A 143,076-nucleotide genomic window follows, 5' to 3' on the forward strand; every position below is an offset into this window, starting at 1 on the left:
AAAAATTAACTACTCTGTGATGTGTTTGTGTGTTTCTTGATAAAATATTAAGTAAACCTCAATATCATGAAAATGGAAGAGGAACTCATGAAACTGTCATTAAAACAGTCATAAAAGAACATCACAGAATATCATGGCCTCATTCTATGAAAATCTCATTATTTATGCAATAACTGGTCATACACAAGCGGTGATGGTACTATCGTTTAAAACCACTAACTATTAAGTTAGATGCATTGTTCATAATAGTGACTGAATGGAAAATCTTTTTAGGAATATTTTCCTTTTAGACATACATTATTTATTTATGAGAATATCCCATGAGCATGCTGTGCATATCCAAACAATGTATTATCAAAGTCATAGCAGCAAAAACTCCTCAAGTGTGGCACAGTTTTAATGTGCGAGATAAGCTGCAGTACAGCAATAACTTACTGCAACAACAGTGTGATATTTGCTGATGTGTGTGTCTTAATGAAGCTTGACTGTGTAATGGAGTTATTTCAGTATCTGCAGCATATAAACACATACCAAAAGAAACTTATAGTCACACGAGAGGAGGGGTTATATAACAAACAATCCAGGCAGCTCATAACACTTGATGACATTACAAGAGGGCAATGTCAGCAGAAAAAAATACTGACACAACCTCAGCAATATTGGAAACACACCTACTCTCTGTCTGGCAGTCTGCCAATCATTCGGTTCTCCAGCTGTCTCTAGATATGGCAGCAGACCTCAAAAATCAAGTCCAGCTGTCAACCAAAGCCTCCCAGCTCTGTGCAACAAGTCATCCAAATTAAATGACAAAATATGCTGTTGGCTCGTGCCCTCCAGAACAACACATAGGAGCAGCAGCTGAAAGATGTCCAAATCTTTTGCTAAAGTAAAAGTATGTGAGAGGTTACCTCTCTGTACAATTTTAAGTAGTACAGCACTAAATCAAGCAAGGTAAATAGTGAGCAGGTCAAAAGTTGTTTGTGTCAGTAAAGAAACACAAATGTCACCTATTTTTGAAAGGAAATATTTTATTATTTCAACACCAACGGAACTAAAGGGATGTGTTCATGGTAGAAAACATATTTGTTAAATTACTTTAAGTAATTCCTCAAGAATAAAATAAAGAAATCTCTATGTGTCTTAGACTATTATACTTGCAAAATAAATATTTCCTTCAGAAAGTTTTAAAGCTTGAAGCAATGCTAAACACACTTTGAAAGAATCTCGTCTGCTCCAGTTTAATGACTTACAACTCAAACCCAGTCTTCATTAACCTTTTAATAACCTCTCTGGTGATACCTAAAATAATTTTTAAAATGTCTCTCATCATTCAAATGGCTGCTGAATCATGATTAAAACAGCATGTGATCACACTTTTTCTCCCCAGTGATTATTTTTTGCTTGTGTGTGAACACTGACAGAAACATGCTGAAAGGTCTGTCGGATATTTTTTAAAGTTGTTCAACAAAGATTATACATAAAACGAAAACAATGACTTTCACTGCAAAATGTGCTACACAAATATAAACTTTATGCCATGTATTTTAACGGGAGACACATGCAGCCATGGTGAGCGCCAGTTTTTAGCATCAGTGAAGTGAAAGCATCTCTGTTTATGGAAACCACTGACAACATAGTCATGGAAATGTGTTCCATGTCTCATTATAATTACTATCTAGTTTTTACAGTTTTTCTTTTTATGAGGCATTAAAAAATTACTGACAATATACTAAAGGACTAATTACAAAATTATTCAACCTATTCTTAATTTTACAGGGCATAAATCACTCCCATATTGCCAATGCATACTATACCTACTACTCTCTATTTTCTTGATTAGGACTTTGTAGCTCTTTGGCAAGTTTGTCAGATAAATTCAGGTGAATTTTCTCCAAGCATGAAGTCCCAGTGAACTTCAGACCCAGCCACAATCTAAGACAAAAACTGGTCCATCCCAAGGACAACACTCCCAAACACAAGCTAATCAACATAGTGTATGCTGTGCAGTGCAGCAAGGAGTGCTCAGACCTCTACATTGGAGAAAGCAAACAGCCACTCCATAAAAGCATGGCACAACATAGAAGAGACACGTCGACACAACAAGACCCAGCTGTACATCTGCACCTAAAGGACATCCTCTTTTGAGGATGCCAGTGTTCACATTTTGGACCATGAAGACAGATGGTTTGAAAGAGGAGTAAAAGAGGCCATCATCACTGTAAACAACCATCACTGAACTTAGGTGGTGGCTTACCACACCAGCTGTCCCCCATCTACAATGCAGTCCTCAGCTCCCTTCAACCCCCACTCACATCTGTCTTTAGGTGACCTCAATAAGTCACATGATAGAGTGGGGGGAAGTTCCACATTGGTTTCACCTGAAATCACTGATTGTAATGACCCATGTCTTTTTTCACACCTTGGCTCATGTGATTATGAACATAAACAAAAGTGGGTCAGTGATCACCTCCAGGGGACACCCCCAGTAGGGTTGATATACCTGGGACTCTCCACCATTTGGTTTTAGAAATGAAGAAGCTTCTTGGATAAGAGGCGTAAAATCTTAAAGAAACTTAAAGAAGTCCAGTTGCCTTTTTTCAAGCTCCAGAGACTAAAATAACCTGGATGACTGAGAATATACAGACTTAAGAGAACCACAGTGTCTTTGCATCCAATATTGTTGCAACCATTCCACAAGATACTAACCCCTTAGGACACCAGAATTGCACAAAGCTGCAGTATTTGACACTCAATGACGAGAGCATGTTAAAATATGAGCACTGCTTTTAGATCAATTTAGTTTGAATTGCACATTTTGTCTGCAAGCTATCACATTTTCATCCAATAGCATGCAGACAAACAACTAATTAAATAAATTAGGCTTTGCATTCATGTTCTTGAAAATCATAATTTAGATACATATTTCAAGGCTAAAGAGGTGGTGTCCTTGAGCTAGGCCTTTAGCCTTCAGCTGGTCCACGGAAGTTGCTCAGTGGCAAATCAATCAGACAGTGGTTGTACTTGTACTTGCAAATATTGGTGAGAATGTGTGTAACTGAGATACAAGAATGGTATAAAATGGCTTGAAGCAAATTAAAAATCTTTTGCACAAAGGTAAGTGAGATTTGTTGTTGTTTTGCTTTTGTTTTCAAATTAGATCAGATTATCCTTTATCTGTTTGAAAGGAAATTTGTTAAACATTTGCATCTTTCAGCAATAACTGGCTACAATAACAAATCTTGACACCTCATAACTGAAAAACACACAGGTCTTACATTCATATACTAGTGGTAAATGTAAGTTTTTTGACAGTGTTTGCCACTAAAAGACATATACAAAAAGAAGATGAAATCAAGGTAGCTGCATTTGTAAGACAATACCATGCCGCTAAATCTTCATTAATATCAGATACATGAACATCAAATGGAACATCTGCCCTCTGACTGAGGCTGGAAATCCTTTCTCACATTGAGCTTTTTCATCTATGTCAACACCCAGCTAATACTTCAGATTTGTGTGCATCCACCTCTGGTCTACCTCCTGTAAATCTATGTTTTATAGAGAAAAAGATGAGCTTCTTCATGGTACTGTTATTCTCTTTTCTCATTCTAACTGGGCAAGGAAGTCTTTGCACTAAGAACAAGCACTGCTGAACTAATTCTTTTTGTGGTTTTTACTAGATAAAATATCCTTCTTTTCATTGTGTGAAATTCTATTGTACCCAGAGACATATGGAAATAAGCTTTCCAGTCCACTTTCATCATATTGATCAGACACATATTGGGTCTCAGTCACAAACAGTGCAAACAAAGAAATATGTGCGTAAAGTGAGCATACGTACAAATCTGTGATTCTATATATTTTCTTATCTGAATTTGTTCATACTCATTGACAGTCTACATCACAGAGATATAAAGGGGCTTTCACTTTCACACTCACAATTCCAAGATGACATTGCTTTCATCAGGCCACTAAGCAACACTTTTCAGAGTGAAAACTATCATTAACTAACTAAACAAGAAATGAGAAGTATTCAGAACATCAGATTTTACAGATACTCCTACTGAGTACTGAGCAGTGATCATCTATATCAGCATCTATATCAGCATCTATATCAGCAAAGGTGAGATCTGCAACTTTTTATTTTAACTTGCTGAACTGAAGTTTTACACCAGGGCCTTTGTTTGGGACATCCGACAGTTACATACCCTTGCTATGAAGGGTATTTCTGAAAACACTGTGCACAGTCTGTTGGCTTTCCAACTCACGGTGCAGCTGTTGTGGTGGGCTGACAGAAAAGACCAGCCACGCTCTTGCATGAAAAGATTTATCCAAACCTGACTGTCATTTACTGCATCATTCACAAGTTACAACCTGTGGTACAGGATGCTGTAAAACACATGGCAGAACTCAGACATTTTCACTTATTTATTGACTCTCAACTTGAAAATCTCCTGCTGATCATCATCAAAGCAGACTATTCTCTTGGTCTGATATGTATGACTTTATTGATAGTATTTCGTGCTGATGCATTTTGAGATTATTTTATATTAAATATTGATACTGAATAGCACAGCTGGCCAAATGACACTAAGTAGAAGGGGGTTTAATTCTGGTCCATTAAACTTTTTTTTATTGTTCCATTTAGGTCACCTGTGTCTGAAAACTTGAAACTGAGAATATTGTGCAGATTAAAATGTTCTTCTTCTTTAGTTGAACTTCATAATTATTCTATAAATGTTACATGAGTATAAAAAAAACTCTCCCCCTTTTTTTTTTTCACAAATCACACCCTACCACTGCTACTATTACTACTACTAATATTATTATCATTATTTCTTTTTTCATTGCTTAGTTTTTCAAAACATCACAAGCCAAAATACTTTAAATTGGAATTAAATACATAACAATCAGATAATAATTTACATGTTAAGAAAACAAAATACTATCTAAAAAAGTGTAGTCTTTAATCTTTTTAAAAAACATATATACTAATATAAGCATCTTTAATTTTTTTTCCTTTCATATCTACTTGGAAGTCAAAGCTTTCTTTTTTTTTTATCAAAACCACACTAAGTGTCTCAGGGGAACTGAGATCTAATGGCTCCATTATTTAAGCCTGAGCCTTCCTTATTTTTTTTTTCCTTTGGCACTCCTGTGGAAACACTTTGGAAACAATAATTATGCCTGTGTAGGAGTCGGTGGAAGGAGACACGAGCAGGTATGTAGTCTCAGCTTTATTCGGTAAACTCACAACAACTAGAACTCCAAATATAACTCCCGCAAAAGGAGGAGTCAAGCCCTTTTATCCCAGGCCTCTCTCTCCCGCCTTTTCCAGATCTATTCCGGTCTCTCTCTTCGCAATAAGAGCTTGGGGCATTCTGGTGTGAAATGTGCATATATGTGGCCACCACACAGGCCCCCCCTGAACACACAGAATGGCAAACAATACAATAATAAAAACAGCAACCATTTTCAACTCAACATAGCAAAAATAAAATACCACATCAAGAGTATCTCCTAGGGGGTTTAACAAGGCGGCCGCTACGGCTGTGCTTGGCGACCACAGGTGGTGAAAACGAGGGAGGGGCATAGCCCCAACTACGGCGAGGCTGCCCCCTCGCAGGGGAAAAAACAGCAGCTGGGGGCAGGTCCTCCGAGTGAGGCATAGAAACGGGAGGACGACCGCGGCGCGGAGGTTGGGCCAACTCAATAGGACCATCCGGAAACATGTGAGCAGGCTTAAGGCGATCCACCGAAACCCGCTCCTGACGACCTCCCAGCTCAACCAAAAAATCCTTAGGTCCCACCTCTAGCACACGGAATGGACCATCATAAGGAGGTCGAAGTGGAGAACGGTGCGCGTCATGGCGGATAAAAATGTACTTGGCAGACATCAGGTCCTTTGGCACATATGACTGTGGAAGGCAGTGATGCGCCGCTACTGGGGCCAAAAACCTATCATTCCCCGGGAAAACCGGCCCGCTCCTTTTGTCGGCCCCCGAAGCAGATGCACCAGGAAGGAATTCCCCTGGAACCCTCAAAGGCTGGCCCAGGACCAGCTCGGCTGAAGAAGACTGCAGGTCCTCCTTAGGTGTCGCACGCAGGCCCAGCAGGACCCAAGGAAGGCGGTCAACCCAGCTGCTGTCCACCAGCGCAGCCCATAAGGCAGCCTTCATGGTACGGTGGAACCTCTCGCAAAGGCCATTGGCCTGCGGGTGGTACGCGGTAGTGCGATGGAGTCTGACGCCAAGGTTCTCCGCCACAGCAGTCCACAGCTCAGACGTGAACTGAGGACCCCTGTCAGATGTCAAGTCAAGCGGTACACCAAACCGAGATACCCAGGAGGAGACGAACGCACGAGCAACATCTGCTGAGGTGGTTGACGCCAAAGGAACTGCTTCAGGCCACCGAGTCGTCCTGTCCACCATTGTCAGGAGATGGGTGAAACCCCGGGAAGGAGGAAATGGACCTACCAGGTCTACATGGACATGTTCGAACCTTCTCTGGGGTATGGGAAAGTGCTCCAGAGGGGATTTGGTGTGTCGTTGCACTTTGGCGCGCTGACAAGCAACACATGAGGAAGCCCATGCCCTGACCTCTTTCCGGAGGCCGGGCCACACAAACTTGGCCCCTACCAACTTAACTGAGGCTTTAACTCCTGGGTGCGAAAGAGAATGAACTGCCTCAAAAACCCGCCGACGCCAGCAAGCAGGAACCAAGGGGCGAGGCCTGCCCAATGAGACGTCGCAAAGTAGGGTTACGCCACTATCCTGAAATGAGACATCTTCCAAACGCAAACTGGACTCGGCCACCTTAAAAGCCTGAATCTCCGTATCCGTAAGTTGGTCGGCAGCCATGGCAGAGTAGTCCACTCCCAAATGCACAGAACTAACCTGCGCCCTGGACAGACAGTCAGCCACCCGATTACACTTGCCGGCGACGTGCTGAATGTCAGTGGTAAACTCTGAAATAGCAGAAAGCTGCCGTTGCTGCCGTGCAGTCCATGGTTCTGAAACCTTTGCCATGGCAAATGTGAGAGGTTTGTGGTCTACAAAAGCGGTAAAGTCACGGCCCTCAAGCAGGAACCGGAAACGACGCGTCGCGAGAAAAAGGGCAAGGAGCTCCCTGTCAAACGTACTGTACTTTCTCTCCGCATCCCGAAGCTTCCTGCTAAAAAAGGCGAGGGGCTGCCAAGCACCACCCACCCATTGTTCGCACACGGCCCCGACTGCAAAATCGGAGGCATCGGTAGTAAGGGCAACAGGCGCCTCGGGAGACGGGTGGGCCAGCGGGGCAGCGTTGGCAAGAGCAGCTTTGGCACTGTCAAATGCCTGCACCCGCTCAGGTGTCCACTCTATCTCTTGGTTGCCTTTCTTGCCCTTAAGTGCATTGTACAGAGGGTGCATGAGGTGAGCAGCCCGGGGGATGAAACGGTTATAAAAGTTCACCATCCCCAAAAACTCCTGCAGGGGCTTCACTGAGGAAGGGCGCGGAAAAGCAGAAACCGCCTCCACCTTAGCGGGCAGGGGAAACGCCCCTTGGGGCGAAACGAGGTGTCCCAAAAACTCTATGGCCGGCAGACCGAACTGGCATTTAGCTGGATTCACAATCAAACCGTGCTCACTGAGACGCTCAAACAACTGGCGGAGGTGCACTGAATGCTCCGCGGTGGAAGGGCTGGCAACCAGTATGTCATCCAGATAGACGAACAAAAATGGCATACCACTCAAAACGGAGTCCATGAGGCGCTGAAACGTCTGTGCCGCACCCTTCAGACCGAAGGGCATTCGCAAAAACTCGAAAAGGCCAAAAGGAGTGATAACCGCGGTCTTGGGCACATCACGCGGATGGACAGGAACCTGATGGTATCCCCTCACCAAATCCACCTTTGAAAAAATAGTTGCCCCCGCAAGATGAACCGAAAAATCTTGAATGTGGGGAACCGGGTACCTGTCATTAGTCGTCGCATTATTAAGGCGCCTAAAATCCCCACAAGGGCGCCACCCACCGTCAGCTTTAGGGACCATGTGCAACGGGGACGCCCACGGGCTGTTTGAGCGGCGCACAATACCAAGGCGCTCCATGTTTGCAAACTCCTCCCTGGCTATCGCTAACTTCGCAGCATCGAGACGGCGTGCACGCGCAAAAACCGGCGGACCCACAGTGGTAATGTAATGCTCCACACCATGTTTAGCTACGGCTGCAGAGAAGGTGGGAACCGTGAGGGTGGGAAACTCGGCAAGCAAACGCTGGTACTCATCACCTGTGGCAAGCATGTTAGCGAGGGGCAGGGGGCCAGGACTACCAAGTGTACAGGGGTAGGTATCAAAAGACACAGCATCTATCAAGCACCTATTAGCTACATCGACCAACAACCTGAAAGCACACAAGAAATCAGCGCCGAGTATAGGTACTGACACAGACGCTATCACAAAGTCCCAGTTAAACTGACGTCCCTTGAAACACACAGTCACCAACCTCATTCCATATGTGCGAATGGGGGTACCGTTCGCCGCGTCCAGCAGGGGTCCGTGACATTGTCCCAAGGCGTCCGCAGCTGAAGCCGGCATGATGCTACGCTGAGCACCCGAGTCCACAAGCAGACGGCGTCCCGAAGCAGTGTCCTCAATGAAGAGCAGCTTGTCCGAGCTGCCAGCGCACACAGCTGCTAGTGAGCACCGGCCCTCTCGTTTCCCTGGTGCTGGAAGGTACACGGCGGAATGCAGCGCTTCGCCTTCACTCCGAACCGGCGATGATAGAAGCAGAGCACGCTCTCCTTCCTCCGGCGCTCTGCGACGGCGGCCACAGCACCAGCTTCTCTCGTCTCCGCCCCTTGTAGAGCCGCACTCGGTAAAAGTGCATGCACACCGGAATGCCTGGATGCCAGCAAAATCTTGTCCGCCTCTTCAGCTAGCCCGCGGTAATCCTTGGCCCATATCAGAGCGGAGCTGGCTAGTGCGGTGCGCACGGGAGGGGGGAGCTGGCGCAGGAACAGATGCGTAAAGAGAAACGAAGCGTCGCCCGGGCCGAGCAGAGCCAGCATGTGCTCCATCAGCTCGGAGGGTTTACCATCTCCCAAGCCATTCAGGGACAACAGGCGATCAGCCCGCTCTTCGTCTGAAAGCTGATAAATCCGCAGCAGGTTCTCCTTCAGCGCTCCATACTTGTTAGCAGGCGGCGGGTCCCGGAGCAGTCCCATCAGCCGGCGGGTAGAAGCAGAGTCCAGCGCCGCGACGACATGGTAATACTTGGTGTCGTCTGAGGTGATCCCGCGGAGGTGAAACTGGGCCTCCACATGCTGGAACCAAGGCTCTGGATCGTGCTGCCAGAACTCCGGGAGCTTGACCGTGGCCGCAAAAATAGCGGGAGAAACGGCGGCGGCTGGTGAGGAAACGGCGGCGGCTGGTGAGGAAACAGCGGCCGCGGCCGTTGAGCTGTTGTCAGCAGACATGTTCTTTAGTCGGGGTCACCAATGTAGGAGTCGGTGGAAGGAGACACGAGCAGGTATGTAGTCTCAGCTTTATTCGGTAAACTCACAACAACTAGAACTCCAAATATAACTCCCGCAAAAGGAGGAGTCAAGCCCTTTTATCCCAGGCCTCTCTCTCCCGCCTTTTCCAGATCTATTCCGGTCTCTCTCTTCGCAATAAGAGCTTGGGGCATTCTGGTGTGAAATGTGCATATATGTGGCCACCACACCTGTGCATTTCTCTTTTGCATAGTGTAAGAACATTTCTACACACATATTAGTGAAGTTCATTGGTTCTGTCTTTTTCAGAGACACTCATTTACATAAAGCATGTATCTCTCTAGCTACTTACCCTAACCCTAACCCAGACATCCCTCTGCAATGACACCCTTGGATGCATTCAGAAACCTATAACAACCCACCAGACAATTTTTAGCATAAACTAATAAAAACATCCATGTTTGATGTTACAACTAAATCCTGAATGTAAAATAAATTACCGTATATCTAATTCTAAAACTAAAACCAAGTTTTCACCCTCAACCAGGCCTTGAAAAGTGTATGAGGAGCAACAAAAACAAGTTCACTTTCTCAAAATGTCCTTGACCAGTATGTCTAAAACAAGTCCTCACAAAGACAGGTAAACAAGGAAACACATTCTGCAATCTGGACCTGTGGGTACCTGAAATTTTGTCCCTGTCATGAGATGCGTCCTCATGCGTTAATGAGCGCTCACAGTTTAAGTCCTCATCAGGCACGATAAACACACAGACACACACACACACCCACACACACACACTGAAATTGTCCTAAAAATTTTTTTTTTTTTTTTTTGGCAAGAAACACAAAAGTTTCATCAAACACTTTTCTCCAAGCAAATCATCACTTTATGAACTACTTTTAAGCATCAGCTTTCACATCAAAGGAAATCAAATCCATTTGCAAATGCCCTCATTTCTGCTATGGTTTAATTTCTTTTTTTTAAAACAAAAAAAGCAAAAGAATACATGGCTCAGTGTGCCAATAGTCTTCATTCCCACTAAAGCAATCCAATTCCTCTTTCAGCTGCAAGTTTTTGCTAATAGTACTGATGGCATTGAAGTGTAACCATACTGTATCTTTAGAATCAGTGAACATCACTAAGACAGATTCAAATATGTGTACTATGATGTTAACTAGGAATAATTTCAAAGAATTAGAAGAGGCATTTAAAAAATCATTTAAAATAACAATAATAATCAAATCAATAAAGTTACCCTTAACTGGGAATTCAGTTTGATAATCTTGTGCGTCATGGGGTGTTAATTTGGACTAAAAAATATACTTTAGTTAAATGTAGTAATAAAAACAAAAGGAGCACTACAGCTTTGGGCTCAGGATCTGCTTATTATTAAAACAAGGACACAAAGACAAAGAGAAGGTCTACTTTTTGGTTATGCAACTGTTAAACACACTCATGCATCCATTTCCACATCTGATGTCTTTATGAAGTTTTTCTCTTTCACCACTGATCACATTGTGCGACACGTGTTGCATCCAGCAAAAGCCATCTGTGGCATAGTGACTCAATCTAAAAAAAAAGAGGAGGTTTTGCAGTTATGACTTTTTTAGTGTGCTAAAAAAAAAAAAAAAGGCTGCACTGTGTCCTTGATGAATGTTTTGTCTTCAGGGTTGCTGCTTCTCCAAGCAGCTCAAGGTGCCAGGGTGAGTGGGATACACAGATTTTTAGGGCCTAATCTTTGTCTTCATTTTAAATTAAACATTCTCTTGCTGCCTTTTAAATTCCCCCTCACATGCACAGAAGCACTCATGACTTGTTCGGAATTTGCTCATTCTCTGATTTATTTATGGCTTCTTTCTCAAATTGTGGAATGAAGGGAAGGGAAGGACCTGTCATTTTGACATCATTTTTGTCTCATACCTTACTTTTAGTATCAGTTTCACTCTATAAACAGTACATGATTTTAGACAGTGTGACTAAGTTTCTCCAACCAAAAATGTCAGGCAAAAATGTGACTTGAAGAGCTCAGTGCCTACACAATAGAGACAGGTTGGGGAGGGGGGGGTCTGGCTGTCCATTCTGGCACAGTGTCAACAGGTGCGAATAAATGGGGAGGGTTTCATCAGGAAGGCAATTAGGCATAAAATCTGTACCAGATCAAACAGATTGTTAGTAACATTTCCACACCTCATCATTCAGGGTCCAGGTTAACAACAATCACCACCAAACTTTGTCCAAACTAAAGTCTGTTTCCACTGTCTTTTTCCAAGAATCCTAGCTGTTTCCCTTAAGGAAGTGTTTACCACAGCTATGTCTACAGTATATATAGACATATATATATATATATGCCATGCCTTTTTACATTCCCCTTTTTTGTTTGGTTTGTGCTAAATTTTGACTCTGTGTCAAAATGTTCTGATTGACTGATCTACTAAGATTTCATGCTGGCCCATGGATGGTGATAGAGCTATCTGTTCTGGTCTTGAATTAGAGCGAGGAATAATAGTTTCCTTAATGGTGCCTGCTACATACATACTTCCATCTGACCCAGGAGAGCTTTGCAGTACCTCCAAAGAAAAGATCTGAATCAGGATATTATCATTTATACTGCAGGATGTGTTTAGTGTAGGATCAAGATGTGTTTTATCTATATGTACTGTGTGATTAAACATGATGCTTGTGAAGAGAGCATCAATGTGATTTGCTTTTCGTGTAACATCAAAAGATCAGGAGCACTTGTGCTATTAATTATTAGTGAACAGGAGTGGTTCTGACTTTTTCTGGCTTCCTCCACTTCAGCTGAAGAAAGTTCCCAACCCTACACCCGACTATTTTCATTAATTAATTTTAAAAAGGATCCAAGTTGATTCTTAGTTAAATGAAGGTCAGCATGATAGGATCTCAGTCCACTCAAAATGATATTCATTCCACTTAGCTGTACTACATACATACATGCATGCAGTGGCTTCACACTCCACCAGTGATTCCCGTCTCATCACCAGTCACTGGTTTACAGTGCCAGTTGTTATCAAACTGGTTCAAGATGAAGACTACCAGAATCTGCAGAACTGACTATTTAATATGCTATAGACTATTTGTTTCTACAAAACCAAACTGAAAGAACACACTGTTCTGTTCAATCATGTTTTGGCTAGTAAAAGTTGCCAGGTGGACACCAGAGTCCATGAGGATGTCATGGTCCTGGGCCGGTGGCCCAGTGTTTTGGTTTCTAATTGTGAAGTTCTGTTCTATTTCTAGTTTTGGTTATAGTTTAGTATTTGAATCTTAGTTTCTTTGTTTTCTGTTTTGGTTTCTCATGTTCTGTTTTTCCCTATACTCCCGTGTGTGTGTAAGTCATGACCCTCTTGTGTTTAGGTTCCCTTTGGTTTAGTTCTGTGTTTCTTAGTGTCTCTCCTTTGTCCCAGGTCTGGTTTAGTTGGTCATGTTCTCACTCCCTTTGTCAGTCTGTTAAGTCAGCATGTTTTTGGTTAGGTCAGTTCCTGTTTTATTTTGACAGTCTTGTGTTCCTTGTGCTTTGTGTTTAGTTTTGCTTCCCCTTTGTCATTAGTCTCATTTGGTTCACCTGTCATCCCCTGTTGTTTCCACTTGCCCTAATTCCCTTGTGTGTATTTAAGCCCTGAGTCTTCCTTTGTTCATTGTTGCGTTGTCGTCATTGTTTCCCCCTAGGTTTCCCCTCCTAGCTGTGTGTTTTCCCCAGTTGGTTTCTCCCAGGCTTCTAGTTTGTTCCTGCCCTGGTGGAGATTTAGAGTTTTGTATTTTTTGTATTTTTGAAATAAAGTCGTTTTTAGTTTACATCTGCGTCAGTCCTGCACTTGGGTCCTCTCCCTCTGCACACAGCCTCTCATCGTGACAGAGGATGCTGGTTCCAGGCAAGATACTGCAGATAGATAGTGCCAGACTTTTTTCAGTTTTATACAAACTGTAAATTGTAGTTGCTTTCCAAGTGATCAGTGTGAGCCATTTTCCCATTTCCAGTATTTTGGCGAAACAATCTAAAATTTCACATAATTTTCTAATCCTAATGAGTACTCTAGGTGTATTTCCAAAAGAAGTTCCATTCCTTAAACTGCCTTTTCTAATATGAAAGGGTAACACACTGAATCTGTTTCACAGTGGATTGGCTCTCCATCTGCAGAATCCTCAGAGTTGTAGAGCCAGATTAACTTTCAGAAACCCTGATTATCAAATATCCTCAGAGTTTGACTCCATTCATAATATAAATCTGATGAGCTATAGTTTAACTTCTCAAATGCTATCACTGAAACCTAATGTCTGCAGCATCTCCAGCAAAGCTTGTATGGTTCTTTGTTCTTTTCCTTGAGAACAAAAGAGTATGATGTGAACCTGTAAGGCAAGACACTCTGAGGAATGAGAAAATTCCACAGGAATTCCCCACCGCAGCCGCAAAGGAAGCAGATGGGAGGAGGTAAGGAAGCTGAGAGGAGTCATTTATCTTCATAAGAAGTGCATTCCAGTGGGGTCGGAACAAGCAGAGAAAGAGGAAACAGAGAGTGGGAAATGCAGGTTGGAGCGAGAGGACAGAAAGAGAGAGAGATGTTGGTTATCTGCAAATGCTGCAGACTGACATATCTGTGTTAGTCTGTCTGTCTCTGCTGAAGAAAGGTTGCATTTGTTGTCAGCTTGAGGTGCATTTCAGTGGAGATGGGGAGAATAGGATGTGTGCTTGTGAGGAATGGGTGGGAAGGAGAATAGATGGCAAGCAGCAGTTCAGAGTGGGATGCTTGGCTGGGGACAGATGGAGTGGGAGGAGGGGGTTCTGTAGTAAAGACAAGAATTCAACTTTACCGTCGCAGCATGCCTTCAGTTTTACATCATTTTGAAATTGTGCTAAATTATTTTGAGTGTTTACTGAAAGTGCACGTAGTTGTTTACACTGTAAAATAGACGTAGCGGAAAAAGACACTACTAGTGGAAGAGTCTGCTGCAAAACGCTGAAGCTGTGAAACTGAATTTAATGACAACAGCTTTGTATGGTTGCTAACATCAGCAAGATGTGCTCATAATGTCAATGATAACATCATGATAACCTGGATAACATCCAGGTGTTACGTTTGCCATCTTAGTTAAAGATGTTAGCATGCTAACATTCTCTAATTAGCACAGAAAGCAAATGAGCATGTAGACTGTAGGTTTGAGACTGGGATCTCATCTGCAAAAGGAAATGTTAATACATTTTTTTTACCTGATTTCATGCACAGATTGCTTGAGAGTTGTCTGCCATCTTGGATGTGATACAACTACCGGTTGCAAAGGAAAAATATGTATTCCCTGACTGGTTTGTGAATGGTTCCTGGTTGTTACTAGGTGAAATAGTTTGAATATATGGTCTGCAGTAAAAACCTCCTTACAGTTACTTTAATTTCTAACAGATTCCCACTCTAGCCAATAGTCTGCATGGAAGATGCCTTCAGAGTAAAAGATGTGCCTCAGAGTTGCAGCCAACATGTTTTAAAGGGCACAACTTTTACTTTGAAGGTGAATGGTCTGTTTCCAGTTTGCATTGCGCTTTTCACAGTTTCACTACCACTCAGAAAGTGGCTGGTGAGTGATTGTAGACAAGTCAGTGTGCAAACTATTAGCAACCACAGCAATCGCAAGGTGGTTTTTGCCATCCGATTGGGGAATACACAGTTTCCCTCATGACCAGATGGTGGCCACAGCCTGTGTGACTGTGGCCCCATTCACTTGACCTTACATTGTCACCATGATTGTCACATATCCAAAATGGTGGACAAATTAAGGTCACGTGGTTGGCAGTCACATGTCTGCAAAACCTCAATACTCAGTGGTTCTTCAGTGCACCTTAAAATACGTTTGGTCATTCACAATTTCACATACTCGTCAATCAATAATGGCAGCGCTCCCATCCAGGTGTTCATCTGCTGTGTGGAGAAACACTGAGATTAGTGTCTTGCTCAAGGACACCATCAACTTTGCAGTTAATGGACAACCTGCTCACCACCTGAGCCATGCCCACCATGACTTATGAAGTGGCAGAGTGAGTGGGTCCAAGGCTCAGGGTTAAGATTAAACCGAGGGCTTGGAGCCAAAGAGGCGTTAGTGACATTTTGGTCAAAATTGAGATATATATATCAAATTAAAGCTCTTGATGTGCTCTATCTACTGTCAAAATTACAGAAGTAAAACATTAATAGAAATAAAGTTATTCAACAAAAACCAAAAGGCTTAAATCTGAATGCACAGAAGAAGTTGGTGCCAAAAGGGCGTAAGTGCATTTACGACAAAGACAATATTGTTCATTAAGCATTGTCATCATTTTGTAAAAAGAAACATGCTTAAAAAAACTAAAATCAGTATACAAATTAAGAGCAAACTATGGTCATTTTTTTTTTGTTTGTTTTGGCTCTCCTGTACAGTTGACGAAATGTCACAGGCTCCAAGCCTGTAGTGTTAGATTTAAAAAAAAAAAAAAAAAAAATCAGAAACAAGTTAGAGAGTAAAATGTTAATAATGAGATGGTGCAGTATGGTGCTGAATTTAAATGCTCCAACCAGAATTTCCTAGCATCATGATTCACTCTCCACAGCTCACTTTTACATTCTCTATTTCTGCTGTAATGAGTATAATTGAACCAAAGTTAGAAGGCATGTGGTCTACATCCACTCAAAATCTTTACATAAGATCTACTGGTTACACTATACCACAAAATACCAAACCAGCCTGAGCAGCATTTTCCAGCATTAGTCTCCAACCAGCACCGAGTGATCTGTTTCTCAATGTAATTTTCTAAATTTCATGTAAGTGGGTATTAAAAATCAAGGGCTAAATCCTATGCTTCTCCCCTTACAGCAGCTTATAAAGAAAAAGCTCCCATATTTGTGCCTTTCAAACCCAATACTCCCATATGGGAAATAAAGGATCTAGCAGCTGGCCAAAGGGTAATCCCCACCTCCCAGACGACTGGGATATTTAGGCTTACAAGTCTTCAGGCAGTGCTGCTACTCTACCTGGGAAAAGCTTTTTCCTTGCCTGTCAGTTGGCTGCTGTGAGCCCCAGTGACTGCTAAGAAGGAGGGGGCAGACTAATCAGGAGACCATGGGTGATGGGAGACAAGAGCGTGCTCTGAATAAAACCAGGTTCAAAGCCGCTGTGCTCTGCTGTCACAGTCTGGGGAAAGATAGGAGAGGGAGGCATAAGGGAAAGGGAGTCAGTGAGGTTTAGTAAAAGGAAATGAATTGAAAAACTAAAAATGGGGAGGGGGAAAGAGTGATACAAACAGAGAAGATAAGGCGCGAGAGAGAAGGAGAGAAGATCCCTCATCAGCTCCACCACCTACTCACAGTCTGTTGATAAGAGTTTAATTAAAGATCAGGGAGTGTGAGCAGGCAAAGGAGAAAAGATGAAAGTAACAAAACATTCATTAGTGGTGCTGCAGTGAAATTTTCCAATAAAATCATTTGATGTGAATGTGATCTGTAACCCGTGAATGCCTACATGGTTTGCACATGGCTGCCCACGACTGGTCAAAACTCTCCTTTTGGACTTTGAAAAACAGCGAACTGAGTAGTGGTGAGATATCAGTATGAGGATTCACGGTGTTCTTTTGTGTGTCTGCACACTTAATGGAACATGATCAAATCTTAACCGGTGAGAGATACTTTCTTCCATATTGTAGTGTTTGGCTCCATCTTGTGGCAAAGGAAACAATCTCTGCTGTGCATTATGTGCATTTTAATAATGAAAGAAAGCAAAGTTTAGACATCAATGACATTAAAAAACACCCCTGTGTTTGTCACAGTTAAGGAAGAATTAAAGAACTTGTCTAAGACAGGTTTTCATCTTTTCAGCGTTTGTATTTAAATGTTTGTCAAATGACAGTTTTTAATGTTTCGGACTTCTTTTTGTTTTCAAACTTCCACAAGAGGGAGAAGTTGCCTCAATGAGGTTGTCTTAGATTAATGGAGTCCTCAGTCTCCTCAAAAAGCCTCCTGTTTTATTATGTAACTTTACAATGGTTCAAAATGCACAGTTCATTAACACCAGAACCATCTGTCAGTGCCAGATTTAGCACATATTCCATTGCACATTATAATATCATATGAGGAGCGTGTGTCACCTCGAGCTTTCCCACACATTTTGTGTCTGTCGACGATAATTGATGCAAGATCTTTAAAAAAAAGCACGTTTATTCTTTCACACACGTAAATGAGGTTCTTTTTTCACTGCAGCAGCAGAGAAAACAGTTGAATGATCCTGTCATCTGCACTTGCACTTTCTCTTCCTCTGTTTTCTCTCAGGACATGACTTTTCTTCACTTCTTTAAAGTCTCAGTTTCATACTCCCATTTGTATAATTACCTTTAAATTACTTTTTCTATCATGCACTTCCTTACATCTCTCCATATGTGTTTGTAAAAGTATATGACCTCAGTCTCGTGTAATTTGGTTCATGTGACCTTAAAAGTGGTATGGGCAGTAATCCCAGCTGTCTGCCTGTGTGCGAAATACCATACTACCAGACTGCCACGAACCCCATGATGGTGGACCAGACTACTCAGCAGAGAACTCGCTCACTCCTCCTCTTGAAAAAACAAATTCTCTTACTATGAAACACCTGTCACCACCACACTTTCACCGTACACATGAACACACACTTCCCTTACCACCCCTTTACAGTCTTATTCACTGTTCTTTCCTCTGGACATTCCCTGTTTTCCCACATCAGCCTTTTCTCATAAAGTTGTCGACCTTAGTGTTTTTGTGTATCATGTTCCTTTCAAAATGTGCCCCTCAGCCACATGAGAGAAATATATATATATATATATATATATATATATATATATATATACGGCCATTCAGCGCCTGACATTGCTTTATTTTCTTAGCGTGTATATTATATTGCATGTTCATATCACCCTATACATTTCATTACTGTTTTTCCTTCAGAGGCATCAGTTAGTTACATAAGGTTTGGATTCATTCACAGAGTGATCATGTAACAATTTGGATTATACTTTGCTTGAGAATTTCCATTTTCCACTATTTAATATATTCTGAAAAATAATAACAGCAAGAAAATAATTAATAATAATTATAATTTTGAATTATCCAGTACTGTGCAAAAGTCTTGAGCAACCCCTCACTTACTTATGTTTTGCTGTGAAAATGGGATATAGGTGGAGCTCCATTGAAACGTGCATACATATATGGAAATATGAGAGTTTTGAAAATTATAATGCACTTGAAAGTCAATATTTGGTATGACGACCTTTATTCTTCAACACAGCCTGAACTCTCATAGGCAAGCTTACTTGTAATTTATTTAAGCAGTCTTCAGGAATAGCTCTCCAGGCTTCTTCAAGGACATTCAAAGCTCTTCATATTAGCTGCTGTTTGTTCTCTTCTCTGTCAAGATGATTCCACACTGCTTCAATAATGTTGAGGTCTGGGCTATTGCATGATGGATCAAATCTGATGGTACTGTCAAAATTGATGGCATCATGAACATGCCATCAATTTTGGTGGGATCCTCAACACCACTGGCTGAAATACTGCTCCAAACTATGACGGGGCCTCCACCATGTTTTACAGATAGCTGTAGACACTCAATGTTGTACCTCTGTCCTGACCACCTTCATGCATACTGACAACAATTTGAACCAGAACATTCAAATTCAGTATTTAGGCATGCTTTTAGATCATATTTTATCCTCCACTTGTCCAGTTCCCTCAGATCTCTTAAGGACACACTATGCAGAGAAATGCCAAGTTTGCTTGGCTCAGCAGAGCTCTGCCTCATGTCAGCCAGGCTACAGTGCTGAAAAGCAACCTGGGGTTGTTCTTATTTTCTTCATTTGGTGATGAATAGGAAGATGTCCTAGATTTACAGAGGGCTTTTTTTTCTTGAGGAAACAAAAAGAAAACAAACAAACAAAAAATCCTTTGTAAATGGTCAGGTACAAGGACTGGACTGAAAGTTAGTGAGAAAGTAGTCAATGACCAATTTCAGTAAAAAAAATTATTGGCATATATATATATATATATATATATATATATATATATATATATATATATATATATATATACACAAGGTGCTTACAGATTGTTCAAATAAACTAAAAAAAAAAAAAACTTAAATGGACACTTGGATTAATACCTGCTAAATTGCTTATAAGTTTAAAATCCACAGCTCTAAAATATAGATGTTAGTAAGCAGGTTGTTTCAAAAGCAAACAAACTGTAGGTGCAGGCAACCATACACCTGGTGGCCACCAAAAAAATTAACATTTCAGTAGCAATAGTAATAAAATAAAATGCAATACTCTTTTCAACTGTGAAAGGGTTAACAAAGGTGTATCTGGTTTACTTGAGTGTTTTATATTTCATTCCACTTTAATTTTACATTACAAAAGGGAAATGCTGTGCTTTATCCTAACTATAGTGGGTAGTTTTCATTGCCTTCTCAGAACAACTTATTTAATTTTTATCGACCTTTGGGTAATTGATATAAACAGATCCACCAAAAAGAAAACAAAATTTTGAGTCCCACATAAAACATCAAATTTTCTGTAATAATGAAAAAAAGTCCAAAACTATAAAAGTAAATTTGTATGCCAGAAAAATTTTACCCCCTTCTTTCATCTTCCATTAATCATCATCCCACAACTCAGATTTATCTGGTGCCCCTTTCTAGCTGCTCAGTCCTTAGCTTGAGAGCCCCTGGACTTATGTTATATAACTGTATTTAAAGAGCGTCATTATGGTGAAACTATAGTCCACTTCCTCATTAAATTAGGAGGAATTTCTTCCCAGTAGTCACTTACTCTATTTTGATCTCAGCTTGGAGAAAGGTTATTTATATCTCCCACATGAAAGTGTCCTGTGTTAAATCCGTCCATCCATCCAAAAAAGTTATAATTCTCTAAAACAAAGACATTTAGAAGGGTAAAACCCCTGAGATGAACGATCTTGTTCTCAGTGTGGTCCAAACACAAATACATAGATAAACAGAAAGTCAATAGTGCTACTACAATAGTGCAGACAGAAATCATAATAAAACTTTTCAAATGCTTACATAAGATAAAGTATTTTCCTGTCTGAAAACAGACAGCTTTATGTCCCTGTCAGAATGAAGTGTTCATGCTTCTGATTCTCTCTTATTAGGTATCAGAGGAGACGCTGAGAAAAGAAGTAGTCACAGGACTTTCAGACCTCTCCCTGTACCATGACCACCAGAGGATTAAAATAGATGGGCCATGACTTTGTCTCTCTCGTCATACCATTAGACCTATGACTGACAGTTTCCGGATGTGGTTTCCTTTTATAAAGGGAGAGTCGTGACTCCAGTCAGGAATTCTTAACTGGTGTGCCCGATAGAAACACTAGTCCGTTTATGTTTAGTGTCCACCAGCATCCTTCTTTTTAACTCTCCAGATCTCTGCACTGTCACTGCAGTGTGCTGGTTAACAGTTCACATTCACAAGTAAGGAAACTCTGTGCCATTCATTAGTGCAAAATTTAGCATTTTGGGGTTTTGCTGCAACCATGAACTTTTAGCAACACATCCAGGGTCGCCTAAATGTTTCCCCGCAGAATGGCTGAAATCTGGGAGGAAAGACTAAATACTGCTACAAAACAACAATATAATACCACAGGACTGGCCAAAAAAAAACATCTGGCCCAACTCTGGGTGAACCAGATGTGTAGCTTGCCCAAATTTGAGACCAGATAGTCTTTGTTAGTCTTTATGTGGCTCAGTGTGCTACATATTACACTAAAGTGGACCATATTCTAGATCTCACCAGTTTTGACCACTTAGCCTCAATTGGCCTGATCTTGGATACTCCTGTTACTGATTTAAGAGTGGTTTGCCACATGGGTTTGTCAGGACTGAAATCAGCTTAATGAGTCACAAACTTTTGGTCACAAAATGAGTCACAGAAAAGGCTAATGATGGGAAGGAACAGGAAAGATGGTGACTGCAGTTCATGCATCATTTTCTTGTTGGAATTGTTCATGTTGTAGCAACTGGATTAGAACATTAGTGGGAACCACCAAACAGCCATGGGATGTGCAGTCGTGTTCACAAGAGCATTGCTTGTCAAAGAATTGTGAATGACATATAATATCTGTCACATGGCAAGAGCACACCATGGGATGAAGCAGAAGGGTGGGCAGCTTCCTGCAGTGCTCAGTTTCTAAGGGGAAATTATGGTAGGAAATGTGTTTTTTTAGATACAAATGTATTATGTACAGTGCAGTGTGCAGTGAGATTGTGAGTTCCCAGCGTTCACAGGCTGTACATACATACAAATGCATTTTAAATACACTATATTGCCAATAGTATTCACTTGTCTGCCTTCACACATATGCATTTGAGTTACATGCCATTCTTAATCCATAGGGTTTAATATGATGTTGGCCAACCCTTTACAGCTACAACAGTTCCATCTCTTCTGGGAAGGCTGTTCACAAGGTTTTAGGAGTGTGTTTATGGGAATTTTTGACCATTCTTCCAGAAGGTTGAGGTCAGGACTGTGCAGGCCAGTCAAGTTCTTCCACACCAAACTCACCCATCTATGTCTTTATGGACCTGCTTTGTGCACTTGTGTGCAGTCATATTGGAACAAGAAGGGGCCATCCCCAAATTGTTCTCACAAAGTTGGGAGCATGAAAATGTCCAAAATGTCTTGGTATGGGGCGCCCGGGTGGCTTAGTAGTGAAGCCGGCGACCACATATATATGCTGCATTGCGGCGCGGGCGGTGCGGGTTCGAGTCCCGGCCTGTCGCCAATTTGCCCGCGTGTCTTCCCCTGTATCTTTCCCCCATTTCCTGTCTCCCTCCACTCCTCATAAAAGCCGCTGTGGCCAAAAATGCAAAAAAAAAAATGTATTGTTTTGCTGAAGCATTAAGAGTTCTTTTCACTGGAACTAAGGGGCTGAGGCCAACTCCTGAAAAACAACCCCATGCCATAATTCCCCCTCCACTAAACTTTACACTTGGCACAGTGTAGTCAGACATGTACCATTCTCCTGACAACTGCCAAACCCAGACTCATCCATTGGATTGCTAGACAGAGAATGGTGATTCTTCACTCCAGAGAACACATCTCCACTGCTCTAGAGTCCAGTGGCATCTGACGCTTTGCATTGCACTTGATGATGTAAGGCTTGGATGCAGCTGCTCAGCCAAGGAAACCCATTCCATGAAGCTCTCTACACACTGTTCTTGAGCTAATCTGAAAGACGTGAAGTTTGGAGGGTTGTAGCAATTAACTCTGCAGAAAGTTGGAGACCTCTGCGTACTATGCACCTCAGCATCCGCTGAGCCCACTCTGTAATTTTACATGGCCTACTACTTTGTGGCTGAGTTGCTGTCATTCCCAATTGCTTCCACCTGTGGCCATGGAAGTGACTGGAACACCTGAATTCAATGATTTGGATAGTTGAGTGAATACTTTTGGCAGTATAGTGTAGGTACATAAGGAGTGCTTTTAGGAGAAAAAAGTAATAAATTGATGAGCAATAGTAAAATACAATACAAAAATCAGCAAGGAAATTGGTTAAAGTATAAAGTTTATGGGAAATTATATATAAAATATAGCGCATTGCTGTTGTTTATAAGCTTTGCATCTCTTACATGAGTTGAGGTTAAAGATAGCTTTAAATGAGTGGTGATGTATATGGTAACACAATTTTAAAAAATTAAGTTCTTTATAAACACTAAAATTAAACAGGCCTATAGCTTTTAAGGTAAACCTGAACTTTACAAGAATACTTTGACATTCATAGCAGGATCCAAACTTTCAAAACCCTGCCTATTACATTACTGTCTTCAAAAGAGGTCTCTGTGTTATAGCAGGTGTGGCTGGAAACCTGTGGTCAGAACAAAAAAGAGAGGAGAAAGAGGAGACCAACCAACACGTGTTAAACTTAAATAAATAATCCTACTTTTAACCTCAACTTGACCATTCTTTCCAAGTGATCATATCATCACCATTCCCATGTCAGCACTATATGGTTAGAAATAATAGAAACAGCCAGTCCAACTGAATTCATAGTGAAGCATTTAGAAAGCAAAACAATCAAAATCTACATTTGAAAACTTTGAAACCACATATTCTTAGAAGATGGTGGACACAGACAAAGTCGAATATTTTCAGTCTGTCCTTCACATTACGTTAATGTTTGCTTAATACACTCCACTTTAATTTTCTGCCCTGGCACCTATGTTGGTTTGGGGGAGAAAAAAGAAGAAGAAGAAGGAATTCCTCCCTGCTCCCTTATTTTCCACAAGGTGGAGGTCTTATTATTGTTATAAGGCTGTCTGACCCAGCTGAGTATGTTTACTCAGTGTTAGCAGGAATGTGCCTAAGTGTGAGTTGAAAGGGGTTACATTTTAATTTTTAACTCATAAAACAAACAGTGCGGTCCTGCGATTTCTATCAATGGCTGCATTCATTTCAAAACCCGCCCACCAATCAGGAAACTATCCCCACGGTAATGTCACGCCCATTGGGAAAAACGCTCCGGGCTGACACCTGCACGCTGATTGGTTAGCAGTATGGAGAGAGGCGGGGTCTTACAGAGCCCATCGGGTATAAATTAGAGTTTAGCGCCTCATCTCTTTAAGAGAAGCAATAATAAGGAGGACTCAAGTCCTAATAAGAATAAGAAAAAGAAACTAGAAACTTAATGTGAAATTATTTAAGACTAATAATATTTCTGTGGATTGTTGCTAGATTGTTGTTTTAACATTACTTGTGGGGTTTTTTTTTTTCCTTTCTTTGTTTTTAAAGATAATCATGGCATTTCTGATCTGCCTGACTGTCCTGACAACAGCCGTCATCGCACAGGTAAGATCAAGGATATTTCTGTTCTAACAGAAGCTCATTTAGCTGTATGTGAGTCTACTTAAATATTAAGATTACTTTAATGTGATATAGTTGTTGGGTATAAATGTCATTAAACTTTGAGCTACTGGGTCTGAACAGCAAACACCTCCTCATGTAAACAAATGAATACTCATAAGCCAGCATCAGATTTACTATAGTTGTTTTACTTTATCGCTGTCAACTCTAAAGTTAAAAAAAAAAAAAAATGAGGAAAGAAAGTGTAAGTGGGGCTAATACTGGCACTGCACCCCCACTTATGTAATAATCGATACAGTTTTTCAGAACAAGCTTGGCTTTCTGTAATAAGCGTGTCTACTCATGTCTATTTTTTTAAGCACAGTGGCATGCTGATTCCTAAAAACTGGAACAAGTTGGCTCTAGCGCTGAGCCATGACTCAAATCACGAGCCAGCAGGGGACTGAGTACAAACCCTGAGCTGTCTAGACACTCAGGGATGACTGGCCATCAGTAACTTGATTTACTGTAGAGATTTACTACAATCCTTTGTGTCTGGAAGAATGGCCAAAAAAGAAAAATCACACAAACCCTAGGGTATCTACAAGATAATACAAAGCCAAAAATACATGTGCCAGAGCTCATCCATACACTTTGATGTTTAAAGAAATGCTGAAATTGGTGAATGAACAGCCTGCTGATGACTTTGGCACCCTGGCTGCCAATCAGTGAATGGGGATGTGGGAATTTTCTGTTCAAGTACCATGAGAGTCCTTTACAACTGGGGAAACAGTTGTAGATGTTCTATGTTTTCTTTGCATGCCTGTGGGGTTTACTGTATTTACCTTTAACTGCTTTCTATTATTATTAATAATAATACTGGAAAATGTTGCATGACCCACACATAATTATTTGAGATTTGTCTGAACATGTGAACCCTTTAGGTGACTGCTCGCTGCCCAGCAGTGTGTGAGTGCCCTGCAGAACCCCTGGTTTGCCCTCCAGGCGTTAGCTCTCTGCCAGATAGGTGCGGGTGCTGCAAGGTGTGCGCTGCACAGCTTAACCAAGATTGCAGCCCTGCGAGGCCTTGCGATCACCACAAAGGGCTGGAGTGTAATTACGGCAACGATGTGACCATGGCCTGGGGCATATGCCGAGGTGAGAAAACAATGAATGTTTGGAAGGGAGAAATCTCAGAGGGGAGCTACATTTGCAGTTATTTGGGCCTTCTTTTGCATCTTTGTTCATAATGAACAAAGATGAAGTATTGAAATAGAAGGAAAATCATTTTTTAAATAATTTTATATACTGAATGTAATATAAAAGCTTAAAGGACATGACAAAGGTCACAAGAGAAGCCTTCACAGCTCTGTGATTTACCTTGTAACCTTGCATAGCAGGGGACATTTTAATGAGTAGTAGATGTTTTATGACAGCAACAGGGGGTTTCAGGGATAAAAATACTCTTTCCATCTGTACTATGCCGGTGCTGCCCCACAAACTATGAATAGCTGGCTCTTCCATGCCTACAAGACAGGGAGTCTTACACTTCCTGCTTCCTTATATCCTCTCACTTTTTGATTCTATTGGTCCTGTGTTATTTATTTATTTATTTATTTTTAAATGTTATGTCCCATTGCAGTATGGAATCCCTGTTAGTGTTGATGAAGTCAGAAGTAATGAGTAATATGTGTCTTTTTTAGCGAAATCAGAGGGGCGCACATGTGAGTACAACGGCAGGATCTACCAGAATGGTGAGAGCTTCCGTGCTGGATGTAAGCACCAGTGTACCTGCATTGATGGAGCTGTTGGCTGCGCTCCTCTCTGTAATAACAAGCTGCCACCAGCTTCACCATCCTGCCCCTACCCACAGCTGGTTAGGACACCCGGGCAATGCTGCTTCAGCGTCGACTGCAATACAGGCACATGGCGCCTCCCACCTAAGCATCAGGTTTGTTGTCAAGCAAGTTTGAGAGTTTGTTTAGGAACTTGTGTAACCAAATTAAATTCTAGAGGTTATACTGTATGAGTGTAGATTAGCTTGTTAATTGTGTATTCAATTTAACAATTATTCATTTGGCCTAAAAGATAAATAAATTGGTGATCAAAAATGAAGATTAGAAAATGAACACAATCTTTTTTCTTATTTTGTGTAATGTAATTTGGTGTTGCTTTTGACAAACTAACGCAAATCACTGCAGTGGGCCTTCTGGACATTTTTCTTTTGGTCTAAGGATGCAGAATCCTTTCTGCTTAACAGTATCTGCTCTGCTTGCACAGAGCAGATACTGTTATTACGTGCTTTAAAACATCTAACCTCTTGATAATCAGGGGTTACACACACCATGGTGATTACATGCACCATGGGGAAAAGCACACAAATGTTCGACACGGTCACGGCAAAGATGAACAGCAACCATCTAATCTTATATTATCTCTTTTCACAGGTGCATCCTCCACAACAACACCTGCACAGACCTCAGCAGCATCCTGTGCCGCGCCACCCTGAAAATGACCTGGTCCTAGCCAACCAGCTTACAGGCATCAAACCCAGCAGATGGCACAGTGAGCGTGGCTACAAACACCTGCCTGGTATGAAAACTGTTTATCATGGTGTGGTTCGCATTTTTCTGTGAGGATTGTTGAGAAAAATATTATCGATTCCCTACATAGGCAGTGCACTTTTCCAAAGTTAAAGACAAAGTGCAGGCTGCTTTGATCACTTTATGGTGATCAGAAGAACTTGTGTGAATATACGTATGTAGAGAAAGGCAAAGTTTATGAAATGTTAGAATTCAATAACCTCATAGTATCGTTTGGTATGCCACACTCTTTGGTTTGTCTATTTTGCAATTTGCCATACACTCTATTTGGACAGGCTGTCATTTCAACCAAAGAGGACTCTTTGCTCATGCTGCCACATGAAATAAGTCAACTGTTGTCAAGAAAACAAGACTTCAGGCATACTAGCAGGTCTGCAAGGCTGTTTATGACTAAGTTGATTGAAAGGCTGTCCCCAGCTCTTCCTGTCCTCATGCTGAAATATCTTCAGCAAGACACTGGTCATGTTAACCCCGATGGTAGACCACCATCTTGCATTACCATTCATGTGTGAATGAATGGGTGGATAAGATGAACTGAAAACTGAAAAGTGCTTAAGTCACGAAGGGAAAGCTACTACACAATCGCAGTGCTTTTACTGTCCTGAGAGAATAAAACAATAGAGTTTTGTCAAAATCCAAATGTTAACCATGGCGTGCAAATATGCTCACACCAATCACAAGAGCAGCACTACAATAAATCCCAAATTTATCTCGTTTTGCTCACTTATCTGCATTTATATTCTTGCTGACCCCCTTTCTTGCTTTTAACAATAAACAAAACACAATTGAGTAAGTAAGGGGAAAGACAATAAAAAGCTGATCAACGTCTGAACCAAATTTCCTGGCAGTTTATCTCATAGTTGTTGACGAGGTAACCAACTTCCAGTTTGAGAATCTCTGATCTAATTGATTTTTTTTTTTTTTTTTAATTTCTTTTTCTCTCTTCCTTCCACCCTCCATCACCCTCACACGTCCCTCAGTGTGGAGCCCTCTGGAGGAGAAGTGTCCAGTACAGACCACCGACTGGTCCCCGTGTTCCCGCAGTTGCGGGATGGGTGTTTCTTCTCGTCTCACCAACAAAAACCCTCAGTGCAAGATGAAGAGACAAACCAGAATCTGTACCATACGCCCGTGCCACAGCCTGACTGTTCCAGCTAAGGTGAGATGGTCTGAACATGATCTGAAGGAAGGGAGGAGACAGACACAGAGAGAGAGACCATAGTTCAAATACCCGTATCACTGCCAAGATAACTTCTAATCACAACTTATCTCTCACACAGTACTTTGTTGAATTGTGATAACACTTATTATTTCACCTTTATCAGCATGCGACAGCGCATGTAAAAACAGTACCTATTGCTTTGCTTCCCTCTTTCAACTATAGAGCTCAGGTTGAAAACACAGAATCTGCACTGCAAGGAATGAAAAATTAGATGTTCTGGCACTGAGTAAACATGCTCTTAGTGCTAAAGCCATCTTTATCCAGAGCTTAAGAACAGAGATTATCTTAGCAGTACTTTCGGGAAGCTTCACATCCACTGGGAACTGGGCAGTGCTGATTTACTCAGCAGTGTTTTGGTGGCAGCCCGGCGCCTTTTTAAATATAGTCCCCCACCCTCAGCATTCCTGCCAAGCAACTGTCCATAGCTAGGCTCTGTCTGTGTACTCAAGCCCAGGGAAGTTGTGTGTCTATATTAATCCTACACGTTGGACACGGTAAGAACTCTTTTTCTCTGCTCCACTGAGTTAAAAGCTCTGCTGCCAAGACCCATCATAGGTGTTGGTGTACTTAACAGGAAAGGACACTCTAATGTTAAATATTTAACCTTAAATTTAATCACATAAATCTAAAATAATCCCTGTCTTGATTCCCTGCTTTGGCATAAGAAGTGGAAGTCTAGTCCTCTTAATGTGAAACTGACTATGAGTGTAATCTGCTGTTCTGTAAGGGGCAGATGGTATTAAAATCAAAGCATATTGGACTTCTTTTTTGTAAATCTAATGTCTTGTTAAGGTGAGTTTTCCAGCACTTATTATGACCCAGACTATAACACTCGTCTCTCCACTTTCATAATTCAATCACAGAAAGGGAAGAGCTGCTCCCCCACCCAGAAAGCCCCAGAGCCAATCCACCTGTCCTATGGGGAATGTGTGAGTGTCCGCCTCTACCGACCCAACTACTGCGGTGTGTGTACAGATGGATGGTGCTGCTCGCCACGCCGCACACGCACTGTGCCTGTCAGCTTTGTGTGCCCGGACGGTGAGCGGTTTCAGAGGCTTTCCATGGTGATCCAGTCATGTAAATGCAGTGATGATTGCGGCCACCTTAATGAAGTGGCCCTTCCTCCTCAGCACTGGATGTACGGAGACACTCACAAGTTCATAGACTAGTACTAAGGGCTTGGGCGTGGGGTTTGTTTGGCTTTTTTGTTTTTTTTTGTTTGTTTGTTTGTTTTTTTTTGTGGGGGGGGGGGCTTCATTTTTTACTTTAATGTGACGAAGTATGCTTTCTTAAAGAAGGAAGCCCCTTCAAGACAAGGAGCCATTTCTCACTTGGCTCCAAGTGAGTGAAGGCCACAGGCCACCCGCCTGACTGCAGAGACCATAGGCAGGAAGGACTGCCTTGGTATTATTCATCTTAAAGACAACCCATATTATAATATCTGTGACCATCTGCTCCTGTTCAAACTGACGTGGGACATAAATTAGAGCCCTGAAACACTCTGAACTTCCTGCATTTCCTAAGTCCTGGTTCAGGATTTGAGACTCTCCAATCAGCCTGAGAGGACAGACGCTACAAAAGCAACAAAGCACTTTATTTAGCACTGAAACTTAGTGAGCAGTGCATAAGAATCTAACATGATTGCCTCACCTACAGACGGGTGACAAATTAAAAGGGAGGAAAAAATATTACCAGAACAGCTTCAATGTGCCCTTAAGTCCCTAGAGCCCTGTTGGAGGGATCTTCCAAAACATTTCCCTCGTTTAGTAATTTGTTTATGCTCATCAAACCATTCAATGACCACTCATGCCCTGGGCATTGTCAGCAGAGGTTAAAGGTGATGACAACTTTGGCCCTTTGCCACCAGATTCCCTTACTGCAGGGGTCAAGGATTATAATTTGTCACCCATCTCTACATATTGTAAACACTTCGTATCTCACAATGCACTGTGATGACTTGCTGACGACCAGCAACATAATTAACTTTTGCAGTTTTATGTAGAAAACTAGAGAATGTAATGCAAATGTGGACGAGACTTGTTTTATTCAAAACAATAAATCACCATGGTGTTATAGATATCACTTGTCTCAATATGGCAAGATGCCATCTAAGCATATCGATGAGTTTCAAGGAAACTCAGACTGTTGGATAAGAAATATTATCTTTAACTGATAACCATTCAGAAAGAACTGAATCGGAGCCAGCTAGTTTGCTTTTGCATTAAATGCAGCTTAGATTAATTTACTACACAAACCTGTGCCTAGAGACCTTGTGTTGGATCAGTGTACATTTCTTTATTTTGATCCAAGGTTGTATACAATCACTTGTACTTTTATGAATTAAGACACTACAGTGTAGCTGTCACAAGTTTTTCTTGGTCAATCCATGTGATAAAATTGGCTTCTGTGCTCAAGTTTCATGTGGGCTTTTATTTTCACTCAACTTGGACAATTAAGCAATTAAACTATGTGATAGCGCCCTCTGCTTGTGTGTATAATCACCTGCAGATGCCAAGCTGTATTTGAGTTACTGTTAGTGTAGTTTTATATCTAATGTTAACATCTAAACATGCCTTCAGTGTTTAAGGCTTACAAAGTGAAATTAATCACCATTAAATAAGGTATAAAAAGTTTATTTCTTTAACCAAAACAATATATTCATGTTTTTTCTTTGAACAAGGAAAACACTAAAACAAACACTGCAGAGATAACAAAACACATTTTATCAGTATGAACATGCCCCTACAAATGGTGGGATGGAAACATTAAAATAAATGTTGAGGGCTTTTTTCTTCCACCAAAGCACAGTTACAACAAGGATCACACGGTCTTCACTGGAAGGACACTTCACTCATCTGGACTGTTCAACTGCAAAGAAAGAAAAGATTAACACAGGCAGCTCCTCAACTTCTGTGAACTACAACCTGTTATGACATGCAGGCTTTTATTTGCAGATGCATAGCTACTTCTTAAAAGGAGCTTTAAAAATTAGCCAAAAGCTTTACTGCAACCATCATTTTAGCAGTCAGGACATGGCATACATACACAAAAAAACCCAAAACAAACAAACAAAAAAAAAACTGTTAACTGCCAGTTGCTGCACTCAAAAGCATCCTAATACAAAAAGTCTATCCTAGTGATGAAATGCTATGAGAAAATTATATGAATTTTAAGGCCTAAAGACCAGTCAGCCCTCCTGGTTGCTGGCTGTCACTAGGTGAAATTGGTCACAAAGAGGTATACAGTGCTACAACAAAATACTCCTTCCGATTGCTTGGTCATAGCTAACTGAGCAAACGTAGCAAATTTTTGCAGAGAAATCGGCTACAGAAAACCACACATACAAACAAATGTAGTTATTAAACACAGGCACTTTTTAGCCAGGTTCATGACACCTGTAAGCAACAAGAAACTTACTGTAGGAGGAGATGTCAATCTCTTCTGGTAGCTCTGCTACATTGACCTCGAAGCGGTCTTGAACCTCATTCAGGGTCTTGGCATCGCTCTCGTCTGACACAAAGGTGATGGCCAGGCCTTTAGTCCCAAACCTGCCAGCTCGAGCCACCTGAAGCAAAGGTAAGAAATTTAGGGCTACAAATGGAAATGAAAATATACCAATCTCAGATAAACTATTATAGCGGAACTCACTCTGTGAAGGTATGTGTCAGAATCCTCTGGCATGTCGTAGTTGAAGACAATGTTAACTCGCTCAATGTCCATCCCGCGGCCAAACAGGTTGGTTGCCACCAGAATCCGCCGCTGGAAGTCTTTAAACTGCTGATAACGGGATAGCCTGGCGAGGAGCAGAGAAACAGCAGCATTATGAACTGCAGAATTTGCTAAGATTATATCATGTAGTCCCTGTAGTTTGGGTCTCAATTTAGCCTTTTATAGGTAGTAACACTGTGTAAAAGCACTTTAGCCTGAAAGCAAAATAGTATACAGTGAGTACAGTCTCCCATGACAGTGATAAATGCTATGATAAGTTTAAGAAATTACTGTCATATTTTAAAGGTGAAGCAGCACCAACCTTTCTTCCTGCGCCATGCCCCTGTGGATGGCTATAGCAGGGAAGTTCTGCTCCACCAGTAGCTGTGACAGAGCAACACAGCGTGCCACAGACTTCACAAAGATCACCACCTACCAGGAATAAAAAAGAAACTCCTGAGACCTGCATATTTTCACATTTGTACTGAGAAAGGCAGAGATGGGAGAGTTTAGAGGACAAGACACAAAAGTTTATATTACAAAACGTAAGAAGGGTAAAAGAACAAAAGTGCACATCAGCATTTATTAACATTTCACAAGGATTTAAAATAAATAAAATGTACATAATTGACTCCAACTCATTTCAAAATATTGCCAGTGATACCTGGTTGAACTCGAGCACATCGAGGAGGTCAAACAGCTTTCGGTTTTTCTCGCTGTCCTTCAACTTGCAGTAATACTGCTGTAGGCCATGAAGCGTCAGCTTGGTCTCGTCATCCACAAACACTTCCATCGGCTACACAGCAAAGGACAGGATGACCAGCATTAGTCTCACCTAACACACAACTCCACAGATTACAAGTTAAATGTTCCCCAAGTTTTGAGAAGTAAACAGTGGCTGGTGACCACACTATTTCCCACTTACTATACATGGCCAGAAAGCAGTTAGAATCATAACTTTAATAAATAGTAATCAGGAAGTTCTACTCTGTGCTGATGTCAATAGGCATATGCTTGTTTAAGCAAACAGCAGATTGATAACTTGTGTTTGAATAAATTTATAGTTCACTAAGCTTATTAAATTCTGAGGAATCTTGCTGCATGATGGCCTCATCTCTCCATTATTGTGTTTAATTAGGGCTTAATATAATAAATAAAACAACAGCTTTGACCTATGAGACTGAAGAATTGAATTTAAGACTAAAGAGGCATAAAAGTTTTCTTCTAGATGAAAAAAAAAATCATTTTGGCACCTAAAGGCACATTGGTCTCAAAATGATATAATATTTCAAGAAAAATTGCACTGATATTTCTGATGATGTAGAAAGAAATACTGAACAACATTTTATTGCTCCTTGCAGTTTGCAGGCAGCAGCAGTAAATGAAGGGCATTTTCCATCCTTCTTTTCCAATGGACTACCATCACTGACTTCCTAATTTGAAGCGTGAATCTATTGAAACAAGGTGCCAGCAGCAGCAGCATTATAGTGCAATAGTACTGACGCAGCATTATATCTAGTGATGCAGCAAAAGTCAAATATAAGCACAAAAATAGCCTAGGTAAACGTTTACCGGAAAATTTTCAGTATATGCTTGTCTTCTTGTTACGTGCACTAGGATTGTAACTGTAAATAATATGACACTTTTATATGATGGAAAAATTATCTCTGTGCACACTTATGCCTAAATTTATTAAAATGCATCAAGACAAATTATCTCAGATTCTTGATGTTTTTGTCTCTTTTTTTTTTTTTTTTAAATGTCATTACATATACGAAGCTGCACAGAAGTTGTAATGTGTAGCACCACACGTGAACTCACATCCTGCATGAACTTGCGGCAGACGGGGCGGATCTCCTTGCTCAGAGTTGCACTGAACATCATAACCTGTTTTTCATGGGGTGTCAGTCTGAAGATTTCCTGAACATCGCGCCTCATGTCTGTGGGGGAAAAAAACAAAACAAAACAAAGGATAAATCCAAAAGTTAATGTTAATTCATTCTCTGAAAAGACTTGTGCATGCATAAAAATCAACAACTTTAAACTTGCTCATCATCTCATTTGTAATTTCTCAATGACTACCTTAATAAGCAAAAGTTATGAAATCTCACCATCAGATTTCATTTCAATGATAATAATATGTTCACACACTATCCCCTTTTCTACATACTGGCCAAACTCTTTCACCAACAGTCAACTACAGATGGCTTTTGTTCCTCTCACTTACCCAACTGCTCCAGCATCTTATCACATTCATCAAGCACAAAGTGCTTGATGTTCTTCACGCTGAGGGTCTTGTTCCGAATGAGAGCCAGTGTACGTCCTGGTGTGCCTACAACAATGTGTGGGCAGTTCTTTTTCAGGACTTCCTCATCCTTCTTGATGGCCAGACCACCAAAGAACACAGACACCTTGACAGTGGGCATGTACTTGGAGAAGCGCTCGTACTCTTTGCTGATTTGGAAGGCCAACTCTCGCGTGTGGCACATCACAAGGACAGACACCTGCAAGAAAACAACACAGAAGTCTTATTAAGTGTTTAATCTTCATAAAGCGTGTACAGTGTTTCCCACAGAATTTGGGAGACATTGTACACTTTTTTGACAGTGGCTTTCTTTCTTAAATAAATAAATCCATGTATAATATGCTCCTCTGTAAATATGAGTTGGCCAAACTTGGCAGTAATAAACACTAGAGCAATTATCAGCTGCCTCTCCGGTGAGTCGCTTCTCTCACAGTTGGACAACAATGCCACCACCCCGGAGAGCGGTTAGTGACTGTAGTTCCAGGCCCAAGCCTTTGAACCAGCTCTCCACCTGCTGCAGGTGCTAGTTAGAGTGGCCCTCCAGCTCAAAGCAAATCACTATAGCAGAACAAAGACTTCCATCACCAGCTGCAGTCCAACATGGCGGAGTTGGAGTGCATCTGACTGCAGTCTCTCACTGCAGAGCCACAACAGTATCTGGTGAGCCCACTGCTAGAGAAACAACACAGTAAGGGCCAGGCTAGCAGATAAGCAGCAAGTGATCTTTCAAAATAAGACTGACTCTCAGTTGGATAAAAAAAATATTTAAAAAAAAAATGCTCCAATGAGTTGCTAAATATATGTTATTTCTGTAATCATCGCAAATCACAAACTTCCGTCATAAATCCAAAAAATCATGACTAATTTGAATGTGAAAGACCAAATTACACAATACTTAAGGCTGAAAAATGAAACTTTTAGATGCACCATGCTGGTCTAGGAGCTGAAGGCACTGGACACGCATTTGGAACTCAAACACTTACAGTTCAGCCCTTTGCTGAATGTATGCCTTCATCATTTTTAGTCTGCTGTCTAGGTTTTTGACATAAAATGGCAAAGAAATGTCATAAAGAAAAGAACAAGAATACTGAGAAATTCCAGCCTAAAGTTAACATTTTTTAATGCTGAACCTAAAGTCTATACTGTTTGTGATCCAAGTTCTCATAATGCCTAATAGTAAAACATTGGGTGTTTTACACATGCAAATTACAGTATACAATACTCAAGCACTGAATTCCTGATCCACAAGGATCTTCTATAATTGTAGAAGTGCCAGAAGTAGTTTTTACACAATAAAGCAGACCCAGAAACTGCTGCTGTGGTAAAACCAAGTGAACAGACCAATAATTTCTTTAAAAAAAAAAAAAAAAAGAGGATAAATCAGGCTGCATTTATAGACCTTTGTCTTCTAGACAAAATTTTAAAAAAATTTTACCTTCAAGTTATTTTTTGTCATGATACAAAGGGTCCACTGACTCAACTGAGTGAAAGTGTTTGCAGTTTGTGATACCAAACACACAAATGAATGCTTCAGGGTGACTAATCATTTTTTTCCCTAAATACTAACATTTGCCAAATGTACAGTGCCATAAAAAATTACTTGTTAATTTCTTACGTTTTTTGGGGGGTATTTGTCATATTTTTATGTTTCCGACCATCAAACAAATTTGAATATTACCAAAATTGAAGATAATCTAAGTAAATACAAAATGCAGCTTTTAGATGATGATTTCATTTATTAAAGGGAAAAAAGTTATCCAACCTTACCTATCCCTGTGTTAAAAAGTAATTGCCCCCTAAACCCGATAAATGGTTGTGCCACCTTTGGCAAATAGAACTGTAATCAACCAGTTTGTGATAACTGGCCAAATTCATGGTTCCATCTAATTACAGCAAGTCGTCCAGGTCCTGAAAAATGGTTTTTGACAAGTGAAACGAGTCTCGTGTTCTTTTTGGTCAGCAGTGGTTTTCACCTTGGAACTCTCCCATGGATGCCATTTTTGCCCAGTCTCTTCCTTGTTGTTGTATTATAAACTGAGGCAAGTGAGGCCTGCAGTTCTTTACATTTGTTGTTCTGGGTTATTTGTGACCTCTTTGAGTAATTTTGGTAGGTCAGCCACTTCTGTGAAGGTTCAGCACTGTTCCAAGTTTTCTCTATTTGTGAAAAATGGCATTTTGCTAGAGTCCCAAAGCCTTAGAAAAGATTTTGTAGCCCTTTCCAGACTGATAGATGTCAATAACTTTGCTTCTCAGCTGTTTCTTAAGATTGCGACATGATGTGTTGGTTTTTGAGATCTTTTAGCCTACTTTGCTTTGTCTGACAGGTTCTATTTAAGTGACTTATTGATTCAACAGGTCTGGTAGTAATCAGGCCTGAGTGTGGCTAGTGAAACTAAAATCAGCTTTCCAAAGCAAGGACCCTTTTATGTGACAAAATTACAAATGGACTCAAACTATGCACCCACAGCATAACAGAGACACCTGTTCTCTTCACTGCAGGGGTTAAGGCTTCACATCTTTCTTTTCATTTGTTGCCCAATTGTATAACATCTCATGACAACTCAGAATGAAAGAGCTTGTAAAACTGTAATGACCAACTCACCTGACCATCCACGGGTTCTATCTGCTGCAGGGTGGCTAGTACAAACACTGCAGTCTTTCCCATACCAGACTTGGCCTGACACAGGATATCCATGCCCAGGATAGCTTGAGGGATACACTCATGTTGAACTGAAAGTAAAACAAAAGGAAAATATAATTTTGCTTTATCTATAGTACCAGAGTTTTAAGCAAATGCAAAACTCTTATTCACCTTCAGAGGGATGTTCAAAACCACAATCAACAATGGCCCGGAGCAGCTCTGGTTTCAGGAGAAAGTCTCTGAAGCCTGAGCTGTGGATGGATACGTATGACCCTTTCACCTCCTTTTTATTTGCTGGGGTTCCACTCTCTGGGACTCCCTGAGGCTCATCATCCTCCTCATAATCCAGAAGTTCATTTTCAAGATTGTTCTCTGACATCTGTATAAAAGGATGTAAAGCAAGGGGATTTTGTTATAGAACATATTATGTCAAAGAACCCCGTTCAATAGGCACATTAATAGTTCATATGAAAGTCAGGACGTCTTAAAAGAATAAATAAATCATTTTAAATGATCTATTTGCCTTTTTAAATTACTAGTCATTAAATCATTAGACATGTCCCCACTTATATAATGTATAAATTAATAAATGAACTCAGTGTTAATAATGAGTTATTTACATGGTAGAATAAACAACAAGGAAATGCTGGTACCAGCTTGATGCTACAATGATCATTTGCCTTGTAAATTTGCAAAGTCAGAGGCCAGGTTCAATGATACCGTAAGAAGACCGTAACTCAATTCTACATCAGCGAATTTGTGGCATAAGATAGTCAGGAATGAACCTGCGTCTGCTCGCTGTTTAACGTCCCATGTGATACAGGGGATAACTAACAAAACCATGATAAATCAAAATGATAGCCAGTCAGTGTGTGACCCGGCATAAACAATGGAGTACTTCTACTTCATTCATACCGGCTAGCTAGCAAGCTAGGTACACCAAACAATTTAAAGCTACTAACGTCTCTGACATTATCAGCTATGTGGTATTTCAAATGGACGAACAGTTAAAAACTAAATCATCCATTGCACCTAAAGCTAAGAGGTCTATCTCAAATCAAAACTGACTGAATCGGAGCGAAGCTAATATTAATGCGGATAGCGCGTTAGCTACCGAGACAACCTTCAAATCAGCACATTTAAGACGGGTGCAAAGGGCTCAAAGCATTTCTCAGTTCTTAAACACGTCTACGCATTTGAGAATGTGGTGTGAAAAACATACGAAGGAACTTCAAATTACCTTGCTGTAAAAATTTATAGTCCGCGGATTATCTATAATATGTGCGTGAAACTAACAAGCTAGCCAACGGTTACTCACGAGCACGCACGTATGCTGCGTTCAGGTACACTCTGGATAAAGTTCAGCTTTCCATTTCTATTTCCAACATTAATGATTAAATTTATATCGGTAAAACAATTTGATTGCTGGACTTTCAAGTTCTCTGCCACCTAAATTGGATCATGAATGAGCTTACGTATAGTCTATGATCTGAAGTAAAAAATCATGGACTTAATTGTTTAAACATATAGCCTTTTATCATTATTACGATATTTGGAAAAACTCCTGAAGGTACCAGGAGCAGGGACTGTACAGATGGCTGTTTTTAGCAAGATTCATAGAGGTGACGAAAATGGTTATACATACAGTACTATGCAAAAGGTTTGAGACACCCCTCACTTTTTTATATATTTTTTCTATTGAAATGTGCAAACATGAATGGAAAGACAAAAACAGAGCCTGTGCAGTTCTAACGAGCTTGAAAGTCAATATTTGGTATGACCACCTTCATACTTCAACACAGCCTGAACTCTCTGAGGTAAGCTTTTTTTGACATGTATTTAAGCAGTCTTCAGGAATAGCTCTCCAGGCTTCTTGAAGGACATTTAAAGCTGTTCTTGGGATGTTAGCTGTCGTTTGTTCTCTTCTCTGTCAAGATGATTCCACGCTGATTCAATAATGTTGAGGTCTGGACTTTGGGGAGGCCAATCCATGACTGCTAGTTTTTTATCTATTTTTCTACCCAGGCATGCTTTTACTGCATTGACAGTGGGATCATTGTCATGCTGAAAAATGAAGCCATTGCCAATCAGATGCTTTCCAGATGGTATTGCACGGTGAATCAAAATTTGGTGCTACTTTTCTACTTTTCATAATTCCATCAATTTTGACAATATCCCCAACACCACTGGCTGAAATGTAGCCCCAAACCATGACAACATCTTCAGCTACTTTTACAGATGGCTGTTGACGCTCACTGTTGTAACTCTCCCCTGACATCACTCTATAAGACCGGTTGCTTGTTTGTTTGTTTGTTTGGTCCTGGGTTTGGGGCTTGCTGTGCCTTGGCCCCTGTGGGACATGTTTGCTCCCCACGTTGCTGCCCATCCGGGAGGTGGGCACTTGGTGGTTCTTTTGGTGTTTTTTTTTTTGTTTGTTTGTTTTTTTGTGTGCTATGTTACAGAAACAGCAGTTGGTGACACCCCCCCCCCCCCCCCCCCCCCAAAAAAAAAGAATCTCTATCATTTCTTCCGCCACTTCCTGCCTGTCAGCTCTAGTGCTGTTGAGCCATGCCATTAGAAATTATAAAAAAAAAAAAAAAAAAGAAAAAAAATTAATACAGCTGTATTGCCTACAATACAGCTCCTCTTGGTACAGCAATGGTGTTTGGCACAACAGAGCATGCAGACAGTAATTTTGCTTGCTTAAGCTGCCAGACAAGTCAGGATAAAAAAAAAATAATTAAATAAAAGAAAAAGACCAGTTGCTGATTTTAAGTCCAGTTCTTGAGTAATTTGGCATACCTCAGCCTGGAGCCTGGAGAAGGATTGGTCAAAACCAATAATTTTTTTTAAAGTACATAAAGTCTGGCTCCTTCAAAGCCAAATATAAAGAAAAGAACAATAATAAGAACAACAGATATCAGTTAAGCTGTAATTTTCACACACAGCAGTGATGCTGTACGTACTGCTTTGAATTTGGAAAACTGCAGTATCCAATTTGTCCACTTGATGGCAATAAGGTAAATGTCCAGATGATACACGTTATCAGTTTACAGTGAGTCAATCATCCTTCAAGGCCTGCCTTTAGAGGGTAAGTAAATAAAAATGAATTAAAAGATACCCAGTATCTTTACCATCTTCATTGTTCTACTGTAGAAGGTCTCAGGGTCAAATTTCCATGTTTAACTGAAATTCAAGACAATTCTAAAAAGTGAATGTGAGTATGGGAAAAGTGGGTCACTGGCAAAACATATGAAAGGATCTAAAAAGGATATTACTTTACATTTTTACAGTGTACAAAATCATAGTTTAACTACTAATCTGACCAATATATCTATTAAAGGCTATCACTTGTAAGGTAAAAATAACCGAAATGCCCAAAAATGCAGACAAAAAAAAAACATATAATACTAGTCAAACATTATTTTTATGGATTATTTTGATCACATAATGTGTTTGTTTGCTTGAGTGTTTTCCTGGGATCAACTCTGCCTTTTTGCACAGCATAGGTGGTCTGCAGTATGTAAAGTCATGTTGTTTAATTATTTTTCACTTCATATGCTATTTGAAATGACATGTTTTGGTATTGGCAGCACTGGTATTGAAGTTGTACTGGCAGAATTCACTGTGAGGCTGTTGTGGTTGGAAACGAGCAATTCTGAGCCAAAGAGCTAGCCTGGAAGAGATGACCTTGGCTCCTTTTTTTTTCCTGCTTTAAAGGCTCTGTTATTAACTCCATCTTAAAAGACACTGGACTTTGATTTCTCCTTTCTTTACTGAGTTTATATTCTCACATCAGATCTTGATTAAATCAGATCTTGATTAATTAGACTCTGTGTTTTACACATAAGGTTAAACTCAAGGAACGTAAGGCAGTGTATCTCAAACTGTGGGGTGTGCCCTGGTGGTGGGGCACAGGGTCATGACAGGTGGGGTGCGAATGACCTGGAAGAAAAGCCATGCGGAACAAATGTTGAACATCACATTAATTCTCACTAACCAACCTCGCTTCATGTGGAGCGTGAAAAGATTGCATCCAGCGAAGTGGGGCATGATGGAAACTGTGGTGGATAGCAACCAAATGACACAAGAACTCATAGACAAGTTATTTTGAAGTATTTTTGAAGTGCTTTTAGAGGTTACTTCTAGTCTATTAGGAGGAGTTTGTACCATACATTTATTTGTTCCATCCATCCATTTTCTTGATGTTTATCCATTTGTTATTTAACAAAATAATATTTACATACAAATCATCAACTTTTAAAATACGACAGACTTAATATTTAATACTATAAACAGTAGGGTAGTTAAACTGCTGCTTATACAAGGATAATGCATCAGCACTTTTATTCTTGACACTTCATGTATCAATATTACTATTAATCAGTACACTGTCAAAAGACATGTATGTTGTGGACTATCGTTATGGAGACACGAGTAACCTTCTACCCACCTATGGCAGTATCTGTCAGCTTAAACGGGTACTAAAAATAACTGTATATAAAAAAAAAGTATAACATATAAAAAGTATAATATAATCAAAAGCATTAACACAAATTAGCTGAAACTATGACATAACATATTAGTCAAAAAATGAATAATATCGTTGCCATATATCGATAAATTCGTTTAAATGACACCGCTCTGTGACACCTGCGGGGCCCACCTTCTAGCAGAATAAAGCTCCTCTGTGGTTGGTTGTATGCGTTGTCCTTCCACAGGAATCCCGCAGTTCGTCCTGACCATTGGTTGGTAACGTGTCAATATTACCTCGTTCGCCAGTCTGATTGGTGCGCTTCATCTCGAGCTCAATCGAAGCCGAAGAACGCCAGCCATTCTGTGTGATTTACTTGGAATGATTGATACGTCCGTTTATACCACATCCCCGTTGAGCCTTTGGCTACATCACACGGCTGTCATGGTTATTTCAGTGGACGCCTCCAGAAATATTTTTTTCCTCTAAATTCGGTTCACACGCAGGCATCCCCTCTCCGCGTGCGGTACCTTGCGACCAGCTTGTGAGCGAGCGACGCCGCGCTTCCTCCCCGGCTGAGCGGCGGCAGGAGAATGGCACTGTGCTGGACGGCTTATTTGTCCTCGGTGGTTTATTACGACTTTAATTAGCTGATAACACGCGTTTGACGTTTACGACAGGCCGGCTTGGGAGCGACGCTAAACACACCGCTCCGATTATGGAAAAGGAGTGCAGGTAAGCACTGAGGAATTGTATTTGTTTATTTGAGGATTTTAATTTTTAAATTAAACACCAGTGTTATTACGAGGAGCCAATTAAAAGGACCCACGAGCTCATTCAGTTTGTATCCTGTCAATTGCAGTTATAACTAAACGGGCCAACATCAGCAGGAGCAGCAGCTTGAAGCGTCTGCTCCATTTATATCAGTGAAAAAATCCTCTGTTCAACATGCCAGCGGAGACGCGGCCCATTCATTAGCCCATAAACCATATTTCTTGCTAATGCTTAGCACGCTGTTGGTGTGCCGTGTTCATATTGTCTTTCCCTCAATGTCCCGTCCTCGTTTCGTGTCGTTACACAACCATGTTGCTGTGGGAAGCCGGGACATTTGGTGCCGCAAAGAGAGGGGATGATGTGTCATTTTGGCCACAGATGTTGATCCAGCCGAGCCATGAGCCGACTGCAGAGCATGCAGGCCCTCTAGTCCAGGCATCCTTAAACAGCAGCAGCAGGCCAGGATAATGAGTTGTCATAACCAAATAAACCGGCCAGTAGATTTACAGGGTCTTAGAGTATGAATCTGCAGGATGGGATTATTGATAGCAGAGGGACTGTTATACATATCTCTCTCCAGATGTTTACTGTGCTATCCATACGCGCCCGCTAACTAGTCATCTTAAGTGAATGTTTGTGAATGTCTTTCTGTGATGTTTTGACCCTGAATCCAGCTGTTCTTGCTGTATCTATCCAATCAGAGAGGGGTTAACAAGTTAATCCTTTAAAATGTGCTTTACTGGCTTTACTGCTCTAACCTCCGACAAATTAAATGACTCACTACTGTAAATCTAGGCAAGACATTTTAGCATAATTTAAAAACCCAACTGTAATAACAAAAATAGAGAAATGGCTTCTTTGTGTGTGTGTGTTTATGTATGTGTGTGTGTGTGGGGGGGGCTAGTAAAGGATTAAACATATCACATAGCTGACTAGTTAAGAAACTGAAGAACTCCCTACCCCCAAGCATGCTTTATCTTTTTTTTTTTTTTAAGAGGGCAGACTATTCAAGGAGTTAATTAAATTACTCTGTTGATTCTAAGTTAAATGCTCCATGAATGAGGGCATGTACTAGTGAGTAATGGGCTTGTCATATCTTGTATGAGATTCAGTGAGATTATTTTTATTCTTTCCTGTGTAATCCACTCAGTGTGCAAAAGCTGTTAAGGAAGCTAGTATCAAATTCTCACATCCTGGTGACCTTGTTTTTTAAGCACCAAAGACCTGAAACTTCATCTTTATCTGATCCAGCAAAGAAATAGAAACAAGTGACTGGTACTCTGTGACATGCAAACAAACCCTAGTTCATCCCAGCTAATCTTTTCCTCTGGACTCTGCAACTTACACTGCTTCCTCATTATCTGTGTAAGACCGAGGTGAGCAAAAAGGTCTTAAACATAAGAGATGTGCCTGGACTTTATACCTTATGTGTATGTGTGCGTTTGAATGTGTGTAACAAGAACTGGAGGAACGATATCATCTCACAGCTTTCTCAGTGTACTGTACAGGTTGTGTGCATGCTGCTGTCCAAGGTATATTCGTCTGCCACTGTGTTTGGTTGTAGGACAGGACCATCAGTTTCAAACAGGAGCCCCGTGTATGTGTCCTTAGAAGATGGAGAGACTGATTTTCCTCATGCCTGAAACATATTGGTTTTTAATGACTCATGTAAATAAGGATGTTATCTCTTCTTTGAAGGCTTACTATAAAGCCTAACATTTACTCTACTACTGTGGCTTAATGCAGCAACAACAGCAGCGATTAAAAATCACATAGTCAGATAGTGGTATTATGATTTTTATTTATTTTTTTAATTCAATCACAGTTCTACCTTTGGATTCATAGGGAATCGTTATCACTATATATGTTCAGTTTCTCTTCAGATCAAGGTACAGAGCAATGCCGCTTGTGTCTCAGAAACTAATGACTCAGTCAGTGTTTTACTCCTCAGGTTTTATGCAGTCTTTGAAAAACCTGTTTCTGACAGGTTTAACTGCAATTTTTCCTCATACTATAGATGATTTATTAGCTGATTAGGTTAGCGTACAGTAACCTGAGTCACCCTTCATCTCATTATATTTTGCTGGAAAATTGGAAAATAGGTGCAGCGATTTATTGAAACATGCAAACATAAACGTTAATCCAGTGTAAAAGGCAAAAACAGAGTTTGTACAATTCTAATGAGCTTGAAAGTCAATATTTGGTATGATCACTATTATTCTTTAACACAGCCTGAACTCTCACAGGCAAGCTTTCTTCTAATTTCTTTAAGTACTGTTCAGGAATAGTTCTCCAGGATTCTTGAAGGACATTCAAAGCTCTTCTTGGGATGTTAGCTGCCTTTTGTTCTTTGTCAAGATGATCCCACACTGCTTTAGTAATGTTGAGGTCTAAGCTCTGAGTCATATGCTACTGCATAGCGTTCTTATTTATGCTAGTTTCTCCTTTTCTCCTTATTTTTCTTCCTTTGCTCAGTGTGCACCTTATTTTACACACACACATTGCGTATGAAGTGGAGCTGACAGAAAACAGATGAAGTGACATAATATTAACACAGTTGGTGACAACACTTTACATTACTGTAAGTGCGGTGAAAGCTTGTTAATGAGCGCTGCACCAAACATACAAATGACTGTGACGTGTTTGTCGCCCGAGCTTTTCAGTCATGTCTACTCACTTTGACCACAGTTGCAGTTAAATTGAAACTATTGCAAACGTATAAAGAAAAGCTGTTGCTGTAGCAAGAGTGATGTGCCTCCTAACTGCCTTTCTTTGCTCTTAGCTACCTGTGCTCTGCTGCTGAGCAACATACGGCTGAATTAAATAAGATCATCTGTAGACCAGCTCATTGTCAGCAGTATCCAATCTAGCTTTTCAAGTCAGGATTGGAGTGATATGTGATCCAAATACTGATATGGTTAAAGTTGAGATTTAACAGTTTAAAAGTATTTTTACAACAGAATATTGTCCCCTTGTAACTACTCTGTTTGGACCGATGCTTGATGTTCCTGCCAGGTTTGCTGGTTGTCTGTGTTTATGGTGGCCTGGCTATATGCATGGCACTGCACTTCATCTCTTTTGCTGACACATGGAAACAGGGAGCAGCTTGATGACCTAGCTGCTGTGGTTCAAACTCACTATAACTGCAGCTCCTCCTCTGTCTGCCTTATTGTTCTCTGCAGATTTGTAACTAGATTTGTGTTGCCCTGCAGGTTTCACACAGACTGAATTGTGATCTAATTTTCAGACTGCTGCATTTTGGATTTATACCAAAATGCAAATTTGATTTACATACTGTCATGATATTTATCAAGCCCTTATGTACATGAAACTGTTCATTCAGTCACCTGTTTGACTAGTAATTTGATATAGTCTTCCTAGCCAGCATTGCTTTTTTTTGTCTTTTTGGTAAATAGAAATGATTTCACACTGCTTATGCCTTTGATTATCATTATTTCTTTGATTTTTGAACGTGATGTTTTTCTGTACAAAAGGTCAGAGCCATGTAAAAGAACAGTTAACGTTTTGTTGTCATTTAAAATTAACATGAGAGAATGATTTACCATAGTATGAATCTTTGGGAGTATGATTAACACAGTGAGAGACTGACGCATTTTGAAACCTGTGTAATCGCACCAGGCTGTTGCCTGATGCACAGTACATCTGGAATGTGACTAAGTTAATGAGCTGTCAGTTTGACTGTACAGTAAACACAGTACAGAGTACAGTACAGTGTTAAAAGGTTTTGTATATTGGGGTCTGGAAAATGTCTTCATCTGCTCAGATCATCGTGCCACTGGGGCAGCTTGGTTGAGGGTATTTCCAGGATTTTGGGTGGCACCAGTGGCGCCAAGAACAAGGGGAGCACAGGAAATTGGACTATTTGATCAGATATAAATACAGTGTATATAAATTTATGTAGAAATTAGTGATGTCATGATACCAGAGATTTAGTAGTCAGTACCAGCACCAGTAGAATTTCATGATTCTCAGTCTCCAATTTGATACCATAGTAAAAAAAAAAAAAAATGGGGAAAAACAGATAAACATAAACTCCTTTAAACATAAATGCCTTCATTGAAAAGTAGTTTTAAATCACTGATATGGTGATGGCAGACCCTTTATTTAAAATATTAACCTTATTTTCTTAACAGATACAGATTGAAATGCTAGGGTGATTACAGAGTAGCCTGCTAGCATTACTACACCCGTTCTTCCACCATCTGTTCTGGAAGAACTGCCTTAAGCAACCTGGGCTCTTTTACTCCTTTGATTAAAACAGGTTAAACCTTGGGATAATCTTTGACACAAATTTGAAATTCGACAAACAAATCAATGCTGTAATCAAGAGCAGTTTCTTTCGACTCAGAACAGTCTCTTTTTTTAAAACCAACAGATCCGGAAAGGGTTATGCATGCTTTTGTTGCATCTAAACTAGACTACTGTAATGCACTCTATACAAGGATTAGTCAATCATCTATTGCTCACCTACAATTAGTCCAAAATGCTGTGGCCAGATTACTGACTGGGACAAAAAAGAGAGATCATATTACTCCAATGTTGGCAGCCTTGGACTGGCTCCTTACAGAATCCAGTATAAAGTGGCACTGTTCGTATTTAAAGACTTGAATGATCTTGTACCTGCATATGTGATAGATATGCTGTGTCCATACACAAGATCATTAAGGTCTGCTTCCCAATAACTCTTGACTATCTCGCGGTCAAAGCTTGTTTCAAAAGTGAGTTGTTCCTTTGCTGTCGTTGCACCAAAACTCTGGAATGATCTTACAAGTGACCTCAGAAATGCTTCAGTGGTGACTGTCTTTAAATCTAAGCTAAGGAAAAACCTTTTTGTCAAGCTTTTGGGAGCAGCTAATCTCTGGATCTGTGGTTGAAGGACAGATAGTGTGAATGTGTGTAGCATTAATTTATTTTTAAGAATTTTTTTTTTTTATTATTGTGACGCACTTTGGTTTTAAATGTGCCATGTAAATAAAATTTACTTACTCACAGCACATACAGGGAGGCTGGTGGGCCTGTCATGAACCTGGTATTTGTTGTTTTTTTCAGTATTGAAAAACTGAAAAACAAGTATCAGTTCTGGTAACATCCCTGGTAGAAAACACTGAGCATGATTTTCAGCCCTGTGCTCTTAAACAGATGGTGTTATGTGAAAAGTTGTACAAGAGCTGCACAAGAGTTAAACACTTTTATGTTGGAGAACTGTTTTGCAAAATGGATAAACAACAGGGTTCTGGCTAGAGGTTGATAGCCCGGCGCTGCACCTGGCTGAGGCACTGTCGCACCTGGCTGAGAATTTCAGCTCTTATCCATCAGAACAGATCGCTGTCATCACATCATAGTTTGCAAGCTGCTCCCCTTGTCAATACTGCAAGGGTATGAATTTTTTCTGGCTAGAACCTTGAACAAATATTTAGTCCCCTTACTTAAGTAAAAGCCATAATCCTGCTTTAGTAGCCTGGGAGTCCACATGTTTTCAGATCAAAATATAGTATCTAGAGGAAAAATATTCATTATGCAGAATGGCCCTGTTCAGTCTGAGCAACACCATGCTCCTCCTGAGCTTTATTACTTTTCCATTTCCCTGAGAGGCTTCAGGCAGTTAAAAATATGAGAAAACAAGATAATTAAAGATGAAACAAATCAAATTTTAAAGATGCTGTTTATGGTGTTTGACTGTTTCCACCTTCATTTCCGAGCAAACAACAGATCAGAATGGGTGATTAAACAGGTCAACAACTGATCAGTGTTTGTGATGGCACTGCTGGGAAAGTATGAAATCTTAAAATGATGTAATGAATGCAACAGGAAGGCCAGTATCAGTCAGTGACTGCCAAAGCTTAACCACCAACTGGCTTTAGACATGCAATGCCAAGCCGTGATAACATGCGTTTCCACCCCTGCCTCATAGCAGGGATAGTTGCACCAAGCTGCACTTCTGTGATCCTGTGAATCTTCGTGGGCTGGAGCTTAGCTTCAATCCTGTAGCCCTGTATCATCTAGAAGCTTAATTTATTATTGGCTTCAAGCCCTTTCAGAGCTTTTTTTAGGTTTGCGCTTTTTTTAAGAGCTATTTCGCTGCTTTTTCTACTTCTCAATATTAGTGGCAGGAAGGATGCTTTTACTGTGAAAAGCTTTAAAAGAAGTGGAAGAGTTAGTTGAACAACCACATTACCTGGTTGCGACTGTTCAGTATATACAGTGGGGGAAATAGTTTTGATCCCCTGCTGAATTTGTAAGTTTGCTCACATACAAATAAATGAAGAGTCTCTAATTTTTATGGTAGTTTCATTACTATGGAGAGAGACAGAATATCAACCAAAAATCCAGAAAAAATACTTTACATAAAAGTTATAAATTGTTTTGCATGTCATTGAGTGACAAGTGTTGGACAATCCAGCCAGAGTTCTGACTCCCATACATTTCAATCAATCAATCAATTACAGGTACTCCTGATCTCAACTCATTACGTGTATAAAGCACACCTGTCCACAGAATCAGTTTCTTCCATTCCAACCTCTCAACCACCATGGATAAGACCAAAGAACTGGGACAAGGTTCTAGACCAGCACAATGCTGGAATGGGCTACAAGACCATCAGCAAGAAGCTTGGTGAGAAAGTGACAACTGGTGTGATTATTTGGAGTGGAAGAAAAATAAAATGACCATCAGTCACCCTCAGTCTGGAGCACCATGCAAGATCTTGCCTCATAGGGTGAGGATGATCATGAGAGGTGATGGATTAGCCCAAAACTACACAGGAGGAGCTTGTTAATGAAGGCAGCTGGGAGTACAGTCGCCAAGAACACCACTGGTACACCGTAATGCACTGAAATCCATTCCTTCAGCCAGAACACAGAAGATGGACTGTGGATGGATCTTCCAGCATGACAGTGACCCAAAACATACCACCAAGGCAACAAAGCAGACCTCAATCCTATAGAAAATCTGCGGAGGCAGCTGAAGCTTCATGTTGCCAAGCTGCAACCAAGAAACCTAAAGGATTTAAAGAGTTTTTGTAAAGAGGAGTGGGCCAAAATCCCTCCCGAAATGTCTACAAATCTGGTGACAACTACAAGAAACGTCTTACCGCTGTGCTTGTTAACAAGGGTTTCTCCATGAAGTACTCCATGTTTTGCATAGGGATCAAATACTTATTTCGCTCAGTGACATGTTTTTTCTGGATTTTTGGTTGATATTTTGTCTCTGTACATTAAAATGAAACTACCCTAAAAATTAGAAACTATTTCTTTGTAAGTGAGCAAACTTACAAATTCGGCAAATAATGATTTTTCCCACTGTAGCTCTGTGCATTTACCTGAATGGAAAAAGAAATGGAAAAAACCTGTAGCTGTTCAGTTATTTTTCCATGTCACCTTCTTGTAATCCACTTTTGAGATGAATAGATTCTATAGTCAGTTTTACTAAATAGTTTTTTTTTTTTAAATATTAATCTGACCAGTTCAGTTCTGACCCATTCACGAAACATTCAGTTGTACAAAAGAGGAAAAGAGTTGTATGTGCCTTAAAATGAGTGATGGGTTGCATGCATAGCTATTTCTGGACAATTCCTGTCACAGTGGCACTCAGGGAAACCGAATTGTCTAGAAAGGGATACTAATTAAATTTATAGCAGGAGAGCATTAGTCATAGAAAGTCAGCATTATCAGTAGACTTTGGGAAAAAAATATTCATTGACTTTGACAGTTAATTTTCCCCAAATGTGTCTCCTCCTCATTTATACTTAATACCACGGTGTGTTGATATTTGACAGATCTAGTAAACTTCTGCTGCACAACATGTGCACAAATCAGCAGTTGCATACACTCACTGATTTATACTGTGCAGCCGGTATATGACGGATTGTAATTACTGTACTAATAATGATGATGGGTGATGTCCTCAGGTGTCTCAGATTCACTGTTGAATATCTCTAGCAGCAAGGTTGGAAAGTATGTTGAGCAGTCTTGAATTCTTGAATACCTTTTTTTTTTTTACTTGTGGTTATTAATAGCAACTAGTGGTAATTAATAGCAACTAGTCAAAGCTTTGGCTGGAAGTGGGTCCAATTTTTATGACCTTGACATTATTTGACAAAAATCAATGTACAGTACCAGTTGGACTGGTACTGTACATACAAGTTAAAAATAATGACCGAGCTGTGATTTCAGAAATATTTATGAGTAAAATGATCATCCAGACACAGACTTTAAAGCAACAATAACTTTTTTTTCCTATCAAACAATACATAGATGGTACAGAGACAGAGACATCTGTCTCTGAGTCTCACTGTCCAAGAGCAAGCAGTATGGTCCATAAATTTTCACTAGGTGTTTTTTCTTTTTCACTTTAACTTAGTAAATGGGCTATGAAAATTTGCCAATACAGTCACTTAGGTGGCAACAATGATGTGAACTGAAGCCTGATGATGAGTGCTGTGAGTGTGCAACTAAGCTGAGATGGCAGTCTTAAAAAAAAAAAAAAAAAAGCACAATTATCCAAATTCTACATATTCAAAAATTTGACACAATCCAAATAATTAAAGATAAGAATTTGAATCCCACTGAAACACAAAGGAAAGAAGGACTTCCAGTGCTATTCAATATCTAAGTAGAACCAGCTAAACTTATATGGCCCAAATCCCCCCCCCCCCCCCCCCCAAAAAAAAAAGTAAATTAAGAACTGATGATCACGGTTCTTGGGGTCTGTCCCAGCTGTCTCAGGGTGAGGGGAGGGGGTACACCTTGGACAGGATACCAGTCTACACTATTGTTCTTTAGCATTATATGCAAAATGTATGTCTGCATCTGAAAATAACTCCATACTTTGGTTTTTGCTCATCAAGTAACTCTAACTACAGTTGTAGCTTTCACAAAACAAGGTTGCAGGGTACACTGCTTAGAATTAAGCACATCCCTTCCTTACAATGGGATGCTTTGAGCAATGTGGAAACCAACAGCAGTCACAAGGATAGTGGGTACAGTAGTTGTCCACGTGTTAGTAGCTAAACATGAGATCATGTTGGAATAACAAGGAGGTTAGTAGCTTAATAAAAGGTCATGCTTGGTGTCGCAGCAGGAAGACTGTGGGATTCAAGAGACACACATATTCTCAAAGTCCAGGTCTCCTTGAAAACCAGCTGATTTTCTGCTTTTTTTGTTCATAAAATCCTGATTTAGTTTTTGATCTTTTGTGTTTTTCTTACACCTCCAAGTGTCTGTATAATGTAATTATTTCAGGGAAAATGCAGATCCATCTGTTTTCATTTGGTCTCCTGAAGAGACCAAAGGAGAGCATTTGCTTTTTGTAATCCTCTATTATAATTGCCTCAGGCCGGATCAGCGTCAGAGTTTTTTTTAGCACTAATTGAAAGGATTTTGTTAATCATAAACATTGTAAAGTAATGTTTGCATGTAGTCCATGCATATAACATTGAAAGCATGGAAGAGTAAAGGATGCGGACTCATGTGGAATTGTGTGTGTTGAGGATGGTCAGAGGAGGAGATAATAGCCCTGTCTGTCTGTGTGGACAGTGAGAGCTCAGAGGGGATTCATTCAAGCGTAGACTATGCACAATACCATAATTGTGCACGGTGGTACAGTGGTGGAGAAACTAAACATACATCACACATTTGTTCACATATTTATCAACAAATAAATATTAAGATAAAACTTAAGCAAGATAAGCACGGGTTAAACCAAGTATAGAGAAATGTCACTGCACAAGTGCACATGCTAAACAGTAACCTTTCATTTGGTACACGCACAATGTTCAGAAAAGCAAATATAAGTGAAATACCATTGCCTATTACCCACCTACTCTGTCCTCTGCAGTTCCATGTCCGCAATGACATTAACACAGGCCTGCAGTCATATACAGAACAACAGCCAAGCACTGAAAATCTGGCTTATTTTGCTTTACCAGAGACCTTCACAATGTCAGTGTTCTCCCATTAACCGATCTCTCTCTCTATCTATCTATCTATCTATCTATCTATCTGTCTATCTATCTATAGAGATATAGAGAGAGATATGGAGAGATATGGAGATATGGAGATAGAGATATAGAGAGAGATATAGAGATATATAGAGATATAGAGAGAGATAGAGAGATAGATATAGATATAGATATAGATAGATAGAGATATATATAATATAATGGGATACACCCCCAAGGGTGGTTGAGAATAACAGAGCTAAGATCCTGTGGGACTTCCAGATACAGACGGATAGACTTGTGATGGCTAATCAACCAGACATAGTAGTGGTGGACAAACAAAGGAAGAAAGAAGAAGAAGCTCGAAAAAGTAAACAGTGGTCCCCATGGTAATCGGAACACTTGGGGAATGGCTCCAGCAGATTCCAGGAACAACATCTGAGATCTCTCTCCAGAAGATCAGAGTCCTAAGATACTGCGCAGGACCCTCAAGCTCTCTCTGGTAGAGGACCTGAGCTTGGAGGACAGTGGAGGATGAAGTGTGTCCAAATTTTTTTTTCAACTCTTGTGCCTTTGGTGCAAAATATCAAAGCTTGGCCAGGATAGTCAACATGCATTTTCTGTAGTCAACTGCTGTCTACTAGGAAGTGAGATTAAGGGTTATAGAGCTGCAGGTGCCTTGTAGACTTATACATTTTTTAAGAAACTATGCTCATTTCAGTTTTACTGCTGGGGTTGTGGCATGATTGACAAAGGAGATGCATCGGGGGCTCAACCATCTGTCAAATGAGTTTCATAAGAAAAGGCAGATTGACATAGTCTTTTGATTGTTGTGGCAAATCCTTTTCTTTATCTTGGAAAATTTCTTTCTTTCTTTCTTTCTTTCTTTCTTTCTTTCTGTCTGTCTGTCTTTCTGTCTTTCTGTCTGTCTGTCTGTCTGTCTGTCTGTCTGTCTGTCTTGAAGAAGCCCTTTTACAAATGTGATTGGTTTCATAGGCTTGTTAATGGCTCTTTTGATTGGGCTGGTTAAGATGCATGAATGTGGGCCTTGTTTCTTCCCCATGCACTGTTCAGACAGTTGTTATGCTCCTCTGCTTTCCTCTCCCCTCCTGCAGGCTATATTTCTGCTCTCCTTGTTTTGCTGTGTATGTCAGCTTCATGTGCTTCATAATATGTAGGCCACTGAATGTATCTCTCAATTTTAATGCCCTGTGACATACCTGAAGTTCTTCTTTGGGCTGTTTGGGGGGTTTTCAATACAAAGACAGTGTGATTTGACAATTTCAAGTAATTCACTACACTTCTCTTGTTAGCTGGGATTAAACTGACTAGGAATAGATGTATTATATAAGTTATTAGCTGACCAGCAGCTGTACTGTGTGTATGCATGTGACACACAGTATTTTCCACACACATCTATAAAGCAAACAAGGGAGATCCAGAGGAGTCAACTGTAACCACACATTTTTATCCACATTACAAAGCAGCATTTCTACTAATGTTGTACACAGGCATACTACACTGCTCAAAAAAATAAAGGAACACTTTGAAAACACATCAGCTTTCAATGGGAAATAAATCATGCTGATATCTATACTAATATGGTCTGGGTAATGTGTTAGGAATGAAAGGATGCCACATTGTTTGATGGAAATGAAAATTAACCCACAGATGGCCTAATTCAAAGACACCCCAAAAATAAAAGTGAAAAAATAATGCAGCGGATTAGTCAATTTTTGCAGAAATGTCACTGCAGCATATGTTTTCCCAGACCATTAATAACCCACCACCAAACTGGTCATGTTGAACGATGTTGCAGGCAGCATCATGTTCTCCACTGCTTCTCCAGACCCTTTCAGATTTGTCACATTTGCTTAGGGTGAACCTGCCAATTCTGGTATTCTATGGAAAATGCCAATCAGTCTCCACTGTACCGGATAGTGAGCACAGGGGCCACTAGAGGATGTCGGGCCCGCAGGCCACCCTCATGAAGTCTGTTTCTGATTGGTCAGACATTCACACCAGTGGTCTGCTGGAGGTCATTTTGTAGGGCTCTGGCAGTGTTTACCCTGTTCCTCCTTGCACAAAGGAGCAGATACCGGTCCTATTTGATGGGTTAAGGACCTTATGAAGATTGCCTGAGGAGATTCCAGGAGACAGGCAGTCTCCTCGGATCTCTTCCATGCTCTTAAGACTGTGCTGCGAGACACAGCAAACCTTCTGGCAGTGGCACATATTGATGTGCCATCCTGGAGGAATTGAATCATCTGTGCAACCTCTAGGGTCCAGGTAATCGCCTCATGGTCCCAGTAGTCACACTGATTCTAGCACAGTGCAAAACTAGTGAAAAACTGTTTTTGAAAAAATTTTTTTTTTCTGTCAGACATTTCATTGCTACACCCCAGTCCCACGTCATCATGTTGGTCCACAGTACAAAATTGTGTATTTTGACCATAAATACCTGTAAATTGTGAGATGCATACCTTTTTTCAGCTCATCTGACAGCCTAGCAAAATGTAAAGCGGAGCTTTGCAATACAGAGTTAATCCTGTGGTCTTTTCCTAAAGCAAACTAATTCTTTTTTTTCCCCCCGAAACCTAATAAGTGTAATGTGATTGTGTAAAACACCACAGTTTGATATAAACTGTGGTGTTTGTATCAAACTCAGGTTAGTTTTCCCCCTTGGTGTGGTTTGTTTGTGCAGATGTGAACACAGTAATTGCACTCAGGTGCAGACCATAACAACCGCACCAAGACTCTTTGGAACCCGTCATCTCGGTCTGGTTCCAAACAAACTCCAGAGACCCAACCCAGGGGTACACTGCAAGTTTGAGCCAAACTCCTTCCTGTAGCCAGTATACTTTAGCCAGTATACAAACTGTACCAACTAACCATAAAATGAACCAAGGGCTCACACTAGTCCAGAATTGTCCAGAGCATAGCATTTATTTTTGTTGCTCCTATTCAGACACATCTGGGTAGTAAGCAGACTCACCTGGTTTGTAGTGATGCATTTAATTCGCTTGGAGTTTTCACTGTGTGAAAAACTAAACCACAGGAGAAAAAAAAAAACTATTAAGTTACAAACTCATGCTCTCAGTCTAAAAAATATCCAGAGAATTAGGTGTAAATGACAGGAAAATGAAACAAAACAGCAACAAAAAAAGGAAAGTCTTAAAATAATGCAAATCAGTATAATGCTACCACACAAGACATGAGCGCCACAGATTTGGAGTCTTTGTATGAAAGATGGGATTGTTGTTTTCCTCTCAGGTGGCTAGCTGTAGCACAAATAATAGTTAGTATTTGTACACAGTATTTGTGTATGTGCTGAGTGAGTATTTGGGTTGTTTTCCTTTGGAAATCTTTACCCTGCCCCTTCATAGCCAGCTAGCTTGATACATGTAAGGATGAAAATAATGTGGGAAAGGCTAAGATGTGCTGTCTAATACAGGTGGGAATCACCAGGCTATCATTATTGTGATTGTAAACATTTTGCAATATGCTGAGTATTGTATTGTGGTTAACATATTACAGTATTGTGATTTATCACCTTTTTTCAACTGCAAATTATGTCCACAAAGGTCAACTTTCTCAATATAGGTTTCATCTAATAAGATAAAATTCTAAGTTGATTTCTCTAATTTCAGTCATTTTTAGTGCTGCAAAATGGGATTGTAAAGCAGACACACTGACCAATCTGTCTCAAATGTTGCATTCACATGACAAACTGAATGTTTCTGTTAGTCTAGTCCAACTTAATTTAATGCAAATGTGTGGACTACTGTACTATTAAAGGCATTTTAAACATGAGACAGCACTCGTCAGTCCCCTGTGAGATGATGAACAAGTGCGTTTGAGCAAGTAAGAAAAGTCCTCATTTTACACAATGTTGGATGGATGCAGGTCTTTGCACATAAACTACACACATAAATCATTTTGGCGATGTGTTACTTTCTTAGTTCACTCTGAACTGACATCCTCAGCATGTGAGATGAGCCCTTATGTTTGTCGTGTTCCCACAGTATTTTGCTTTCATACAGGACTCCTTGCAAATCCCACATCATATCCATATCATTTGTCTCTGTTTAAAAAGTATAAAATATGTCTATGACTGTCTTCTGATTTTTTTTTTCTCTGATACTGATTCTCTGATTTGTCTTTGTTTTACCAACTTTGTACTGCACAGTGACTTCACCCTGCCACACCTCACTAGAAAAAAACTCAAAAATATTGTCTAGTGAACTGAAAAAGCAATTGATTTATTAATCTAGTGTTTAAAAAGTTCATTTTTCATTGGAAATAATATCAGTATTTGGTGTCCCTTTATCAGCGCAATATTGCCATGCCATAATATTGCAGTACTGTGCTGTATTTATTTTTTTTCTGATCCCTGCTGTCTAACATTAGCTAGTTGAACATTAAATTCAAGCCACTTGCTTGTGCTTTGTCAGCCTCTAATCAGTGAAAGTATCAAACACACAGTGTATAGTGTTTTGTTTTTTTTTAAATAAAACTCTTATTCTGTATAAAATCAGTTACAGCCCAAACAACATGGTTACAAAATAATTTGCTGGACGATAAAGCTTTTTTTTCCTCCTGTGAAATCACATCTGGGTTTACCTGAGAAGGAATTCAATTAAAAGCTCCTCTCAGCCTTTTGTTCCAAACCAGCAGTGTCAGCTGCTCATAAGCTCATAAGAGTTTGTCTCTTTGAATTTACTCTGTAATTCATATTATTTGTTTAATAGTGTTGTTTTAATAAATTCTTCAGTGTTTTGCGGTCATTTTGTAGCAGTGTTTCTGAATGCAAATGAATGTGTGACTGTGTCTCAGTCCTTCTGAAAGCTGTGTAGTGTGATATTAACTGAATAACTGTTTAACAGGTCATTTGCACTGTTTGGTGTCATTTTAATATGTTGACAGGGTTAAATTTTTTTTTTTTCACTTCTCCTAATGGAGGAAAACAAAAGGAAACACAAAAGTTGTGATTGTCTCTGAATAAACCACATTAGTTTCCTCAAATGTGTATATCACACCAGTCATATCAGGAGCACTGATTCCGCTCTCTAGCTTGGCATGGCAAAACCGCCTCTCTCATCAGAGTTTATCTGCAGTGATGAACCACGATGCTTTTAGTCAGGATGGTATCATTACAGAGACTGCCTAAAGCCACTGCCTAAAATGCTTTAAGCATTTATTTGCAACAGGGTGTGGAGGGGCATTATTAGCATTTTAATGTGCATCTTTGGTTCATCTATAATTAATCCTAATACAAAATTTAGAAACAATGGGGAGAGTGAGAGTGAGTAAATTAATTAAAAGGATATTTGTGCTTGGACAAAACTATAAAGTCTACTTAGATAGTCTTATTGTCTCAGAGAATGATATGTTTTCCAATACATATTTAACACAGAAACATATTGGCGAGTAAGCTAAATATAGGAAACAAGCAGCACCAGAAAATAAAATCTCTAAATCAACACTACTTACAAATTAGAAGCAGGGTAGATGGATAGACCCCATGAAAGAATATTAGCTTCATATTAGCTGATTAATTGCTCAAACTCTTGATTATTAGTATATCCCATTGTTCTATATTCATTTGTTGGGTTCACCTTGTTTATCCTTCATAGAGCAGTGAATCTAAACGTACACCCCAGAGGCCAAGTCAGCCTGGTAATAGGGTGCCATCTGGCCCTCAACCAATTTTGTAATTTGTAATCAGTAAAACTGATTGATGAGGTTCAAAGCTATGTTTAATGTTGTATTAACTCTTAAATGTAATCTACTATTGGGGTATAGACTATTAGGTGTGGGAAATATAGCCTCAAAATTATATCATTATATTTCAAGGATTTGTGATAACATTTCAGCCGGTATAGAAAAAAATACTGAACAGAGTTTTATTGGTGCTTGCAGCTTGCAGACAGCAGCACGTATTGGTGCGAACAAAATGAAGGACATTTTCCAGCCTCCTTTTCCAGTGACTTACTGTCATGCTGACAGACTACCTAATTCAAAGTCTGAATCTATTGCTACAAGGTGCCAGCAGCAGCATTATAGTGCAATAGTAGTGACACAGCAAAAGTCAACTATAAGAACAAAAGTAGCTTAGGTAGTGTTTTCCCTGTAAATCTTAAGTAGAAGTAACATAACTGCTTAACACTTTAACAAAAAAGTAACTCAACCATGTAACTCCTCAAGAGCCTGCACAGTATTTTCACAATTGAAAAATAGTTTCTACCTGAGATGTTGTATTTTGAGCTGAGCTTTTTAACCAGTTGCTTAAACTTTTTTACATCATGTAACCACATTAGTAATTTCCATCCACCTTTGCTCTTCCTGTCATATGGAGTGCAACTAGCGAGTGCTCCAGCCATGCTTGGTGGAGTCTTTTGTTTACTTTTGGGTTGCACATCACCAGCTGCTAGCATCTCCTCCTTCATGGCCTGTTTTCTTTTCTTTTTTTCTTTTTTCTTTTTTTTTTTTTGCCTCAAGTGGTGAAGCAAGTTTGTGGTTTTCACCTTTAGCAGGAATGCTTTTGTTGCATATTTACAAAGTTTTGTTGTTGAGGTTGTTGAAGGAGCTCCCAGCTCCCTTTTTTACCATCATTGGATGCTGATACGCAGCTCTCACTATCAGACATGCTCGGGCTTATTTTGTTGTTGTGTGGCTAGGGAACATGAATGCGGGGCATCTATATCTTTTGATATCATGATATAATACTTTTATATCATGTAAAAATTTATGCTGATAATATCATATACCATGGCACATCCCTAATATTTATCTGCCATGTAGGCCGAGTATGACCCCTTGTGGGCCATGCCTACATGGCATGGGTGTGACCCCTTGAAGAATTGAAGAACATTTTCTGTCCCACCTATGAATTTGAAAATAATCCATGCACAAAATACTAGAACATAATTTTGTTGTGTAAATTATACCTGTCCTGAGACAAAATTTAAATGTAGCTGTGGAAAAAATTGTTTCAAAATATTATTTCAAAAATATATTTTGCCCAAATTGGCATTTTCTCCTGTACCGCGTTCTTGACAAAAAGGAAGTGACGTGATAACACCTTGGATAGACCAAAGGTCAGTCCTTTCATATATTTTGTACTCTTCCAATCTTTTCTGACAAGATTAGGGGTGTTATTTTAACCAATACAACCCTGTTACCCATTATCACCAAAAGAAAACAAATTAATTTCAAGCTTTCCTTCTTTTTATAATGGCATTTATCCTTGACTTTCACCATCCATTACATTCCACACGTAATGTCTGTTTTCTGAGAAAAACTAATTTTACCATTGATTTGAAACTGTGTTACTATACTTGTAACCCATTACCATAGATATAAAACAAAAATGTTAAAAATATATAAAATATTATTAAACTTTTCTGTGGTCCTGAGTAATCTACAAATAAACATAATCAACCATGTTATCCTGTGCAACTCTGTTACTCTAATTTTAACCCTGTTACCATATCATTTTTAATCAAATAATCATAAATTGGTTTCTTTAGCTCACCAGGTTTAATCTATTGAAAAGCTGGGCAAGGTAGATTTCAAAAGTTAAATTAATAAAAAATAAAAGTCAAGTCTTTTCTGAAATTGAATTTGTATTCAGTGTGAGGGTGACTATCTTTAACTTAATGGTCAAGAATGAATTAAATAAAATCTTAAAATCTACTTTTTCATGTTCTGGATTATTGGTTACAGAACTGCACCAAGTGTAGCACAAAGCAAATAAAATATCTCATAAAAATGTGCCTTTGATGCCTGAGCTGGACAAATCTCATTTTTTGATGGTTTATTTGTTTTTCTTAATGTTCTCAATGCAGTTAGTTTCTAGTGACATGAACTAAATTAGCTTTGTTTTTGTTTATTTATGTTTGGTCACTTTTTTAATAAGGTTTTATTTTTTATTCTTGACAGGTTTAAAGACCTCTGATCATATAGGCTTGCCTGGTGGCTAATCAGGCAACAGCCAGGCTCATTAAGGGGGGAGACGTACAGTGAGACTGGGAGACCCTCTTAGCACACGTGCACTGCTTCACTGACCCCTCTCCAACCTCCGCATCATGTCTATCCCCAGCGGCAGCCCAGAAAGAGAGGGCTCTGGTGGGGCTCCCCCTCAGCTCGAGTGCCCCTCCTCCCCAACTGGCATGGATCCAGACCCCTCATCGAATGGCAGCCCTGTGCTCAGCCCAGATTCCTCTTCCCATGATGCAGTGCTGTCAGCACCTGCAGCCTCTCCAGCAGACTCGGAGAACCTTAGTCCTGATGAATTGGAGCTGCTGGCCAAACTGGAGGAGCAGAACAGGTAAGATCAATAGTCTCCATTATTGTTAAGCTGCTGAACTGAAAACACGGCAGTTATTCAGCTTCACTGTGACTGAATCGGCCCAAAGTTTGGTTGATTGTTTGCATGAACACTGCATGACATGAGTATTTTTCAAAGTAGTGAGCATAATGCTTTTTTGGTGTAGGAACCCAGTCAGATCAAAGTCCTTAAGAAGCCATGTTTGTAATGCCACACAAGACTAAATCTAAAAAAACAAACAAAAAAAACTAAAACTGGGCAATAGCTTTATGTTTGATTTCACTTTTTACAAGGACATAAAAACTGCACATTTAAGCCATGTTTATGTTTGATGCATGCAAATGTGACAACACAGCATTATAATCAAAGTGGGCGTTTCTTGTCTTACTAAGTGTTCTGCAGAAAACCTTCAAAGACGTCTCCTCCTACACTGATTTGTCATAGATATGCCCGTAGCGACTGACCTGTTCAGAGGGGGGGGGGGTATGCAACAAGCCGAAATGACACTAAAGCGTATTGCATGCCAGAAGTTATGACTTCACATTTGGCACACACCACTGAGCGCAAGGACAACTGCAAGCATAAACTTCTGTTAGAATCACCAGGCAAATATAATGAAAGCCATTTAAAGGTTGGCAACTTTGACCCAAAATAAGCAAATTTTTCCTCAGCAGATTTACTTATTCTACTAATTCAAGTTGTACAGTTGTGGTTGGAGAATTACCACAATATTCATGCCCATGATGAATGCATGTAAACTTCTGAACACAGCTGTAGATCCTGTGAGGGACCAAGCTGGATAAGCATGAGGACACAGAATAGTCTTTGAAAAAGTAGGCTTTATTTTATATATTTTAAAACATAAATAAAATTTTTACAAAAATGTAATTATTATTGGCCCTTACTAGATCAAATACATGGTTAAATTCAAGTTGAAATGACAACACAGGATAATATAACAAACTAACAAACAGACCAATCTCAAATTCAGCTTAAATAAACCAAAGACTGGCCTAGCAAAGAGATAAAGGGGGGCTAAAATACTGGCTGATCAGATCAATTTAGACACACAAGAAGAACATGCACTCTAAGCCAGCTGTTAGTTTAATAGTGACTTCAGCTTAACCGTAATCAAATGCAACTAAAGTCGGGAATCAAAAGAAATAGTACGGAATTCCCAAATGCATCTTTTGCTCATTTGATGCCAACAGTCTTCAGCAGCTGAACCCCCCCCCCCCCCCCCCCCCCCCCCTCAAGCATCAGAAGTTACTAGGAAATAACATAAAGTAATTTAAGACTGGAACATACAAAAGTTAACTTTGTGCTACAGATAGAACTAATGTATTTCAGCAAATGCTAAATAAATCAGTATATGTGATATCAGAGATTGTGTTGTCATGTTTGTGTTGTGGAATTCAACTGTGATGAAAAGCTCTTTGCAGCGAGGAGCATCTGTGGTGTTATAGAAGTCTCTCAACAGTTTCTTTCCAGGATTGTTTAAGTGCCATTTTCACTTACTTTAGAGTAGGTAAACACTCTACCCAAATCCTTGAATACAACTATGTATTCATCTCAGGACATGGTTTAGTGTTAAAAAAAGAGAAGAAAGGCACAAATTCTCAGTGAAATTACTTTTTTGACATCTGGCTAATATGGTGTCAGACATGACGGGAAATAGGATTTCTAGCAAACACAATCTTTCTGGTTTTCTGATTATTGCAACTGAATTGTGTAGCCTCTGTTATAGTCCTGATAGTAGTAGGGCCACAGGTTCATCAGAGAACCACCACAGGGTTCAGTCATAAAACCAAATTACTTAATTATCTTCAGAAAATAAAACTTTATAATCCAAAATTATAAAAAAGCAGCTTGTATCCTGAAAGCTAATGTGTTCTTTCAGGATCTGTTTTTCCAGGAATAAATCCACAGATTTCATTGCCTGGCTTCAGGAAAATGATTTTTCTGTTCAAGGTTGAGGTTTAATCTGTGTTAGGTAAGGTTTAATCCCACACAACCAGGAGCAACAGATTCTGGATTGGAATATGCAATGACAAATGCGTTTATAAATGTGTTACCTTAAATAACACACCACTACAGAAGAGCTGTTTTCATTAGACTTTATTAACTTCATCAAGCTAAAAGCTCAAGAAATGTCTTTGAAAAAAGAACAACAGTAGCACTGTTACATTTTCAGCTTCACAGCCACTTCCAGCAGAAGGGTCAGCATGCTGGACAGAGGTGTGAAGTGACTTAAAAGAAACAGACATTTGAGGTCAAAGTGGGACCGTACCTTGGAGTAAAGAGCTGCCCTTCTTAATCATATCATCTCTGCTTTTTGCTGCCCTGCTGCACATCAGACTACACAAGGATTTAAAAGAAATCACTCACCCCACTCCAAACTCAGACTGATAGTTTGGTAGCAGACTGGAAATCCTTAAACCTCCCCTTCCACCTAAATAAATAAATAAACAAGAAAAACATAAATCTGACATTGTACAAAGGCAGATTATTTTTTTGATCTTCATGTAGAAGCCCAGCCTTGCCTCAGCTTGATGTTATGGGTTAAGGCAACAAACCCTGCGGCTGCTGCTGCCTCTCCAAATTTATTTATTTATTTTTTGCAATGTCACAGTCTGCCTGAGTGCCACATCTGCCTGCCATTAGTCTTGCTTATCTTAGCTTAACCGTCACTCTCCAGTGTGTAACATAAACAAGCTGTCCTGTGTGTTCTTGTGCATTTTTTTTCAGACACGCATAATCAGTCATAATTTCAGCTTCCTCTTATAATTGCTCTCTTCATGCAGGTTGCTGGAGGCTGATTCCAAGTCCATGCGTTCTATGAGTGGCTCGCGACGCAACAGTGGCTCCTCGCTGGTCTCCAGCTCCTCGGCCTCCTCAAACCTGTCACACCTGGAGGAGGACACCTGGATCTTATGGGGCCGCATCGTCAATGAATGGGAGGAGTGGAGACGCAAGAAGGACAAACTGCTGAAGGTGAGGGGAGAGTCTGGGACTGGAGGTGGAGAATGAAAATTTAGGAAGTCACACGCTTTTTCTGGAGAATGAGTCACTGAATATGCTTCAAAATAAGAACACCAGTAAGGCGATTATGAGCCTCCTCCTTTTATTTTTATAGTTGGTGGGTCAGGTTTCACAAGTCAGTTTCCTAATTTGTTTCCCCTCTGACTCACATTCAGTCTTTTGAAGTGGCTGGTTGGTCATTTATAGCCATGCTCACAGACTGACTGGTTTATTTCTATTCATGAATTCACAGTGCGTGTCCCTTTTTAGCTGTGTGCATGTCTAGCAGTGTTATGTGTTTGTGTCTTCCTGGAGCCTTGCTTTGTTGTACTTTAAGATACTAATCAAGCTGGTAACCTTTAACAAATTCAGCCAAAATGAAAAATTTATTAGTATGAAGCTGCTCTTTTTTACAACAGTAAAATCCTCTGTGTCTGCCTTCTGCCTCCCATCCTTTTCTTGTCTCTGTGTCCTCATCACAAAAAGAGTAAACCCCAGGGTAGACAAGATGGATGAGAGAAGAGGCAACAAAAATGGCACAGGGGGAATGGGAGCATAGGAAAACCAAGCAAAAATATATAAGCAACCTGTAAACTCTGAAAATACAAAACAGCGATCCATCATAATTTACAGCTGAGTGTGATTACAAAATGACGCTAGATAGTCCTTGTTAATATAAAAGAGGTTAACGCTTCATAATTGAGTCTGTGTTCATGTCTTTTCTTCAGAGGTGCTGTGAGATCTGTAAAATGACATCCCTCAGTATGTAAATCTCTCTCTCTCTCTCTCTCTCTCTCTCTCTCTCTCTCTCACTCACTCACTCACTCACTCACTCACTCACTCACTCACTCACTCACTCACTCACTCTCTCACTCACTCACTCACTCACTCACTCACTCACTCACTCACTCACTCACTCTGCCTGCCTGCCTTCCAGGAGTTGATCAGGAAGGGCATCCCTCATCATTTTCGTGCCCTCGTATGGCAGCTGCTGGGCAATGCCACCGACATGCCGGTAAAGAACCAGTATTCTGAACTGCTGAAGATGTCCTCCCCCTGCGAGAAGCTCATCCGCAGAGACATTGCCCGCACCTACCCTGAGCATGAGTTCTTCAAAGGCCAGGACAGCCTTGGTCAGGAGGTCCTCTTCAATGTCATGAAGGTGAGAACTGCAGCCTTTGACCACCCAAACTTATCAAAGTGAGGATTTTTTTTTTTTTTTTTTTTTTTGAGAAGTGATTTATTGGGCAGCGCGGTGGAGCACTGCCTCACAGCAAGAAAGTTCTGGGTTCAAATCCACCAAACTCCACACCATTTCTGTGTGCAGTTTTTATGTTTTCCATGTGTCTGCATGGGTTCTCTCCAGGTACTCTAGCTTCCTCCCACAGTTCAAAGACGTGCAGTTTGTGGGTTTAATTCAGTTGGTGATGCTAAATTGCCCATAGGTGTAAATGTGAGTGTGAATGGTTGTCTGTCTCTCTGTGTTAGCCCTGTGACAGACTGGTGCCCTGCCTCTTGCCCCATGGCAGCTGGGAGAGTCTCTGTTTTCTCTCTCTATTTCTGAAATTCTGTTTCAGATCTGTAAGGTTCTGGCTGGACTCTGAATGTTAAGTAGTGAATGTGAATTTCTGTGTATGTAGATGGCAACAGATGTGGAATTTTCACCAGTTTATCACAGTTAATCACTGGCCAACTTGACCCCATTTAGATCAAAAACTAAAAGCAGATGGACGCCATTTTATTGCAGTTTTATCACAATTGACTGTGAGGGCTATAGCCCTGGTCCCTGTCTTCAAAGCAACCGTTTCAACGGCAACAAGCTTGCAAGTTCCTTGCAAATGGTTGCAATAATTTTGGTCGTGCCATAGTCTTCAACCATTGTTTTCCCTATTGTGACTGTAGCATCCAGATGAACACAATCAGCCTTCTGGGATTTCCTCCACTGGCTTATTGAGCATGCATCAGGACATAACATGGTTATCTTCAGGCACAAATTACACAAGAAGCCACACATAAATGCATAACAACTCCATATTTGATTTTTTTTTTTTAATTTACATCTTTGTTTTAAGTTCAGTCATATTGCTGAAATGATAAATCTTAATACAGATATGAATTTACAGTGGCATAAAATGCTGTAGATTTTCATATTTGGGAAATTGGATCTGTTATATATTAAGCTATTTTAAATATTTTTTAAATGATGATTTGTTTTTAGAATGTCAGGAAGTGCTGTGTAGGATTAAGTAGAACCTAACAGGCATATCTGAGTGCTGTGTTGAAATCTTTCCTCCTACAGCAAAAAATGGAAGGATTTGATTGGCTGAGTCTTACTTTCCTAATGTGATTTTGATCCTGGAAAAAAAAAATCTGTAGAGATACAAGAAAATGTGGAAATATGTTTACTGTCATGGAAACAAGCCTGTTGCCTGTCTGCAAATCAGCTCCCTGGCTGAGCTCTTCAGGAAATGAAGGGACCTCTGGTGACCTGTTGGTCCTGTTGCTCATGGTCCAAAAGTACCGACAGGAATACAGATGTCATTTTTATAAAAAATACAGAGCATAGAAACTGAAATCTAGTATGTGTGCATGTTTTCCAGGCGTACTCTCTGGTGGATCGAGAGGTGGGCTACTGCCAAGGCAGCGCTTTCATTGTTGGATTGCTTCTAATGCAGGTAATAATCAAATACTGTATTACAGGAAACTGAACCTGATGAGGATATTCTTGCCTTAAGGCTCAGTATGGTGTGTCTGTCTTCACTGTAAACAGTCTCTCTATTATAACCACAGTTATTTATGTAGCAGGCTTTTGAAAAATTATAGTGCAGTTAACTTGTCTCTTGAGATTTCTGTGAAATATTGGAGTTGGTGTATAATAAACAGTCCAGCAGTAAGCTGTGCTTAATTTATAACCAATCCTCTCACCTCCTCTCAGATGCCAGAGGAGGAGGCCTTTTGTGTTTTTGTTCGTCTGATGCAGGAGTACCGGCTGAGGGAGCTCTTCAAGCCCAGCATGGCAGAGCTCGGTCTCTGCATCTACCAATTTGAATATCTGCTACAGGTAAAAAGGAAGCAGGAGAGTGCATCTAAATGCATGATGAATCTTGCAGTGTGAAACCTGCCCACAGAGGGGCAGCAGATGTTTTTTTTTTTTGTTTTTGTTTTTTTTAATCTCAGCACATCGCTTCCTTTTCAGATCTGTCCTTTGAGTCTATTTTAGTTTTTTGAGATTTTAACTTGCTGTTTTGTGATTCCAGGAGCAACTTCCGGAGCTGAATGTCCATTTTCGGTCCCAGAGTTTTCACACTTCCATGTATGCGTCCTCCTGGTTCCTCACCCTTTTTCTCACTTTCCTCCCTCTTCCTGTCGCCACACGCATCTTTGATATTTTCATGTATGAGGTAGGAAACATTTTGTAAATGTTTTTTAAATATAGGGAGATTGATTTTGACTGTGTATACAGTACCAGTCAAAAGTTTGGACACACTCACCCATTGTGTCCAAACTTGTGGCTGGTACTCTGTGTTTAATTTTACTAATCTGTTATTTAAACTTACAGAGGATATAGTATATATATAGTAAAATATCTGTCCTCTCTGCAGGGCTTAGAGATTATCTTCCGTGTAGGCCTGGCCATCCTGCAGTACAACCAGACTGACCTCATTCAGCTGGACATGGAGGGCATGTCACAGGTAGGCAGCCATATCTTTGTGGTGCTTTCTGCAGAAAGTAGTTTCGTGCACAGATTCAGCCATGAGTCAAAGGCTGAATGTCCCACTTTCCTTTTTGCACGCGAGCTTCCTGAACTACAAATCTAAAGTTATGATCTAATTTGATAAAAATAATCTGCTCTCATTCACTTCTATTCAACATGCTTTTATCTGATTGTTTTCTATGAAATTAAACACTGACATTGTGTTCATTTTTACACTATGTTTGTGTTTAAATTTTGTGCCTGTCAGGTGCCTTTCATGATCTGGATGCATCAATGCAGTAGAAAACTTTTAATTTTTGTTGCTTATTAATAAAACCCAAGTAGACAGGTGAATTGGATCTTGAGCTTAATTTTTGATCTTGTTAATATCTTTTGATTAATCACAAAACTGAGGAAAAACATTAAATGTGTACCTGCCAGCTTGAGTATTTCCCTTTTTTTTTGACTTGTGCTGCAAACTTGACTTAATTTGGATACTGTGTGTTTGCTTCCAGTCGCCAGAAGTGCACAAACATTTTTACACATTCCAAATGTGACAGTGAATGAAGTTTGATTGCCTTTTTTCAATTACTTTTAAAGCATAAATATTCTTTATTTTCATTGAATCACTGTTTATTAAATAGATCTTAGTCTAAAAAGAAAAAGCAGCAGCAGCTGCTGGCTTGCCTCAAGGCATTTGTAAGTCCTCAGCTGTTTTTCTTCACTCATTAAAAAAAATGTGTCTCTGTATCTTCATTAAATATGAATGACCATCTTTGTGACATGTGTCTCCTTCTGGGTCTGCCAGCATTTCCAGAAGGTGATCCCCCACCAGTTTGACAGCTGCCCAGACAAGCTGATCCTCAGGGCCTACCAGGTCAAATACAACCCCAAGAGAATGAAGAAGTAAGAATGCTCATTATTCAGCTAACAGATAGTCAGACTTGAAGCTGGGGAGGCTTTATGTAACCAAGTGAAATTTTTGTTTCTGTCTTACTAATGTGAAGGTTTCTAAACTGAAGCACACTCACGTCTGGTGTTGTCTGGTGTTGTTTGTTTTTCTTTAAGTCCTGCAGTAACTTGTTTTTCTGTTCTGTCAGCCTCAGATTTTTGCGTACTAAGCATTATATTTAATGTTTTTTCATTTTGGTTCTTTTTTCTTTTAATGTTGAGGTAGCATTGCCTTCTCTTGTTATTCTTTATTTCTCTTCAGACTTGAGAAAGAATACACCACCATCAAGAACAAAGAAATGGAGGAGCAAATTGAAATTAAGGTGCGTATATCTCATGTTTGTATTACAATGACATGTTTAAAAAGTGATGTAAAGTATGCATTTAGCACTTCTCTTCCCTCTCTCTGTGTTCAGAGGTTACGCACAGAAAACAGGCTGCTGAAGCAGAGGATCGAGACTCTGGAGAAGGTGAGATAGGGGCTTTGACTCCAGCTTATCTAAATGCTAATATAAATGATGGATTTCACCGAGATAGAAAAGGCAGATGAGGCTCAGCTAGCACGCCTCACATGTTGATGAGATCTAGTTAAATGCTGTAACGGCTGTGGGTTTAAGTTGATGAGCTTACTGTTGTTGATTTTCTTTCCCTGACAAGTTTGTGTGTGTGTGTGTGTGTGTGTGTGTGTGGAGGGGGGGGGGGGGGGGGGGGTTCCTCACCTTTGGTGCTGTTCCAGTGCTCAGCAATCGAGAGACTACAGTTGTTAATTTTTGCCTCTTCTGTGAAATACTTCTCTGAGTGATCTCACTGCTGCCTCTTTATTCCCTCACAAACATCTTTTCAACCTTTTCTTTCCTTCCTCCTCTTGAATTTCATCCTGTCTTTTCTCGTGTTTTATCTTTCCTGGTGACCCACTGCTTTTCACTCTCTTCATCTCTCGTTTTCATCCTCTCGTTCCTCTCCTTCGTTGCGCTGTAGGAGAGTGCTGCTCTAGCAGACAGACTGATACAGGTAGAGTATTGTAACCACTTTCCCACTGACCTCACTGTCCTTTGCCCTACTCACACCTCGCTGCTCTACTCTCCTGCTCTGCTTCTCTCCCTCTCCCGTAACAGTATCCGGCCAAAAGTGCATGAAAGCTTTTTGTTTACGTTGTATATATGTTTCTAGCCCACAATACCATCCTTTAACCCTGAAATGCATGTAGTGTTTATCCATGATGGAACCTGATGAGGTTATACAATTCCTGCATGAGGCATGTTAAAGTTTATACTATTACTATTACCAATTTCCATTTAAATACCTATAGGTTATGAAATTTTTGAATGAAATGTGAAGTGCGTTTATTTGCTTTCTTGCTAAAAGTTAAATAATTTGAAATTTCACTTTTAAAACAAGTTAAACAACAGAGATATTATAGCGTCATTATAACTGAGCTTTAAGGTGCTGGCAGGCGAAATTTTTGTTGCCTTCAGATGCAGCCAGGTCAGCTTTCTTTCTTTGTTTCCACTCATCATGCTATAAGAGTGTAATTGATATCCTCAGCTAAGTCCTTGCAAGAAAGCAAATAAAGTGTTTATGAAAATGTTAACATATTTATTAAAGACTTAAAAAATCTACAATATGACAACCTTAATATTGCTGTATTGCCTAGAGTCACCCGTTTTTCCCTGCATGGTCTGAATTTGAAAGTTGCACAACACACATGATTTTGAGCCTCGTCCTGTTTTGGTCATGCTTTTCCAGGGTCAGGTGACAAGAGCGCAGGAAGCAGAGGAGAACTACGTGATCAAGCGAGAGCTGGCAGTGGTTAGGCAGCAGTGCACCACAGCCAGCGAGAGCCTCGAGAAAGCACAGGACACCATCAGAGAGCTACAACAACAGAGGGTGAATGAATAAATGAACTGATATAGCAAAGCAAACTGTTTCCCTCCTGCCTGTACTCTTCGTGCTGTATTATGTTTGCTCTAACTTTGTATTTAACATACATGCATACTATTAGTCAGATTAAATACAAAATTTGGACACAAATTTGTTCTTGGGGCAAACATTTAAGCAGTGATTTTACTAGAATACAACAGTATTTGGTCAGACTTTAATGTCAGTATAAGATCTGTTTTACAACTACACGAAAGGCTTACTCGGTCTTCAACTGTCAATATACGGATTGTATCAAAGTTTATTTGCTTGTCACACAGGAAAGGTGATCTTTAGTATGAGTTATAGACTGTATATGACGAAAGGACACAATCCCTGTGACGACATGGTTTATGAAGCTTCATTTTTCAAGCCTCAATGTTACCATTTTGATGGCGCCATGTTGATAGGACACAGAAGTGAGCATATTTGGACAAGAGGGTGGAGTCCAAACTTATCAGCTAATGCAAGCAAATTTGGTTAGCAAGCTTAGATTGCATGGGTGCAATGTAGCGATACTTGCTAAGTAGTCTAACAGTCTCATAAAACACTCAAATTCCACTAACTAAAAATGGAGAATAAACTTATTTGACAAATATAGAATTTGTCAGATAATTTCTTTAAAATGTCTCAAAAGGTACTAACGCCAATAGCACAGTTGAGAGGTTCAGCACAATGAATTAACAGAAGTGAGACCTGGTAGGAAGCCATTAACTAAAGCTGGATCGGTACGCCTCTCGGTCAGTCAGGCTTTGTGTTGGCTTCACTTTTCAGCCCCAGAGGTTGCAGCTTGATATGAACAGACTGTCAGACTGGCTCACAGTAATGGCACGTCAGGGTGGAAGTGTTGTACCAACAGTATATTTTGCACCGGCATGTGAAAAACCGATAAAAACACTAGTCAGATTAGTGTTGATTTCTTTCTGGTATTTTTCTTTATGCCCTTTAGATACCAAAGCAGTGACTCACACATTTGTATTTTTTCGTGAACCTTCAAGGAAAATCAGTGAAGAATTCATGAGCTAGCCCTGCAAAGGTGCAAAGCTCAGCACCCAAGAATGAAACTAACTTAAGTTCTGTTTTAGCACCAGCACACTGACTTAGTAAGATGTTTGCATACAGAAGAGGCACAAAGACTTCTGCAGTTTTCACCCAGTATGGATGTGGCTGCCTCAGAAACCTTAAACACAAAGGGTTATGAAATGAAAGTGCTCTAGAGGAGAAACTTACTCCTATCTAAAAATACATATGGACAGGAATGCAGTCAGTCTGATGAAGGCTGTGAAGGTTAAAACTCTGGTTGTGTACGAAGCTGATCAGCTGACTAATTTAACATTCTGAGATGATTATTTTTTTCATTCATAATTACTGTAAGTCTGTTCCGTTCATAGGTACATTATACATTTATTTTACAGCTAGACTTACACGTAACGTTCAAACATTAACATTGAAACATGTAATTAATGTATCAGCTGTGATGCATTATTATTGACTGTACTAAATACAAACAATAATAATGCATCACAGTTAGTAACACTATATCAGCCACAAAAACTATGTGTCAACAATATTTTAATATAATTTAATCTTCTGATGTATTATTACTTACTCCTTAAGGAGTTTAATTTTGAAAATTCATGTACAGTTTGTTTACAGTTCTTGTGTAACATTTTGAGTGCAGGACCCTTTCTTGTAATTAAATATTTTACATTTAGCATTGTTTAGATTTAATATTGTTATTGTAACACAGTTGAGAAGTTCAGCTCAAAAAAAAAACCTGAAAACTGAAGCTTCAAACATTTTTTATATGTATGAGAGGCTTTTTAAAAAAAAAAAAAAGAAAGAAAGAAAGATTTGCTAAATATGGTGTTGCAGTGCAGTTTAGTTAGAAACACCACATTGGGTTTAATGAAAAACACCCTGAGAATCCGAAAATGACAAACCACATTTATTTTTCCACACGCGAGTAAATGTACGTGCGATGGTTTCTGTATGTTCAGCGACAGCTTTACTGACTTACTCAAAAAGGTTTCGTGGTCTTTGCCAGTGCAGTTAACCAAAGCTTCACAGTTAATATTTAAAGGCACAGCAACTCACACCTTTCTGTGGCAAGTTGGTGTAAAGAGCAACCAAATGACGTGAAGGGAGCAGACAGTTCACTATAATGATCATTTGCTTTACTTTAAAAAAGAACTCCCATCAGTGATTTTTCTCTAAATGATGTCATTGTTACGTGTGCGTTTATTCCAGCTCAGATTGCTGGTACCCATCACCCACCAGGGTTCCCACACCTCCAGACGCTTTCAGTCTTCTTTGATAACCAAATCTGAGAAGCCAAAAATGACAAATCACGAATCTTGTAGTCACGCTATGTACTTGCCCAATTTCAAGCTTTTGTAATTTGCCTCATTGGAAAGTATTTTTCCACTCAGCTCTAATTTTTTTTTTTTTTTTTTTTTTGGGCTGCTTTCATATTCGTAGCTTTGCCATTTCCCCTTGATGTGGTGACACGATAGAGTACAGTAGCATACTGACATCACAGACAGCGGGACAAAAGTGCACCTTGATGGCAGCTAAATTTAGTTTGTTGGCTGTTTTGAAGGTCGTAGCTTGTTACAGACATTTCTAAGCGTAGATGACATGTCTAGATTTTCACATGCTTACAAGCTGCAGTGGATAGCGGATGTTTTTGGTTTATTTGTTCGAAAAATAAACATAATACTGTAGTCTGGAATCATATGCATTTATTTCCCCAAATATAGCTTGTTGATAGTTCGTGTGTCCATCTCTGTGTAGATTTCTCTTTTTTGTGCCATTTCTTCTTTTCTCAGCAGATTAAAGATAAAAGAAACTGAAAGAGAAAGATACATAATGCTAACCTGTAGCAGAGTTTTCACCCATTGCAACACTGTGGTAATCCTAGCTGAGTTATGCAGCGGAACTGGTCTGCATATGACAGTAAAATGGAAGTTGACCCAGCTAAGCTCTGTTCAAGCAACTAATATTCTCAGAACTAAATAAACACCAGGTAGAAAAAGTTGCTCAACAAAATCATCTAAAACTAGTGTGTATCGAGTACATTATATCTGTTTAATACCAGGATGTTTGTTTCAGTACACAGAACAGTTTGTGAGCAATCTGCAGACCCAGCTGGAGCAGTCGAGGCTCCGCGAGGCCGAACTGCTCGGAGCACTGAAGGAAATGCAAGACAAGGTGCTAGATCTGGAGAAGGTGAGCTCACAAACATACTTTTTTCTTTTCTTTTCTTTTTTAACTGTGTGAAAGAGAACAGAGTGTGAACAGCAAGCAGACAGAAGGCGTATGATTGTGGTAAAGTCTGCCTGACCGTTAACCAACCTGCCTAACGTTTAATCCAAACACCTAAACAAACGACAGACATGTTCCAGTTTTCAAGCTTTCAGTTTCACTTAATGAGGTGTTGGAACACAACAGTTCCACTTCCTTCTGATGAAGATTTTACTGAAGCTTTAACTGACAATAAAGCAAAGCATCTGTCATTGTTTACTTTTACAGTGTTTCAAAGATTTCTGAAACTCCTAGTTTAGTTAAGAATGAAACAATAGCACAACTATTTGATGTATGAAATTTTGTTCCGACATCAGATAGTTGTATAAAACTATTATTTTCCTCCCTCATATCAAATTTAATAAGTCTGACTCCTGGTCATCAGTTTACAGTTGTTACTGATCTAGGACTTTGGTATCTGACCATATAGCTGCAAAATAATTACATCAGCTTCCTCTTATTTGTGTGAAGTGCTGCTTAGAATTTTTTTGGTATGATAAACATGGTTATATTTAGCAAGTGTAATACCTGATCAAAACAGAGGTTCTTGTGTTTGGCAGTGTCACTAAGCAGGTCAGTCGCTGCATTGGCCCCCTCGTCACCAGTATCAAATCATCTGCCAAGAATCTTGATACTATTTTTGACCAGCATTTGGATTTTAACCTATAGAGCTCTACATTTATCCAGTCTTTTTTTTTTTATCTAAGAAATTTAGAAAAAAAAATCAAACCTTTCCTGACAGTCAATAATTTTAAACTTTTATCCAAAAAAAAAGGATTATTTTATCTCCCTTTTCATGTACATCCCTCAGTTCTCCGTAGCCCATCTTCAGTTGATCCTAGGCTGCTAACAAAAACTAGCCAGTGCTCACACATCACTCCTATTATTACTTTCTTTTCTTGCCTTCCAGTGAGATTTAGAAATAATTTTAACATTGTAGTAATCACATGCAAAGTCCTACATGATCAAGCTCATGTTTGTTTGTAGGTATTGTATGTTAGGATCATACGCTTCTTTAAATTGTAAAGCACTTTGTAACCATGAGTTATAAAAAAGTCTTACACAAATAAAGTCATTATTAATAATAATAATAAAGGTATTGTGGTACATTCTGTGTTAATCACCAAATTTATTTCACTGAAGTCTAATAAGGATTCTCTTCCTCATAAACCTTTGCCCATGTACAGCCTCACAGAACCCTTTTTGCTGTCTGTTGCATAGTTAAACTCACTAAACTGTAAATGGGAAATGTTTACCATCTAGAGGAGCAGCTGCCTGCCAGATGAGAACAACATGGCAACCCTGCAGGAGGAGGTGAAGCAGATGAAGCTGAGGGAGTTGGAGACACTGCGCTCATTCAGAGAGATGCAGGACACGGTCACTGAGCTGAACCAGCGTTGGCAGGTAAAACAGAAACAGTTTTCTCACCTGCGTATGCACGTTCTTATAGACCACCAATGTACCAGCAGGCACTTATACCCATTTACTCTTTGGTTCTGCAGCATCATATGTCCCGTAGCAGCAGCACTGGTGGTGGTGGCGGGCACTGGAAGGAATCACCAAAGAAGAACGCCATGAATGAGTTGCAGGACAAACTGATGACAGTTAGACTGAGGGAGGCTCAAGCCCAGGCTGAGCTCCGTGAGGTTAAACTGAAAGCCCTGCAGCTGGAGAGCCAGGTAGGTACTATACAACTTGACACTGCCATACAGCAATAATGTAATTATGAATGGTCATGTCCTTTTCTGATATATACGACATACGTATGACATGTAACAGTCAGCACTGTTTGTTTGTTTCACACATTTATAGGATTACATTTATAGGTGATAATTTACCGAACAAGGTAGAATTGCTCCTGTGGTGTTGGGATATTGCAGGAGTGAACTAACTGAAAAAGAAAAAAAATGCGTTTTATTTTGTTTTTTTATTTATGTATTGTGCCTGACATGTACACAATGAAAATTAAACAAACAAGTAAATTAAACAAGTAATTAAACAAGTGCCATGTTTTTTGTCTTTGTTTTTTGTTTTTTTTAATTAAAATCCACTCTTGGATTTTTAGGAACTTGTGTTTAATTTTCAGAATTAAAATAATAATAATAATAATAATAATAATAATAATAATAATAATAATAATAATAATAATAATGATTTACTGAGTATTGGAAATGTAAGGGCTCTACTCTCACCATCTCCCATTCAATTTCATATTTTACTCTAGAACCAGATTCACAGCAAACTGATTGGACGCCACGAGCAGGAACGCTCTGCCCTGCAGGACCGACTCCAGATGCTGGCCAATCAGAACAAAGCTCTGCAGGCCCAACTCAGCGAGATGAAAAGGAAACAGGCAGAGTCGGACTGCAAGGTCTGGAAGTGAAAGGAAGACAGGAAGAAAGAGAGGCAGAGGAGGAGTATACAATAGGGGAGATTTAACAGAAAAAGAGTGATAGGGAGAGCAGCATTTTCCTATTAAAGCTTAACATAACATAAATGAGAAACTAAAATCTGTTATGCAAACTAAATTTTGGATGAAAAAACAACCAGAAATGAAGACATGGATTGAAACGGATTAAAAAGATGGCAGGAACAGAGAAGGATAACAAGAAAATGGAAGCGAGAATAGAAATAATGTTGAAAAATGGTCTTAGAAATAAGTACAAAAGAGGGACAACTCACGTTGAGTGAGCATAAATTCTGGGGATTCATTCTGAAACAAGTTGACAGGTTTGATAGAGGAGGCCTAGAATGGCAGATAGAGGTCAGAGCAGAATGTAGTGGATGGGCACTTTATGGGCAATTTTTTTTCAATTTATGGTGCATTTTTACTATCTATAATTGAAATCAAGCAAATAATTGTTATCCACAATGTTCACCTACTAACCAGAAAATGTTGTTTTATGGTTTCCTCCCTCCCCTGTGATGCACGTAGAGTAAAGAGGAGGTGATGGCTGTGCGACTGAGGGAAGCTGACAGCATGGCTGCAATGGCTGAACTCAGGCAGAAGATTGCTGAACTCGAGATTCAGGTGTGTCCATGTGCCTCCATGTCTGTCTGGATGTATCCTTGTATATACATAAAATTTAGAAGTGATAAATGTATTAAAGTGAATTCAGGCTTAACCTTGTGTGTCTGAAATGTGTTTTTTAGAAGGAGGAAGGGCTGATCCAGGGCCAGCTGAACCACTCTGACTCCAGACAGTACATCAATCAGCTCCGGGACCAGATTGCTGAGCTCAAGAACGAGGTGGGACATACTTCTCCATATATTCAAGCACACTCTCTGTCCATGTTTGTTTGTTAACTGATTTGTCAATGGGCAAAAAAAAGGTTCAGCAGCTGAGGATGTGGTCGACCAATGCTACATTTCACGGTCACCTGAATGTTTTTAGCCCGGTAGACTAAATACGAGGCCAGATAATGGCAAAAAAACACCAGAAAAATCACACTTCACACTAATTCAAAATGACAGACTTCCTGTTGGGTGTAGGGCTATCACTCCAAGAGGATTTTTTTTGTGTGCTCTGACATGTTACATATGTGTACCAAATTTCATACATGTACGTGAAACACACCAGAGGGGCTTGAATTAAAGGTGGTGCTATAGAGTCATTTTGGAAGGACCATGTGTGACACCATTAAAATACATACCAGACCTGACACACGTGCAGAATTCCATGAGTTTTTGAGCATGTTTAGGCCCTCAAAAAGGCATTTCATTTGTCTGAATAATAATAAAAAAAATAGAACAATTACAATAGGCCCTTCACACTCTGTGCTTGGGCCCTAAGTAGTTCAAACCAATAGACAGTTTGCTACAGTGGAAAAACAAAAAAGATGAATAATTTATGGCAAACACAGTGCCAAGGAGGAAAGACATCAGAATGATCTTAGAGAAGCAATTGTTGATGCCCATCAGTCCGGGAAGGGCTATAAATCCATTTCCAAATAAACTGAAGCCCTTCATTCTACAGTGAGAAAGATTATTCACAAGTAGAAAATGGTCATGATACTTGCCAAGAGCTCCATCACAGACTCTACAGACCTCCGTTAGCATGTTAAATGTTAAAGTTCATGACAGTACAATTAGAAAAAGACTGAACAAATATGGCTTGTTTGGAAGGGCTGCCAGGAGAAAGCGTCTTCTCTCTAAAAAGAACATGGCAACATGGCTTAGGTTTAAAAAGATACATATGAACAAACCACAAGACATCTTCAACAATTTCCTTTGATTTGGACTGACAAGAACAAAGTGGTGATGTTAAGCCATAATGCACAGCATCACATCTGGTAAAAACCAAACACAGCATATCAGTACAAACACCTCATACAAACTGGCAAACATGATGGTGGAGGGGGGATTCAGGTTTGTTTTGCAGCCACAGGATGTGGTTACTTTGCAGTCATTGAGTCAACCATTAACACCCCTGTATACCAAAGTATTTATTCTAATTTTTCTTTTAAATGTTTGAAATAAATTTGTCTATCTATTCTGGAGTCAATGCAAGCTCATCTGTCCACGTGCCCAATAAAGAGTCATCCAAATCGGGGCATGCAACAGGACAGTGATCCCAAACACAGTGGCAAACCTGCAACAGAAAAGCTGTGAAAAAGAAAAAAATCAAGGTGCTGCACTGAGGTCAAAGTCCAGAGCTCAAGCCTATAAAAGTGCTGTGGTGTGACCTTGAGAGCGCTGTGCATCAACAAAGGCCCACAAACCTCAATGAACTCAATGAAAGTCTACTACATTGATGTGAGAGATTGATAAAGTCAGACAGAAAATGATTATTTAAAGCTATTGCTGCTAAATGTTGTTCTATAAGCTATTCAGTCATGACGTGTAATTTAATTTTTCATAGGGTTGTATATCAGAATATACATATGTAACTAGAACTCACCTCTGAACTGTAGTGATATTCACAATCCTTGCGGGCTGTGTCGACCTGACCTTTTTCCTCTAAGGCCTCTCTTAGTTCCTGGGATTTTATGTTTAGTGCGCGTGCACATTGTGAATGAAATTGACTGTGCCTGGTTATAGATCCACCTGTAATGGAGCGATCTAGCAAGAGAAAAAAACATCAGAGTCTGGTATCGGTGATGGGCGGCATGCGCGTCCACTTGACAATTGTAGTGATAACCAACCAATGAAATTCTCAGCCCAGCACAAGATGAGCTCAGCATGGCACAGCACCAGGTGATCAACCACTGGCTAGAACCGTGGGTTGACTTTGATTTTGTCATGCATAAAATTATGTCCAGCCCAAATAGGTTTCCAAGACACCATTAAATAGAAAGAATCCAAGGGCAGAGTAGAAACCCAGGCTGTGGGCTTTTTAACCAGATTATTTAACACAATCTTGGAGAGTGAGAGGATGCCTGAGGCATAAAGAAGCATACTGGAACTGATTTTTCAGGAACAAGGGTGATGTGCAGAGCTGTAGTAACTACAGAGGGGCAAAGTTGATGAGCCATACCATGAAGCTTTGAGAAAGAGCTGTCGAAGTTAGGTTAAGAAGAGAGCTGACAGTCAGCGAGCAGCAGTATGGCTTCATGCTGAGAACGAGCGCTACGGATGTGATGTTTGCTTTGAGAGTTTTGATGGAGACGTATAGAGAAAGTCAGAAAGAGTTGCACTGTATCTTCGTGGATCTAGATAAAAGCATTTGATAAGGTGCCAAGAGAGGAACTGTGGTAATGGATGAGGATGCCGGGAGTGGCAGAGAAGCATGTGAGGGTGGTGAGGTGTGCAGTAAGAGTGACAGATGGGTTCAAGATGGGGGTGACATTACATCAGGGATTGGCTCTGAGATTCTTCTTGGTTGCAGTGGTGATGGACAGACTGGCAGATGAGGTCAGGTAGGATTCTCTGTGGACTATGATGTTTGCAGACATCATTGTTATCTGCAGTGAGAGTATGGAGCAGGTGGGAGAGACCCTGGAGGGGTGGAGGTATGTACTGGATAGAAGAAGAATGAAAGTCAGTAGAAGCAAGACAGAATACATGTGTGCAACTGAGTGGGAGACAGGTGTAACAGTGAAGCTGCAAGGGGTAGAGTTTGTGAAGGTGGATGAGTTAAATACCCAGGGTCAACCATCCAGAGCAACACAGTACCTAAGAGAGGTGAAGAAGAAGAGAATGCAGGCAAGGTGGAGACAAGTTTCAGGGGTGATTTGTGACAGAAGGAGAGCAACAAGAGTGAAAGGGAAGGTTTACAAGATGGTAGTGAGACCTGCTATGATAAATGTTTGGAGACGGTGGCTCTAACAAAAAGACAGGAAGCAGAGCTGAAGATGCTAACATCTAATCCTGGGAGCAACCAGGATTAGAAATAAGTACAAAAGAGGGACAACTCACGTTGAGTGATTTGGAGACAAAGTTAGAGAGGCAAAGCTGAGATGGTTTGGACATGTGCAGAGGAGGCATATATGAGTTAATATGGAGCTGCCAGACAGGAGGAAAAGAAGAAGACAACAGAGAAAATCCATGGATGTAGGACATGCAGGGGGTTAGTGTGACAGAAGATGAAGGGATAGGGTGAGATAGAAGCAGATGATCCGCTCTGGCGACCCCTAAAGGGAGCAGCCAGAAGAAGAAGAAGAAGACGACAGAGTAGCACCAATAATTACAACCAATCCTAAACAAATAATCCCAGCCAATGTCTTCTCCACATTTTAAAAGCAAAAGCAGCTCAATTGTAAGCACTCAAATTATTAAAACCATTTTATGATGTTGTCATTGGCATACTAAAACATTTCTGGATGTTTACCTAGGATTTATTAAATTCATTCATTCATTATTTCATTCATTCATCACTTTTAATTTTGAACGAATATGACATCCTTAATCTCAGCTACTAAACTAATTGGTTGATTGTTTCTTCAATAGGAGAAAATGAATAGGGAAAAACCCTGACCTTTTTTAACCCTAGCCTCAGTTTTCAACCTGTCTTGCTTCCTACAAGAGATTCACAAGTATTTCTGCCCTTTAGATGTCCATTTAACTCATTTTCTCTCATACTTGTGTGTACTTATGTTGTCATTTATTAGAGGTTTCAAGAATACAAGCTCTAATAATTGAATAATTTCTTTCACTGTAACTGTTTTTCTTAAAATGGCGTGTGACAAACAGATGCACATTGTGTGTATAAGATATCCTGCAGCTTTAAACCACAGATGAATCTTGTCTTCTATGTGCAGCCTCAGAAGAGATACCACTTCCACCCCAACACACGCTCAGTTGTTTCAGTGTCTTTCTTGTAACAAGAGACCAGTGTTCTTCTCAACAGCTGTGTTCTCATCATTCGGTTCACACTGAACTTTAATTCTGAAAGAGGGAGGCTGAAGAGAATAAATGTATCCCACTCATAAAGGTGTTTTTTTTTTTTTTTTGGTCCATTACCGGTGAGCCCACACCTGTATCCAAAAGTTCATTCTCTGTTGTTGTCTGGTTAAAAAAATATGTATCGCAGCTCCAGTTTTGTCCATTTTTATGGTTTAATTTCACAAAATTTAGTAATATCTTGGGTTCATGAGGATAATTTCCAACCCCGATCGTAGATACAAAGTTATCAGTCAGCATACACGCTGGGTTTGTTCATTCAGAGAGTGTCTGTGCGTGACTAGGAGGAAGGAGTGTGCTTAAACTTTAGAGTGAGGGGGCGTGATGAGACGGCCCTGCCCTTTAGCGCTCCTCTCCTCTTTTCTTCTTCTCTCCCCACCTCTTTTGATCAAAGCAGTGGTTTTATAAATGAGACTGAAACTTGCGTGAGTACAGATGAGGAAGCAATGAACCATTTAGAAAAATCTCAGTATAGAGCCGTAAACTATCATGATACAATTGAGTCATATTGGCAGCGGTGACACATAATAAGCCATTTTATATAGAACAGCTGAATTAATTTTACACAGTTATTTATACATTTTATTCATTTATTTTTGGTGTTTTGAGTCCGGTGGACATCAATTTTGCTCAGCTTTGCAAAAACAAATAATGTTTCATAGCATTTGGGACATATTGATCTGCTAATTTTGATATTAATTAACCTGTTTATAATAAAGAATCAAAAGATTTTAACCTATAATGCCTGGTGCTTTCTTATGTCTCTCTGCTGTAGCTTGAAGAGCAGTCAGACAGTCAAAACATTTCCACTGGTTAACCACCGCTTTCCCCCTCCCCCCCACCTCCCCACCCTGCAGCTAGCCTGAGTGTATCAGGGGAAAACTAAAACCTCTGAGATTTGTCATGAGTCACTGTGGTACGCTCAAGTTAACATGCAAAAGGCATGCATGTGAAAAGTGGTGTGTAGCTCTGCTGTTTAAAAGAATAACCTCAGCGCACTGCTAGTTCGACATCAGCCATGGAGCAGAAATATGCAACCACATCTTTTTGTATGTTAGAATTTGTTCAATGCAACTTTTTTTTTTCCCCATTTAAATTTAATTCAAATTAGAGCACCCACTTCACGCTACTGTCAGGTGCATGCTCTGATTTAGCTGTAAAGACCCCACAGCTCTATTTGCACATCTTTTAATGGTAATGAAAAATATGCATCAATGGGTTTCACAGTTTTTTTAAACACCCAATAACCTGTTTAAAAAAGCACCTGACATTTAGTGGTTTTGCAAAGAACTGTCAAGCTTGTTTAATACCATTTGAAAACCTCACACTATAGCTGTATATCATAAAATAATTTGTCCTGTTATGACAAAATTCTTGACCCCTAAATTTCACAGATGGTAAACTCCTCTCACAACCATTTGTTAATGGGTATTGGGGAGGAGAATTTTTAAGATAATACTGTGTAATGCATGGACATACTGTTGAACAGTGCTATTAAATTTCCATATAAAGAAGTTATTATGTGACTTATTTGTCATTTTTGCAGATGGCAGAGATTTTCTTTTACCCAGAAATGTAAATACTGTAAATTATATCACTTCAGGGATTTTTCTAGGACAGGGTCAGCCTTTGAGAGATGACTGTGCATGTAAGTGTGTTCACTTTGTGTACAGTGAAGGCATTTGTCAGAAATCTGTGCATTTTGCTTTTATTTCTGGCCATTAAATAAACAATAAAGTACTTTATGCTTGAGTAAATGAAATTCCCAATTAGCAAACTGTGGTAAACTTCCTTTGGATTTGGATGCATTTTTCTGGGGGACCAAGAAAATCCTCTCTGTAGCAAACTCTTTACACCCAATGCTTTTCACTTTTTTTCTAGATGATGAACAACATTTCAGCCTCTTTGTTAATGAACTAAGCAGGACCCTATTCCAGGAAGCAGGTTTAGTTGTGAGTTTGTTAACCCTGAGGTGAGGAAAACGTCAGGTTTTCTGTTCCTGACAGAGAGTTTACTTAAACTCTGAGTCAGTCACCGGGCTGACAGACTCACAAACTTAAACTGCTCACTGGCAGGTTTTCTTCAACAAACTGAGTTTCTCTCTGACTCCGCCCCTCCTGCTACACCTGTACCACCTGACGAACACTGATTCATTTCCTAAAGTCACTGTCAAACTACATAATGTAGCAGATTAAATTGCAGAAGTTTACATTTTTACAAACACTGAATTCCCAGTTAGATGTTAGTTTGTTTTTATTTATGTATTTATTTATGTCACCAGTATAGGGACGGAGACACTGATTAAGTAGCAGATTTATTATCAGCTCAGAATAAAATCTATAGTCTACATGTTTCTAACTCTTTGATGCTGTGGACAGTAATGCAGCTGTCAGCCAGTTTCCCTGCACTAGAAACATTTACTCTATGTTAATAATAGCATTAATAACTTTATTTGGATACCATTTTTTTAAAACACACAGTTAAAGTGCTTCTCAGTTTGAATAAAACCACACATTAAAAATAAGAACATCAAACAGTCTTATATTTATTCCAACCAAACACAAGAACCTCAGTTTTACCAGGATTGAGATGGTGGAAATTTCAAGACCTTCAATTAATAACGACACTGACACATTCACCAAGGTAAGAGAGGCTGTTGAGGTTGTTGGGCTTCACAGAAAAGTACAACAGCATTGTATCTTCAGCATAGCAATGGTAGGAAATTCCTTTGAAACTGTTACGCAGATGGCACAGGGGTAACACACATATACTGGTCCAAGAATGGAGCCTTGAGGGACTCCACATATGAGGGGTGCAGATGAGGGCATAAAGTTGTTAATATGAATTCAGAAGTGTCTGTGAGATAAGTATGATGGAAACCATTTGAGAACTACGCCAGAGATGCCAAATAAAACTTACCTGAATAAAACTTTAGACATGTAACACACTAATCAATGATCAATCATTTGTCATGTTGTTATCGGTTACACTGATGGAAAAATGTCTGTTACAGTTGGATCTTGGAGATGGTGTGAAGTGAAATTTAAGAATCTAAAACTGAACTGAATATACTTTAAAGTGAGATTTTAAAAGCAGACTGCAGTGTTCTGAACACGTTGAGATTCGGTCATTAAAGTGTCTGAAATTCGGTCTGAACCTCAACATATTTCCCACTGAAAATCACTTAAATCAGTCTCAGTGGGTCTATCCACTCTTCCCTCACTTTTTAAAGATAAATATCACGGTCATGTGTTCATACTGTTCAGTCCACTGGATTAAAATGGAGGCTCTGCTCTTTATGTACCTGTTGCCATGGTGGATTCTGGTATTGGAGCTCCATTGATGATGGCTTTTTTTCTCTACTCACACACACATGAGCATACTCTGATCAGCCTTTTTGAAACAGGAAACTCAGAGTTGTCGAGTTAATCAGCTCTGAGTTTATTTTTAAACTCAGTTTGTTGAACGTGCTTCCTGGAATAGGGCCCAGAAGTACTGTAGTATATGTGCCGTGCTGCTGCCATTAATACTCGCCTAGTCACCAAAAGTGTTTGTCTGCTGTTGAAAATAGTCAACAACAAATACAATACGTTTAAAGCAAAGCTCTACATATATGTGAGCATGTTCAGTAGGAACATTCAGTATATCAGGAGAACGATTGTAAAAGATGGTGTAACAGATTGTGTTTTCTGATGATTTTATTGAGATCTACTGAGGGGGGAAAACACAGCAAGCCTACCTTTAGTAAAAACCACCTTCTCTGTTCTCAGATCAGGCAGTTGCGAGGGCAGAAGGCGACCCTCAGCTCCAGGGTCACCGGTGGAGGGGGAAGCACCACCTACCAGGATCTCTGCCTGACCAGTCCCGCCTCTGCTGAGGGGGACTTTCTCAGCTCAGATGAGGACCTCCTCCCCAGCCCACTGCCTGCCACCGCCCTCTACCCCAGTCTGTCTGGTCCCTGTCACCCGTCTCCACGCCTCGACAGTGAGGGCAGCACAGACAGCGAGGCAGAGGAGCGGGTGCAGACGCATCCGGACCCACAGCAGCTATATGGCAGCATCGTGTGTGCCGAGGCACTGGATAACTGAAACCTGGAGAGGATGCTGAGATTTTTGTGACCTAAAGAGAAGCTGGAACTGGGACTGTATTATCCAGTCAAGTCCTCCTCCTTGGCTTTTCCAGTGTTTGTCTTTTACTTGATACAGACATAGTGGCATTGATTGGACCTCTTCTGATCATCACAACCTGTTGTCTCTGCTCCTCGTTGCTGTCTCCACTACTATTTCCCCACACTGTCCGATCCCTGACAGAGTGGTAATGTACAACCTCTCTCCTTGTCCCCACGTGTAAATGCGCTACAGACTGTCAAAATACATGTCCATTAAACAAAAAAAACAAATCACATGAACAAAATGTTCTGCTCGCTGCTCAAGATCTACCACTGGACCTGAATCTGTGACTGTGGCCACGAGTGAGTAGACAGATGGGAAAGCTGTAAGCTTTAAGCTGAGTAAAAGATATTTAACACACTGTATACTCTGGCCACCCTTCTATAACTCTGCTCCCTGATTAGTTCAGAGTTAAATACATCTTTATTCTCCCTTTTCCCTTTTTATGCCTCTCATCCATGTTCACTGCCTTTAGATGAAACTTCTAGCAGCCATCTGTTCCCCTCTGTGTTTAAAAAAAGAAACTTAAATGGTGATGATTATGCGAAGGATTGGTCCAGCACAGGAATACGCACACATCTGTATCAAACCGCAGGCATATCACAGAAAGGCATTCCTAAATGAATCCTTAGCATACTGAATATTTGTTTTGCCTGTGTGTGGCTTGCAGAAGGCAAGTGAGTTACACGCACAAGAGGTCATATTCACAGCAACCCACAAAAAGAAGAAACTTCGTGTTGCCAAATCTTTTGTTTTCTTTTTTTTTTTTAATTATTTATGTGCTGTAATTTATTTTGATATTGTTGAATTTTTTTATATACCTATATGAAATTGTAGGAGTGTAGAGATACCGACAGAGGCCAAACTTTCTACACCGTCCTTTGTGCCAACTAGTCATCTGTCACGGGCTCACTGTGACACCCGCCGAGTGATTCAGAGACAGAAAACGTGCTGCTATGATTTCCAAGTTATTTCTTCTGTTTTTCTTCTTACTGTTATTTTTGTCCCAACTTTGCGAGGTTAACATCCGACCTCCCATTAACTCTGCCGTAGATTAGTTGGACAATTACTGTGTAGAGCAGTGATGTCTGAAAAGTGAACTGTTCAACTTCCTCTCTGGAGCTTCTAAACAAAAGGGAAGTTTCATTTAACACCAAACTATGTTATTTATGAGACCACTCTGATGTCTGTGTAAAGCTACAGCTAGGAGGGGGTTGGCTGATTTCATGCACAGCTCATTTTTACACTTGATCTTTTGTATGGATTAAAGGAAGACTGTAATGTTTGCCATACTGTGGTCATAAACACCATTAGAAAACCGGTCATCAGTAATATTGGTATGTTTGCTAGTATGGTCTAATCATCAGCAATTGGCCATACTAAACAATGCAGATAAGGCTGTAGCTGCTAATAAAACTCCTGTGAGTACTGAAGTCCTTAATACTTCTTTATATTTGGACAGCACTGAGCTTATGCTGTGCTAAGCTAACCCGTGCCCATTACTTGGCTTGATATTTAACAGACAGACATGAGAGTGGTTTCATCCCCTCATCAAACTATTATCCAAGTAATCTGGCTCATATCACTTTCTGACAGCTAAAATTGTGGGTCCATGACAGCGGAGGGTCTTAACCTAAGGATGCTAATGTTAAAGGTTGTCAGGATCTTCATGACAGGAGAGAGTGTGGGTAGAAAAATGTTTAACATATCAAACAATATATTCTATTTAGAAAAATGGCTGTAAAAATGAATGGAAACATATGAAATATACTGTGTGACAGGAACATATAGATGATATTTAAAGCTGTACTGGAGTGTGTATAGTTTATCAAACAGGGTGTTATATCTACAGAGCAGTGATCTTTGCTTTTTGCACTACAGAGAAAGGCAGATTCCCAGCTTGTGATGCTAAGCTGGGAGCTCTGATGTAGATTCATGGAGTCATGGTGGGATCATTTTTCATCATATTCATTTCTTCGGAGGGACCTTACCAAGATAAAATCTTTGTATTGTGTTTCTTCACTCTTTGGACCAACTGTTTCTAAATCCTCTAGAGGCTTTCTGTTTCATAACACATCATATTTTAATGTAATGTAATGCTAATTAAAGAATTAGAAGAACAGAGCATTATTGCCATCTCCTCAGAAATTAGGGAACTGGATCTTCCAGTAATGGCTATTAAAGAGCTAGAGAGGATGTCAGTTTGCCCACCATACTGTTGCAAGTAACAGCTTTGTCAGTGATGGGTGTAGCAACTGAAATCTCTACCCTGGAATCACTGCTAAGGTATTGTCAAACCAAATGACGGTTGTACCAACATTTCATTTGTACAGATTGCTATCTGCTCTCTTTAACATGAGATTTAGGCCCTTAGATGTGTTTACTTTGTGCCATATTAGACTGGATTTCATACTTATGGTCATAATCCTCAAGAATTTTGAATATAACAGGCCCCATTCATGAGGACACTTTGATTTCACTTTGATTTATGTAAGGCAGACAGTCCTCTATGTAGAACTTTTCATTACGGGGACATGCTCTAAGGCATGCTGTAAATGGAAAATAATCTCAAAATATTGGAAAAAAGTTCCATGAAACATAGAGTGGTAGCAACTAAATAATCTGATTTATGTAGACCCACAAAGAGGCTATAATTTTCCTCAAATAAATATGTGATACAGATGCATTTCCATGACTTCTTTTCAGGGTTTGCAGTTTAAATAGCACTCTCTTAACACATTATCTTACTGCACTTTTGGCAGCAGTTTAATGATACATAACTGGAAAATGAGCTTTGAATTTTACTCAATGCTCAAAATATTGAATGAAAATGATCATTAATTTGCCTTTTTATTAACGACTCTGGACAATTTGTCCACGTTTGCACCATGAATGATGAAAATTAGCCTAACATTTACTTTCATACGTTAAACATGCTTCAAGCTAAACTTAAAACTTATCAACCGTGACTTAAATCTTAAGGATTGGATTTCAGAACAAAACACATGGACCCATATCAGTAATCAGGGTCCATCAACACACCCGTACCACAGCTGTTCAGTGATGGTGCTCTGTTCTCACCGCTGTCTGAGTGCAACTCTTATCTACTGTGATGAAACATTTTGATATGTTTTGTAAAGCAGTTTTGAATACGGTACGTTTCATCCTTAATATTGTTTTTAGAATTGCCATCCATACTTTGGCTTGTCCTAACAGCATTACATGAGATGATAACGATTAAACATCACGATGTGCCATAAAAGCAGAGAGATTTACACACTTTGTTGATTTACGTTTAGCATTCGTCAGCCGAATTTTCAAATACGATCACACTGTGTTGCTCCAGATTTATCATCTTAAAACTGGAACGTCTGCCACAAGTTTCCCCAGATTTAAAGCAGAAGATTAAACAAATACAGCGAGAGTTTCTCTTCTCAGATGGTCTTAGTCTGGTCTAGAGTTTCTCAGATTTATGTACTGTATGTGACGACTGTTTGATATCCGCAGCCGCATCATTCATCATCCACCCTCTCTCTTTCTCTATCTCTCTCTTGCAGTTCAACTGATGTTGTCAAATATATTAAATGACAGTAAAAATTATATAAATTCCAGTATGATGGGGAAAAATACATTTCAGTGTTCTGTATCCTATGAATGATACAAAATAAACTTTGACATTGCACCTTTGCAAAGGCCTGATTTCTCTGTGTCAGAGGCTTAAACCTGACTTGGAAGACGTACCGATCACGTGGTTCGTTTAATGTGTTGCATAAACAGACTGATAGCTGCGTGAAGTTCAGAGCCTTTAACACAGACCACACACTCATGATGAGTGTTTAAGCGAACATGTGGAAGTTCAGAAAAATGCAGTTTAAGAGTGATGTCGTATTACGGAACGCAAACAGGAAATTTTAATATCATGCTAAAGACAGACTCAACAGCAGAATATTTCTGACTCATTCTACCCTGCATCAGTATTACTAATTCTGAAACTTCTTGGTGTGTTTGTGCCAAAATACAATAAAAGCTTGATGTATCTTCATAATAACATAGATATAAACATTAACAGTTTCACATATGGACTAAGGTTGAGGTCGAGCCATTATGTATCAACTCATGTTGGCATATGAGTTCAGTATGAGTTATTTGGTAGCCATTAATTATGACTCACTAGTTAGCTGTTAGTAAGACCTAAGAATAAACTTCACACGCAAATGCAGTAATGGGATTACAAAGAGGTGGTGCAGCCCAGTTCAGGGGAACAAGGTTTGGTTGTAAACTCAGCATTTGAGTAATATGTGGATTGAGATTTGAGGGATTTCTAGAAAAAACATGTAGATTTTACCCAAAGTACTTACAGGAATTGATAAGTTTCTAATATCCGAAGGAAACGCATCAGCCGCTGATGTGTGTTTAATAATTTTTGGTTGCCTTTTACATGATCTGTTGACAGCTAAATATGTAGAGCACCCATGCATTTATCTAGGTCACAGGGGGGTCAATGGCCCATTCCAGCTGTGATGGGCTGAGAGGTGGGGTACACCCTGGACATTCACACAAACAGCCACTGTGGGAGGAAACCAAAGTACCCGCACAGGCACAAGAAGAACATGGCAACTACTGGTTGGCCCCAGCCAATCATTAGATTCGAACCCAGGAGCTTCTTGCACTGTGAGACAGCAGTGCTAACCACCACAGCAGGAGAGAACCTCCAGAGTTAATTTTAGTGAAGTGTAGGCATTAAAGGTTCATTAGTTTAAAAAAACTATTTCCCAGAATATTCCACAGAAATTTATTTCTACCATCTTGCTGTGTTTCTTCCTCATTAATATTTACATTTATTTCTATTTAAAAATGAAAAAAGAAAAAAAAAAGGGAATCTGCTGTTACATCAGTCAGCTTCTTTATAAATTTCATCTTAATGGTCTATTTGGTAACAAAACTGTGTCAACATGGTGTGTCAACACTTTCCTAAGAACTTTCAGCACAGTTGTCCATCCACTTCCTCTCTGAACGCCATCCGTCTGTCTTCCCTCGATTTGTGTTGGTGTTTGTGCAACATTTTTTTTTTTTTTAAGTAAAACTGGACAGATTTTGTGCTGCTGCAGCGGCTGCTGCTGCTGCCGCTGCTGCGAGCATGCAGTGTTTAGGTTTGTGTCTGAGGAAGCAGTGTGGTTGGAGTCTCAGAGGTGTCAGAGCTGAAACACTTCCTCGTCTTCTTGTACTCGCATTAGAGCCACCTTCAGCCTCTCACAGTCCACCTCGACACAGACTGATCTCACGTGTTTGTTTTAACTTGAGGTAAAGGCACCTATCTCAGTTAATAGCTTAGTGCCAAGTGTGTGTGATGCTAAGAAGCAGTGCTGGGAGGTGAACTCCGGTGAGTATTTTCACATTTATTTCGTTTTGTACACTGTTTTTTTCTCTCATTCCCATTTAGATAAAGTTAGATAAAAATACAGAAAAGAAACAAGCTGGATTATGGCAGGAGTCACCTGATTCAGATGATCACTTAGTTTAAGAATTACTTCCATGTTTTGGGGGTTTTTTGGGGGGGGTTTTATAACACTGTAATCTCAAAAATGGAAAACAATCTAATCTATAAATGCCTTTGTGTTATTTTATCATCCTTGAGAGAAAGCATCTTGATTAGAGCAGAGTTAAGTTGATGGGACGCAAAGCGTTTTGCATCTGTCAGGCCAGATTTTGCAGAGAAAACAAAGATAGCGAAATAAACCACTCTTGCGTTCTTCCTTCATCTGGCTGTCCATTCATACTGAGAGTGCCTGCAGCATGTCGACATATATTTCAGATCCAAATTTTGTTAGACTGTTGTTAGACTGCATGTTTTACAAAAGAAAATGCTCTATTTGATGGTAAAACTGCCAGTCTAAATGTGTCATTTAGTTGTCTAAAAGTGCACAACAGTTATTTTACTGCAGTGTGTAGGAGGATTTATGTTAATCTCTCATCTAATAAAAAATATGAGATGAATAACTAAACTTGTAAGCCAATGTGCATACATGTCAACATCAGGGCTCCTCTACAACCTCATGAGCTGAGTTGAAATTGCATCAAGGGTAAATTATTCTCCTTTAATCATAAATCCGAGTGAAACAAATCATCAGCAGGTCAGCGATGTGGACCTGATGTTACCTGATTTCCAAAATTAGAAATCAGTTTGCTTTGCCTGTAAAACTGTTCAGATTTCCGCTGCCTGAACGCCACTTGAGTATTTGCAGTTAAAGCTAGTTTACTTTTATACTAAAGTTCAGACGGAACTCATTTACTACCGCACTGCACTGGTCTGAAAGCTGCAGGGTTTTTTGTTTTTTTTTTAAGATTAACATTATATGTTTGAAGAAACATGGCATACATATAAAATACAAAGTGCTGTGGAAGTTTTCAGTTTGTCGTGTTTCTGAGTAACTATTCGAGGGACAAAGATAGTAATTTATTCCATATTTCACACAGAAAATATACACCCAAAAGCCCAAACTATTAATACAAACTTGTGTCAGAAGATTATTTTTGTTCTTTCCTGTCCCATATAATCGTGTCCACAGATTTATCATGCAACAGTTAGAGGGGCCCCCTGCCCCAGATTGGAAACCATTTTAGGAAACTACCTAAATGCATAATATGCTGTTATTGGTTACAATACAATAACATTCATAAAGCTATCAACAACACTTTGATTCAATATAAGCCATCAGTCGTTCTACAGAAAAAATGGCTCCAAGATATTTTTAAGCACATTTTGCTGATTAAAAATATCTCTATTTTACTTTTTTATATTGTTCTACTGGTACTTTTACCCAAGTAAAAGATTTGAATACATTTTTCACCACTGCAGACGACCTTAAACAGGTAGTGTCGGCTACAATATTTGAAAAGCTTCTTTTATTTTAAGAGTTCAGCTTCACAGCAGCTCCTGGCGTTGCAGACAGGTGACAAATTCAACGAAAAACCAGAGCAAAGTGTCTTCAATGCACCCTGGCATTTATTCTCTAACTCTCTTACACTCTGCTAGAGGGATCGAACATCCTTCTGTCCATTATTTAACACATATTTCATATTTATACTTTGGTGTTTTGATGGTGGTGGTTGGGAGTGCGGTCTCGGATGCCAGGACAAACTCAGAGCAGTTCGGCTGTTTTGAGATCAGGTGAGCTCATAGCTCATGATATTTTCAGGCTCATCAAACCCTTCAGTCTGATGCTGCAGAATTTGCCGAGTTTCTGCAAAGCACGCACTATTTTGTGAAATGTCAGTGCTGAGTCATGGTGTGTGTTGCTATTGAGCTATATTGTCACAGCTCTGGTGAGACTGTTTGTGTCAGAAACCACATTTGGAGTTTTTCAGTGGCCGACAGTTAGCTGAGCTTTCTTTGCCGAACTGAAGCAGGGAATTGTGCTTTCTCCCAAATATGTATACTTTGATCCTGGCCTCATGTTTCTACTTAATAACTGTTTGTAATAAGTCGGCGGCAGGCCGGTGAGAGGAAAGCAAGAGAATAAATGCAGCTTTAAAGATACGCAGAAGAGCCATCGGGGTGACTTCGCTTTAAATTTTCTCACTTCCAAACATCTCTGATGTTTGGAAGTGAGAAACATCAGAGAACATCATAACTGATGTTCCATTATGAATTTTACTTGTTCTGAGCAAATTTTAAGCAATTTACATTTATAAAGAACTCAGCACGCTGGCTTCACGTTCATTGTATACAACAGTTGAAGAGCGCATTTGTGCCTCATAGTTTTTTAATTAACCTTGTCTCAGATAAAGAGATACATCCATGCCCTCGGGTGTGTCACAACTTTTGCCTGATATCGTGACTCTGTACATGTCATGTAAGTATTGCTTCCAAACTAGGCATTTAATATAAGTTTAATATTCGAAATTACTTGCGTTTACAAAAAAGCCCCCAAAAAGGATAAGAAGTGACCTTATCAATAACACTATGTAACATGACGCTTGTTTTTGACAAGCAAGTGTTATTTTCTAACTCTTTTTATTGTAAAACAATTTTTTTAAAAAGTCCACTATTCCTGTTAAATTTTTGCTTTTGTGGATTTTAGAATGATTTTTTTTTGCCCCAAAATACATCAATACACAATTTATTTATTTTTTTCTTTTAATTGAACATTTTTACCATTTTCATAGGCAAGACGAGAAGAGAAAACAGCTTGAAAAAAGGTTAAAACCCAAATGAAAACCACTAGTAACTGGAAATATAGGCCTATAGGAAAATGATGCATCTAATATTTTTATAATATGTAATATGCTATAAATATATAAAGCAACATTTTAGTTTTTATGTGTACAAAACTAGGAAAACAGTTTAAACCCAAAGACAAGACAAAAGTGATCATTTGTTGCCTATGTGTAATAATTACATGCATCAACAAATAAAAGTTTGGGTTTTTTTAGTCCATGTCTGTTTAACAGTATATCGGTGCAGTAGTTTACACATTCAAGCAGGAAATATAGAAAGTACAGTTCTGCTGCCCTCTTTTGGGTAGTATAAACACCCTGTGTAACCTGTTGGTCATTCACATTGTTCCATGTGTTTAATGTAAAATAGTACTGATGACATATAACCCTACATTTGAATGAACTTTATTTTCATTCTTTAGGTATAAAACAGGATTAGAACGGGTCTTTCTACCGCGGAGTGATGCCTCGTTCTTTCTTGGTGAAGCGAGGTGGGCTTCACCACCTTCGGCCCGTAGCAAGAAGCTCCAGTCCTCGAGCCACTGCGGTAATGTTCAGTGAACTGGAAAAAAGGACGGAAGCCTGGGATACATCCCTGGAGTACACCACAGCAAAGACAACTGGCGATAATGCGGTCACCACTCTATTATTACAGCAGGACTACAGCTTCTCTAATGAAAACGGCAGCCTTCACCCATTCAGTCCTCAGTCATACGGTGGGTGACAAAGATTTTTGTTTGTTTCGCCTTCCTCTGACTAAACTTTACTGACTCAGAAAGAAACACAAAACACTTCTAAATATGACCCTCAGCCGCAATGACTGGTCCAAAGAAAGAACAAGAATTAAGAAAAAAGAAAAAAAAACAGTAAAACATCTGTATTCATTTCATATTTTTCAAAACCCACCTGCCCTTCTTCTCAGACCACAGTTCTGCTGAGCCCTGCAGTCCTGTCAACGCAAATATTTTTAGCCAAGTGAACCAAGTCGTTTCTCCGCCTCCCACGGCAGAAGTACTGTCGAGTCTTCAGGTGAGCTCCGGATATCCAGACAAACTGTCATCGGGGCTGGGAGAGCTGACTGAGCACCATCCGATCCTGAGAGAGACCAGGAGCAGCGCTCCGAGACAGGAGTGCCCACTCTGTTGCAAGGTTAGGTTACTTTTTATTTTCAATTTAGTTCTACTTTATTTTTTAGAAAGGTATTACTGGTTTAATTTTTTTTATTATTATGTTCTGGCTATTAGCCCGGGGGTAAGATTTAAAAAAATAAAAAATAAAAAAGGTTTTCACTTAAGACAAAGCCAAAAAATATATATTTTTCATAATTGTAGTGTATTCGTTTATATTATAACAAATAAAATATATAAAAAAAGATTTTTTTTTTTTTAAATTCTTCAGTAACATATTAAAAGTATCCAACTTGTCTTTGCAGATATTTTCATGTCTGTCAAGTCTGAAAAGTCACATTTGCAAGAGTCACGGAAGCAGAGCTCGCGTGTCAGCGGCACACATCAAGTCCAGCAGGGCTGGTAATGAGCAGGCGTCCGGCAGGGGCAAGGTCAGCATCACGTTACCTTTTATTAAATTATTCTGCTATATCTTTGGACTCTGCTCTTAAAATCAATAATTTATCGGGATAAAGCTCTGTCAAATCCATGATTGCCTGTTGTTTCAGGAAAGGACGTTCAGCTGTACGGTCTGTGGAAAAGTGTTCAAGCGCTCCTCCACCCTCTCCACTCATCTGCTCATTCATTCAGACACCCGGCCCTATCCCTGCCAGTACTGTGGCAAACGCTTCCACCAGAAGTCTGACATGAAGAAACACACCTTCATACACACAGGTGAGTTTGTGCAAAAATGAATTTATTAAACAGGAACTGCTCCTAGGAATACTGATCCTTTAAAAAAAAAAAAAAGTAAATAAATAATGTGAAATCCATTTTTCTGTTTTATTTTCTGATCTTTACTGCTAAAATCAGTGATTCTCAAATCCAGGCCTCGTGGCCCAGTGTCAGTCAGTTTTCCTTAAAATGAAATCTTGCTTCTTAAAATTGGTCTGAAACTCAAAGTGTAAAAAGTAACTATTTCCCAACACGGTGCAGTTGTTCAACACATAATGTGATAAAACCATGTTTAATAGGAACATCCACCTTTGTATAAGTCTCAATATGAAAAAATGAAAATAAGGAATAGATTCCCTTCAAACATCCAAACATCCACTGGTTTCAGCCTGTCAGCAGTTTTCCTTGTGTTTGTTTCTATGTTTTGTTGTTTCTTTTCTAAATTTTTAAACCAAGCAATAACAAGGTGCGACTGGCTCTGTTTATCTGCTAGGGGAGAAGCCCCACGTGTGTAAGATATGTGGCAAAGCATTCAGCCAGAGCTCCAACCTCATCACCCACAGCCGTAAACACAGGGACGACAGGCCCTACCGCTGCCCTCGGTGCCTTTACAGCTTCCAGCACAAAATGGACCTGCGGCAGCACCAGGACCACCACTGCACCTACCGCTGATTCTGGCTCAGTCACGACTTCAACCTTCTCAACCAGGAGAAACAGGAAGTGGGACATAAATCTACAGACTGTGCTGTTCTCAAGACCGGGTTTAATAGTTCATGCAAAGCTGTGTATAGTGTAACAGTTACATTATGTACCCTGGACATGAGTTCAGGTTAAGCATACTGGGGTGAGATACGATGTTAGGGGTCTGGGTGGGGTTCCTCTGGGAGGGCATTTTGAGTCTCAGCATTGTAGTGAATTTTGTAGTGAATACAACATGTTGTATAAATGTCTTTATTTATGTTAAGGAAAACAAATACAGGTAGCAGTTACTACAATACTTTAATTATAAATAATACAGTTATTACAACCAAGTTTTCAATTGTATTAGTATCCCAGTCGAGCCAACAAAAACATAAACTGTACATGCAAAATACATCCCTGCTTCATTTCAGTTAATGCATTTAATTTAATTTATGCTCATTTTTGAAGTGTACTCACTTATATTGAGTTATCTATGATTTTTGCCTACATTCTGAGGAATATAGTTGTGCATACTTGTTTAATTTACTAACAGGAAGAATCACAGGACTGTTAATGTTTACTTCCATCCATCGTCTCAGCTGTGCTTATCTTAGCTCAGGGTCACCAAGGGGTCAAGATCTGTCCCAGCTGACTCTGTGAAATAGGCATGGGACACACTGGATGTCTCAGGGTTAATTTAGCAGTATTGTGATTATTATTTCAGTGTTTAGATTTTGATTCTTGTGGATGTGTGATGTGGTTTTCAGTGTTTGTGTGGCCAGCAGCATATTCACAGAACACCAAGGCTGAGGCACCTGCTGGTTAATAACTCCAGGTTAGTATAGAGAATATTTTACTGCTCTCAGTTTGTCTGTCAGCCAGTAATGTTCAATAATACGAGTGTGGTTGGAGCTTTAACTTCTCTCAGCTAAAGCTAGCACTCAAATTGGAGATATTAAAATTCAAATTATAACACAAAATAAAAGTAAAATCTTTATTTTGTCATAATGGATCACGTGTAATATGATTTATCATCCTTAAGTATAGCACATGTAAAATAAAGAGGTTAGTTGCACTCACCCCCTCCTACAGTGGTATTGCATAATTTAAAGGTTACATGCAGTATTTCTTTTCAGTGAAGCCCAGTTTTCAAGTTTTTCCTATTTTGTATTTGCGCGACTGAGGCCAGTTCAGCCTGTTTCAGGAAGTAAACTCAGTAACTCTGCACATGGCATCTGATCAAATGGTAAATTTAATAATTTTTTTTATCATAAATGCCTGAACTTTATTAACTCAGATGTGTTCAGCAAGATTTTTTCATATTTAAAACACACCACACACACACACACACATCCGAGTTGTTGTTTTAATGAATTCTGTTTTGTTTTTATTGAGGTTGAAAACAAAAAGGTCAGCTAACATGTTCTTAAGTTTACTGTCATGAATTTTGAAGTCGTTTTTACTCAATTCTTAGCGAAAAGTCTGCATTTCAGTCACATATTGATTGTTTGATCTGAACTCCACAGTGGTGGTGTACAGAGGCAAAACTACAAAAAATGTGTCTTTGTCTTTCTAGTCCTTTACTCATTTGTAAGCTTTGCATAGGTTGCAAAGACATTTACATCAGTGTAGTTTAAAAGGTTGAAATTGGTAAATACAGTCTCAACAGCCCTCTCACTGGTCGTGCAGTGCAGTGAAACACCCTCACATGTTAAATTAGTGATAAGATATGGATGTAAAAAAAATAGGAAGTGATGGGAAACAACCCTGTGAACTTTCACATTGTTTCTTAAACAGTGGTTGAACTCCTGTCACCTGTATTTAAGGTTTCACAACTAATATTTGCACACCTCTGAACCAAAAAAACAGCATTAACAATATTAATCTCTGGAGCTTGAAACTCCTGAGACTACTGTGACCTGGATGACTGAGAACCTGCACAGACATTAGCAATATTTTCATGGTGGTTCAGGATGTGTTTGTGAACGTGGCAGATTTGTATATTTTATTTCATTTTTAGAATCTTCTGGAATTTCCAGTTAATTAAAAACACCCATTTTAGCTGTTCATGTTAATCCTGCAGCCAAAAGAGAGCATTGCAGAGCTGGGTTGAACCTCCAGATGCAGATATGACACATACACACACAGACACACACACACACACACACACACAGTGGAGAGTAGTTTGGGTGTTTTTATTTTCAGGAAGACAGAATTGTGAAAAATACTTTTCTAATTGCATCCTTCTTTCATAGTTCAGATTTTTGTGTGTAATTTTAGTGCTTTTCCAAAATCTAAAAGGAACTGTCTTGACCATACAGTGAATGTCAGGAGGAATATATAATCATAGCCACAGGTGATGAAATAACTTCTGAACAACAGGTTTGTTAGTTTTCATCATTGCCATAATGTCTGCTCGCTCATTTATGTTGAAATAAATTAATTGTACTTAGGTGATGTTTTCACATGTCTTTATGATTCACTGTCATTGGATTAATCTTTAAACAAGACTATTCTCTTTATTTTCTCTTGCATGTACTGTTACAGTGGTGGGTGGTCTTATTAAGCATGGCCACAGTTTAAAATAATGAGGTCAGCAAATAATCGCTGTGAGTTGAAGGTTCAGGCTTTAGACTGCTCTAAAATGCACCGTGTGTCATATTTTGGAGTGCAGCGGAGATGACGATCCAAATGTAAGACACAGAGAAGCAGACTTCAAAAACAGAAGGTGATATTTGTTATTTATTTATTTAAGGCTGGAAATTAGAAACACTGGGGAGGAAAGCAGGGAACAAAAACAGGTTCAACTGAAATATATGGCTCCATATGCACAGGAACAGACTGAGGATTAACCAGAGGAGTAGAAACAGATGGGTAACAACATCCATCCATCTATCTATCCATCCATCCATCCATCCATTTCGCGAATACAAGCGGCAGAAATGAGCTTCCTCCAAAGGGTGGCTGGCCTCTCCCTTACCCTCCTGGGACCCGAGCTCCTGTTTGCGATGCATTTACAATTTCTCCTAGATATTTGTGATTATATGGACCTGATATGTAAATAAACTAAGCTTCCTCTTTGAACAGGAAGTTGTATTTTGTTACATGGTTGTTACATACTTTTTTGAGAAAAAAAAGACATCCTTAGATGTGGACACTGGGATCATTTTATAGCATAACACAACAAATACAACATGACTTAACAAAGTATAAAACAGTATTGAGCACAATGAAGTATAAGATGCAGAAAAGCCAAAATGTAATGTCCCCATATGTGGACACAGGGTCTCAGGAGGTTGAAGAGATGGTGAGGAGTGCACCCATTTGTGAGGGGGTCAGAGTAGAGCTGCTGCTCCTCCACATCAAAAGGAGCCAGTTGAGGTGGCTTGGGCATCTAACTAGGATGCCTTCTCTGCGCCTCTTGGGTGAGGTCTTCCAGGCATGTCCTAGGAGGCCCTGGGGCAGACCCAGGACACGCTGGAGAGATTATATCTCTCAGCTGGCCTGGGAACGCCTTGGGGTCCCTGGTGGAGGTGACTGGAGAGAGGGAAGTCTGGGCTTCTCTGCTTAGGCTGCTCCCCCCACGACCCAGCCCCAGATAAGCGGAAGAAGATGGATGGATGGATGGTTTGTTTGGAGCTCAGTGAAGAAAGTTTGTGTTTAAGTTTTTAAGCTCTTACATATTTAGAAACTACCAGCCCCCAAACAGAAACAGATGTTTGTCCATGTGAGGACAGAAGTCCAAAATTTATGTGTGGAACAACTTTGATTTTTTTCTTTTCCCCCTCCACAGCGCACAGATTTAACCCTGAAGAAACACGACTTTTACACCAACTGGTGGAACTAAAGGATTTAATTACAGCTCTCGCTCTAACAGTAATGGTGCAGCATCTCTTTCAAATAAAGGATCACAGCCCAGCTGCTACCTTAACAGCAGTGCAATTAAAAACCTATTATTACTGTTGCACAGCTGTTAATTATTGACAAAACATAATGAGCTTTGGTAACACCATTGTTGGGGTAGTCTTCATGTGTTCCTGCCATCCCTACTTTGGATATAAATACAGATAAGAATGAAGTGGAGAAAACTCAGAAGAGCCCTCTGCGAGGAAGTTACAATAAAACTCCTTCCTGATGATGACGATGGCTGAATAAAATGGGATGAATGTAAAATTAGCACAAGAAAGGCCAGTATTCTTATCAACAAAACAGTTAAGTGAACAAAGAAATCCAGAAACATTTAATTTAGGTATTCATTTATACTGTGCATATTTTGTGATATTACGGTCTGGATTAGTGTTCTTTCAGAGGCCCTAATTGGCTAAAACCTGTAGATGGTGCTGCTGTCGCTAACATCCTGCATGAGAGACTTCCGGGGTAGATATGAAACAGACACGTGTTTAAACAGAGCTGATGTGTTTCAGAATTGCTGATACTCTTTGATAAACTCCTTGCTTTCATCCAGATCCACCAGCTTATAAATGTTACTGATCTTTCTTTCAGTTCACTGTCTCAGTATCTGCACTGATGGCTGTTTGGCCAAAGAGTTAATTCCATTATTTCTTCCCACAGTATGATGGACTCTACAAAGTAAACAATCTGTTGAGTGTAGCAGCACAGGTCAGGTTATTTATTGTCAGCCTGTAAGAAAAATGGGTCAGTTTCAAGTCCAAAAGTATCAGAAAACACTGGGTTCTGTTGATGGTCCCAGAAAAAATGAGCCACCTGGTAAATTTAAGCTGCATTGAGTTTTATATGTATTATTTTTTATTTTGCGCTCAAAGCAAGACAGCTATTAATGTAGTTTGGATAAATGCAATGAATCTACTGCTGACACCTTGCCTGAAGTCCATGACTGCTTATGGTGAAACATGTAGAATGGAAATCATATAAAGATCATAGTTTTCTTAGTAACCTTGCTTTTTGTTTGTTTTTTTAAAGTAATCACTCTGAATCAAAAAGAAAAAAAGAAGAGACCCATGAGTGTTTGCTGGAGAAGAACAAAAACGGAAAATGACATTTTTAAGAAGCAGTCACATCAGATACTGTTAGACTGTCTCTTTATTCTGATCTCTTTGGCAAATTGGCTTCCTGTAAAATCAAAACAGAACAGAAAATGTTATTGTAAAGACTTATTTTTGTTTTATTCTCAGACAATTAACAATAACTTGATCATAGATTTATTGATAATGCTGTGAAACAAAGGCTTTTTTTTGTGTGTTTGTTCTGACTGCTCATGCCTCAGAGGTAGAGAAATTATATATTATTTTCCTGAAATGTTGCTTTTGTGCCCGGCAATTTAAATTGTAACTACATTTACAAATATCATTGTCCTGGTCATAAAAGTGAAGTTTGTAAAGAGTAATGTATATTTTCTCTACCTTTTCTCTACCAGTAATCAGAATAATAACACTTAATACAAAGGGACAACTATTGTGTTGCATAGTGTAATCATTTCTAAAGCATCGCCTACAGAAAACTTGTTTTGATAGTGTTTACCATAATTTTAAATACACCATTTGTGAAGATCTGCCTTAAAACATATGTAAGCCATCAGTTTTAAATATTTTTGCCTGTTGATGCCTGCCATCAAAGCCTGCTAGTAGGTAGAGCAGGACATCTACTGGCCATAGCTGGTAAATAAATATAGCACACTACTTTGTACACTGGATCAAAACTTAACCAAGTTTAAAGGTACTTTATGAAAACTAAAATGTGAATAAATTCAAAGTTTCAATGTCAAACTGTCCATTGCTTCTGTCTGGGTAATATCACAGAACTGAATTCTTTCTGCACTGAATCATGTGGATTTTAAATGTGTCCTCCACATTAAAATGATACATTGAACCAGACTCTAAGGGATTATCTGAGAGTCATTTCCAAAATCAGTTCAAAATAAATATCATTCATACCCTGAGCAACCTTTAATGACAGAATCCCAGACTGGCAGCCGATGTCCTGTCATTCCCTGAAATGCTCCCAGGTTCTTATTTCTGAAAAGAAGGCATCTCCAGGGCAGGCGGTGTAGTTCACCACCTGTCTGTGGCCGTGGATGGTGAAATTGGTAGCCAGTCCTCCTCCATGTACAGCACATTGGACTAGACGATGACGTAGCAGGTCCATGGCATAGCGAGAGGGCAGGGTGGTAGTGTAGTTACCAATGATTGACACACCATACCCGACGTCATTGTGTCCCCTGGTGTGTGTGCCGAGGTGGTGCCAACCTCTACCCTCATAAACGTAGCCGTCAGACCCGACCACAAAGCTGAGGGCACAAAAATATGAGAGCGCATGATCACTGAATGAGGTGGACGGTCTCTACATAAATAGTGTGAGATAATGGAATTTATTCTGATGCATTACAACACAATGCTTTAACAGCATACAATAACATTCCTAAAAATACTTCTACTAATAACATAAATGAAAAAATTTCTCTACTAAAAGGAATATTTTTGGCAATTTGGGAATTTTCAGGGGTTTTTCAACAATCACAACTCCCATATTTATGTGTTACCACTTCCAGCACCTGTAAAACTTACTAAAATAAACATATAAAAACTAAAATTTGTACTATTAGAGAATTTTTTTTTGATACAACATGGCCACAATTTGTCACTTTTACAGGAAAGACAAAAGGCTCTGAAAGGTTAACAGCTTCTGTGTATAGTAGCTCCATATTTAAGTCAATGACAAGAGAGTGGTATACATCTGTTCATCTAACAAATGCTCAGCAGCAACGTGTAATAGTACTATTCCTGTGCCAAACTAAGTTTGCTTACCTGTATCCGATGTCACTCCAACCACGGTCCTCCTGGTGGAAACGCTGCATGGCCCTCATGTCACGAGAACAGCTTGGGAAGGATAAACAGGGTGATGATGGCTCATAGGTGTGGTGAATGTACAGATATTGGAGAGGAAGAGACAGTGGAATAGTTGTTCCCTGGTGGGGCTTTGCCCCCCACTGACAGCGAGGGATGATTTGAGGGCAGTCTGTGGGTAGGAGGAGACAGTATGAGAGTTAGAAAAGTAATACCACTTCAGACTTGAGCATATTACTTAAACAGTAAAAAGTTTATTTTTCCAACCGTGTAAGTCCCACTTAGTGCAGCCAACATCTTTCACTTTCTTAGATCTGTTTTTGTGTCCACTCACTCCTGGGAGACATCTTTATGGTCTTTATCTGCTCACTCTGTACTTTGATGCTAAACTTGCAGGGTTGGGTGCTATTTGCTAGCAGCGGTGTCCATTGGTTTGCACTGAGGCTAAACTAAACTCAGACAAATATCTTAAAAGGGGGCTGATGCCAATTTTTTTGGAGATGGAGCCAGGCCCTTTAAAGCATGGGACACAGGGTGAAGCAGTGGGAGTGATGCTTTAAAACTGATTGCGGTTCATAGCTAATGAATACAGCAGATGCCTGCCAGAACTCTTCTGACAAATATGGCCCGCTGGATGGTTTTCAAAGTGAAAATTGTACAGAAGGAGGATGGCACAATGACAGACTTTAATGTGCTTTGCACCAGGAATCATTGTGCAGTAAGTCCGTAAGAATGGATGGTGTCATTAAAATGTCCACACAGTTAATTTTGTCTGAGCCAAAGGTCTGAATCATTTGCACATTTACAGAAAAGACATTTCCCATGACCTACCATACAACACCAAAGAAAAGTAGCCAAGCCAAGGATGGAAGAATTTCTTTGTAATAACAGTTGACTAACTGTATGTGGAAAAACTGAAACATATTTGTTTCAGATTGTTTTTTAAATGGACTGTAATGCCCATTAAATGTTAACCTTTCCAGAATTAAATTGTGCTTTGCTGTGGTGCACTGGGGTGAAGGCACTAAGGGAAAGGATGCAAACAGACTAATCAAACTCATCAGGAAGGTTGAGTCTGCTGTTGGCACAAAGCTTGCCACTCTGGAGGTGGTGGCTGAGGACAGAATGCTGACAAAACTGAAAGCCATCATGAGTAATGCCTCCCAGCCTCTACACAACACAGTAGACAACAAGTAAGTTCAGCAATAGATACCTACAACCACTACTCAAAGGAAAGATGCAGGAAATCATTTGTGCCCTGTGCAATAAGACTGTATAATTCTGTATACCCACAGAATCCCAGACATGCACACACTGTAATTTATTCCTCATTTATTTATTTATTCTTTCTTATTTATATTGCCATTCCATACAGTTTTTAGCATCATCTCTACTTTCTTTAAATTGCTTGAAATACCCTGCTGCTCAACAAGTCAATTTTTCCTTGTGGGATCAATAAAGTTGCCTGTCTGTCTGTCTGTCCGTCCATCCATCCGTCCGTCCATATGTCTGTCTTTAAACTGTATGAGTTTGATACCCCCTGGCATACAGTATTGTTGGCTCACAGGATCAGGATGACGGAAAACTAAAAGGTAATATCAAAGAAATTCTGTCACTACACTCCAAATATACATCTTCCTCTGTGAGGCCTCATATCTGCCTAACTGTCAAATTACTTCCATTTTGTACACTTTAATGTATTTTGGTGTTGGCTTTCATTTCAAAGCAAGGTTGCTGCTGCTGGCAAACGGCCAAAATACACAGAAATGTTCACTGGAGTTAAAGATAGTTCAGTTAGTTAAGTATAGTTAAGTATTTTGGAGGTTTATTTTAATTACAGTGACACTATTAATTATCTTTTTAAAAGATGCTGATCGTAGCAGATTTGGAAAGCAGCTTTGGGTGACTTTTTTCTGCTTAATTTAATATTAAAGTGAATCAGTTCATGCTGACATTGCTTTTTAACCTAATGTGACCTTACGCTCTTTGGATCAAAAAGGTTTGTGTACTGTGTCTTATAAACAAACATGAAAAAAAAAATCTGATTCTTTCTGATTATTTTAAACTGCAAATTTGATGAAAACATCCAGGTTCAGTAGAATGTTGCACAAACGTATGATTAAATGTCTTCAGTCATTTTGTAGCTCACCGCAGTACTTCTTCACAAATGTCTCCAATCCATCCTTCACCGCCTTCCCCACTCCAGCGTCCATAGAAATCCATTCTGTCTTCTCCAGCTTCCAGACCAAGGCTAGTGTCTCCATCACCTGGCTGTGAAGATCAAAAGACTCTAGAATGGATCTAGAGAGTTCCCTTCTCCTTGGACTAATGTGACTGGTCACAGAATCCATGCCCTGTACCTCACTCAGATTAAAACTGTAGTACCCTCTTAAAGTCTCACTGAGGGCCCGTGGCTGTTCAGATGCACTTAAATTGCTGAGATCCATGCCCAGGATAAGGCCATCCATGCCACCATTGATCATGGCATCTGTGGCTAGAGTGGCAGGCTGAGACAGCTTGAAAATCCTGGGGTGCTCCACGCTGTCCCAGCACCCGTTAGGCCCCAGACGATGAGCTGGTGGGAAGTCCTGGAGACTGAGAAACGACAGGCCCAGTGTCCTGCCTAGGGTGAGAGGGAAGATCCCAGCTGGTGCTGTCCCCTCCATCTTAGCTTTTAGTCCTGATTCAAGTCCTATTAATAAGGGTGCAAGCGCCACTGTGGTTCCATCTTCTGCCAGAACCACCCCGCGTTCTTCTCCGTGATCCGTCACAATGTGGTGGATGGCCTTGTCAAAAAAACTGAAGGATGAGGCATTGAGAATGGCTGTCTCTAGGATCTCAGCATCGCTGAGATCATTGGAAGCACCCAAGAAATGGATGGTCATCATGTCATCATGGCCAGCAGTCCTCCGCAGGGCCTTGACCAGAGCCAGGGGGGGCAGACCAGGGTTGGAGTGTTCAACTTGCTGCACCGCTCGAATAAAGCCTTCCATGTTACGCAAGTGGACGCCTGTCAACAATACAAGCAGTGAAAAGCGCATTAATGAGTCAGTGAATAAAGTATTTATTTACTTCAGAATGAGAGTGAAACTGTGGCTCTTGCTCAGTAGCAGTATATAAGTTAGTTTAACAAAACATCCATCTAATGTCGTAACTGCTTACGCAACTTACGGGCATTAGTGCCTATCCAAAGTGACAGGCTTAAGGGTTCACATCAGCTAAGTTATGAACTGTGGTCCTCTATACATGACATCTTCACAGCTAATCTTATACAGATGGGAAAGAGCTATGCCAACACTGAGACTCACTGGAGGAGTTCAAACATACAGCTGAATGAACATGTGTTACGATCCTCCATTGTACTTTGTCTGTGAGTATATGGTGAGTATGTTCAATCTCATTATGGCTTTGCCTCGCTCTTTTAAGACATAAATTTTGGTAACAGATCAAATCCTTTCTAATTGGTTTCCGTGTTGATTGTGTTCCAAATAACATTTGATATTTGATAAGTTAATAATCCAATATTTTACAAAAAAGGGGGAAAGCTCTTAAAAAAAAAAAACTTCCTGATTTACAGATAACAAGAAACAAGTGAGTCAAAACACATCAGGTTGTCTATAGAAAAAACATTCCTTATCGTTAAGAAGACACCACATGATGTAATGAAGAATTTAATGCAAGATAACAAAATGTTTGTATATTTTAAATAACTGAGCTTACCTGTCGGCCTGCTGTAGACAGTAAAGAAGTAAAATAAAGCCAGAACAAAAAACTTAAGTCCAAAGAAAGCCATGCTGCACCTCCTGGTAAGTGCTTCTTAGAATGCTAAACAAATGAACAGTGAATATGACAGAATATCTACAATAATCCTCAACATGCAGATTTTTCACAAATGTCAACTGAGTAACACAGCGGTACCCCCTCACTTGGGTAGGTGTATTTGTGTGGTGTATTTGTGTACGTGCATGACTCCAGTGCTCTGTCCCAACAGGGAATCGTACAATCTGTACAGATGGCTCCAAATATTGATTTAACAAACAAATAGACGTGGGCTTGGAGGCAAAGAAAAACAAAAACTCACCTGGTTTAATTGATTGTATGAATAGTCATATGCTATGTAAGTGTAGGTTTATAGACAAACATAGATTGATCGAGCTGTACTGACATTATATCTCCAAATTTCTCTGTAAAGTTTTGGATGTCACTGGCTACGTTCAATTTCAACAGTTCTTTTTTTCTCTGGCTGTGTCCCAGAGTACTTAAAAATAGCCTGTGCACAACCACTCAGGGGTCTATACTGGAACTTCCCCTTTTTTTCCCCATTTATCCATCCATTCTCTTCTGCTTATCTGGTTCAGGGTTGCGAGGGGACTGGAGCCTATCCCAGTGTCATAGACCGAGATGCAGGGTGTGAATGTGAGTGTAATTAGCCAGCAAACTCGCCTGACCTTAACCCCATAGAAAATCTATGGGGTATTGTGAAAAGGAAGATGCGATACGGCAGACCCAACAATTCAGAAGTGCTGACGGCCACTATCAGAGCAACCTGGGCTCTTATAACACCTGAGCGGTGCCATAGACTGATCGACTCCATGCCACACCGCATTGCTGCAGTAATCCAGACAAATGCAGCCCCAACTAAATATTGAGTGCTGTACATGCTCATACTTTTCATCCATCCATTCTCCTCCGCTTATCCGGGGCCGGGTCGCAGGGCAAGAGCCTAAGCAGAGAAGCCCAGGTTTCCCTCTCCCCAGCCACCTCCTCCAGCTCATCCGGAGGGACCCCAAGGCGTTCCCGGGCCAGCCGAGAGATATAATCTCCCCAGCATGTACTGGGTCTACCACGGGGCCTCCTCCTGGTGGGACATGCCCGGAACACCTCACCCAAGAGGTGGCCAGGAGGCATCCTAATCAGATGCCCGAGCCACCTCAACTGGCTCCTTTCGATGTGGAGGAGCAGCGGCTCTACTCTGAGCCCCTCCCGGATGGCTGCACTCTTCACCTTATCTCTAAGGGAGAGGCCAGCCACCCTTCGAAGGAAACTAATTTCTGCCACTTGTATTCACGATCTTATTCTTTCGGTCACTACCCAAAGCTTGTGACCATAGGTGAGGGTAGGAACGTAGATTGACCTTTAAATCAAGAGCTTCGCTTTTACACTAAGCTCCCTCTTCACCGCGACAGACTGGTGCAGCGTCCGCATCACTGCAGAAGCAGCCCCGATCCGTCTGTCGACCTCCCGCTCCCGCTCCCTTCTCCTGTCACTCGTGAACAAGACCCCGAGATACTTGAACTCCTCCACTTGGGGCAAGAACTTGTCCCTGAGCCGGAGAGGGCACTCCACCCTTTTCCAGCTGAGGACCATGGCCTCAGACTTAGAGGTGCTGATTCTCATGCCAGCTGCTTCATACTCGGCTGCGAACCATTTCACTGCGAGCTAGAGGCCACCCCCTGATGAAGCCAACAGGACCGCATCATCTGCAAAGAGCAGAGATGAGACACTGAGGCCACCAAGGAAGAAGCCTTCCGCCACCTGGCTACGCCTAGAAATTCTGTCCATAAAAATTATGAACAGAAACTGCACCCTAACGAAGTCCAACACCCACAGGAAACGAATCCGACTTATTACCGGCTATACGGACCAAGCTCTCACTGCAGTTGTACAGAGACTGAATGGCCCACAGGAACCCCAGTGCACCGCAGGAACTCGGGACGAATCTCGCCCACCCCAGGGGCCCTGCCACCAAGGAGTTGTTTAACTACCTCAGTGACGTCACCCCCAGTGTTGGGCAAGTCATCTCCCTTGTCCCCAGACTCTGCTTCCACTACAGAAGGCGTGTCAGTGGGATTTAGGAGGTCCTTGATGTATTCCTTCCACTGTCCGACTATAGCCTCAGTTGAAGTCAGCAGCACCCCACCCACACTATAAACCATGTGAATGAAGCACCGCTTTCCCCTCCTGAGTTGCCTGATGGTTTGCCAGAATCCCTTCGATGCCGTCCGAAAGTCTTTTTCCATAGCCTCACCGAACTCCTCCCACACCCGAGTTTTTGCTTCGGCCACTGCCCGAGCTGCATTCCGCTTGGCCTGCCGATACCTGTCAGCTGCCTCCAGAGTCCCACAGGCTAACCAAGCCCGATAGGACTCTTTCTTCAGCTTGATGGCTCCCTTCACCTCCGGTGACCACCATCTGGTTCGGGGGTTACCACCACGACAGGCACCAACCACCTTGCAGCCACAGCTCTGAGCAGCAGTCTCAACAATGGAGGTGCGAAACATTGTTCATTCTGACTCTGTCACGGTCCCTGGCTGTTTTTTGTAGTGTTTTTCTCTTTTGCTCTCTCTGGTGTGTGTATGTGTATGTTGGTGGGTGTGTCTCTGTCTGGAGCTGTGGTGAGTCTCCTCCCTCATGGGCCGGCCCATGAGTAGCGGTATCCACACCTGTTCTTGATCAGCTCGTCTTCCTGCTCTACTTTAGCTGGCTTTCACTCGTCGCTGGATCGTTGACTGTGAAACCGTTAGTTTCGGCCACCTGTTGTGAATTTCCATTGCTATCACCACCTCGACTTACCTATGTTTCTTGTGCCCAGATTTCCCCGTCGTGTGGAAGCATTTCGGGAGACCACCGCTTAGTCTCACTCTCCAGCGTTCACCTCTCTGCCTGCCTGCCACACCACACCCGGAGCCCCATTCATCTCCACCACCCAGATTGTGCTCAGTCCTCACTGTAAATAAACCTTGCACTGAACCAACCACTTTGCGTCTGCTTTAAGTCCACAGCACCCAAACCTTGACAGACTCAATGTCCTCAGCCTCCCTCCCTAACTTGTCCCGCCGTGTCACAAAATTAAATAAGTTCTGATTGGATTTCTATATTGTGACTTGACAGAAAATGACATGGAATCCAAATTTTTACACAGCTTTTGGCTTTTAAAGACTATGGTCTTAACTTTTGATCAGCTGAAAAAAATCATGTTTGAGTGTAAATGCAGTTTTCAATAAATTCCCTGCTATATATATATATATATATATATATATATATATATATATTAGTTCCGCAAGTTAAATATTTTTGCAGGCAAGATTAAAATAAAAATCCCTTCCTGGGACTTCGTAGGCTCCGTAGCTGTGACTCGCTCAGCGATATCACGTGACACGGTGACGATTATATCAGGAAGTAACAAACTCAGGATAACTCAGGTGAAGTAAGCGATCAGGTGAGTGTTGATTATGGTCTTATTGAAAGCTGCTCATTAAAATAACGGAATCATTTTTGTAAATGTCTGTCATTTTTCTCATGCGCCTGCAGCAACTTGGTTAGCATTAGCAGTTAGTCTGTGGTCAGCAGCAGCTACAGCCATAATTTCCCCTGTGTTTCCTCTCACAGGTGTGCGTTAACTCACAATGGAGGCTCGCTTCACTAGAGGCAAGTCTGCTATTCTGGAGAGGCCCCTGAGCCGGCCTAAAACAGAGGTGAGTGTGAGCGCCTTCGCCCTGCTCTTCTCGGAGGTGGTGCAGTACTGCCAGAGCCGAGTGTACTCGGTGTCCGAGCTGCAAGCTCGCCTGGCGGAGCTGGGGCAGCGAGTGGGAGCCAGCCTGCTGGACGTGCTGGTCCTAAGGGAGAGAAACGGCAAGAGGGAGACCAAAGTGCTCAACATACTGTTGTTCATCAAGGTACACACTAACTGCGGCTGTGTGTGGACGTGTTTTTAAAGCCATTCATTTGAACTGTCAGGTTTTCATTCAGATCTCACACGGACCTTTCTCACTAATTAATATTAACTTTGCAAGAGGAATAATACAATGAAGAGTTTAAATCCAGCTACATTTTGGTAAGCTATTATTGAAATGCTGCTGAATATGTCTAAAAACCCCAGCAGGGACTGACAATACCTTTTTACTTACGTGTTACTGATACTTGTGAATGTAGAGCATCACTGTTAAATGTTTTCAGTCCAGTCAGAGATGAGGGGTATCATGATAGTGGCTATCAAGTTTCTTTATTTGCCCAGTTAATCTTATGAATTCATATGTAAATATATTCATTTTTATGCTTAGTTCACTCTCAGTGCTGGATTTAATATTCACCTTTGTCATCCTCTGTCATTTCCTTTGTACTTCACAGGTATCTGTGTGGAGGGCACTCTTTGGTAAGGAAGCAGACAAGCTTGAACAGGCCAACGACGATGACAGGACCTACTACATCATCGAGAAGGAGCCCCTCGTTAACACCTACATCTCTGTTCCCAAAGAGAACAGCACCTTGAACTGTGCAGCCTTCACAGGAGGGATCATCGAGGCCATTCTCACTCATAGCGGCTTCCCCGCCAAGGTCACTGTCCACTGGCACAAAGGCACCACGCTCATGATTAAGTTCGATGAGGCGGTGATCGCCAGAGACAAGGCACTTGAAGGCAGATAGAAGGGAGGCTTATGGGGGTGCATGTGGTTGGAGGTTTATTATTAGTTTCTCAGGACTCAAATGATCTTATGATTAAAAAGGAGTTCGTTACATGTGAGAAACAGGAATACGTTTGCTAATTATTTCAGCTCTGAAGGAAGGTGTGCTATGTTGCATATGCTGGATTGATTGACTTGATAGCTTTTCAGTGGAGGCTGAATTTGTGAAGTCAAATTCAGAATGTAAGCAACACACTAGAATCTTTTATTTAAAACCTAGTGCCCTAGTGCTCTTAAAGAAGGGGATTGTTTTTATTGCACAATGTAGACTGATACCAGCAATTTCCAGATCAAGCAGCTGACAGAAAATGTCCCATTTCCTCATATTCGCTAAATATGTGGCTGCATCTGTATTGTCAGGCCTGATGTCATCACAGGTGTCCACGTTTGTATTGCAGGGTCACTGCAACACTGCTGCACCCACTTATTCAAGAGGTGGAGCAGCTTTGTTTGTGTGACATGTTAATCCTGCAACTGCTTTATGGTTAGCATGTGTTTCTGCTAAATAATATTTATACCTGTAATTTGCTATGATAAAATGTAAAATGTATAAGAATGTGTTTGGAAATTAATTTTTTTCTTTTTGTTTGGTTTCTTTTAAAAATAAATACATAGGTTGTTCACCATAAACTAGAAAATTAAAAGCTGAGTAGTCAGGCAGGGGTGATGAGTCATTAGTCTCAGAGAGGTATAATAAAACACTGTTCCTGGTTTGAGGTGTCACAAAAATTATGGTAATGCTAGTGCTTTGAAAAAGTATTGACTCATTTTTTATTTTTTGTATATATCTCACACTTAAATATTTCATATCATCAAATTAATTTTAATATTAGACAGAGGTAAACACATGTATTTGAGTAAATATAAAATGTAGTCTTTACATGATAATTTCATTGATTAATACAAAAACCAAGGGTCCAGATGCAGCTGACATGTAACAGCAGGCCTAATGATCAATAAATAACAGTATAATATAATCAAAATTGATGAGACGGAGTATCTAGAGCAGGGATCCTCACATCCAGGCCTTGAGAGCCCCTGTCCTGCAGGTTTTAGACGTGTCTCTGCTTCAACACACCTGAGTCAAATATAGAAGTCATTAGCAGGACTCTGGAAAACTTGACTGCATACTGAGGAGGTAATTCAGCCATTTGATTCAGGTGCGCTGGATCAGGGACACATCTAAAACCTGCAGGACACTGGGCCACGAGGCCTGGATGTGAGGTTCCCTGATCTAGAGGCTTTGTGTTTATTTTTTTCCTGAAATATACAGCATTACATGACAGTAATTGTGAAGTGCTTTGAGAGGCTGGTTCTCCAGCACATCAAAGACCCCCCCCCCCACACACACACACACACACACTTTCGACACTCATCAGTTTACATATCGTGCAAATGGATCCACAGAGGACGCCATCGCTGTAGCTCTCCACTCTGTGTTGAGCCACTTGGAGCAGCAGCAGAGCTACGCTCGCATGCTCTCTGTGGATTACAGCTCAGCATTCAACACAATCCTCCCGGACATTCTTACCACCAAACTGCACACCCTGGGCCTCCCCCCTCTCACATGTTCATGGATAAAGGACTTCTTAACCAACCAGCCCCAGACTGTGAGACTTGGCCCCCATCTCTCCTCCACCTGCACACTGAGCACTGGCTCCCCACAGGACTGTGTGCTGAGCCTCTCATGTACTGCCTCTACACCCATGACTGCAGTCCGGCCCACAATAACAACCTTATCGTCAAATTTGCTGATGACACCACAGTGGTCGGACTCATCTCAAGGGGAGATGAGGCAGCCTACAGAGAGGAGGTCCTGAAGTTGATAGCCTGGTGTTCAGAGAACAACCTGGCACTGAACACCATGAAAACCAAAGAGATTATCATCGACTTCAGGAAACACAAGACTGACCCAGCCCCCTCTACATCAATGCCGAGCATGTGCAGAGGGTCCACACCTTCAGGTTTCTTGGTGTCCTCATCTCTGCTGATCTCTCTTGGTCAGATAACATCACAACTGTTATCAAGAAGGCTCAGCAGCGACTTCATTCCTGAGGGTCATCAGGAAGAACAACTTGGACTCAAACCTGCTGCTGACCTTCTACCGCTCATCCATTGAGAGCCTGCTGATGTACTGTATCACAGTATGGTACAGCAGCTGCACTGAGGCAGACAGGGTGAGGCTTCAGAGGGTAGTCAAGACCGCACAAAGAATTGTTGGCTGCCCTCTCCCCTCCCTGATGGACATCTACACCTCCCACTGCATCAGCAGAGCCAGGAACATCATCAAGGACAGCTCACACCCTGGCTTTGAACTGTTTGACCTGCTGCCCTCTGGCAGGCGCTACAGGTGCATCAAAAACAGAACAAATAGACTCAAGAAGAGTTTCTTCGCCAGAGCAATCACCACCCTGAACTCACACACACCCACTGTAACTGTGCAATACCCACATCTCTGTGCAATATTATATTATTCATCTATCACTCTATCTATCACTCCTATATTGTGTATTCATTCACTAGTGCAATATTCATTCACCAAGTGCAATACTCAGCATCATTATTATCTGTATACACTTATTCTATTTTTTACAGCATATATATTTTCATACATTCTCTTATTTTCTGTATTTTTAATACATTTTATTTTCTGTATATATTTTTATACATTTTATTTTCTGTATATTTTTAGATTATTATATTTTTATTTTAGAAAGTTTGACTTTCTATTGCATGGCACTGAACAGGAGTAGCCCTCCAATCTCATTCTACATCCTGTATGACAATAAAGGCACTGTATTCTATTCTATTCTATTTGTATATAGAGTTGGGAGGCAATCTACTCTGAAATCCATTTAAAAATTGTCACCTCTTCAAGAATTTACATGAGTTTTTTTAAACTCTGCGACAGGGTGGCGACTTGTACAGAGTGTACCCTGCCCCTCGCCCTATGACAGCTGGATGCCCGAAACCCCGCTAGTTTATGATGAATATGGCACCCCTGCTTCCCAAGGACTCGATAACAAACAGCAGGTCATGTTGCAGCTCTTGGTTCTTCGTGTTTATCCGGATACATTTGCAAGTTTGTTCGAACAGATTAACAAGACAATGGCAACAATAAGACGGATGAATCGCTTCTCGGGAAACCTTAAAGTATTAAAAAGCATGGGGTACAACAAATCAATTTCCGCAATCGCTAGCACACGAGTCACGTGATCGCGTGGCGTAGGTCACGTGCCCTAACAAACGGAAAACAGGCGCTTTTCGTTTGCCCTCGTTAACAGTTACAGCTCCAGCGAAACAGTAGCCTTCCTATAGTTTTAACCGGACTCGTCACCCATTTATGTATTTTAACAGATAACTACATGGCAGCGACAGGACGGAAGGACTCCTCTGGTAATGTAACGCTAGCTTTTAACTGCTTAATTTATCTGCTCTTGTTTACTGTTTACTACAGTACACCGTCGTGCTGGCTCTTCGCGGCACCTAAGCTCGTTTTTACCTGCTGTTTTGTGTCTATAAACAAATAGTTAGTTTAGACCTGAATAACATTGTTGTCTCTGTCGTTAGAATGTTTCTGCCCCGTAATCTTCTGGGCTGCTGAGGTTCAACAGTCTGTATCTCTCTCTCTCTCACACACACACACACACACACACACACACACAGAGAATTACGCTAACATCAGTTTTTTTTTTCCTCCGATGACTACATGTTTTAATCCTTGTCGACAAAATGGGATTTTCCTTCTCCTGCTCGATCAGACACATGATATACTGTATATTTAACTGTAAAAATAGTAACACAAGGCCTGGTAAGGGCGCTGTTTTACCGCAGAGCAGTAAAAACTAATAAATACTAATCAGATTTTTAACAAACTGTTTTTCTCCTAATTGTCCTGTCAATTAAAATAAACTTTTAAAAAAATGAGGGGAACTAGTTCATAAGAGAGCTGAAACAATTAGTAGACAGTTCATTAGTTCCGTGTTTTTTTTTTTTTCTTCAAGGTTTATGGCATTATAAACAGAAAGATCTACGCCTTTTGCATTTAATGCCTTTTGAATTTAACATGTCTTTAGGTTGCTTGAACTCATTCATCATATTCTCTGAGATGGATGGATGATGTGATGGTTGTTAACCTTGAAATATTTGACAAACTCTGCAAAACAGAAGATGATTGTTAGTTGCACCACTGTCTGTATTTTTTTAGGCTTAGCTTTAAATACATGTATTGCAGAGTGTAATTACTGGATTAGTAGCATCTTAAAATCAAATTAAATGCCTGATTAGGACTGATTGTGAAACCATCCCATGTACAAAATTTTAGCCATTGTGTGGCAGTGCCATTAAAAGCAGGATTCAACATAATCAGTGATAGTGTTCCCATTAGTCATAGTCTCAAGTTTACCTGTGAAGCAAACCTTTCTTTCAAGTCTGTGTTGTCACATTAAAGGAAGTTCATGGGGATCCGTAATTAAAGTAATACAGTAAGAAAGCAACAGTTGTGTTGTACACTTGTGCTCTACCACATTCCTGTGCTTTTAAAACTAAAAATAGGTGTGTGTGGATTGTGAAAGGGGACTTTTTTTTTAATTACTGACTATTTTGCAGCTTTAGATTACCAATATAAATCTGCTAAGAAATGATGCAGTGTTATTATAGATTAAAAACTCTGCAGTATATAAAGTGACTAAAATAACAGGACCCGTGAAGGAAAAATATTACTTTGGACCCTGAAGACCATCTCCTCAAACCCAGATCAGATGCTGCTCCATAAATCACCAACCCTCCCTTTTTTTTAACAGTCCTACCAGATCAGCATCCGAAGTCTTTCATGCATAGTCACGCTGAGTCTGTCTGATAAGCTTCTTACATGCATGGTTGAGTCTGTGCTTTCTGAGGGATTGTAGATGTGTATAAAGTGAAGCACAGCTCTAGCGAGAGTTTAGTGCTGTGGAGAATTTTCTAACCGATGGTGAAAGTCTATTTTTGACCTCAAGAGCAGAAATTTGTTAAACAGTGTTAACAGAAGTAATTTTTTTTGAGACTCAAGACATGGTTAAAAACTTGAAGTATGGAACTAAGCCCGACAAAAAACACTTACATGAATATTTGTGTTTCCCAGAGCTCTGAGTCAAATACAGAATAAGGAAACAATATGAGCAATAACTTAACGTTAAGGGGTCAGTTTACTAATCTAAAAGGATTTTTTTTTTTTTTTGCCCACACCTAGTGGTACCAAGTTATTTGTGTGCATAGATTGTAGTGTCATTTTATTGCACCCAGCTCAGGAACAAGTTTCATAGAAAATTAAAGTGTCAAAAATCTTCTTGGCTAGTTGAGTTTTTCACAACAGCAACTCAGCACAGTGGTTAGCATTGTCACTAGCATGAAAGCTCTGGATTTGTACCTGCTGGAACATTTTTCTGTGGATTTCCTTGTGTCTGTGGGTTTCGGCTAAAGAATGCATATTAGGCTTTAACTGGTGATTCCGAATTGTGTCTGTAGGTGTGGGTATGAGATTGTGTGGTTGTACTTACAAAACAACCTGGAACACAACTATCAGTGTTTCTGTTGTCATTTAAGATGTTACCTTTAACTTTGCTATAAGTAGAAGATTTTGACTCTCAACCTTTGGGTGGCCTTTTGCTGCGGACAGCTAGACTAGATCCAAATGCTGATACAGAGTTGTTGGCAGATTTACAGTTGCAGTAAGCGTTCTGATTGATAGAAAGACAGATGTATCAGTGTTTCCGTGAGCACAACAGGAGACGGTGAACCAGAAGAGCCAGATATTTCTATAGATTTCTGCAGCATCAGCAGCTCTCTCTATCAAGTGTCAAATGGGAAGGCACAGTCGGTGGCTGCGCCCACTTTTGTTTGTCTGATTGCTATCCGCCGTGACGATCGATCCACTCCTATGATCATAGATATGATTGAGTATTGCACCTTTTGTCTGCTTGAAATGTTAAGTGGTTGGATTCTTTCGGCTGCTTCTCATTCCTTCACCAAGGCATGCAGCACCTGTTAGTAAAGCCCTGCCTTCTTTGTTGCTGAGTTAGTAAAAACACAGTTTCAGTCATAATGTGTTAAAGCCAAGTGTTCATTGGGCTGTTAATCGTTTCATTTTAACAGCTAGAAATTCTCACAGGTTAATAGCAGGTGCTGCTTACTGCAGGAAGTGACCCTTACAAAGATGGCTTTGGTTTACCGCAGGTAACCACATGCAAATATCAAAAAAATCTCACTTTACAACTGATTTCCTGAATGAATTCATGTATTTTACTCAGACTTTGCTGTTCACTTTTTATCTGTAAGCAAAGTTACGACTTTAAAAAATGTAATAATTAAACTATACCGTTGCTTTGAATAAAACCCATTAACCTCGCTTGAAACAAAAAAAAAAAAAAAAAAAAAATGCAGATTGCTCCTTTAGCAGCCCCCTTTCACCTCAAAAAAAAGTCAATAGTGTCATAGTGTCTAATTTTCTGCCTGCATCAAAGAGTATATGTGAGATTAATAGTGGATTCTCTTCTTTTGAGGCTTCTTGTTTGTTTACATTTGTGTCACGGATAATTACTTGCAAAAAGAGGCCTTCCCTTCTAGTAACGGTAATCCTCTTACAAACTAAGTGAAGGAATATTGCGCGACAAATCCCTGGCCTCTTTCCAGACCTCTCTGTGTAACGTTATTTCGTGGAACTTTCTTCTTACAGGTAGTGCTGAGTAATATTGAACACTACAGGGATTACTCGTTCTGTTTAACTACCCATTTCCAAGGGACGGCTCTGCTAAGCTAGTGGTTTGCTCTGCTGACATCGGAGTCTAGTGGTAGGTTTTACCTTCCTAATTCAGCTGTGTATGTGATCTTGCACAAATAACTCACAGCAATCGATTAAATGACAGTAAAACACGTGACTTGCTCAGATTTATTGCCACTGTCATTTCCTGAGGATAAAGTGAGTGACCTCGTTCTCTGTTCCTTTCTTTACAACAGGCAGGGCAAGTGAGCCAAAAAACATGTGACAAGTATTAACCATAATTGGCTCTCAGTGTGTGAGGTGGGCCTTTTTTTTTTTTTTTTTTTCTTATAAAGCCAGCATTGAGCCATAACACATTGACCAGCCTTGTTTCTAGCAGTGATCTGTCTGACTTACCATACCAGGTTTAACAATCTTACCCCAAATTTAAAAATTCACTATTTTTGATGCATGCCAATGGCAGTACTGCGCGCACACAGTTATCCCAGTTATTGTCATTCAGTTTTTTGTTTTTCTACACCTTCGAAGTTTTATCAGAAAGAAAACAGATATGTTTTGATGCAGGTCTCAAATTTCTCCCCTCTTTCTCCTATCTGAATCAACTGTTGTACTCTGCCCAGTTCAAAGTCACTTCCTGCAGTACCGGCACCTAAAAACAAAATAATTTGCCACAAATGGTACCCCATACAAAGCTGTGACCTTTGTGTCTTATTTTATGTACAGTATGTTGTTTTATCATTCATTCCCAATTGAATTGTCTTATGTGTGTGCCTATAGCATTTAAAAGATGTTTAATCATAATGTGAACTGATGAATTTTTATGAAAATTTTTATGAGTATCTGAATGAATCACATCAAATAAAGTTATAGTTCGACCCAAAATTAATGGCTCCGTTCAGAGTACCGACCCAGTGGTTTTGCTCATCCCCACATCTACATCTTATGTGAACTATTACAGCACCACACTCTAATTCAGTGAGCTCTTTAGACCGACCCATTCTTTCACAAATGTTGGTAAAGGCAGACTGCATATTAAAGCCAAGTGTTCATTGGGGTGGTGTTCATTTAATTTTAACAACTAGAAATTCTCAGAGGTTGGTTACCGCAGGAAGTGACCCTTATGAATATGGCTTTGGTTTATTGCAGGTAACCACATGCAGATATCACAAACTCTCACTTTGCAACTGATTTCCTGAATGCATTTTACTCAGACTTTGCTTACAGATAAAAAGTTAAAAATGTAACATTTAAACTATAATGTTGCTTTGAATAAAACCCAGTTTCAGACTTCATAGCTAGGTGCTTGATCTTATGTACCTGTGGCAATGGGACTGAAAACACTTGAATTCAGAGATTAAGAGACTGTGCGGTCCATTATTTTTGTACATGTAGTGTATGTCTGTCAACCCACGGCTGAGCCTGTCATCGATATGTACTTGTGAGATAGCTGCATTCCAGAACTCTCCACTGGATGTCTTTTTGGATCTTTTTGGATTTGGAGTGTTGAGTCGTCTTCTTGTGTAACTTTTCTAGATATAACCAATGTTGTACAAGGAAAAAGTTAAATCTGGCATCATGTTTGTCTCATTTCAACCATAAAAACCCATCAGTAAACATGACGTAGCATTTAACTTTACATTTGTTTTATTAAAGCACCTTGTCATCATACTTGGGTTTGCTGTCACTTCTCTGTTCTTAGCTGTGTCTAACCCAGACTTCTTAGATTTATCAGCTCTTACCAGTCTCAGAAATCTGATACTTGATATATACAACAGTAATTAGCAAACACAAAACAGACTCTTTAGGAGTATAGATTTTCAGACTTGCAATTTCTCTTAGCAATCACGTACTTTTCTGTATATTCTTTTTAGAGAAAAAAGCATTACTGCTATACTATACTTAAAAACAACTTATTAATATGCAGCGTGATTTAAGAAACTACACCAAAGACTAAAATCAAGCCTAAAAGCATGCTGGTTAATTGAGAGCAACATTTTTCTTCCATGAGCCCTTGTAGGCTTAGAGTTAAACAGGTTAGGTATCATGTGTTGCAGAGTTGAGCTCATTCCAAGTGTGTGAGGGAACTTAGAGAAGCACAGCTAGAGAAAAAGAGACTGAATGAACACTACGAGAACTGAAGACAGTTTCCAAGAAAACTGTGATGCAGTCAGGAAGCTGATTCTAGAGGTCGTCCGTGTTAGTCAGAGGAAGATTAAATCAAGAGTTTTATACCTCCCCAAAGAGAGAATTTTATTTTTCAGAGCCAAATGCCAGTGACCAGCGTTGTACCGAGAAAATTAGAAAATGTACCGAGATGTGAAATTAATCTCAGGTCATGTGATGAGTACTTTCCTTTTAAACTACATGTTATAGTCACAACTGCTAGGTTGCACAAAAAAAGGATCTTTGCATAATCACTTCATTACCACAATGTATCTTTGCTTTGGGGTTTCCAAGCTTTAAGTTATTCATCTTTGTTAATTCACCACGATGGCATGTTAACATTTGTAAATTAGCAGATGTTACAAATAAAACACAGAGTACATATTAAGTTGCTGAAAATGCTTTTTAGTAATGCTGTGTTTAGTGAGAGTCCATGCAAGAGTTTACCAAAAGCTCAAATTGACTGCCCCACAGTGGTGGAGGAAAGGTCAGAAGTAATCACATCATTAGGATTCGTCCTGTGGTGAACAACAAGATTTTATGATGTGTTACTGACTGAGAGTCACAAGCTGGGATTGCAATAATGAATTAAAAACAAACAAACAAAAAAAAAACATGTCAAGTCTAAGTTGTGATAAAAAGAAACTAAAGTTCAGACGAAGTTGGACGTTGTGCGTGAGTGGCTTCACCTTTGTTAATATTGACAAATACCAGCCTTCCGATAAAATGCTCTGTTATGAGAATAATGAAAATGAGAACTGAAAGATCTGGCAGCGTGTTGTATTGACCAAAGTCTGCCTCAGATGAGCCATTTCATTTGTTGTCTTGCAAATAATCTATATTGAGTATTTAGTAGACATTATAGATTCACAGAGGAGCAAGTCTGAGCTCTAGAAACCTTTTGCATGTTTCACGGTTAGGATAGTGTGAGCAGAGGATAGGCAGAGGTGCGACGTAATGAAGTACAAATACTTCGCTCGCTCCTGCAACGCTCGCCCGGAGACCGGAAAGAGCTAGAGGAAGTTGTGGTTTACGATAGCGGCTGCCCGCCGGAACAGTGAGGAAAATAAGTGACAGAAAACGTAAAGCACAAAAAAGGTCTGCAGTTTGTCACACACTGTGTCTGCTGGCTAAAAGAACAGCTGCTGTGTTTTAAGGGAGAGCAAAGAATGAGAGATAACTTCCCTCAGATGGAGCCCGCACTTTTTTTTAAATTTTACTTGAGTACAGAACTTGAACCAGCACTTCAACTTTTACCAGAGTACTTTTTAACACAAGTACTTGTACTTCTACTTTAGTACAGAATGTCAGTACTTTGGCCTCCTCTGCTTATAGGCCAGTGGAATAATTTCTCTGTCTCTGAATTGAAGTCGTGATAAGAGTTTTTTTTTTTTTAAATCATGTTTTTGACTGAAATTTTTGAAAATTGCCATTCTTTTTTTTTTTCTTCTTTCTTCTAGCAGAGCAAAGACTGTCTTCGCCAGTGACTCACTGCGGCTCCACAGTCAGCAGCGCTGAGGATGACCATCCGATTAACAGTCATGACAGCAATTGTAACAACCACCGGTTTCCCGCGGCAACAGCAGGTCACTGGGTCCATGCTGGTGAGGAAGAGGAAGCTCTTCGCAGGAAGCTGAAATACTTCTTTATGAGCCCTTGTGACAAATATCATGCCAAGGGGCGCTATCCTTTTAAACTGGTCCTGCAGCTAGCCAAGATTCTTGTAGTCACCGCTCAGGTACATCATACATTATGTTTTAATACTGATTTATTTTTTGTGCTCTTGATTTGGATATATTTTGTCTCCAAATTGGTCACTGAGTCATATAGTTTAAATGAGTGTGTAAAATGTATTTATGGCCAGTGTGGATAAAAAAAAAATGCTAGCTAGAGGCCTGTAGAAGGCCTAGCGTTGTTAAATGAGAAACAGTTGTGGTTACTTGTTGCCTTTTTTTTTGCTTTCATTATTGTCTTTGGCACATTTTAAATTGTACTTATGCCACAGGCATTGTTTTCTTTCTCAGCCTAAGTTCAACTATAAGTCTGAATTTAAAATACAGCAGAAAAAGTATAATAATTAAAATTTAATGTATATGCATAATGAACATGCATTTCACTGTTAATTACTGAAACTGAGTATTTGCAGTTTTAAAACTTTATCTTTGTGGTGCATGGAGTCATATAATGAGACATATAAAGTTCAGCTGATGCAAAAGGTAGACTTGCACAGTGCTTTTTAATTAACTAAACTATTGGAGGGGGTATTTCAGATTAAAATACTTTTTTTTTTTTTGTACTAATTATTCGGGTGTTCTTTATTTCTTTGAGAAGGTTACAGTCGGAAACAGGTTTGTGAGGTCTAGAAACACAAAGAACATCGTGCTCTTTAATGTCATACCTGCTGTCTTTAAGGTGTATCTGGAATGCAACGCCTAAGAGTTTGTTTTGGTTTTATTTTCCTTGTCACAACTTTTCATTGTCCTGATATCACGCTTTATAAGCATCCTGTCTTTGCTGCAGTTGGTGCTGTTTGGCCTCAGCAACCAGGTGGTGGTGACCTTCAAGGAGGAGAATACTATGACCTTCAAGAACATCTTCCTCAAGAACTACGATGAGTCCTTAGATGACTCCTTTGCTGTTTATACACAGGAGGATGTCTATGACCACATCTTCTATGCCGTGGAGCGGGTAAGAATTTTTTTAAATTGATATGTGTAACCATTTAAAATATGAACGATTAACAAAAATCTGATTGACCACAGCGTGAAAACTACCTGCTAAAACTGGTTTTCAGGATCGTTCAGGTGTGTAGTTTGTTTCAATGTATCCTCCAGCCAAACACTGCATAGCAAATAGATGAGTTATTCATTACTCATCTGTCATTAAGTCTTATAGACCTAGGTTTGACTGCATAAATATGTATGGAGTAAAACCTGTTTCATTAGTCCATTAGGCCAAATGCATTACTGCTTTAGCTACTAGAGAAGAAAGGAACTGTTGAAAAGCACTTGCAGCCATATTGAAGTAGATCTGCACTCAGTAGGTCAGATGTACTGCTCCCTTCCTGTTTCTCTGCCTGTGCTTTCACATTAATTTCAGTGTTACAACCAGATGATTTGTGGTATGAACGAGGCTAAAAGGGAGATTCTGGGGATATGAATAATATCAGAAGTCACAGTAAATCAAAGGAAATGAATAAAACTTCAGTGTTTGTACCAGGTTAAGTAAAGTATGTAATTAAGTACAATGTATCTGCTAGTTTAAAAATTTTAAGTGTGGGGCAAAGTGGTGGACGGGTTAATAATGTCAGACTTAGATGAAGTTATAAGGAAGAAAAAATAAAACTTGAGTCACTGTTTCAAAACCTCAGTTGGGTGTTGTTGTAATGGCCTCCCAGAAACTGCCAACAAACCTTCAGTGATCCTTTTTATTCTTTAAAAAAAAAAAAATCACTGACCAACAGTTGAGCCACTGTTAGTCAGTGATGATATCACATTATTTGTCTGATAACTAGAAGACAAAGGGCAGAAGCTACACATGCAGTACAAACAAAAGGTTTAGCTGGTCAGTTGTAGAAAGCTGACAGCATCAAATCTGACAGTTTTTGTGAACGTGTTTCCAGACAGCAAGTTTTCCCCTAACGTCATTCCCCTGAAGTTCTGTGTTGAACTTTCAGTGTTGTATTGACCATAGAGATTTTGTTAGCTAAGAGTTATGTGACCTGTTTCTGTGCAAGTTTGCTTTCTGTTCGGTTTATACAACCTTTTCTCAGTTATTCTAATCTCATCTTTTTCCAAGTATCTGGCCTTATCAAATACCACAGTGGGACGCTATGCATATGTCTACGATGTTGGCGTGAATGGCAGCGCCCTCTCACTCTGCCAGCAATACTACAAGAAGGGACACATCGACCCCGCCAACGACACCTTCAGCATTGACCCCCGTGTCATCAAAGGTAGGGTACATGGATGACACTGTACACTGTACTGTGTTATTCAACAAGGCTAATGGGAACTGAAAGCTGTCCTCAGCACTGCGGAGTGCTATTGCGTGAACTTCTTCTTGATGTGACAAGTTGTTGGTTCTGTGAAATGATGGTTCACATTTAGTGGTGTGTGGGGTGCATGTGAACAACTTATGCAAAAGTAAAATTAAGTGTAGTTTCTTGGTCGCATTATTTAAAGCACACCAAAAGCAGGAGAACCAGATGAAGAAAGACCTTCCACAGAAAGTGTTTGAGGACCCGATTTCATACAAGTTAGAGGTCAAGCAGAGTGCAGTTAATTGCAGACTGTCCATGGTTGCACCATGGTTGTTGCCTGAGGGGGATGTCACAAGCTCCTCTCTCACTTCAAAAAAACTCCCCAGACTATTTAAATAAATTGTTTAAATGACTAATGTCGGGTCATTTTTGTCACTGGAAATTCTCATGATTTTGACAAGTCATCGCTGTTTTAATAGGTCATAGCATGCACAACTAATCATATTTTGGATATAATAATATGCTAACAAAACAAACTCTGCAAAGCAACAATCAGTGTACTGACATTTGGAACTGAAATACGTATATCAATTACAGATAATTTCTTACCTTAGATGTTAATTGACAAGAAGCTCTGTGAGAGCGCAGCTCACTCTCTGGGCAGCATTTACGCTTCATGGAATAGTTTTGTTATTTTGTGTATATTAATTCTAGAAAACTTCATTTCATTCATTTAGTCCAATAAGCTGTATTATCATTACTACTATTTTTATCCTCTTTTACCCCCTCTTCTGTGGGACCAGTGTGGAGGTAGTGTTTAGCGGCTTTTGTATCTGAACTTTTCATAATTTTTACTCCTCAATAGGCTAGTTTTGATTTCAGTAATATTTGGGGGAGGGGATGGAAAGCTCTGGTGGGCCGGATGTGGCCCGCAGGCCATCAGTTGACATTCACTGGTATAGGATATCCCTGCTTATGAAGAGAAGTTATAATTATTGATAATTATTTGATAATTACTTGTGTTTAGTCATAATATAGTTTCTATAATTGCTACCAGTCACCAGCTTTTCTCTACATATTACCTCATTTATGTGTCATAATGATAAGTCCTGTCAGGGAAGGTGCTGCATGCCCTCAGTTTCCTCATGTCAGTGTGTGCTTGATTCAAATGTTTTCAACCTTAAGATCAACAGTGGAAAAAGTATTGAAAAAAGTTTCTTTTGTATTTCGTTGTGTTCAATATATCTAAAATTAAAGTAAAAATAAGTTGTTGTTGTTGTTGTTGTTGTTGTTTTTTTGTTTTGTTTTGGTTTTTTTTAAAGTAACTCCATTGAATGCCAGTAGTTACTCAGCACGACATTCTTCTCAATCTTTAGAGTGTGTTGGTGTGAACCCCATGACGGTCCCCCCAGCTTTGCTCACAAGCAGCTACAAGAACTTTACACTCAAGTTCCACAAGTAAGGCTTCATTTTTCACATGGCTTCGTCTTCTCCTCGTTTCCCCTCTGCTGACAACATTATCTGTGTGGTATCTGATGATCACATATCTGCTGTGAAGACACACACAAACAGAGAAAAGCATGTATACAAGAACAGTGACTCAACTGTTACTGGTCACATAAAAACACACAGATATGCATCATGTTGTGTTTCTTGTCCTGTGTCGTGTGTGTCGCTGATAATTATTTTTAGTCACAATGGTGACATCATTAAAAATGTGTTGTTTTGGTGTTTTATCTGTTTTTCCATCTTCTTTTTTTTTTCCCCCCAAGGTTGATTAATGTTACCATAGAGTTCCAGCTGAAGGCCATCAATATCCAGACTATCATCAACAACGAGATACCGGACTGCTACACTTTTTACATAACAGTGAGTTAAACACTTGAAGACACACAACATGCTTGAGATGCTTGAGATAATGGATGATGGTTTGGTTAGAGCCTGGCTTGTGGCCAGAGAATACTTTGAGTCATTATTTCACTTCTACTGCTGCTAGAAAAAAAAGGTTGCAGATCTGCTATGGGGGAGGCTCAGAGGTTGAGCAGGCGACGATATACATTTACCACGTGGTGGTGTGGGAGGTGCAGGTTGGAGTCCCGGCCTGTTGACATTTCCCACATGTCTCCCCCCCTGTATCCCTCCCCCCGATTTCCTGTCTTTCTCCACTGCATCTATCGAGTAAAGCCATGAAAGGCCAAAATAATAATAATAATAATAATAAAAGATCTGACCATGTATGACTTTAAAGAGAATTTTTAAATGAAGGGTAGCAAGAATAGTGGCAATGGGCAAGTAAAGGCTAGTTTTTAAAATCCTAGCTGCTACGTTCTGGACCTGCTGAAGGCACGGTAGGGAGGATAGAGTGGAGCACTTGAAAGGAAGTTACATTAATAAAGATGTGAGAAAAAGAGAACGTGTACTTAAAGTGGAAATAAATAAACTGCACTTACTGCAGCCCCTCAGTTCATTCACTATAGGTGTCAGTTTACTCCTCAGTTCTGGTTGGCTGTCGCACACAAACAGAAGGTTTGAACAATTAAAGATACCCGCTCTCTTCAGCATCATACAGAGCCAAGAGTAGAAGCAACTGTCAAACTGAAGCCTGAGTTTTTGGCTTATCGGGACTGCCTGCACACATGCTGACCTCATTAACCCTAGAATACTACCATGAGTTTTGTAATCACCCGACGTTAGTTTTCTAGAGTTAAGCAAATATTTGAACTGTTTGTTTTTTCTCCTCTTTTACAGATAGTTCTGGATAACAAGGCTCACAGTGGCAAGGTGAAGATCCACTTAGATAACCAGGCTTCAATAAAGGAGTGCAAAGACCCGAGCATCTCTGGACAGGGTGAGAAAACAGAAAAGAAGAGCTGTTCTTTAGTGGTAAGGGGAATACTGCAGCAGTAGTACAGCAAATAAAAGGTGACACCACTGATTAAACCCAAAACATGTAAGCAAAGATGTCATAAAAACACAGTGTTGAACGTTGTTTATAGTTTGTAATAGTGAACCAGCAGCAAATTATAATGAGTGAAATTATTTGTACAGCAATGCAAAGCAGCAGGTTTAGATTGCAGCCATAAAGAAGAGTGAGCTCACAGCATTTTCTTTCTCTCTTCTTTAAACCTCCAGTTCAGACATACGCACGCTTGGCGTTTGATATTGTTGTGCTTCTGATGTGCATGCTGTCACTGATGCTGTGTGGACGCTCCATAATAAGAGGCATCATACTGCAAAAGGTAAGGAAAATCCAAAGGAAATTATACGACAGATTAGGAGCTTTAAATACAGATTTACTATCACCTGGGGCCTGTCACATGTGTCCGAGGCGCAGATTATTCCAGCAGCTTATTCTAACCTTTAAAAGCTCTTCTAGAATAAATTTGTGAAAGCTTTTATTTGAGTCTCATCAACACTTTGGAAGTTATGTTGTCCTTTGTGCAAGCATGATGCAAATCCACCAGTCTATGCAAAATCAGGCTGGGAATGCAAAGCTAAAAATGAATGGGTGACTAAAAAGAAATTAAATTTTTTCCCACTATTTTTATTTTTATTTCACAATATTTTTCAGACTGAGGATTATTAGTGTATTGTAATTTAAAATTTAATATCTGTAATTAATATACACCAATGCATAATTGATGAAGACCTGTTTTGGTCCTCTTTCTGTCTCTGTTCTTCAGGAGTTTGTGCAGTTCTTCAGGCAAACTCTGGATCGTAAAGTGTGCTTTGCAGACCGGCTTGAGTTTATCAATGGCTGGTATATTCTCCTCATCATCAGTGACATCTTTACCATCACTGGAAGTTTCATCAAAATCGGCATTGAGTCTAAGGTCTAATAACTTGTTGTTTTTTTTGTTTTTTTTTAGTCTAACATGTACATGTGGATATAGCCCTTTTTAAAATAGTCAGCATTAAGTTATCATGCTGTGTGTTTGTTGTCCAGCTCATTCCATTCTTTTTCTCAAACAGAATATATCCTCCTATGACCTCTGTGCCATCCTCTTGGGAACTTCCACTCTGTTAGTGTGGGTGGGAGTCATTCGCTACCTCACGTTCTTCCAAAAGTACAACGTAAGTCGCAGATGCACTGGTGCATTTTTTTTCTGCTAATGTTGTTGCTTGCTGCTGAGTTAATAGCTTGTCAGAAAGTGAGAAAATGTTCCTCCTGTGGGTTGATGTAATGTAGGAAGTCATTTAATCTGGTGTCCCTGCCCTCTCTCATGTTGTAATTTGATCTGTGTCATGTTTCTCCACCTCTCTGCTGCAGATCCTAATCGTGACACTTCGAGCAGCTTTCCCCAATGTGATTCGGTTCTGCTGCTGTGTGGCCGTCATCTATCTGGGCTACTGCTTCTGTGGCTGGATCGTCCTGGGACCATACCATGTCAAGGTGAATAAAATGTGGAAAGAAAAAAAAATGAAACAATGTTCAAAACTGCTTTCCATTTGAATTATACGTTTTTCTTTCATTTTTTTTTTTTTTTTTTTTAGTATCAACTACATGAGTACAATGTTGTATGAGTCACTTTTGCCATCAAGAGTTAACACAAAATGCACACAGAGGTTTTTTTTTTTTTTCTTTTCTTTCTAATGTAGTTCAGTCACACAAATGCCATCCTGCCATTCTAGTAATAACATTTAAGATGTGTAACAGGGAAGATCATGAAACTGTTTTGGACTTCCTTCTTCCTTTTGGACATTTCCCCGTCCACTGAAGGTAAACTTGTGAAGCTTTAATACCTTTTAATAATTTCTTTTACAGTTCCGCTCTCTGTCCATGGTGTCCGAGTGTCTGTTCTCCCTGATTAACGGCGATGACATGTTCGTGACGTTCTCATCGATGCAGGAGACCAGTCTTCTAGTGTGGCTGTTCAGCCAGGTTTACCTGTACACCTTCATCTCCCTCTTCATCTACATGGTGCTGTCTCTCTTTATTGCTCTCATCACAGGAGCTTATGAGATGATCAAGGTAGGAGCTTGCTGCACATAAAGAGGATCAGTTTATTTACAGTCTGGAGCATCACATGCTTTATAAAGAACTCCTATACGTGTTATCGGTAGTTTCCAAACAGTCATTTCTGTAACTGCTACAAAGACACAGGAGGATTTTTTGTTTTAATATATATAAATAAATAAATTGATTTCTACAGCACCAAACGCAAGAACCAATCCACATCACAGACCTGCATGCCTTCATAGCAGAGTGTACGGATACGCCGAACTCTGGGAAGTTCAGAGGTCTGGAGCCTTCACCTTGCTCCTTCTGCTGCTATGACAGGTGAGTGGGTCTCCTATGACCCCCTGAAGTGCTCCAACAGTTACATCATTCGCAAAGCATGCAAACAGATATTTTCTTTTTTATTAACATAAATTAACATGATACAAATTTCATAAAGAAAAAAGTTATAAATAGGAGAGCCAAACTTATTAAACAGCCACAACAGTATTTTTTACGATCTCAGTGTTTGAGGCATTTATTTACATTTAGGGTCACTAATTTTATAGACTGAAGGTAGGAACACTTCCACAAAGGATACACCCATGTGTCCTCGATTATAGCTCAGGAATGAGATGAGAAGACAGAAATTCGAGGAATAAAAAAAAGCCACAGGCCAGAACACCCATTAAAATAATAATATTAGAAAGAAATGCTTAGTTTGGCCAGCAGAGGGAGCAAATGTCAGTAGGCTCATTATCACAGTGCCAATATTTTTTCATTTATTAAAAAAAAATTCTTAGATATAACTAACATGCCTGATTTGATTCATGTGAGCACCTTTTGTTGAATATCAGATTATTTCCTGTCTGCTTCTCTGCTGTTACTGTCAAAATGAAAGTTTGAAATTATTATTATTGAGAACATTTAACATCATATCGCATCAAAAATACTACATCTATGAGTATTTAGTTATTTTTGTTAATATCTTTAAGGTATTTTTTAAAATATTACCATTAAGAAACTGTAGTTATTGAGATAATAATATAATATAAAAATATATAACTGCACTAAATCATCATATGAGTCATCAGGCCTTATTTTCCCCCCAGAACAACCACATATGAAGATGTCCTGCTTGTGAACTGAAGTTGACCTCACTGACCTCTGACGCCTCACTAGCTACCCCTGCTGACCAGTGGGGCACACTGCACACTCCCAACACCCAGCGTCTCTGTGTATCTGGGTCAAACCGCAGGACTGCTCCAAAGTGGGAGTTGCGATCGTCTGGAATTGCACTCTTTAGTAGAGATATGGAACAACAGCCTTCTTCTTGACCCTTTTAAATTTATGGAGAAAAAAAACTGTTGGCTGATGAAGAGGAAGAGGAAGACTAATGCACAGACATTTCTCTTGTTTTTTAGTTTGTTTTTTAAATAAAATTCAGTATTTTTTTTTTCTTATACATTTTATGCTCATCCAGGCTAAGAATTCTTATTAGGAGACCATCTAAGTGCAAGTGCCATGATAAGGACATTTGAAGTATTTCAGATCAGTTAACTCCTGAGTATGGGACTAAAATGAGATATTTATAAATCTCCCAAATCATATTCAAGAACATTTTATTGTACAGAACTCATTGTTTGTTTTTTAAATAACATAATGTTCCTATAATGCCTTTTTAATAGCGCTCTAAAACTACTTTCCATTTAACACTAGAATAATTTTCTTTTAACAGAGTCAGAGATTCAGAAACATCAGGAAACGGGACCACAGGGGTCGTACAGTGTGAGGTCTCAGACGTGGGATTGATTTGTTTTCTTTGTGAGCTGCACATTCAGTATAAAGTTTCAAACTGTGTCATTAGCTTCAGCTCTGCTGCATCATGCTGCCTTCGAATGTAGGTCTTAGTTTAGTTTTTATTGCTTCGCTTTCTATCAGTAGTGCTCAGGATAATGGGATGCATTTGTTCACTAACAAAGAACTCAGCCTGTGCTTGGCTGCAGTTCCTTCTCCAGTCCGTTCTTTAATGAAGCCAAAGTATTAAAAAGAAACCCAGACTTCATCCAGCGTATCAAAGCTAAAAGGATTTCACCCGTTTATCAGCTACGTTGACGGCCATTAACAAATTGGATCTGACTTGTTTTAAGCACAATAAATAGTTTAAAGTAAAACTGAGTCTGATTTGGGAGAAATAGTGAAGGAAAAAACAGAATGTCCTGTTTTAGTGACTTTCTCTGCTTTTTTTTGTTTGTTTGTTGTCTTCATAATTGTGTCTAAAACTGTGGCTCAGCGACTTGATCTTTAGTAGAAACTTGAGTAATGTATCTTTGTTTTTCTTTGTGTCACAAAAAACGCACAATAGTTAATGGAGGGAGGATCTCTGGATCATGAAGGAGTAGGTTAATGAAGAGTAAGATGATTTTTCAGCCTTTTCATTTTCTGTCTAAAACACCAGCAGAGTAAATTGTAAACTAAATATGCTGATGGATTTACATGGAAATCATATCTAAATTATATTTAACTTTAAATGTTGTGACAAACATGCATATCTTATTTTTTACCTAGTGTTTGATAGTTTTTTTAAGATACAGATTGCCTGCTCTTGAACTGTACTTGTGAGGTACAACACACAGTATGAGTTGTCATAAAGCCATGTGCTTGTTGTCAAATATATTGCCAAATCTACTGATTAAAGTTTCCCAATCTGATCTACAGCAACTAACTGTCTGGTGCAGTTCCATTTAACTACCAGTAGAGGGAGGAAGTAATTCATGTGTCTGGATGCTGATTCACACAGGTTTGCTCCAACTGTAAAGTTTTTTTTGTTTGTTTTTTAAACTCCGTCAAGGAAGCTGTATGATTGCTTGTGTTTTTCGATTTTTATTTAGTTTTTTCTATTTTCTTTCTTTAAAAAAAAAAAAAAGTAGGATTATTCAAAGTGATTGATGGATATTGATGGGCACCTCTCGCGCTAAGACAGCTGGGATAGACTCCACCCCCACCACAACCCTGAATTGGATGAGCGGTAGAAAATGGGTGGATGAGTCTTCAAAAATATATATCAAATTCAAAATTAGAAAAACTAAGAGAGATTCTGATATTCTCAATAAAATAAAATAATATATGCTACCCTGGGACCAATCCCTTTAATTTTGCTGTAGACTGAAAACATTTGGGTTTGACATTAAAAGATTAATATGGGACAAAGGATCAACATCTCAGCTTTTATTTACATCTGGATCTAATACACAGTTCAGAAGATAGCTCCTTCTGTCTGAATCCACCCATTTTTCTTGTGAGCAAACGTACTGGAACACGTGACTGACAGGTGTGTGTCCTGTTACATTGATTATTCAAACAATAAATAGCACTGAATGTCTACACTCAGTTTCAGATTTGGGCTTTGCCTGTGCAGGCTGTGCATTTATAGTTGGAGAAGTAACTGACATGAAAACCAGAGAGCTGTCTATGGGTGAAAAACAAACAACTGTGAAGCTGAGACAAGATACAAAATCAATCAGTGCCATTGCACAAACATTGGCCATAGCCAGTACAACTGTTTGGAATGTCCTGAAGAAGAAAGTTGTCCCTGGTGTACTAAGTAACAGATGTTGAACAGGTAGACCAAGGAAAACACCAGCGGTTAATGACAGGAACATGGTAAGTGCTGTAAAGAAAAGACCCTAAAACAACTGTTGGTGACATCAGCAACAACCTCCAGAGGGCAGGAGGGAAGGAATCACTATCTGCTGTTTGCAGAAGACTTCATGAACAAAAGTACTGATGCTTCACCAGAAGATCCAAACCACTATTTAACAAGAAGAACAGCCTCAGAAATTCTGGGATAAAATTTTATGGACTGGTGAGACAGAGATGAACCTTCACCAAGATGATTGAAAGGCTAAAGTTTGGAGAAAGGATCTGCTCATGATCCCAAACATACAAGCTCATCTGTGAAACACAGTGGAGATGATGTCATGGCTTGGGCTTGCATGGCTTCTTCTGGGACGGGCTCAGTAATCTTCATCCATGATGTCATGCATGATGACAAAAAAATGCAACCAAACTGATTGGGAGATGCTTCATTGTGTAGTGACCCAAACACACTGCCAAAACTGCAAAGGAGTTCATCGGGGCAGGAAGTGGAAAGTTTTAGATCTTCCACTTCCTGCCAATCTCCAAACTTAAACCCTATAGAGCATTTTACCTGCTAAAGGGGAGACTGAAGGGAGTTAGCTGGAATTAAAAGCTGAGAGGTGGACCTTTTTGATTTTTTTTTTTTTGATGTCAAACCCAAATGTTTTCAGTCTACAGCAAAAATAAAGGGACTGGCCTCACTGTTCCAATACTTTTGGAGGGGAGTGTAGAGCAACATCTTGCTCTGACTTGGTTCATGCATGTTCAGGTGGGAAATTTCAGCCTTGCTGGAGAAATGCAGCCTCACATGTCTCTTGCTTTCCTCCCTTCCAGATGTAAAGGACTTGTGGGGGATTTAAAAGACATCATGATTATGTTGCAAATGCCTTACATGTTTCTGCTGAGTCGCTGCAGCACTGATTTTTCAGAGAGGCTAAATTGCGATTCTGAATCTTCTCTTACAGAACACAAGAGCTTATTTCCTGGTTAGTGAGCTTCCCAAGCGAGGCTTGGCACCAGCTCATGTAGCACATCTTTGCCTTCCACCCACTTAGCCTAATATCATCATACATTATGTAGCCAACTGCTCTGATGGTGCCTCATGTTGGAGTGTGTAAGGCAGAAAGGACGGCTCATAATGTAATGTGTCTCATAAACATGGGCCATCCATCTTCTTGGATTAGAGGCTGTCTTATTTTTTCCATGTGATGTGTGTGTATATGTGTGTTTATATATAAAATATATGCAGGAATACTTCACTCAGCACCTTTGATGTTCAGTGAAAGCCCAGAGGGAAAAGCTTCTTCCAAAAGCTACTAATGGTCTCTCAGTTGTAGTAGTATACTGATGTCAGTTGTGGTCCTTTTGTTGATGCCTGTGAAATTTACTCCACTTATTCATTTGTGACTCTATTGACTTGAACTTCACAACCTTTTATATTAACAAAGCATCTCAGATCAAAAACGCAGGCCGACTTACACTCTCTGCCATCGAATCTGCAGCAGCGCCTGAGTTTTCTTTGGTGCGCCGGTGTGTTTGTCTGTGTGTGGTTTTGTGGAGTTTGTTTTATGTGTGCAGCTGTCCTTACTGTGAGGTGTTTGAGCAGATGGGTGACCAAGACCACAGCAAAGAAACAGGTTTAAAAGGAAGACTGTGTGTGTGTGTGTGTGTGTGTGTGTGTGTGTGTGTGTGTGTGTGTGTGTGTGTGTGTGTGTGTGTGTGTGTGTGTGTATGTGTGTGTATAAAAGCCCTTCGTATTGTCAGTCTATTCTAATTTTGTTAAGGATTTTTACCCCAATGCGCCGCTGAGCCACACCCTTGTGTAACAACATTATGAAGCAATCTGAAATGGATGAGCAGGATGTGTGGGGATTACAGCTTTTTCGGCCCTGTGAAATAATGATGGATTCCATTAGTTTTCAGTTTATGCAACTAAAAGAAGGAGCCTAAAAATCACTTCCTGACATACCTCTGGTGGATTCACACCAAAGAGCCAGCTTCATGCGACAAGGATTTGGTTTTGATTTGTTTAATTAAAGGAAATGAATAAACCTCCTTAAAATATGTCTGTGTAGATTCTCAGTCATCCAGGTCATGGTAGTTTCAAGAGCTTGAAAAGAAAAAGAAGCTTCTTCAGTTCTAAAACGGAAAAGTGGAGAGTCACGGATGCCAATGAAAGAGGAGTAAAACAGGCTATCTATGTCCACTGTGAACAACCATCACTGAACAGAGGTGTTGGCTTACAATGCCAGTTGTCAGCCGCCTACAGTGGAGTCTTGAGATCCCTTCCCAGATGCCTCAACCCCCATTCACACCTTACTTCAGGTGATCTCAATGGGTCACATGATAGGGTGGAGCAAAGTCTCACAGTAGTTTCACTTGAAACCCCTGATGGTAATGACCCACGCCTTTTTTCACACCTTGGCTCATGTGATGATGCACATGATCAATATGGGGTCAATGACCACCTCCAAAGGGGACAACCCCCCCCCACCCTAAGGTTTAAATACCTGTGACTCTCCACTTTTTGGTTTTAGAAACCTCTTTGATAAGAGGGAAAGGTTTTCACAAAAAATGTAAAAAAATCCAGTCGCCCTTTTTCAAGCTCTTGAGACCTCCTTAAAATAGTTTAAGTTGTAGAGTTAGTTAAACTTTTGGAGAGGTTTTGGGTTCTCTCCCTTGCTCTGGCGCAGGGCTCCTTGCCGACTGGAAAGGATGACAGGCAGCTGATGAAACAACTGCCACAGTCCTGTAAGGAGCAGGGATGGAGAGACGCGTGATTCACTCTCGATCTCTCTCAGTCTTCATCGAGGCATACTGAGAATGAATCCACAGTTGATGATTCCTCCCTTCACTCAGATTTCTCTTTACCCACAGCCTCCTCTTGTAAATAACCTCATTCTTTCTTCATGTTCATGGGTTTTTTTTTTTTTAGAGAAAACAACAGCTGATGTCAGCTGTCCAATCCCATTTACTTGTCTTTGTATGTTTCTCCCTTTTCACTGCTGTGGAGCCTGCAGCTGCAGCTCAGTGTCTTATTGTAATAAGAAAATAAAAGCACCCATCTCAAACCTACTGTGGGCTTGTACCACAGGGAAGTTGACACTGTACTCAAGTGTGAGCACAGCTAATTAACAATGTAAATCTCTCATACAGTTTCTTTGGGTATAACTATCCAAACCTGCCATGCAACTCTTGCAGCACAATGTCTGAAATTTTGGTTTTAAGTACCGATAACAAACATGTGGGAGAAGGAATCTGAGGCAGAGTGTGTGAGTGCAGTTGTCGCAGTGGAAAAATAGAGATTCTTGGAAAACTTCTGTTTGATGAAGTCACTGTTGTCCCCTAACGGACTGTAACTATGCTTGGATTTAAAAAGAATTACAACACAGCATAAAAGTGAATGCATGTCTTCTTCTCTTGGCTGCTTCCTTTAGGCATTGCCACAGTGGATCGTCTATCTCCAGCTCACCCTATCGTTAGCAATCCTCCTCTGTCACACCAGCCCTCTGCATGTCCTCCTTCACTACATCCATGAATCTTCTCTGTGGTCTTCCTCTTTTCCTCCTGCCTTGCAGCTCCATATTCACTCCATATATCCGTCCTCTGCACACGTCCAAACCATCTCAGCTTTGCCTCTCTAACTTTGTCTCCAAACCATTCAACCTGAGATGTCCCTCTGATGTATTCATTTCTAATCCTCTCCATCCTGGCCACCCCCAATAAAAATCTAAGCATCTCCACTCTGCCTCCTGTGTTTTTGTCAGTGCCACCAGCTTCAAACCACACATAGCAGGTCTCACTACCATCTTGTAAGACTTCCCTTTCACTCTCGCTGCTACCCTTCTGTCACAATCGCCCCTGACAGTCATTTCCACTGGCTCCACCCTGCGTGCACTCTCCCTCCCCTCTCTTATTCAATAAAAATGAATGCATTAAAAAAAAAAAAAAATCAGTAAGGTGGCAGAAATTTTTTTTTAAAGTGTGGAAAAAAGTGAAATAAAGTAAAATAAAAATTCTAAATATGGAACAGTGAGGAGCTTCATGAGTGAAAAACAAAATCTAACAAATAAATGCAGGTATTATGATGTGAGGTATGAAATTTTTTTCTGCATCTGCACTTGTGGGAAGAAGATTATAAAACACGGTAGAGCCGTGTCCTGCATAAGGCCCATGAGAGGAGCTTAATCTGATGTGGTTCCTGTTGTTTACTATAACTCTGCAGCAGCAGGATTATGTGTGTCTACAGACTACAGATACTCCATCTTATTATCCTGGCTTAGAGAGTGAAATTGGAAAAAAGGGCAAGGTTATCTCAGCTTGGTCAATGCATGTGCTACAAACTGGTGGTAGGAGTTTTAAAGATTTGGGCTTCTGCAGGACAAAGTTGTGCTATCAAAGCCACAGATCTGCAGGATTTTTATTTAGAGCTTCAGCCATATAAAATTGCCTAACATGTTTCTGCAGTCCCCCCCTTTGACCACATTTAACTGGCTTCCTCTTTCACCTGCGTGTTTCTTATAGGACTAAATTCCTCCGTGTCCCCCTTGGATTTAAATTTTGAAACGCACAGACACACGCACGAGCTAGGTTTGACTCCTACGTCACTCCTGCTTTGCATAACCACCGTTCTCGCGCCTTTGATTGGGCCACCGGTGGGATTTAATCTGCATTTTTATTTTTATTTATTTATTTATTTTTTACGACCACCACGCTTCGCCCTCAGTCTGCAGCCGGGCTCCTCAGTCACTCCTCCCCTCCGCCTCCCAGTCCGAGTACGTCCTTCATTAAGGGGAGCAGCCCGTCGCCTCTCGCCGCTGCTCAAACGTGGAGGGTAAGACACGAGGAGGGACGCCCGCCGCTGCGTGAGCGGCTCTATTGTTAGTTCAGTAAAATTTACGGCTTCGCCTGCATATTTAGTGCATTTCACGACGTCTTCGTCTCCAGGGCCGAAAGGGAGTGACTGTTTCTGCAGGAGTCCTAATGAGCGGAGTCGACGTTTGAAAGGTAACGGACAATTTACTACGTTGTAACGTTTCTGCCGGGAGCGAAATAATTCAAGTTAGGATAACATCTTTGTACAGTTTTAACGGTAAAGTAAAAATTTAAATTACTGCTTAGAGAAGCTCACTGCTTGATTTATTTTTTTTAAGCATCTCTTTTAAATAAAGAAAGCAGCATCTGTTTTGAAGACAGACGCCCTCTTTGTGGTGTAGAGTGGCCGGTTTGTGGCTTTGATGAGATGATGGATGTGAAACGTTAGCACGGAACGGAACGGTGGGCGGTGGTTCCGGTGTGCGGTTCCCTCTTGTGATGACATTTATCGCGATGTACGGCGCTCCAGATTTCAGTTTGACCGGGGCTCCGGTGGCGTCAGATTCAGGTTATCGAGCAGCTCCGTGCACTTCAACCAGGCAGCTTCCCCCGGCGTACACACGCTATTGTTCTGCGAGGTAGGACGGGGCCCTCTCTCTGCTAGTCTGCATTATTAAAGCTCCCTGTGAGGCTTTTAAATCATCCAGAAACTCTCAAGGAGATGCTTCCAAAACTGGAGTCTTGGGGCAAAAATAAGGCGCAGGCTTGCAAAGTTGGCATGTGGGTGTTTTATTTATTTATTTTTTTTGATGGGCTGCATCGTTAGGTCCGCATTTGAGAATTCACTTTGCCATACATGTGATAAGTTCATCTGAAAGTCATTTTGAAGCACCGTGCACCACTGGTTATCTTGCCAGTGCCAGCTTGGTAGTTTCTTTCCAAGATTACCATCAAGCCCTGTTTTCATATTTGCATCCCTGCACATGGGGTGATCTCACTCTCGACTTGGCAGAGCCAGTAAATAAGGCAGACTATCAGAGGCACCGTCTGCAGATCTCAATGATAGAGAGATGCTGTTTATTTTCCAGGTTTTGGCTCTGGGTCTGCATTGCATAATCACTGTGTTTTGGGGCTCGACTGGGTGTGGTTAGCAGAGTTTGGACGCAGGACCAATGACTGTTCCTGTCTTCCGAAATGGTATTTGCATGCAGGCCCTCACTTTGGGTGTGTGTGTTTTTACTCACAAACCCATTTCATCACCTGGGTGTGACACCAAGTGTGGATGACACAGCCACATGGCACCCACCCACTTCTGTTTATTCTGACTGTCTGGCTAAGCTCTTAGGGGGTCATTACAGGTTCAGTGCTGCTGTGTCCTACTTCAGAGGATGAATTCTGAAAAATCTGCATTTCAAATCTAAATTTTGTCACAACAACAGACCCTGGCCCATTTTAAAAGGCTCCTCAGAAAGTAATGCAGTCACTTTTTAACTGAATTTGAAGGTCTTGGTTGGCATATTTGTGCACTTCCTGGCATATGAAGATTTATCAGATGTGTCTGAGGAGGATATGAGTGTGTTTGACTTTAAAGATCATAAAGTCTCACATTTTTTGCCAGCCTGTGAACTTGGACACGTGTTTTTTTTTTTTTTTTTTAAATATACTGCACGGCTACTTCCCCTGCCCACACCTCTGTTTCCTTTTCCTCTCCCCAAAGGTCAAAGCAACCCAGAAGAGGAGCTTGAAATATTTTGCTCGTTTCAGTGCCTCCTGTAACCTTAAAGCTTGTGGGATTGACTAAGGGGGTTTTATAAAGCGGAAAGTGCAAGCATTATGTATTTACTCATTTTTAACATCCCAACTATCAATAGCACTTGAAACATTCTTAAAATTATTAGTACAAATACAGAAAAAAAAAATCTACAACTTTGCGTAGTGTCTGCAAGTTAAAGTTCTCTGTGCATCCTTTAGGGGTGGTATGCTTGACTTGTAAACTTTCAGGCTTCTTTTATGACTAACCCTGGGCAGCTATGCCTGATAAGGAGACTGCAGTTGTTTTATTTCAGGCATGACTGTCTGTGAAAAATGCAGGTGGACGACATTGAGACATGTGTGACTGGCTCCTGTAAATGGGTGCAACACTTATGGGAACAAGTCTGTAACTGATTAACACATCTGTCCTTTGTTTTGGATGAAATGCCTCAGATACCTTCTTGTCAAGCCATGCCAGGTATGAGGTGCCTTCAGGTGGATTCTTGATCCCATGTTTGTGTTCAGTTTAGAAAAACGCTGAAGATGATTTTAAAAGAAAAAGTGCAAACAGTTGCTCCAGTGGACAGTTTCAGTTTTTAATACTCAATTCCTTTCCACTGCAAAGAAGAACAAAAAATTCCATTTTAATAGGAATAAACCCCCAGCAGAACCAGACTCAAGGAGGGGCAGCCATCCGCTGCAACCGGCTGTGGGGTTGAGAGGAAAATAGTCTGTGTACAAGGTGGACGTGACCGCCATGATGTCACCTACTAATTAGTGAAGTCCCATTATTAAGCCTCGACTTTAGCATTTACAACTACCGCCAGTCATTAAAGAGTTCACGTTTGAGTCTCTTCTGTGCTGGTTTAATTTTTTTCAGACCTGGAACATATGGTATGTGCATCTGTTGTCTATGATTCAAAAATATTCTCCATCATTAACACAGACTGACAACAGACTGTGTGTACCAATAACTCTTTAATATCATTGAAAAGAAAAGGAAAAGAGTGTCAGTGCAGTGTCTGGAATTAGGTGTCTAACCAATAGTGAATCAATGCCATTATGGATTTATTGTTTTAATATTTAATTTTTAATACAAATTGGAGCTCATGTCCCTCAGTCTTGTCGTTCCTATCACTTGTCTGAAGGCTATGTCAAAAATCAGAGCAGCTCAGTGAAAAGCATGCATAGAGTATTTGCATTTTCCTGGAAGTCAGGTGGTTACAGCTCGTAACCAGTCAGTCTCAGTCCCACACCCAGAGAAATTCAATCCAAACACTTGTGCTGTGCTATACTATACTGATGGCTGATCTGGTGGAAAGCTCATATGACGATCTTGTGAAAAATTGTGATCCAAATGGAAAAAATTTCCTCACAGCTTTAGTTGTATTATTGGATTATAATTGGTTATCCATAATGTTTGATGATCTTATGAGTTTGTATTGTGGATAAATTTGTGAGAAGATCTGCGTTTCTTAAAAATTGCAACTAATTGTGTTGTCACTTTAGTCCAACCAAATCTGGCGGGAGAACAGTGATGCATCAGATGCTGCACCGGGCTGAGGTACTGTTGCACCAGGCTGAGAATTTCAGGTGTTAGCTGCTGGAACAGATCGCTCAATGTAGCTTGCTAGTGGACACAGCCATTCGCACTAGTGAGCGGTCATTTGGTATCGAGGGTACTCCCCCAGCGTCCTCCCCTCCCCGGGTCATCACCCGGCCTGTTTTTTTTTTTTTTTTTTTGGTCTGACTAGAACCCTGTGCATATAAAGTTTTTTTATTTTTGTTTACCCCAAAAGGTTGTCTCATGAGCTTTTTACTAGTTTGGACACCAGTAGATTTGCATAATGTTTGAGTTGCTCATAGAGTCTGTCCATGGGAACTTTGAAAATACTTGTCTAGAGCCAGGGGATAAACTGGGATTTGGCAGGTAAGATCTCATTATTTGTACTGTGCACAGAAAAAAAGTCCTCAGAGCAATCAAAATAATTTGTACTCTAAGCTCTGGAAAATTAGTTTTCTTTGCTGACAGGCTGTGTGGCCTGTTGTCTTGTACAGTGTATCAGTGTTACATGTTAAGTGACACACAAGGGCATCAACTGCTTCTGTTGACCTGACAGTAACACCTTCGAGCTCTGCGCTTGGCCAAATTAGTTAATCATTGTCAGCTTTACCACAGTACTGCAGAGTTTGCTGATCTGCAGCCTGCACTTGTTTGAACTGTCCAGTATTCCCACACAGCCTTTGAGCCTTTTTCATTTTACTGTCAAAATGTTTGACAGTAAATTTAGTATGAACTAAATGGATAATTTCAATATCTTTCTATGAAATGTCATTTGCTGAACAGTCTTCATGCTTGAGAATTATAGTTTTTCTTTTTCTTTTCTTTCAATCTTTCGTAATCTCTGAAAGTAAGCAGTGCTTACTTTCCTGCTCTGTAGTACTGTGCTAGTTACTGAAGTTGCTGCAGATTTGGTTGTTATCAGCATCTACATGCATGAATGTAAAAAAAGATGGCTTAATTGTGGTGACTGCCAATCAGGTTTTCTTACAAACTGAACATGCTTTAATCTTGCTTTTAGCACTTAATACTGTTGTCTGAACAATTTCTCTGTAAAGCAGATCACATCCCAAATTAGTCTTTGCTCGAACTCCACTGCATCTGTTTAAGAAGGCTTTCAGAGTTAAACTTTATTTCATCGTTCCACCCTTAAGGTTTGTTTTGCATTTTGTGTGTTTCTCTTGGCTCTTCAGCTGTGGGATGGTGAGGCGGTGCGGTGCTGTAACTCGTCACTGTGGTTTGGAAGCTGGCACTCTGCTGCCCATTAGGATAAAGTAGTGGATGCTGGCGCTGCATTTTTTTTTTTTTTTTTAGGTACTTTCTGTCTGGGGCTGTGAAGCTGATCTCAATGCACTGTAATTATTGAAAGAGTACTTCAGCACTTTAGAAGTATGCCTCTTAGCTCACTATGGTAGCCTTGAATGTCTTCTCAAAGCCAAAATACTTTTTCTATTTTATTTTTCTTTTCCTTAAGTAAGTCATTTATAGGGTGTATTTTTATTAGTATTTAGTTTGGCGTGTGCTGTAGCATTAAAAAATATAGGAAATTGGAGAACTGTAAACAATCGGTCTGGTGTTTGTCTGGCTAAATGCCAGCTGCTTTACCTAGATTAGTTTTTGTGTTGTAATGGTAATATGATACCTCAGAGCTTGTCCCCTCTTTGACACCTGTAGCAGTTACCTCCATTAAAGCAATAATAGTTTTTCCTGGCTCTGAATGGATCTTTGGGGAGGTGACTTCATGTAAGAACAGTTGGTCTGTATTACCTTAAGTATATTATTTTACTGTTATGTTTGACCATTTAATGAAAAAAATTATGCTTGAATTAACGGCACAATGAAAAAAAATTAACCACTTTTGATTTGTCTCAACTGTCCTTGTATTTTTCCTTAGAAAGGCCAAAATATCTTTGATGGGTGCTACAATTTATTTATTTTTAATAAATGCTGGAAACCCCCGGTAACCATAAATTTTGATCAGTTTAGTGACTTGGTGAAGTCTGCCTGAGATGAAGCAAAGTGCACAGCAGCACTAAACCGTGCCTGTTTGTTTTGGATAGGCTTGGTATATCCCTTTTATCATCGCGCACTTGTGTGTGTCTGTCTGAGAGACATAGTTCAGGAGTGTGGCTGTCAGAAACATGCAGGCGAAGTGTGGGATCAGTGTCCATCTGGCCTCACCTCACCCTGCCCGGTCATAGGGCTAGCAACTGATCTAGCTGCAGGCTCTCCAGCATTATATTGACTATATGGCTGCCTGTCTATAACCGGTTGGCTGGTGCACAGGGAGTAGTCATTGAGTGGATTTCATATGGCAAAACCGATGTTAGCTCTGGTTTCTCTATAGCCGGCCTTGATAGAAACTTAGTGGGTTTTTTTGTTGTTATGAATTCAAGTTGTACAAAATGTAACAGACCTGTAACACAATTATGATGTAAATGAGAAGCAGTGTCCATTTCCTGGTCACAGCTACCTTTCTGGCTAAAGCTAAAATTCATTTGAATATAACACAACCAGAAAAGACAAAAATTGCCTAAACCTTCAAGTAAGTAAAGGTAACAGACTAAATGTGTTACTGTGTGTTTGGTATATTCAAACAATTATGCATATTTACTGTATTTAAAGAAGGGGGTAGCTTCACCCAAATGTCCCTGGAGTCTTTTGGGTGAAGTTTCAGTGGCAGCTGCTCCTCTGTCCTGTTTTACT

At 40.0% G+C, this 143,076-nt stretch overlaps 8 protein-coding genes across 15 annotated transcripts in view; 6 read left to right on the forward strand and 2 right to left on the reverse strand.

Annotated features, from left to right (window-relative positions):
* The first annotated feature begins 24,127 nt into the window (after nt 1-24,127).
* Nucleotides 24,128-30,656, forward strand: LOC115778700 (CCN family member 1-like). The gene is made up of 6 exons (XM_030726943.1): nt 24,128-24,330; nt 25,269-25,482; nt 26,028-26,275; nt 26,772-26,916; nt 27,908-28,086; nt 29,013-30,656. Exons 1-6 carry the CDS (start codon nt 24,280-24,282, stop codon nt 29,316-29,318), a joined length of 1,143 nt encoding a protein of 380 aa, XP_030582803.1. The 5' UTR covers nt 24,128-24,279; the 3' UTR covers nt 29,319-30,656.
* A 110-nt stretch (nt 30,657-30,766) lies between these two features.
* Nucleotides 30,767-38,147, reverse strand: LOC115778693 (ATP-dependent RNA helicase DDX39A-like). Its single transcript, XM_030726930.1, has 10 exons — nt 38,044-38,147; nt 36,975-37,182; nt 36,765-36,892; nt 34,085-34,361; nt 33,679-33,797; nt 32,522-32,653; nt 32,180-32,289; nt 31,798-31,942; nt 31,567-31,714; nt 30,767-31,017 (listed from the first exon to the last, which is right to left on the reverse strand). The coding sequence occupies exons 2-10, from the start codon at nt 37,180-37,182 to the stop codon at nt 31,001-31,003; spliced, it is 1,284 nt and encodes a 427-aa protein (XP_030582790.1). The 5' UTR covers nt 38,044-38,147; the 3' UTR covers nt 30,767-31,000.
* Nucleotides 38,148-41,653: 3,506 nt separating this feature from the next.
* evi5l (ecotropic viral integration site 5 like) lies at nt 41,654-88,427 on the forward strand. Of its 2 annotated transcripts, XM_030726739.1 has the most exons (20): nt 41,654-42,012; nt 59,954-60,341; nt 63,146-63,335; nt 64,300-64,524; nt 65,963-66,037; nt 66,298-66,423; nt 66,620-66,763; nt 66,965-67,054; nt 67,865-67,962; nt 68,270-68,330; nt 68,424-68,477; nt 68,986-69,018; nt 69,754-69,894; nt 73,039-73,155; nt 74,494-74,634; nt 74,733-74,909; nt 75,455-75,601; nt 76,166-76,261; nt 76,384-76,479; nt 84,342-88,427. In XM_030726739.1, exons 2-20 carry the CDS (start codon nt 60,100-60,102, stop codon nt 84,657-84,659), a joined length of 2,571 nt encoding a protein of 856 aa, XP_030582599.1. In that variant the 5' UTR covers nt 41,654-42,012; nt 59,954-60,099; the 3' UTR covers nt 84,660-88,427. The 2 variants fall into 2 exon arrangements, with proteins under 2 accessions (XP_030582599.1, XP_030582608.1); XM_030726748.1 differs by lacking the exon at nt 68,986-69,018.
* A 1,556-nt stretch (nt 88,428-89,983) lies between these two features.
* Nucleotides 89,984-95,714, forward strand: LOC115778734 (zinc finger protein Gfi-1b-like). Its single transcript, XM_030727013.1, has 6 exons — nt 89,984-90,120; nt 93,380-93,673; nt 93,880-94,106; nt 94,390-94,515; nt 94,633-94,798; nt 95,292-95,714. Exons 2-6 carry the CDS (start codon nt 93,421-93,423, stop codon nt 95,468-95,470), a joined length of 951 nt encoding a protein of 316 aa, XP_030582873.1. The 5' UTR covers nt 89,984-90,120; nt 93,380-93,420; the 3' UTR covers nt 95,471-95,714.
* A 4,779-nt stretch (nt 95,715-100,493) lies between these two features.
* LOC115778671 (N-acetylmuramoyl-L-alanine amidase-like) lies at nt 100,494-106,212 on the reverse strand. Its single transcript, XM_030726882.1, has 5 exons — nt 106,021-106,212; nt 104,450-105,310; nt 102,262-102,472; nt 101,392-101,744; nt 100,494-100,570 (listed from the first exon to the last, which is right to left on the reverse strand). The coding sequence occupies exons 1-4, from the start codon at nt 106,091-106,093 to the stop codon at nt 101,441-101,443; spliced, it is 1,449 nt and encodes a 482-aa protein (XP_030582742.1). The 5' UTR covers nt 106,094-106,212; the 3' UTR covers nt 100,494-100,570; nt 101,392-101,440.
* A 2,753-nt stretch (nt 106,213-108,965) lies between these two features.
* Nucleotides 108,966-111,320, forward strand: trappc5 (trafficking protein particle complex subunit 5). 3 transcript variants are annotated; one of them, XM_030727089.1, is made up of 3 exons: nt 108,966-109,029; nt 109,690-109,976; nt 110,428-111,318. In XM_030727089.1, exons 2-3 carry the CDS (start codon nt 109,707-109,709, stop codon nt 110,722-110,724), a joined length of 567 nt encoding a protein of 188 aa, XP_030582949.1. In that variant the 5' UTR covers nt 108,966-109,029; nt 109,690-109,706; the 3' UTR covers nt 110,725-111,318. The 3 variants fall into 3 exon arrangements, with proteins under 3 accessions (XP_030582949.1, XP_030582942.1, XP_030582957.1); XM_030727082.1 differs by lacking the exon at nt 108,966-109,029 and adding an exon at nt 109,450-109,519 and having other exon boundaries at nt 110,428-111,317; XM_030727097.1 differs by lacking the exon at nt 108,966-109,029 and having other exon boundaries at nt 109,698-109,976; nt 110,428-111,320.
* Nucleotides 111,321-114,006: 2,686 nt separating this feature from the next.
* On the forward strand, nt 114,007-131,324 carry mcoln1a (mucolipin TRP cation channel 1a). Of its 2 annotated transcripts, none has more exons than XM_030726825.1 (14): nt 114,007-114,158; nt 121,143-121,420; nt 122,203-122,370; nt 123,481-123,637; nt 125,041-125,122; nt 125,437-125,533; nt 126,413-126,512; nt 126,797-126,903; nt 127,348-127,497; nt 127,637-127,738; nt 127,935-128,057; nt 128,430-128,636; nt 128,818-128,945; nt 129,716-131,324. In XM_030726825.1, the coding sequence occupies exons 1-14, from the start codon at nt 114,128-114,130 to the stop codon at nt 129,750-129,752; spliced, it is 1,767 nt and encodes a 588-aa protein (XP_030582685.1). In that variant the 5' UTR covers nt 114,007-114,127; the 3' UTR covers nt 129,753-131,324. The 2 variants fall into 2 exon arrangements, with proteins under 2 accessions (XP_030582685.1, XP_030582694.1); XM_030726834.1 differs by having other exon boundaries at nt 121,146-121,420.
* Nucleotides 131,325-136,887: 5,563 nt separating this feature from the next.
* The window catches only part of prr36a (proline rich 36a), a 32,700-nt gene continuing 26,511 nt past the window's right edge, over nt 136,888-143,076 (forward strand). The window contains exons 1-2 of one of the 4 annotated variants that reach the window (XM_030726627.1): nt 136,888-137,076; nt 137,190-137,249. The gene's annotated coding sequence lies outside the window, so the exon portion shown is untranslated. Of the gene's footprint in view, nt 137,250-137,584; nt 137,696-143,076 lie in introns of those variants that run through there. The other 3 variants (XM_030726619.1, XM_030726644.1, XM_030726636.1) reach the window with 3 other exon arrangements.

Source organism: Archocentrus centrarchus, chromosome 1 (genome assembly GCF_007364275.1).
Source record: "Archocentrus centrarchus isolate MPI-CPG fArcCen1 chromosome 1, fArcCen1, whole genome shotgun sequence".
NCBI classification, from domain to species: Eukaryota; Metazoa; Chordata; class Actinopteri; order Cichliformes; family Cichlidae; genus Archocentrus; species Archocentrus centrarchus.

What these genes read in the sequence shown, in the direction of transcription:
- LOC115778700 (XM_030726943.1), top strand. Translation starts at nt 24,280, where the DNA reads ATGGCATTTCTGATCTGCCTGACTGTCCTGACAACAGCCGTCATCGCA. An exon ending in CAACAGCCGTCATCGCACAG is followed by an intron (nt 24,331 to 25,268) that starts GTAAGATCAAGG and finishes TGAACCCTTTAG; the next exon opens with GTGACTGCTCGCTGCCCAGC. An exon ending in GGCCTGGGGCATATGCCGAG is followed by an intron (nt 25,483 to 26,027) that starts GTGAGAAAACAA and finishes TGTCTTTTTTAG; the next exon opens with CGAAATCAGAGGGGCGCACA.
- LOC115778693 (XM_030726930.1), bottom strand. Translation starts at nt 37,182, where the DNA reads ATGTCAGAGAACAATCTTGAAAATGAACTTCTGGATTATGAGGAGGAT. An exon ending in GCCGCAAGTTCATGCAGGAT is followed by an intron (nt 32,654 to 33,678) that starts GTGAGTTCACGT and finishes TTTGCTGTGTAG; the next exon opens with CCGATGGAAGTGTTTGTGGA. An exon ending in CTGACACATACCTTCACAGA is followed by an intron (nt 31,715 to 31,797) that starts GTGAGTTCCGCT and finishes CCTTTGCTTCAG; the next exon opens with GTGGCTCGAGCTGGCAGGTT.
- evi5l (XM_030726739.1), top strand. Translation starts at nt 60,100, where the DNA reads ATGTCTATCCCCAGCGGCAGCCCAGAAAGAGAGGGCTCTGGTGGGGCT. An exon ending in AACCCCAAGAGAATGAAGAA is followed by an intron (nt 67,963 to 68,269) that starts GTAAGAATGCTC and finishes ATTTCTCTTCAG; the next exon opens with ACTTGAGAAAGAATACACCA. An exon ending in TAGCAGACAGACTGATACAG is followed by an intron (nt 69,019 to 69,753) that starts GTAGAGTATTGT and finishes ATGCTTTTCCAG; the next exon opens with GGTCAGGTGACAAGAGCGCA.
- LOC115778734 (XM_030727013.1), top strand. Translation starts at nt 93,421, where the DNA reads ATGCCTCGTTCTTTCTTGGTGAAGCGAGGTGGGCTTCACCACCTTCGG. An exon ending in ATTCAGTCCTCAGTCATACG is followed by an intron (nt 93,674 to 93,879) that starts GTGGGTGACAAA and finishes CCTTCTTCTCAG; the next exon opens with ACCACAGTTCTGCTGAGCCC. An exon ending in AGTGCCCACTCTGTTGCAAG is followed by an intron (nt 94,107 to 94,389) that starts GTTAGGTTACTT and finishes TTGTCTTTGCAG; the next exon opens with ATATTTTCATGTCTGTCAAG.
- LOC115778671 (XM_030726882.1), bottom strand. Translation starts at nt 106,093, where the DNA reads ATGGCTTTCTTTGGACTTAAGTTTTTTGTTCTGGCTTTATTTTACTTC. An exon ending in ATTTGTGAAGAAGTACTGCG is followed by an intron (nt 102,473 to 104,449) that starts GTGAGCTACAAA and finishes TCCTACCCACAG; the next exon opens with ACTGCCCTCAAATCATCCCT. An exon ending in TGGAGTGACATCGGATACAG is followed by an intron (nt 101,745 to 102,261) that starts GTAAGCAAACTT and finishes TTGTGCCCTCAG; the next exon opens with CTTTGTGGTCGGGTCTGACG.
- trappc5 (XM_030727089.1), top strand. Translation starts at nt 109,707, where the DNA reads ATGGAGGCTCGCTTCACTAGAGGCAAGTCTGCTATTCTGGAGAGGCCC. An exon ending in ACATACTGTTGTTCATCAAG is followed by an intron (nt 109,977 to 110,427) that starts GTACACACTAAC and finishes TGTACTTCACAG; the next exon opens with GTATCTGTGTGGAGGGCACT.
- mcoln1a (XM_030726825.1), top strand. Translation starts at nt 114,128, where the DNA reads ATGGCAGCGACAGGACGGAAGGACTCCTCTG. An exon ending in TTCTTGTAGTCACCGCTCAG is followed by an intron (nt 121,421 to 122,202) that starts GTACATCATACA and finishes TCTTTGCTGCAG; the next exon opens with TTGGTGCTGTTTGGCCTCAG. An exon ending in TGACCCCCGTGTCATCAAAG is followed by an intron (nt 123,638 to 125,040) that starts GTAGGGTACATG and finishes CTCAATCTTTAG; the next exon opens with AGTGTGTTGGTGTGAACCCC.